This window comes from Saccostrea cucullata, unplaced genomic scaffold (genome assembly GCF_032062105.1).
Source record: "Saccostrea cucullata isolate Sc308-1 unplaced genomic scaffold, CSIRO_AGI_Scuc_v1 ctg87, whole genome shotgun sequence".
NCBI classification, from domain to species: Eukaryota; Metazoa; Mollusca; class Bivalvia; order Ostreida; family Ostreidae; genus Saccostrea; species Saccostrea cuccullata.
The window spans coordinates 240,660-384,534 of NW_026932818.1; the positions used below are offsets into that span (position 1 = coordinate 240,660).

At 33.0% G+C, this 143,875-nt stretch overlaps 13 protein-coding genes, 2 long non-coding RNA genes and 1 other non-coding gene across 20 annotated transcripts; 5 read left to right on the forward strand and 11 right to left on the reverse strand.

Moving 5' to 3' along the window:
- Positions 1 to 2,191: 2,191 nt before the first annotated feature.
- Positions 2,192 to 3,844, reverse strand: LOC134236287 (E3 ubiquitin-protein ligase TRIM36-like). The gene has a single exon (XM_062718467.1). The coding sequence runs from the start codon at positions 3,842 to 3,844 to the stop codon at positions 2,192 to 2,194; it is 1,653 nt and encodes a 550-aa protein (XP_062574451.1).
- A 1,365-nt stretch (positions 3,845 to 5,209) lies between these two features.
- LOC134236279 (uncharacterized) lies at positions 5,210 to 12,987 on the reverse strand. Of its 3 annotated transcripts, none has more exons than XR_009985579.1 (4): positions 12,881 to 12,987; positions 8,694 to 8,814; positions 6,714 to 6,784; positions 5,210 to 6,260 (listed from the first exon to the last, which is right to left on the reverse strand). It is a non-coding gene; the product is annotated as an uncharacterized LOC134236279 (long non-coding RNA). The 3 variants fall into 3 exon arrangements; XR_009985580.1 differs by lacking the exon at positions 12,881 to 12,987 and adding an exon at positions 12,133 to 12,201; XR_009985578.1 differs by lacking the exon at positions 12,881 to 12,987 and having other exon boundaries at positions 8,694 to 8,900.
- Positions 12,988 to 14,769: 1,782 nt separating this feature from the next.
- Positions 14,770 to 22,648, reverse strand: LOC134236261 (cyclic GMP-AMP synthase-like). Its single transcript, XM_062718443.1, has 6 exons — positions 22,561 to 22,648; positions 19,560 to 20,241; positions 18,940 to 19,142; positions 18,497 to 18,737; positions 17,687 to 17,893; positions 14,770 to 15,339 (listed from the first exon to the last, which is right to left on the reverse strand). Exons 2-6 carry the CDS (start codon positions 20,224 to 20,226, stop codon positions 14,936 to 14,938), a joined length of 1,722 nt encoding a protein of 573 aa, XP_062574427.1. The 5' UTR covers positions 20,227 to 20,241; positions 22,561 to 22,648; the 3' UTR covers positions 14,770 to 14,935.
- Positions 22,632 to 44,489, forward strand: LOC134236260 (calpain-9-like). 2 transcript variants are annotated; one of them, XM_062718441.1, is made up of 18 exons: positions 22,632 to 22,796; positions 31,866 to 32,052; positions 32,329 to 32,809; positions 34,930 to 35,138; positions 35,449 to 35,580; positions 35,890 to 36,092; positions 37,891 to 38,068; positions 38,481 to 38,546; positions 38,796 to 38,869; positions 39,049 to 39,212; positions 39,840 to 39,941; positions 41,624 to 41,724; positions 42,145 to 42,353; positions 42,636 to 42,697; positions 42,777 to 42,884; positions 43,047 to 43,123; positions 43,461 to 43,690; positions 44,192 to 44,489. In XM_062718441.1, exons 1-18 carry the CDS (start codon positions 22,681 to 22,683, stop codon positions 44,208 to 44,210), a joined length of 2,718 nt encoding a protein of 905 aa, XP_062574425.1. In that variant the 5' UTR covers positions 22,632 to 22,680; the 3' UTR covers positions 44,211 to 44,489. The 2 variants fall into 2 exon arrangements, with proteins under 2 accessions (XP_062574425.1, XP_062574426.1); XM_062718442.1 differs by lacking the exon at positions 22,632 to 22,796 and adding an exon at positions 25,952 to 26,132.
- Positions 23,920 to 25,337, reverse strand: LOC134236280 (rhomboid-related protein 4-like). Its single transcript, XM_062718461.1, has 3 exons — positions 24,825 to 25,337; positions 24,404 to 24,517; positions 23,920 to 24,270 (listed from the first exon to the last, which is right to left on the reverse strand). Exons 1-3 carry the CDS (start codon positions 25,294 to 25,296, stop codon positions 24,161 to 24,163), a joined length of 696 nt encoding a protein of 231 aa, XP_062574445.1. The 5' UTR covers positions 25,297 to 25,337; the 3' UTR covers positions 23,920 to 24,160.
- Positions 44,490 to 47,359: 2,870 nt separating the features above from the next.
- On the forward strand, positions 47,360 to 56,972 carry LOC134236288 (calpain-A-like). Its single transcript, XM_062718468.1, has 14 exons — positions 47,360 to 47,765; positions 48,625 to 48,839; positions 49,438 to 49,569; positions 49,845 to 50,047; positions 50,524 to 50,701; positions 50,967 to 51,032; positions 51,357 to 51,430; positions 51,585 to 51,658; positions 54,121 to 54,222; positions 55,011 to 55,111; positions 55,484 to 55,692; positions 56,222 to 56,280; positions 56,457 to 56,564; positions 56,766 to 56,972. Exons 2-14 carry the CDS (start codon positions 48,645 to 48,647, stop codon positions 56,933 to 56,935), a joined length of 1,671 nt encoding a protein of 556 aa, XP_062574452.1. The 5' UTR covers positions 47,360 to 47,765; positions 48,625 to 48,644; the 3' UTR covers positions 56,936 to 56,972.
- A 2,999-nt stretch (positions 56,973 to 59,971) lies between these two features.
- LOC134236264 (uncharacterized) lies at positions 59,972 to 61,018 on the forward strand. Its single transcript, XR_009985576.1, has 2 exons — positions 59,972 to 60,107; positions 60,676 to 61,018. It is a non-coding gene; the product is annotated as an uncharacterized LOC134236264 (long non-coding RNA).
- On the reverse strand, positions 60,689 to 67,901 carry LOC134236263 (dynactin subunit 2-like). The gene is made up of 12 exons (XM_062718446.1): positions 67,797 to 67,901; positions 66,698 to 66,769; positions 66,214 to 66,307; positions 65,883 to 65,950; positions 65,338 to 65,594; positions 65,018 to 65,153; positions 63,785 to 63,850; positions 63,640 to 63,678; positions 63,121 to 63,270; positions 62,718 to 62,827; positions 61,788 to 61,872; positions 60,689 to 61,211 (listed from the first exon to the last, which is right to left on the reverse strand). The coding sequence occupies exons 1-12, from the start codon at positions 67,830 to 67,832 to the stop codon at positions 61,125 to 61,127; spliced, it is 1,200 nt and encodes a 399-aa protein (XP_062574430.1). The 5' UTR covers positions 67,833 to 67,901; the 3' UTR covers positions 60,689 to 61,124.
- A 235-nt stretch (positions 67,902 to 68,136) lies between these two features.
- LOC134236265 (serine/threonine-protein kinase 16-like) lies at positions 68,137 to 73,998 on the forward strand. Its single transcript, XM_062718447.1, has 7 exons — positions 68,137 to 68,427; positions 68,517 to 68,757; positions 68,893 to 69,032; positions 69,119 to 69,239; positions 69,772 to 69,867; positions 70,065 to 70,189; positions 73,805 to 73,998. Exons 1-7 carry the CDS (start codon positions 68,312 to 68,314, stop codon positions 73,929 to 73,931), a joined length of 966 nt encoding a protein of 321 aa, XP_062574431.1. The 5' UTR covers positions 68,137 to 68,311; the 3' UTR covers positions 73,932 to 73,998.
- Positions 73,999 to 77,080: 3,082 nt separating this feature from the next.
- LOC134236289 (uncharacterized) lies at positions 77,081 to 83,544 on the reverse strand. The gene is made up of 9 exons (XM_062718469.1): positions 83,296 to 83,544; positions 82,955 to 83,005; positions 82,507 to 82,809; positions 82,046 to 82,189; positions 81,759 to 81,923; positions 81,165 to 81,577; positions 80,594 to 80,764; positions 77,527 to 77,737; positions 77,081 to 77,292 (listed from the first exon to the last, which is right to left on the reverse strand). The coding sequence occupies exons 1-9, from the start codon at positions 83,542 to 83,544 to the stop codon at positions 77,182 to 77,184; spliced, it is 1,818 nt and encodes a 605-aa protein (XP_062574453.1). The 3' UTR covers positions 77,081 to 77,181.
- Positions 83,545 to 87,620: 4,076 nt separating this feature from the next.
- Positions 87,621 to 108,145, reverse strand: LOC134236267 (uncharacterized). Of its 2 annotated transcripts, none has more exons than XM_062718450.1 (2): positions 108,085 to 108,145; positions 87,621 to 90,374 (listed from the first exon to the last, which is right to left on the reverse strand). In XM_062718450.1, exon 2 carries the CDS (start codon positions 89,857 to 89,859, stop codon positions 88,555 to 88,557), a length of 1,305 nt encoding a protein of 434 aa, XP_062574434.1. In that variant the 5' UTR covers positions 89,860 to 90,374; positions 108,085 to 108,145; the 3' UTR covers positions 87,621 to 88,554. The 2 variants fall into 2 exon arrangements, with proteins under 2 accessions (XP_062574434.1, XP_062574433.1); XM_062718449.1 differs by lacking the exon at positions 108,085 to 108,145 and adding an exon at positions 99,764 to 99,981 and having other exon boundaries at positions 87,621 to 90,731.
- LOC134236266 (uncharacterized) lies at positions 105,800 to 114,472 on the reverse strand. The gene is made up of 2 exons (XM_062718448.1): positions 114,217 to 114,472; positions 105,800 to 108,429 (listed from the first exon to the last, which is right to left on the reverse strand). Exon 2 carries the CDS (start codon positions 108,422 to 108,424, stop codon positions 106,247 to 106,249), a length of 2,178 nt encoding a protein of 725 aa, XP_062574432.1. The 5' UTR covers positions 108,425 to 108,429; positions 114,217 to 114,472; the 3' UTR covers positions 105,800 to 106,246.
- A 1,464-nt stretch (positions 114,473 to 115,936) lies between these two features.
- Positions 115,937 to 121,252, reverse strand: LOC134236268 (ribonuclease P protein subunit p25-like protein). The gene is made up of 7 exons (XM_062718451.1): positions 121,156 to 121,252; positions 118,852 to 119,011; positions 118,465 to 118,557; positions 117,734 to 117,768; positions 117,341 to 117,382; positions 116,938 to 117,012; positions 115,937 to 116,440 (listed from the first exon to the last, which is right to left on the reverse strand). The coding sequence occupies exons 2-7, from the start codon at positions 118,993 to 118,995 to the stop codon at positions 116,296 to 116,298; spliced, it is 534 nt and encodes a 177-aa protein (XP_062574435.1). The 5' UTR covers positions 118,996 to 119,011; positions 121,156 to 121,252; the 3' UTR covers positions 115,937 to 116,295.
- On the reverse strand, positions 119,894 to 119,967 carry Trnas-gga (transfer RNA serine (anticodon GGA)). The gene has a single exon. It is a non-coding gene; the product is annotated as a tRNA-Ser (tRNA).
- A 2,020-nt stretch (positions 121,253 to 123,272) lies between the features above and the next one.
- On the forward strand, positions 123,273 to 128,077 carry LOC134236269 (RISC-loading complex subunit tarbp2-like). The gene is made up of 6 exons (XM_062718452.1): positions 123,273 to 123,438; positions 123,560 to 123,668; positions 124,399 to 124,574; positions 126,225 to 126,358; positions 126,752 to 126,995; positions 127,282 to 128,077. The coding sequence occupies exons 1-6, from the start codon at positions 123,273 to 123,275 to the stop codon at positions 127,416 to 127,418; spliced, it is 966 nt and encodes a 321-aa protein (XP_062574436.1). The 3' UTR covers positions 127,419 to 128,077.
- Positions 128,078 to 128,985: 908 nt separating this feature from the next.
- On the reverse strand, positions 128,986 to 139,391 carry LOC134236271 (polypeptide N-acetylgalactosaminyltransferase 5-like). The gene is made up of 11 exons (XM_062718453.1): positions 138,775 to 139,391; positions 138,217 to 138,370; positions 137,776 to 137,942; positions 137,427 to 137,597; positions 136,832 to 137,039; positions 136,101 to 136,218; positions 135,525 to 135,713; positions 132,398 to 132,526; positions 131,897 to 131,995; positions 131,547 to 131,666; positions 128,986 to 129,361 (listed from the first exon to the last, which is right to left on the reverse strand). Exons 1-11 carry the CDS (start codon positions 139,322 to 139,324, stop codon positions 129,221 to 129,223), a joined length of 2,046 nt encoding a protein of 681 aa, XP_062574437.1. The 5' UTR covers positions 139,325 to 139,391; the 3' UTR covers positions 128,986 to 129,220.
- Positions 139,392 to 143,875: the final 4,484 nt, after the last annotated feature.

A 143,875-nucleotide genomic window follows, 5' to 3' on the forward strand; every position in this document is an offset into this window, starting at 1 on the left:
ATACAATGTAATGATTGAATATAACATTTATAGAACCTCAGTCCGGATCTAACTCCAAGGTCAAAATCAAGAGATAAATTTATGTTTATGACTCAAAGAAAAATCTCGTCTCAGGGAATATAATTGAAATATGAAACCGCTAAAAAAAGAAATATGAAATCGATGGGACTAACTGTTGAAAAGTATGTCAAGGGTTATTTTTTTATACTCAAGTAAAATGTTACGGTCAGAGACAGTGTCCAAGGGAAGATGAATCCCCTCCACCCAAGGATACGGTGTGGCAAGTTTGGTTGAAATTGGTTCAGTGGATCTGGAGAAGTCGAAAATGTACAAAGTTTTACAGGTAAAAAGACGGACTACAGACAGATTGTGATCAGAATAGCTCACAAGAGCTTTCAGCTCGGATGAGATAAAAAATACGCATATACTTGAAACTCCCTTAATATTGAGAAAATATAACAAATATTTTTAATATTCCCAAGAATTAAAGTGAGTCTGAATCACCATACGGTACTGGTTTCCTAATGAACACAACATCCCTTGCAAATGAAATTCTAGTAATGGATTGATTGTATGTCATATGTCCCATTCGAGAATTTTCCACTTATGTAGAGACGTCACCATAAACCGGTAAAGGGCTTCAAATTTTGACCTTTACTGGGCACTCGGGGCCATTGAGTAGTGAGGGATCTTTATCGTGACATAGGACCTTAGTTTCTAAGGCTAGGTCTCATCCGAAGGATCCGTAACTCTCATTTCAGGTGCCGAGTGCATGGCGAAGGAAAATTGCTATCCACTTTTTATCGACTTAGGTCAGACAGTCGCGGACGAGACACGATCTCCCGATCACGGAGTGAGCGCTCTACCGACTGAACTACCGTGAACGGTTTCTAGTATGAAGATGACCAATAGTAATCATGTTCAAAAGTCCACTGAACAGTACAAATCAGGAGCAGAGCAGACACGGACATCTAGAAGTTCACCAGAGGCGGGATCATGCGCTATGGAGGAGTAATCATACCCTCTTCCATCGGTCAAACCCTTGAATGTTCCTTTTCGTGATCGGGTAAAATTTATACACGAATAATCTGAAAATAATAGCCATACTATTTGTTTGAAAATGTCAAAATTCGACTTAATGATAGACTTTATTTACTGATGAATGTTATATGGACCATAGAATTGACGAAATGGTGAATTTCAACGAGACTGACTTGATATTCTTGTTTTATAATTAAAGTGTTTTTTTTTTATTTTGATTGTTTATAGTTGTTAACCATGCTCCCCGATTTAAAAAGGTTTAAAAATATAATTCAAACAGAAAAAAATTGTATGATAGTAAATAGTTATTAAACAGCTTTATTTCAAGTCAATTAAAATACAGGCTTTAATAAGCTTTTGATTGACTTGCATATAATTATTTTAAAAAATGTACAATAGTTTACTACTAGTATAACATTTAACCATAGTAAATTAAAGTGTTCACTTTTTAGTAAATAAAGTACTTTTATATGAAAGATATATTTTATTGATTTTCTTTATTCCTATAAGTAATTTCCTGATATTAAAAAGAGTTATTTCTAGTATATTCACATGTTTTTTCTTCCAAAAAAAATATCACGTGGTTTGTAATTTGATAAATATTAATGTTCTAAATCTTCAAATAAAGTTCGAAAGTATAAAGCTTCATATTAGTAAATTTAGGTATCAGAGGAATCACGTGTTTACTCTACTATACTATAGTTAATTATTGTAATTTTTTTGTTAGGGTATTAACCTTATATTGTAGACTTGGGGCCCGTTTGTATAATTCAATGAAAGAAATATAAACATGACTTTAAAGTTTGACAAAAACAAATTTTGCTGATAATGGCATCATTTTTACCATTGTTCACATAATTTTATTGAAAACAGACTATACGAGTACTAGTACAATGTAATCTTTAGAAACTATTAGAATTCTAAATAAAGTATAAAGCAAATACATGTAGTAATAATTTTTATGAGACAAAAAAAAATCTAGATACACTTTTAGATAAATTTTAAATCGATACATTTAATATTGTCAAGCAACATTTTCTTTAATATATATTTAACAGCAATTGCCATTAAACATCGCAATGAATGTCAGTTTTTTAACCCTCATAACCAAATAAGGTATAAAACCTATTCTTTTCCTGTTGAATTTTTTTTATGTATACTTTATTTTTCTGATTTTTGCACTATCATGTTCTGGCACATAGAGTATATCTTGAGTGTCAACACTTAAACACATTGCATACATTAAATCAATGTTCTTAATTATATGGAGAAAATGTCCGTCTTGATCTATGATAAGGACGCGACCATGTCTTTCATCTGATGATACCAGAATCCTACTCTGGCTGTCTGTCGTAATTCCTCGTGGTTTGAACGAACTCCTGGTGTACCTAAATCTGAGTTTTCCAGCCTGGTTGACCACCACCACTGCATCAGCTCCATTATCTGCCACACAGATATCAAGGTTCTTATTTTCAGCTATATATTTGTAACTGGTACCTTCAGATGAATACAGAAGCTTACCTTTCTCATCAAACTGAATAGTTTGTTTCTTTGCTGGGCCGGAGTAACGAACGACTTTTGATTGTTTATTTTTTTCATGGAACATAGTTACCAGGAGGTCTCCAGCAAGTGTACTACAGACATGCCGAGGCACCCATCCCTTTAGTTGGATTAATTCCTGTATGTGTTTTTTCTTCACAACGTTCACCGTTCTTAAATCAGGATCAGTATAAACCAATTCTCCATTCTTTGTCACTGCTATGTCAAAAGGCCAGAAACCAGATTTTGTTGTGATTGTCTTCAGTATTTTGCCATTAGGTGTGTAAAGTTTCATGCCGTGACTCCCACCTGTCCAGATTTCCTCATCACTGAAACATGTAACACGAAAAAGAAGTGCGTGTTCAGTATTTATGGTCTTCAAGAGCTTTGGTTCATCTAGCAAAGGTTTGTGTGGCAGAGAGGAGTCAGATTCCTGTGTTTTCAAAGTGTAGCCGTTTTCGTCTATTGTTATGGATAAGTCTGAGAGAGGGCCTAATATTCTAGTGACCTGTTCTTTATGAATCTGGCGAGGCGAGAAAATCGGCGCTGAAATTTCAACCTTAGGAGGAAATCTACGGAATTCTGCATTTCTTGATTTGTATACAGATGCTAAAGAGCCATCATTGGATTCTATTACTTTTTTCAGATCAGAAATGATCTGCCTAAGCTCAGAGCTAATGCGCATTGTTTCATCTTCCTGCTTTATCAATGTTGCAATGTGTTTGCTTTTCATATCGTCAATGTCACATTTTCGTTTATTAACAATTGTTGTTATTTCTCTTTGCAAATTTTCTCCCTGTTTGTCAACCGCTAAAGTAAGTTTCGCGTAATGTGTTTCCAAGTGTGCTCTGTCAAGCTTTATATCTGAAGCAATTTCTTCATATTTGGGATAAATTTGCTTCTCTAGTTCTTCGAATTCTTTTTCAAGGTCTAGTATTTTGATGCTGCTGTTTTCTAAGATTTCTACTATTTTGTGTCCTTGGTGGTTACTATTGGATATACATACAAAGCAGACAGGAATATCACATTCCTGGCAGCGGTATTCACATTGATTATCTGGATGTCCTTGACATTTTCTGTAGTGAAAATGCAAATTTCTTCCTACGTACGGCACAACTTCGTGATCTAGTGATGAACTGGAGAGATGGATTTCAACACACTTCATGCACAGATTAATTTTACATGTTTGACAGTGACTCTGTAATGCATACAATTCGCATAGGTCACATAGCAAAACATTCTGAGCACTGTAACGGGGGTCCATACCTTACGCCTCGTTATACATGACCTAGATATGATAGAAATTATGAAAAATTATACGAGGGTCAAATGTTATAATTAGATTCAATAGAATCACAACTCAATAATAATAATAAGGAAGAAACCTTGTAGTTTTATTTTACACTATTCTTATAAGTTAACCATAAAAATCTTTCTGCCAAGTATGTTCTTCCATGTTTATGATTAATTAATAGAATTAATATGGGATAGTGAAATTCCATGAAGGGTCGAGAGCGTGAATTTTTATTATCACAAAATATAATGAGTGTGAAGTGCATTGTAAACAAATATCTATTGTTACACTAGTCTTTCATAAAAATAAATTCAAGATAATCAAAATATATTTAAATTTTGAACACAATTAAAATTAATACACCGTCAAAGAATCCTACCTGAAAATAAAAGGTTCGAATTCAATCCACATAAATCATTCTGAATAACTGGAACTAACAAAAATGTCCGATATTAACGTATTAATCCTTCCGCTGTCTACGAATAGTGCTATTTAAAAAGTGAAAATACAACAAACATTTGAATGATAATAACTTCAATTTAATGAATTAATCAACAACGATTTTAGTAAATATACCGGTGCATGTGTGTGATAGTTAAAAAATTTGTATTGCTGCTGATAATTGTGTACTAAAAGCAGTACTGTTGGCGGCGTAGTTATACATTTTGTAAGACAAAAATCTCGCATTCACATTTTTTTTACATTAAATAGGTCAATCTAACATCTGAATATCTTTTTAAGGTTATTGATTTTTAAAACGTAACAGGTAATTTTAAAAGCAAGTTAAGAATAAAGAATAATAACAATCTGACATTAACCTTTAAGAATTCAAAAATCTAACATCTTTATATTTCACTCCTCGACTTCAGTGTCAACTTTCACGTTGCAGCACTAAGCACAACCGATATAGAGACCTTTACAAATAAATCAAATAAAATACCAATTAAGGACGCATACATCTTAGATTAAAAGAGATATTATATTGAGGTGTTTCCACTCCTATACAAATTGCTAACGCACCATCAAATGAAAGTAATATTTTACTTTTCCAAATTTGTTTATGATGTATTTGATAAATTATTAATGTATGATAAATAATCAACAAATAAAGCATTTCAATGTCTTAATTGATAAATAACTACAATGTTAACTGAAGCGTGACCATTTCATTGAAAACGTGAAAAACGTGATAATTTGGAGAGATAATTTCAATTTTTTTCTTTGCATTTTTGTTCTTTATGTTTGTACTAATTAGAAATCAGAAAAATAAATATACCGTACACAGGAAAAATGTCTACATGTGTTGAACATATGTTAAACATGTGTTTAACATATATTTTTTACACATGTAAAACACATAAAAGGAGCACACATGTATAGGGTGTTTATTTTTACACATGTTAAACATATGTTTCACATGTGTTTAACATGTGTAAAAATAAACACATTGTATATTTATACATATGAAACATGTGTTAAACATGTGTTTTATACATGTCATACTTTATATGTGAATTATACGTGTATAATATTACTGTTGTACTTATTATCATTTTTATACTTTTTTCATGTCTGTCCACATATGTGAATCATATGAAAAGGGCAGCATATGAGCATATGTAAGTCATATGAAATAGTTACATGTGTTCTCTTTCAATATTTATCACAAGGAAAAACACATTCTTGTACACATTTAAAAATCAGATATTTCTGCTTTAGATGAAAATCCATTACATTCCAATGATCTATCTTCATGGGTTAAATATTTGAAAATTAATATCTTAAAATGCTTACACAGCTTTTTTGATAAATTATTTTCATCAAGAGAAATAACTTATTTTTCAGTGTACTTTCTAAACAGGAAAGTATACAAACAAGTCAGTAGCATTTGTCGATACATATATTTTACATATTCTAAGTTGAGTACAATTATAAGATTTCCACAAAATGATTAAATAGTTAAACATGCATACATGTACAAATGAATAACATAATTAGTCCATGTACTTTTTTATAATTTATATGATTTGACATGAAAGTGACCAAAGCAAAATTGAAATATCACATATAACATTTGTCATGTATTCTCTATTGTAAATTTATGAAAAATCAAGTTATTTGATATTACAGCATACAAATAAGAATGGGAATTAAATCTTTACAGGTCAAATGCAGACAAGATTGTGTACATCCTCCCAATTTCATAATTATTTCATATATTTTCTTGTTCTTTTTCCTTCTGTATCTTTCAGTTTTCTTCAGTTGTCCTCCCTCTGATCTTCCATGAGCTTGACCATTTTGAATTCTCTTTGAACTGTACCCCCCAAAATGCAAATCCACCATTTCTCCCTTTCCTGAACAATTTCTTTGTGGCACAGAATGGTCTCTACAAAAATTTCAAAAGTAAAAATAAACAATTCTTAAATTACAAAATCAATTCTACAAGTAATATTAAAGTTCAGCAAACAAATGTATGCCCAATTCACCAACAGAGATATGATAAGAGATAAAACTAATGTTATATATGCTATACTTGGTGTTTTGTGGAATCCTATGATGTAATTTGCAAGATGATTACACTGTTGGAAGATATGCTTCATAATAAAGTCATAAAAAGCATTTTTTTTTTTTGATTTTGACAATTAAATTTGGAATGTTCAAACAGTATTACTAATTCATATTGCCAAAAATTAAGAAGATTCTGACACAAATATTTTATTTTTGGACAAAAAATACTACAGAGAAGTAGACAGGCACAAAAATAGACAGTGTGATTCCAGGATATCCCAAACGTTGTTGGGAAGAATATAACAAAATTTATTTAACAGTGTGTAGTTACCTTAATTAAGCTTTTAAGCAAGTCTTGGATCTTGGGATTTATTCTTATGAGACGCTGACTGTATATTGAACCTGTAAAACAAATATTCATGCAGTAGATATCTTCTAAGCATAACTAAAACTCAATTAAACTACAAAACTACAACTACAAAAAAGAGAGAGTACATGTTTGTAGGTTCTTAATAGTCTTAATTAATATCTTACATTTTACCAGAAACTATGTTCTCTAGTGTTGGAAAAAAATAATAAATGTCAGGTAATGAATACCACATACATAATAGATGTAAATATCCAATGGATTAGCTAGCTGATGTACTTTCAACAATCAACACATATGTACATGTACTTGTACCTTGATAGTTGGATGTCACTGTTATTATTAATTTTTAACTGAAATTCAAAAATTCAATACCCCCCCCCCCCTCCCGCCTGAAGTCATTTAGAGTACATGTACCAGTTTCATAGCTTTTAAAGCCAGCAAATTCTATTCATACTTTCCATATTTCAAAAGTGCACTGGATTAGAACTGTTTTATATTATAATATAGAATAAAAGTATACATGTATTTGTAGCATTGAGTTGGACTTATTATTTATGAAGTAGTGCAAACAACAAATGTAGAATTATAAAGGAACAAAAAGAAACTAGTGCTAATTGTAACGGGGACCGTTACAGATGTTCCCCAAACGCTCCCCAATTCCCTTTTGGTTCCATATTCCCTGCAATCTCTATTAAATAAGAAACTTTATGGAATTTAGACTTAATCAAAGTCTTCCCAGAAAAATACAAAATATAATTATAAATAGACATTGCACGCGTGTTCATGTGCGTAACGACCATATTATCTTGTCTACACTATCTAAAATTTTAATATACTTAATATCAAAGCATTTAATCTAAAAGTATTAAAAAATACACTCATTTGAGTGTATTTTTAATTTTACTCATTTCACGTGCACGCACGTGCATAATGACTACACCTTCTTTTAGGAGTTCTTTATATTTATCTATGTTCTAAATCCCATCCTGTTTGGTTGAAAAACAAAGGAGTTATAGCCATTTGAAGTTTCAGCCAATCAGATTGCAGCACACATGCATGCGCATGATTTCATTAATTTTTGTCTTTATCATATTGAAGGGTATCGAAATGAATGATTATATTTTAAAATTCCAAACATTTCGTAAAAAAACAAAGGAGATATAGCCATATAAAGTTTCAGCCAATCAGATTGCAGCACACGTGCATGCGCGTGATTTCATGATTTTTTTTCTATATCATATTTTAGGATATCCTAATGCATGACTATGTTTTAAATTTTAAAGCATTTCGTCAAAAAACAAAGAAGATATAGCCATTTAAAGTTTCAGCCAATCAGATTGCAGCACGCGCACATGCGCATGCTTTCATGAAAATTTTTATATATCATCCAGTAGATCTTCATAATGTAGGACTATGTTCAAAATTTCAAAAGATTATGACAAGAAAGAAGAAAGATATTGAGACTTTAATTTCAGCCAATCAGAGCGAAGCGCACGTGCATGCGCGTGAGATCTTGTTATTTTGACCATGCCATCTTGTTTAAACTACTAATGTAACCTAATATTATGAGTTTCAAAAAAATTTATCAAAAAAAAGAAAAGTTACAGCAATATCCATTATATTGGTCATTTCTCGTGTTGCACGTGCGCGCTCTTGCAAGCACGTGCGCGCAAAATGACCTTCGTTCGGCAAATCTACATAACATGTCTACTGACCCTAAAAACATTTTACCTTAGTCGGATGTGTAGTTTACAAGATCACTCGTGGACAAAATTTTCCCAGGAATAATAATAATAATAATAATAAGAAACAGAGTAAAAACAATATGTTCCCCAACTTCGTTTGGGGAACATAATTACAATGAATTACATGAAATATTTTGTCATGAAGGAGTCATCACAGATGTTTACTTTGATTTTTCTTGGAAGTATTTATTTTTACCTTTAATATTGTGATGATGCAATCATCTGTCAAATCAGCCTGAGGATCAATCGCCAGTCTTATCAGCTTTGGGCTTTTTAGACGCAGCAATGTGACACTGAACTCAAGTTACTGCATGCATCTATAGGCCATAAAAACAAACACTTGTTATTAAGTTGATGAAAGAATCGACTTGACAGCCATCTCAAGTCACAATGGTTTCAAGGTTTCTACTTTCACTTTCATATCAGTACGTACGGCGCCGCTGGAGGGCCAGATAAAAAAAATATTTTTATTTGTTCGGACAAATTAGAAATTCGTTCGGACGAATTAGATATCCGTTCGGACAAATTAGAAATTCGTTCGGACGAATTAGAAATTTGTTCGGACAAATAAGTTATTTGTTCGGACAAATTAGGAATTCGTTCGGACGAATTAGTTATTTGTTCGGACGAATTAGATATTCGTTTGGACAAATTAGAAATTCGTTCGGACGAATTAGTTATTTGTTCGGACGAATAAAATATTCGTTCGGACGAATTAGAAATTTGTTCGGACAAATTAGTTATTTGTTCGGACGGATTAGATATTCGTTCGGACAAATTGGAAATTCGTTCGGACGAATTAGTTATTTGTTCGGACGAATTAGATATTCGTTCGGACAAATTAGAAATTCGTTCGGACGAATTAGTTATTTGTTCGGACGAATTAGATATTCGTTCGGACGAATTAGAAATTCCTTCGGACGAATTAGTTATTTATTCGGACGAATTAGATATTCGTTCGGACGAATTAGTTATTTGTTCGGACGAATTAGATATTCGTTCGGACGAATTAGTTATTTGTTCGGACGAATTAGATATTCGTTCGGACGAATTAGAAATTTGTTCGGACAAATTGATGTTTGCACAAACTATCTTGTAAAGAGAGATATACAATTTGTCTATTCAGTAGGATTCATCCCTTTTTAATATATAAATAGCTCTTTGGACCATGACATACACACGTTGCAACTAGACATGTGCCATTAAAGTCGGGTATGTTGATTATAAATATTCGGAAATAATGGTTCTATACCGGTATATATTACAGGCCTAAAGTCTGCCATTCTGAAAGTATATTATCTGAGAGCCCGCTAGTAAATTCAAAGGGTCAGTTACTTCTTATCAAACTTCTTTTCACTCCCATCCCTGACACACTCATAATATTTGTCATAAATAAACATCATCTGGTTCTATTAGACCAACTTTTGCTGCTGGTGTTAAATTGGTAACACTGGGGTGCCAGTGGTCAGTTACCGCTTCTTTGAAAAGATGAGATCCACTCCTTAAGGTTTTATTCATACTGCAGGCAATTGGTACGGGAAAAAATTGGCATTGAAAAAGTACCCCCCCCCCAACGAAATAGGACTGTCAACTTTGGGCAACTTTTCCTGTGTCCCTTTTTTTTTTTTTTTGCTTGTCAACTTTTCAGGTAGGTATTTTTTTCTCAGCCCCCCCCCCCCCCCCACTTTCAAAAACGCTGCTACGTGGCTGTATTGTATTATATCAAATCAACTTCGGACTCAAAATATGAAGCCTCTCATTCGATGGGTCTTAATTTTTTTAAGGTGGGGCTTACTAGCTAGAACATTTGTAGTTTTGCAACTATACCCCTGTTCCCACATTTAAGTATTTTGTGATAAAGGAACAAAAAGAGGGAATCTCATTAGTCCATCTCTAATGGATTCTTTCTAAGATCGTTAAAAACTATTATTAAGTATCTAAATAAATTTTATTTTATATTTAAATATCAGAAAAGCGCATGAATTAAAACATGCAGGTATAATATTGACCAAATGAAACACACGCCCCTTTCCGGGAAAAGGGTTAAAAAATATATGAATACATGTACGTTCCTAGAAATTTCAGTAAAAATTAAAACCACATCATAATTTAATGCAAGTTAAGCTTCTCAATGATTAAGACAATCGATCGTTTTTAAATAGAGGAGGGGGGTTGTTACTTGAAAATATTTTGACATTCATTCATTCATGATTTATTTTTCCATAAAAGGGGTTGGTTTCATAATTCCCCTTTCTAGTGAGTCATTGGCCTACCAAACATTCGAACTGGTATTCAACTGTAAAAGCGTATAAACAAAATTAAGAAAAGCTGAAAGCGAAATTAAATAGTGTTCGACTACATGTACCTCTCCAATAAGGGGAAGGGGCTATAATTATGCTCTGTAAGTCAATGGACTAGGGAATATACCAGATTGACCGGTTGACATCTTAATTCACCGGCTCGCAAGTCATAGGAACAACCTGAGATTAATACGAACAGGTTCATTTTTGTGACGTTTTCTTAATTCACGAACAGGAATATTTAATTAAAAACTCAATGAGGACCCTTTTTTCATTTTATACACCGCATAAATACCAGATTGATTGATTGAATGTTTTACGCCGAATCGGCAATATTTTAGCAATATATCGGCGACATATGTATGAGAAATGTATTTCAAAAATTATTTACATGTCATGATTAATAATTGCAGGGTATAGTGAATATGTGCATAAAAATTATAAGAAAGAGATCAACATTAAAACGACTTATCTTCAAAATATTTATTGATAATAATGTTTATTAAAGTTATTTTGCAAAAAATCAAAATAAAATGAATCATCTTGGTGCAAATCGCACATTAATCGCGGTGCCCTGACAGTTGTTCACATTTTCTCTAATTTGTCCGAACAAATAACTAATTCGTCCGAACGAATTTTTAATTCGTCCGTACAAATATAACTAATTTGTCCGAACGAATTTCTAATTTGTCCGTACAAATAACTAATTCGTCCGAACTAATATCTAATTTGTCCGAACAAATAACTTATCTGCCCGAACAAATTTCTAATTCGTCCGAACGAATTTCTAATTTGTCCGAACGAACATCTAATTCGTCCGAACAAATAACTAATTCGTCCGAACGAATTTCTAATTTGTCCGAACAAATATCTAATTCGTCCGAACGAATATCTAATTCGTCCGAACAAATAACTAATTCGTCCGAACGAATATCTAATTCGTCCGAACGATTTTCTAATTTGTCCGAACAAATAAAAATATTTTTTTTTATCTGGCCCTCCAGCGGCGCCGTAAGTACGTAACCACAAAAGGAAAACCAATAATGCCTTTTAAAAATAGCCTAACATGTAATGTTTACGTTCATTCAGAAACAAATTTATCCAAAATTACTTACCTGTATACAAATTATAAAAAATTGTAATGCCTTTACTCTTTAGCCTAACATGTAACCGCTTACATTCACGGGCACTGGAAGTTAATATAAATAATATAGTATGTGTATGTATAAAAAAAAGAAGGGTCTTTTTTATACATACACATACTATATATTTACATTAACTTCCAGTGCCCGTGCTTACATTCAGTCAGAAACATTTTTCATCAAAATTACTTACAGATCACTATCGTTAGGTTTACGAAATGCATGACAAGTCACAATGATAAGCGTATTACATGTATACTCAATTCTCGTTATATCGCGGGTTTCATTGTATCGCGGTATATCGCAAAAATGTGGATACATAGCCTATTTTCTTTTTGTTGATAGACATTAGGAATGTTGTTTGAATGATTATTTTTTTTCGGTGATTAAGAAATATGGAACATCCTTTTGAATAAAAATAAAACGAATTTTTCTGATTTCATGTCTTCTTTAAATTATATTTAGACCATTAGAATTATAATCTCGTAAAAATCATAATAAAGTTCATCTTTTAAAAGTCTTTAGTATATACAATTGTTCACTTTTTCGTGTAAAGTTACATCGTAAATTCAAAAATAAAAATTGAGGTCTGTATCATTTACAAGTTTCCATGTATTTCCATACCGCGATACAATGAGACTCTCCGATTTAGGAGGTAAATAAGACTTCCTGTTTTAAAAATAGACCACAAATTAAACGATGCAAGCTTGAAAAATAATTGAACACTAAAAAGTTAGGCCAAAGTTAGAATTACAATTATCATTTGATGTAAGTTAAAACAAAAATTAGAAATTACACTTTTTATGCAAAAGAATTTAGTACCGCGATATAATGAGACACCTGTATATATAGAAAGTTCATACGCAACTGTAACTAAAATGAAATGATATTTAAACAATATGAATTAAAAGTCTTTTAAAAATTGTTTGGAGATCACTTACCTTTCCAATACACCCAGCACGTCTGCTGCAGCAGTGACGTCAAAAATGACGTACATTTTCATCCGATAAAAGACAAAACCGGCCCGGAGACAAATACGGAATTATTTTAATTTTACTCAAGAAGTTAGCCAAGCCCAAAAGATTTAAAATGAAAAGCAAATGAATTCTTTCTTTATCAATTTTGTCTGATAAATGCATTATTACAGAAAAAAAATTGTGAAAGTTTTTTTTAGAAGGGAAAGGGGGAGGGGATAAACAAAGTAAAACTTTACATGAGTAAAATTTTACTAACATTTACAAATTCTTTTGAATTAATGTACACACACATATGAGATAAAACTTAACATGTGTATAACATGTGTTTATAAATACACATATATTTTATATAAATTAAACATGTATAATTCATCTGTATTTTCGCACACATATATTACATATATATAATACGTGTTATACATGTGTGGTGAAAAACATGTGTTTTACATATATATTATCTCACAGGTGTATAACATATGTATATTATATATGTTTTACATATAAATGAAACACATATTTTACATGTGTTTATTTACACAACATGTATTACATGTATAAAACATGTGTTGAACACATGTGAAACCAAACATATGTTTAACACATGTGGACATTTGTTCCCAGAAGAGCGTGATATAAAAGACAGTACGGTGTCTGCATGGGGTTCCTTTGGAAAGATTTGTAAAAAATTAGAACAATAAAATCAATATTTATTCCTCTAGTCAAAGAATGTTGCAAATAGATAAGTAAATATAAAAATATTCACTCTAGATAACCAATCCATTAAGTAAACACCACACCACATTTTCAATGTCGTACCACAAAATTGGGCGGAAGTTGAGTGGACCGGGTATGGGCACCAATGCATTGGATGACTAGCGGGCGTTATAATAGTCAATCGCTGCATATTATTTTATTTTTTACTGGGAGACTATTTCTGGTGTAAACGCAGAGACCATCATCGGTTTTTAGCAACGCGTATATCCAGGCAAAAAAGGGGCACGCAGTGCATGTCGGGAAATTGGTTTTCGGGCAAGAAGGTCATTTTGGGGTTTTGTTCTGACACCAAGACATTTGCCAATCCGATTGTATTGGAAAATATGGTGTATTATATATACTTATATCAATTAGGCAAATGTTCAATTCACAAAGAAGAATTTTAAGTGGTGCGTTAGGAATTTTGTCTAGTGTATATCCTCTCAATGCCAGGAGTCCTAAATCAGTAAGTTGCCATGGGACCCCCGACAAATTTCATTCCGAATTTTTGTAGCCTTCTATCATTGAGAAGCACCAATCAAATTAAAGCTTTCATATATTCAGTTGAAACCTCAATTTACGCTTTACAAATTGTTTGTCACAGACTTACCAATGTGATAAGATGTACGAATTTTCAAGCTTTTGGGTTTATTGTCATCCGCTTTTGCAAAAGCGAGGGAACATTAAATATCATTCGTCTGAAAGTCTGTCTGTCTGTTAGTCTCAGTGTTGTATATTTTTTGAAGGGACAGCCAAAGAAAAAAAATCAATTAGCTTGAATAAAATCGACATGCAAAATAAGGGGGGGGGGGGGTCTTTTAAACCCCTAAATCTCATTTCGTGGGGTGGGCGGTATGTGTTTGTGTGGTGGGGGTCATAGGGTGGCTTCCAACTTCTTTCAGTACCCTTTTTTATATTGATGTAAAGATTTATAATATGATAGATATGAGAATCACTGTCGAGGCCTGTTATGCATAAATTATCCCGCGTTTCAAACTATGTTGATGCCCCTGGCAAACCCAACAAACTATACAGTGATTACTTATATTTCCATTTCATTGTAAAATAAAATTGTAAAATTGATCAAACCATGCACAATTTTTTTTTCAAACGTGTTTCATGAATCATCGTTTCCTCGGTTCCATATTAAACCTTCTTTGATTTATCAAAGTGTGTAATTTTTCAAAGGGTTTTATAACATACATGTATGAAGTTAAATGTATCCAATTATCACTTAAGAATAAGGAATTGACGGAAATTTTACGTTTAGCACTTCTCTTGTATTTTAGATAATTCGTGAGCAACAAGTGTTTTTTCACTGTTTGGAACAAAAAATAAAACGTTGTCACATGGAATGAAATAATTTTTGATTTTTCCGCATCTTAAACAGCCGATAAGCTCTGTAATGCTTTGTTTGAACAAACGTTCCTTATTTTCCTGGGAGAAATCTTGATGTCGATCATAAAACCCAAGCATGAACATCTTAAGATGATAGCTGCTAAATTTGTCGATTTTCGTAGGATTTTCATTTTTGATATTTTCTTTTATTTTTTTCAGCAGCTTGAAAATCTCTTTTCGGCAGCCATTGTCTTTTTGGTTCGCATGAAGTATAAGTTCTTTCTCGGCGTGTGAGAAGGAAACCCTCCATAGAAGATCGGCATTAGGGTGATCTACAGAGAAAGATACTGATGTGATTAAGTATATATTTAATCAACATACACCTCTCTTATTTAATTTTTTTCTTAGCTTAAATAATTTTCGTGGTAATTCAAGAAAAAAAACATCAAATGGGGCAATGAATCTAAGCTGTACATATGTGCATGAAGTTGTGACTTATCGTCACCCAGCTACTACTATTCTAAATATATGCCAACTGTTTTTAAAAAGAATCATTCCTATAAATGCCCCTATAAATATTTCGATCATTTTTATTGATCTCCTTATCCCTATCCCTTGGGACCATAATTTATGAAAATATTTACTACAATCATTATGAAGCTTTATAATTTTAAATTTTGCCTTTTCAAGCCCTCGGGTTCTGGATTATTTAATGTTGCTCTTCTAATGGTGAAGTTTGAACCCCATTTACTCAAAAGAGGTTTTGTGGCATGTTGAATTAGAATTTCGAAAATTTGTAGAGTTACATGTAGTATACTATTACAGTAAATACATTCCTCTGCTGGTTACCGAGAGGTTGGCATACTTCTTAAAATTGATTATTATAAATATTAATTAAATTGCTATGCTTTGAAATCAAGAAAAATGTGTGTACGAAACAAATCTATTGTCCTAAATCTTGTTGACCCAGTTTAATATGAAAAACCTTGAAATATACATGTACAGCTCAACAAACTTTTTACGCTCACATGGTTTTTCGCACAAATTAAGGTCACATCGTTGTAATAAAAAATACCATTTTTGAACTGCAGTACAATAACATATCCCTTCGTTATATTACATATATAATGTCAAGCATAAATGCCTTTTAAAATTATTATCTTAAGTTTCCAAAGTGAATGTTTTAAAGGGGAAATTATAAATAAATGGTAGGATGTTTCGACTATACGATTCTACCATAGGTTTTTTACAAATCGTATAAAACGAGCTTTCCTTGATACCATGCAGTTGAAAATTTTAAATTTTCTTCTTCAAGGTGAGTGTTTTTTAAAAATATTTGCTCATTTGCCATACTCCTCTTGGTTTTGTCGAAATGTAGCGCCGAAAAGGGATAAAATTGCAGAAGGAAATCACACTAAAGGGTAGGATAATGAAGTATTGTTTATTTTTTTGAATAGTAAATTCCTTGTATGGAAAGGAAAATTCTTCTGCATTTACGGTTTGAAAGTTAAAATTTTGCAGTGGGATGATTCTCTCATGATTCTAGATTTTAGAAGTTGACTCTGAAAAATCCCAACTTATTAACATAGAAAGCAGTCAAACAGATGAAAAATACTATTATCACCCCGAGCTAAAGATTCAAAATGTACAGCAAATACAAGTTACAGTAGCTGTACTGTGCCCATGTCTACGTTTCTGCCAAGAGCTATTGCTTTCAAAAGAACGGATAAAAAGACAGCTGCAATTGGCAAGAAACCACAAAAATTCAAATGAGAATGGTTGAGCCATGAATATATCAAAGTTCTACCAATTGATTTGTGTGAATTATGTTTCAGTAAATGAAAAAAAAACACAAATTATGTAAACAAATACTTTTAAAATGTATTTTGTTGTCTCGATACACAATATTACATTAAAACAATGTTACCTTAATTTGTGCAAAAAACCATGTGAGCTTAAAAAGTTTGCCGAGCTGTATAAGCTCGACAAAGTTAGTCTTGGCTGTCAGAATGCTTACATAAAGATATGATGGTCAGTTCAATTTCATCTTTAAAATGTTCATTCAAAAGGCTTATTCTAAATATTTCACCTCAAACAATACACAATTAGTGACCTGAAAATGCTAAAAGTTTGTGCCGTATTCGACTAAATAATATATATATATATATATATATATATATATATATATATATATATATATATTATCATAACAGTAACTTGATCCGAAGAGCCGTATCACGTCGAGTTGACAGGCGCAGATCATCAGATCTAACGAGACGCGAAGCGTCGAGTTTGATCTGATGGTCCGCGCCTGTCAACGAGACGTGATACAGCTCTTCGGATCAAGTTACTGTTATAATGATAAATTTATTATATACCCCCCTGATAAATAGCAAAATATAGCAAAGAAAACTTTAGAGATCAATCTTATAACATTTATCTATAAAACAAAGCACAAAAACAAGGGACTTTTTAACGCACAAGAAAAATAACGTCATGTTTCTGCGTACTACGTCATCAGTTTCAGAGAGTGGTGATATGGATTCAGAAAACCACAGTGTGGTGATCCGGAAAATCGGATCAAACTCTGTAAAATTAACAGTTACAAAAACAAGGAAATTTATGGGTATATAATAAAGTATAATTGAATAATTTGCAAAAAACACATGAGGGGCTTACCTGTTGGATATGTCTTTGTTACAACATGAAAACATTTCATTGCTCTTTCGGCATACTCCTTTTTAATCCAATCGGGGTGAATTTCTCTGAAGTTTCTTGGCCAGGTATCTACCCTTAAAGCAGGTACTAGGTCAATATCTACTTTATTTCCTCCTCCAAGGTCAAATTCAAGTGTAAAAGCCGGGCTTCCCGGTTGACGTTCTATTCCTAAAACATGTACAATAAAACAGAATAAACTATGTCTTTCTGATTCCTTTGCTCTGAAATATTTGTAATTATGCAAATACCGGTATGACTTTGTTAAAACGATTCTAATAATCTCACAAAAATATTCAATTCTGCATGCAAATTTATCCAGAAGCTCTAAATCGTTTAATACCAGTGATACCGGCGTGAAGCACCGTATTTCAATCAATAATTTTTACATGTAATTTCCTATCTAATTCATTAATATCCTTATGTTGATCAATTTTATAATTAGAAAGTGTGCCTTTCAAGAACATTTTATTACAGTGAACCTTTCAAAAGTATTTCATTATATAGTGTACACTTCCCAATTATTTCATTACAGTGCACTTATTCGAGCATTTCAATACAGTGTATCTTTCGCAAATATTTCATTACAGTGTACCTTTCGCAAATATTTCAATACAGTGTACCTTTCGCAAATATTTCAATACAGTGTACCTTTCGCAAATATTTCAATACAGTGTACCTTTGGCGAATAATTCTTTACAGTGTACCTTTGGCGAATATTCCATTACAGTGTACCTTTCGCAAACATTTCAGTACAATGGACAAGAAACCTACTTTCTGTTCTCCTTCCTTGTCGGAATTCCAGACTAGTGATACAAGTGTCAAATATGCTGAACATTTTTTGTTTGAAAAGTTCAGGAAAAAGGTATCCGTCTTTGTTACACAACTGATCAAGATCCTTGCTGGTTGTCTGGTCTTTCTTTATCTTACAATATCCTGGGGGGCAGTTTATGAAAACTGCCTCAAACTTTGCGCTTGGATAAACCATAAAATCAAATTCATCGTCGTAGTCAATCTGTTAAAGCAAGGATAGATTTAAATAAAACAAATAACATGTACCATGATGCAAAAAACATTCATTTGTAGTAAATATAGTGTGTCTTTATACCCTTCCTTTCCAGTAGAGCATACAACAGATTCCTTTTATCAAAAAATCTTTTTCAAAGACAATTTCTTTACATTTAATTAAACATATTTCTTTTTCAAATCACACCTACCTTAGTTTTGTCATAGTATGACCCTGATTTGAACAAATCCAAAGGTACATCTTGAAGCCTTTCAAAAGCTGTAGTTAAGCTTTCCATGAACTTATTGACACCGGGTATTCTTGCCTCGCTGTCTTTTTTTCGACGTTTAATGCCTCCTTCAAGCATAGAGATGTACTTGCTTACATCTCTTGCAGGACACGGTAAGGACGAGTCTGAAATACCTGATTGTATTGATAATGATTATTTGTTTAAAATTTAAAACCAAAATTACCAAATAAAATTAGCCAAATTTGTCCATACAGCATTTAACCATAGAAAGAATCTTCTGCATGTGTAAATTTATATAAATGTAATAATGGAAAAAGTGACTTATAGGTCCAATGGGCCGGGTGCAAATTCAGTCTGACGTATTTTGTTTACAATGTTTATTGAAATGTTTATATGCACAATGTCACTATAATAAATGATTACTTACTTACTTTACCTGACGTTTAAATCTCAACTTTATTATTAGAGCAACAATGTTAAAAATAACTCGGCTTCAAAATATCCGATTTTAGATTTCTTATTTATAGCAGATGGAATCAGCATGTACATGTATTTTTGTTCAAGAAACATTTTCGACTTACATGATGGTGTTGAAGTTAACCTTCTGGTGTCTGGTTGTTCTTTTGTTCCTCTAAGTAATTGTTCAGGATACACTTTGGGCGTTTGCTGTCTTTGTTGGTCCTTCTTAACAAGCTTTTTGTCTTTCTGGCTTTTACCCACATCTCTAGAACAGTTTGATGTAGGACGACCTTTTATTGGCGATGCCTTGGTATGTTTCACTTTTGTGCTTCCACCTGCCTCTCCATAACCGGAACATTTGGCATCTTGTTCATCTTTGTCTGTTTTAGGTTTTTCTGTACAACTAGATTTTAGTTGCCGACTACCTTTGTCCGTTTGCTCGTCTTTCCTACCTGTCGTCGGTGGTCTTCGGCGATGTTTATCATCACTTTTTTCTAAAATTGATGGTTTTCGACGATGTCTTTCATGATCTTCTCCTATTAATGATCGTCTTTGACGATGTTTTGCATCATTTTCTCCTATAGTCGATGGTCTTTGTCGATGCTTAGCATCATCAACTTCCCTGGGTTTGGTCACACGATTTTCGGTCATTCCAGAACAATACTGTTTGCCAGTATCACAGATCTTGTGTTTTCCTGCATGATCCTCCTTGTGCTTTATTGAAAAGTGTATTTTGAGTCCGTGTTCATTCAAACATTCATGCTGACAAACCGTACACTTAATGGGCATTGTTTCTTTTTCAGTCTGAAACAGAAATACAATCAGCTAAAATGTACAGGCCAAAGTTTCGTCTATCGGAAATAATAGATCACATTCATTCAATAAATCTTAACCTTTTCAGGAAGCATCGTTTTATAAATATTTATTGTTTGTTCGTAACTTTAAGTCCCTTTGAGAAAAGTTCACTCATATTGAGACACCATAACCACCGGCCGGTGTAGCGCTGCAGATTTAAACCTGTACTCGGCACTTGGGGCCCTTCAGCAGTGAGGAATATTTTTTCATAGCACCTAGATCAAGGGTATGCGGATCAGATATGCTTGGCTTGCGAAGATGGAGTTTCCAAATTTTCATGATTTTTTACCCCTTGATCCTATAGATATTACTTTAATTAGTCATAACTTTTAAAATAGAAAGGAAAGGGCTTTCACATTATGCATACATATTACCTGTGACAAAACCTCTCTAAATATACTATAATTTTATACCTTGTGACCCTGACCATGAAGTTATTCTTACTTTTCAAAAATGTTTTTTCCTTCTAACTTTTGATTGAGAAGATCGAGATAGGGATTTCATATTTGACATGTTCATTACTGTGCATTACTGAGACGAGATGTTTTGGAGCATATGGTATGACTTTTGAACCATTAATGTAGATCTTCATGTTTGAAACAAATTTTCAAAAAAACCCACTAAATTTGGTGATTACTTTGCATGGAATGACATATGATATGGCATTCATATTTGACAAAACGTATGCCATAAATAATAGCAGCTCACCCAATGAGAGTCCAAAAGCGGGGACAACAATATTTTGAATTTAATAGGTTAACTTTCAATTGTTAAATTTACAATATAAACATGTAGATATGATTTTTCTGTAAGGTTTAACAGAAACTATAATACACTTGAAGTAAAAATAAGGTGGGGGCATCCAACGGTTTGCTTGAAATATGGGAAATATGCTTTATTTTATATATGAATATGGAAGAAGTCAACCAAACTGTATAAAAGGGGTATACTGTATACATATATGTAGGCGAGGGGGTGCTCATGGATTTCCAATATGCTGCAACTAAATATGATAAAATGCAATAATTTAGGGTCCAGAGATGTGAAATCACGACAGCTACAATGTTTGAGTGTGCCACATATTCAAGGAAGATATCAGCTCATAAAATGTATATTTAAATACATGAACCATGAAGGAGAGTAAGGCCCCTCTTAGATCCGCCAGCATGCAGCATATAACTCCTGTGTAAACCTTCTGTTTGTAGCCAAAGGCTAATTATCATTACATGGCTAAGCAGATCTGATGGTCATCAGATCACTGTAAAAAATGAGGTCCAGGTCATTTAAAGACTGTATAAGTTAGGTATTGACAGATTTCTCCCAACACCTCTTTAGCCTTTACCAGTGGACTTGATTTTTAAACCCATACAAAACAATACAATTACACAGGAATGAGATATAAATCCTATCAAGTCCAATATTTTTCAATGGGGAGTTAACGTACATACAGTGTAGATTATGGGATATATAAAATCTAGATTTTAAAAAAATGCGTTTTAATCATAGCTTCTATATTTTACTGTCTTTGTATTCAAATTAATTTGTTCAGGGTAAAATTAGAATAAATTTCTGAAATAATTTTGGGAGAAGGATTTTTTGTTCTCATGTTTTGGAATCGAGGTTTAACTTTGGGACAAATTCTTTCTGAATATCCTATGTCTTTAGACTGTTCTCATTTGATAGATATTGACTGAGTTAGAGCACAGCAATGAATGCTCTAAATGCCTATTTATATTGTTACTCATAAATCGATACTGTTATACATGTAGCATATGTTTACGGGAGGGAAAACGACATGAACATTCAATTATATCTTCTGTTTTTAGTAATATAAATACCTCCATTTTAAGGAACTTTCATAATCATTGAACCTATTAAAGTTATCTATATTTAATTTGGTGCATTGAACTCGTATATAGATTGTAAATAAATGACCAAATTCATTTTATTCTTCAAATGTCATACGAAATCGGTTGTATGAAACACTCTTCGCATATATATTACCAGTTAAAAACGAGAGTGTTCCAAGGAACGAATGAAAGTGCATACTTTCATACCCTCAAAAAGGATTGAGTTTATCTGTTGCATTCCCCATGTCTATACTGATGTACCAGTATGATATTAAACGTTGAAATGTTTAAAATAGAGCAGAAATGTATGAAAAACCTATTTGAATTATTAATTATAACAATATATTTACTATTATTACTTACACACACAATAATATATTGACCTAGTTACTTATTCCACACCTTTTGATACGCTTACCTTCGCCTTCGTCCAGCTAACGCCCACGGAGTAAACACCACGAGGTGGTGATGTAATGATTCTAAGTTTACTTTCTCTTTCGAAAATGACCTATTAATACAATGTGGGGGAGGTAGGGGGATGAAGTGCATGTGGCAGGACGAGAGAGAATGGGGAGAAAGAAGGATTTTAACCCCCTCCCTTCACATGGGCATACTACTTAAATACCTATGTAATTGCATCTTTATTAGAACGCTGTATTTTTAATACTCCTTTTTATATACTTTTCTTGTAACGGGTAGTCATAAACATGCAAATACTACCGAAACACTTCCGCATTTGCATAACATACTAAATCAAAATGTTTACACAATATGATACTCTTCTTCAATCACTTTTCACTTAATGCAAAAAAGTAAAGTATTTTTTAAAAATTACTTTGATTTCGGGAAATCTCATACAGAACACAGTACAACAGATGGGATTTTCCGAACAAAATTGCTCACAGTTAAACGAGATTGTTATCAAATATCAAGTGCAGTGAGTCATTAAGTGTTTCTCTGATGTTCATGTTCAAATTCATTCGGGGACCTTTGAAGTGATATATATTAAATTTAGCAATAAAAAATATACATGGATTGTGCTGGCTTCACATTGTGAGAACATCTTACTGGCTATTTGTATTTTCATGAAACTCAAAATGTATGACTGACAATTACTAGTAATTAAAACAATAAATGCCTGCTGCTAACCGAATTTTTACAACTCTCTCTCTCTCTGAATTTGATGGTTTTCTTAACTAACAAAATATAAATATACGCAATTAATATCTATTAAAAGAATACATGTACGAGTATATATATTACATTTAAATGATAAAGTGTTTTCTTGGGTTGTTAGTACGAAAATTAATGCCGCAGCTGTTAATGCAGAAAAATACATAACCCGTTCTTAAGCGGGTTATGTAATATTTTTCTACAATAGCTCGACGTTAATTCCCGAACTAACAAAGAAAGAAAGACGTTTTATTGTTTACATTTTCATCTGTTCGAAAAAAAGCATTCAAAGTAAAATTAAACATGTTAAATATTGTATTATAGATGAATATGACATTGTGTGCATATCTGATGGAACAACTATTGTTCATGAAATCTATGCACATGGCTTGCTTAGTGTCGTTTATTATGCACTGAATAATGGCAATGGACACTGAGCACTATTTTTCCTTAGAAAGGTTCTCCTCCATAAGCTCTTTGAAGCAACATTGAGTGGTAAAATTTAATCATTATCCATTCTTTGCAATAGCATTTAAAGAAAAGTAATACAAAACAAAAGAAGTGACTTCTTATGATTTGCAAAATCTATTATTATAGAAGCAACATCATATCTTTGTAATCCTCGAAAAAACTTGAAATACATGTAACACACTTAATTCTTTTATATAAATTGCTTACCATCCATTCAAATGGATTCTTATACAGTATTGCACAATTTAAGATCCCATAGAATCACACGTGGTTCTGTCCCATGTTAATTATCCTCTCAACGAAGACGTTCTGCGGAAATAGGTATACATTAAAACATGTACCCTACTACCTTTCTATAAACGTGTACAGTCATTTCATGCACCATAACTTCTTAAAGCAATCTCATCCAGACCCCCAAAATACATGAGGCGTTGGAGAAAAGTGTACTTGTACAATACTCCGACTAATATTCCACCGAGATGGGCTGAAACCAAAATTTGATATTTTTAAATTAATTGCTTTGTGTCTCTGTATAAACTCACATTGATAAACAGAGAGAGAGAGAGAGAGAGAGAGAGAGAGAGAGAGAGAGAGAGAGAGAGAATAATAATTCTTACATGTGAAACAAGTACCAGGGGACGTAATGTGTACCACGATCAGCTCGATCCAGTAAACAAACTCGTCGACTTTCGTAAAGTCAGAAATCAAAACTTTCAATGCAAATATTACTCCTGTACAAATATAAAAGATACAACTTAATAAAAAAATATTAAGCACAAGGATCACTTGATTTTTAAATTCTTACGGTTCTAGTATTTAAATTATATAATTAGGATCGGAAATAATAGGATCATGCTCAATCATGCTTCGCCTTTCAGCAAAGCAAACCTTTTCAATTTAAAGCAATATTATTCATAAATATACATGCAGTATTAATAAATTCATTCAGAGATTTTTTTTCAGTTCTGTTATACTTAATCAACAATTGAATGGCTAAATTTAACAAAGCATGTAGTATCCACGTGCATTTACATGTACCTGATATGCCTACACATCCTCGAACAAGACTTTTATTATAATTATCCACGTCCTTGTAAAAGACTGCTGCCAAAATTCTAAGAAATATACAAAACAGGCTGCTGAGAAATGTGAAAACAATGATCATATATAATAGGTAGCCAGGTTTGTATATCTGTTCTAGAATAGCGGACTTCACAGCAAATAGGGCTAGGTTCAGCGTCAAGTGTCCTTCGTCCATGTGATGAAATGGTCCAAACAAAAGTCTGTGATATTCGCCATCATCGAAGACTGCAACTGGACTCACCCATACGTCTTTTCCGCCAGATCTTCGATCTCGATTGTAGTAACAGCAAAAAAGAACGCAGACAAAGGCCGCAGTTATGTATGGGATATGTTGGAAACTACTTAAACATTCCGATACTTTATCTGATAAACCACTGCGACCTTCACTTACGAGATAAGTCACATCACATAGCGTATTATTAAACATTTTACTATCCGTAAAATAACGTGTTGCTATGCTTTTGTTTGTAAACAGTTGGTCCTTGGAATTGGATTGTTGGTTTTCCAAACCCGATGCTTAAATCCTGGAATGTTTTTATTTATTGCATTTATTTATTTATTCAATGCAGTTTTACTGACCATGATTTTAACTGGGTTATAAAGTATTATAAATAATTATATGTTTTAAAGTAACTACCGCTGGAGCTTCTCATGATGAATCATTATGTGTACATTTTGATCTATTTGATGTGCAGAACTAGAAAGAAAGAGACAAAAAATATTTTAATTAATATATCAAAACTCCAGATGACAGTCCTATTTACTGCAATACCGAGTTTATAAAAAATCCCCCAAAACCTTTTGAAAAATCTCCAATATATGTGCAAAAAATATTTGACAAAAATACATTTTAATGAAATACTTTCATTGCATCACAAAAGTCAAGTTCTCGAGTAAAATTCTTTTCTTAAAATCAAATTTCAATCCAATCTCATTGATACTTATTAATATTAGAGTAGAAAAAATATGAGAGAATGTGTTCAACTGTTAATATGATTTTTAGAAAAAACAACGAGTTGTCGTTCTTGGTCCGTCAGTGTTTTTGTTTACATGTTGCCATGTTCGGCGTGGTTTTGGGATTTCGCAGTAAAACTCGTCGATAATGGTGAATACGGCTGGCCCGTAATCCTTTTATCACTTCAATTCGTTCAATAATTTATTTTACGTGTTTTCCTTTCCTTAAAAAGAAGACAACCCGTCAATCGGTACGGATACTGAATCTTCCAGGATCATAAACATTTAATACGCTACAGGTAAATCCAGGTAAGTGAAGCTAATAACGGGATATATACATGTGTACCAGGAATCAATATGTGTCAAAGGTTTTAATGATCTTAATGATCTTAAATGTGAATTAAATATGCTATATAGACATATATGGGGGATCATGTTTTCAATATTTCCATTTTAGCTGCAAATTATGTTAAATCTTGTACGAAAATCACGTGTTTAGATCTAATACCAGAGTGTTATATTGAGGATTGAAGGGGTAGCATTATATAATTAACAGATTTGTAACACACTGAAATTAAAAAGAATCAGCGAATTTTAAATATAGGGTAAACTAATCGTGGGTTAAGACGATTAACAAAATCTGGTGCACATGCATGCACCTCTTCTTAAATACCTGTACGATAAATTCTTAGTCACCTTAATCCGTGAATAAGTTTACGGTCCAGCTAATTGATTTAAACTAATGTTTCATTTTTTTTCACCTGTGTGACTAAAGCGTATAAAACTAAAAAAATAAAGTAAATGTGCATATATTCAATCAGATGTTCATTATTGAGATTTTCTTTATTCATATATATGTACGTGTTGTTAAACACTGAAAACTTGAGATATTTTGGAGATTTTCGATAAAAATACACAGTAAAGCAAAATTTCAAAGAAAGTATATTGAGTATCTATTATATACAAGTGTATTTGAGTAGTTCTAAAGGCACAGACTGTGATTTGCTTTCATTAAATTGTGAGGTTTTTGATGTTTTATGTGAGCTTTATAAGTTCTTTTATTATTAATTGGGTATGTGCCACAAGCTAGTATTCATGATTTATATCGCTTCATCGACTACGACACAAATATGTTTTTGATTATTTTTCATAAAGTTTACAAAAATTCAAGTTTGCTAAGAACATAAAATTTTTATACACATGAAAGTAATTTAAGTACGTGACGAACATGATTGTATAACTATAATAATTTAATTCCTAAGATGCATTCCTAGGGTGGAAACAAAGCCATATTTATTTTATGAGATTTACTAAGTACATATTGGATATACTTAAAGAAATTTCCGTTTGTTTATGTCATTAATTCTTTTATCGTGTGTATGTTTTCCAAAAGGATTATACCTAGAATTTTGTAAAGTGGGATTACTTATCATAATAAACTAGAAGTAGCCTTATGTTGCATCTGAAGCTTATTCGCTGATTCCCTTATACTAGTACAACCATTTTTATTTTGATTATTTATTGCTCCCAAGAGAAAATGTAGTTCATTCATTTAATGATAAAAAGTCATATTTCTTCTTTAGAAACGGAGAATCGAAATGAAATATTTTTCTAATATGGAACTGACTCTGTTCACTTTCTTTGCATTAATAACTCAGACGCGACAAACTGTCTCCACACTATTTGATGTTGCTCCCATTAAATAACGCTTGAAAATCGATCTCTTTAATTTTTTTTAGAAGGACTATTAACTAAAATTCTGCATCATATCTGAAAGTATTTTACTAAATTTGTTTACATTCAGCATTGATTGATTGATATTTAGTTGAAACAAAGTGAAGTTAAAAAAAAACCCGGACAATTCCCTGCAGGGGACGTTATTTGTTTGAATAATATACTAGTTACAGCCCAAGCATTCTTTGTATCAACCAACTTCTTAAAAAAGAATCAATTCTTCTGTTTTATCAGAACTAAACTGATTTTATTTTTTCAGTAGATAGATCAGGGAATTTTCATCAAAACAAATTTTCCCATTAATAATATCCTATAACTAAGATGCATATTGACCAACTATATGTTTCTTTAAATGCATTCAGAATTTTAGTTCATAAAAATAAAGGACATGAAAATTATAACTTTCTTAAAGCATGTATTTTTCCTGTACTGAGCTTCCGCTGAATTTTCTCAATTAATAATGCTTTTTTATATATAAATATAAGTGAAATAATGTAATATATTTATTTTTAAATAAAATAATATTTAAAAAAGCTTTAAGGTAACATAGTTTCAAAGTAATGCTTTTGTTTTGTAATTCGTTCTCTGCACGTGGTCCCCATACATTAAAACAAAATTCTTAATTATTTATAACAGTTTAACCGACCGGGAAGGTATGTCAAAAAATAGTGAGGAATGCTGAAATAAACTCGAATTTAAAGTTAACTACACTGTTAAGACCACTTCTGGGGAGAATTGAAATGCATGCAGGCTAGTCGTATCAATATCAAAATATTCCTCCAGGACCAATGTTTCGACCTTAAAATCAATACAAGTCCACATGTCATCTATTGTAAAATCAATATTTCATAGTAGAGAAATAATGTTACAAAAGTGATATTACATCTAAATTTCAGAACCTACAAAAACAAAATTATGAAACGTTTTCCCTCTTCCCTATGTTTTAATGGACATTAAAATGTTTAATGTATCGTTGATTAGAAGTACACGTGTCGATCGATGATAAACAATTATCCTATGATCATTGAAGTAGATATTTATTTTTATGCAGGATATTTTTTTTTATAGTTTGTTAATCATTTTCATTTGAATACAATGTGTAATTTGTCACATTTCATTCTCACTGAGAAACAAGTTTGAAAGAGAACCCCCCCCCCCCAAAAAAAAAAAAAAAAAAAAAAAAAACCAACCTAATTGGAAAGAATCCAAAAATGGTAAGTAAAGAATTATTAAAAAATACATTACATGGTTTTATAGAAATAATTAATTATACTGGATCCAACTTACTGAGTACCTCCAAAATAATTTTTGAGATCATTTGATCCTTCAAATTGCAATATGTACCTGAACTGATATATTTTGTTTTAAATATTAGAAGATGAAATTCTCAGCAAAAGGCGAAAGACAGCAGGGTTATAACAAATTTTTATTTATTTTAGAATTTTTTAGAGTGTATAAAGGACAAGGTATGGTGACGACCGAATCTTGTCCCTTATTTGAAAATAAAATACCGATAAGATTATAATAGTTTTCGATAATACTTAAAGAAAATTTGAAATCACAAATTTTATCAAAACTAGAGCAAAGCTCGTTGCAAAGCGAGTGGGTCTTCCGTCCTGTTTGACCGGAAGTAACTTTAAAAAAAAAAGAGGAGAGAAATGACGTCTCTAATAATTTAAATATTCCAAATCTATGTTGAAAATTGCAAAAGTAAGCCATTTTTTGCTACTTCCTGTTTGACCGGAAGTGATGTCGTTGGACGGAAAATTAAGTTTTATGCTTCCAGTGACAAATATTTCCCCAAAACATGTCAAAAACGGCAAAAATATGACTACTTCCGGTTTGGCCGGAAAAACGTATTTTGATGACATCAGTAGATTTTACCAGAGATTTTCAACAACTTCGCTTCTTTGATCATATATATGTTGATGTATAACAAATTCTCAATACCTTTTGAGATATCTGGAAAAAAACTTTTGACAGATATCATTTGAAAGATCTTTGTGCACAAATTAGGTTCTATATATTTTAACAAAATATTTTTAGTTTAGAAGATAAAAAGCAAAATATGAGTAATTTTGGCTCTTTTAAGCGTTCTAATTTTTGACCCCTATTTGGCGCCATTTTGAATAGAGAAATCGAAAAACAAAAACCGATGTGCACAACTTCAGTCCTTCTGTTATCTAAAATCAGTAGAATTTCTTGTTAAGCCGTTTCTGACAGCCTTGTCTTGAAACGAAAGCCTATAAATTTTCGTTTAAAGGGAAATAACTCAAAACCGGAAGTGACTTTTTGAAATTTTAGACAGCATTCTGATAGAGTTTAGTAACTTCTAGTATCTCTGAAAGTTTGAGCTATATCAATTTAGAAATGAATGAGACATGAATCTTCAAAGTTGGCGTCTAGGAAGTAGAAGGAAAAAAAAGAGTAATAATCTTTACCAACAGAATCAGTAGAAGGTCTTCCGTTGGAAACGGAAGACCTTAATAATTAGCATCAAAACTTTTAACTTTTAAAAATTCAATTTTACCATTCCCCCGATAAAGTAAAGTCCAGACTTTTTGACATCATTGAAAGCTGCTTTGTCAATAAAAATGAAAGTTGTAAATTTACTTACCTTGTTATTCTGCAAAAGTAGTTTGTTAAAAACAATCTGATTGTTCACACAAGTACTCTGAAGTTGATATTGAAAAGATACTTGAGCTTCTGATTGACAATATCTACATGTATGTAGTTTTTGGAGACTTGGGGCCCATCCGAGTTTTTGCAAAAGAACTTATAACTACGATTAAAATTTATCCTGCTTATAACTTTCTTATTTGCATTAAACTGAAAATAATTTTAAACTTTTTTAAAAGGAATGTAAAAGGAGTGTTTTCATGATTGCAATTTTTAACCCAATCATTAATTTTGCAAAATTTTACAATCAACTAAAGTTTTTGGTCTTAGTCGAAAGTTCTTTTGTAAAACGAGCCCAAGGTCTTCCAACAATGTGTATGAATTTCCATGAGTACCAATTAAAAGTAGACCTTTCTGTATCCATATGATGTAGAATTTAAACACAAGAAGAAAATACTAACTGTGCCCTCAAGCTCGACATTTAGATAGTGCATGTATTATCAATTAACATTACTTACTTCTATTCATATGTCAACTCGACATATCCCAATTAGCTTGAAACAAAATACAATAGAGTCTTACATATTTGTTTCATATTTGGATAGTTTACTAGAAAAAAAATAAACGTTAATGGTAACATAACAATAAAGCTTTGTGATAAACGCGATGACTAACTTTTCAATCATCAACCTTCTTTACTTATAAAGCAATATTCTCTTATTACCTGCACCGGGGTTAACGCTTCTCAGTTGATTCAATACGCAAGCATTCTTTACGTATGAACATTTTCTCAAACGAAGCAAGCTATTGAAATACTAGTACGTAGATGAAACAGGAATATCAACTGTCTCATGTAAAGTCATATTTTCGGAAGTTCTTTGGTCTATACAATGATCTTGTCAGCAAATACAATCTAACATTAAGATAAATGCTGACTGACATTTTGCATACTAATTTTAGGATATAATTTACAAACTGAATTTTCTAAGGATTTTTCATTTTTTTCCTGATCATGACAAGGAGCACATGGCGGGTAAGACAAGTCGACAGGGGATGCTCACTCCTCTATGGCACGTAAACCCTCCTGTATCATGTTTTAGAGGCCCGTGCTTGTCCTGCTTTTGATTTGTATTATTTGAATGGGCGCATGGGTTTGAATGCTGTTAACACAGCTTCTATTTTAGCAAAAGGAGATTCAGAGAGTAATAATAGACCAATTTATTTGAAAATAAGAATTTCGTCAAACATACTAGATATTTTTCACACCAGGAAACGTGGAGCACATTTTCTTTGTTACTAGTGCCTGAAAAAAAATTAGATTGTGAAACGAAATGTGCTTTAAAATTGATGAAAAATGGAAGAAAGTTGAGAAAATTGCATGGAAAATTGACAAATATTATTAACTTCCTGTGACCTCTGGATATCCCTTCACTTGATTCCGAATTACTGAATCGTTCATCTTTAAAAGAAGAAACATCCAAAACCATAAACTGAAAGGGGGTCTTAGCCTAGTCTGTCCTGTGTTTTCTCACAAATGTATAATTTGTCGTCCATTCAAGGCAATTTGTCCATAGGAACATGATTTTATGACTGTGGTTCTTAGCAAAAGAAAGTGAATGATACGTGTAAAATGCAATCTCATTTTTCTAAAGATCGAGAGAACCCCATAATTCTATTCTTTTCTTTCAGAAGGAGAAAGATGGGTTGTGCTGCATCCTCCGAACCCAGAAAATCTGGCCCAGAGTATGGCCAGTATAGCATGCTGGGAAATTACCATCAGCAGGAGGAGACTAAACCACAGCAGAAGACAAATGGCGGCGGTCCACCTCCGGTACCAGCAGACGAACGTCTGTACCACACTGACACGGAAGATGAGGTAAGATGGTTTCAGAGTTTTGATTCTAGCTGAGAGAAAGTATTTAAGTTATTTAGAGGCGATAACTTTATTTGCAGTTATGCACACAAAGTTGATTTTCAAAATGTTTTGAAAGCCAAAACGGAAAAGAAAACTTAAAAAAATGTTGGATTGAATACACGTTTTAATAAGAATATAAAATGTAGACTTAGTATTTACCAATCCGACCTCTAAGTAATGAGACTGATAATGCAATTTGTTAAGTTTGGTTGATTTACTGATTTTTTTAAACTATAGGACGAAAATCGTCTGACACCACCACCTCCAATAGCAGATCCAAATAAACCAAAGGAGGAGGAACAAGTTCAGAAGAAAGAGGAGGAAGCTCCTCCTCCCTCCGTTCTTCTTCTAAAGAAAGAAGAAGAAACTCCTCCAGCCCCTCTAGAGGAGAAAAAGGAGGAAATTCCGCCACCCGCACCACCGGTAGAGGAAAAGGAAGAAGAGGAAACCCCGGCACCTACGCCACCAGTAGAAGAGAAGGAAGAGGAAACGCCACCACCGGTCGAAGAGAAAGAAGAGTTAATTCCTGCACCCCCACCACCGGTAGAGGATTCTCCACCAGAGGAGACCGGACCTAGCGATGCTGGTCCTGGTATTGAATCGGTGGTGGCAGCTAAAGCAGTGGCGGGTGAAATAAAAGATGAAATGACCCGGCGGTTAGGAGTAGATGTGGTGATTGATAAGGAGGAACTGGAGTCGGAGAGATACAGCAGTCCTGGTATGTATCTCATTGGGGTATTTCGTGTCAACAGCTTTCGTGATTGCCGTTTAAGATTTGAGTTAGTTAACTTAACGATGAAAAATAAAACACCCAATTCATACTTTTCCTTAATAGGCAGTCCATTTTTATTCAGAGAGTAAGATACTTCTAGTACAAGTATTATACTTTATAGATATGTACTGTATTAAAAAATACGAAGAATTGTCTTGAATACAAAATATAACAAATTTAGGAGATCAACAAAATGACGAAAGAATTTTAATTTCTGTACAAGAATTAAATACTAAAGGTAACAGAGTATAAATTCTACAAGGGAAGAATTTTCTAAGGGAAAAATATATCAGTGAGTGTTAAATTTTGTGAATCACTGGTTCATCTATTGTTATGAAGCAGCTAAACATCTTTATGTTATTTTTCTTAATTATTTAATTTTCCTTGATAATGTCTTTGTAAAGGAAATAATGGTAAGTCCTCGGTGCTAGTTAAAGTACTCCTACATGTATATCATCTGTCTGTTATGTTGTAATTGCATGGTTACCTGAAAAATTTATTATTTTTCTGGTCTTTGTCTTTAACACATTATCTTTCCTATTACTTGAACTACTGTCCATACATCTTTGCATGGGTACCATATATTACAATCTAAATTTGATGTTTGTTGAACAGACGATTTGAACTATTTCTTGTGAGTTTCAATCTGATAGCTTAATGGCAAGTATTATATATAGGTATGCTGCAAGTTTTAGACATGAAGTTAAATAAAATTATGCATTTACCTCTAGCATGCAAGTACTCTAACGTGTAAAACTGTTTGCTAGCATTTTACATGGTGGAAGAATGTATGTAAATAGAAAAAACATGGCGTCATTTGCAGAATATTAGTGTATAGGAGTCAACAATATGAATAGAGAGATTACCATTTGCATGTACAATAAATCATGTTTTGACAGATATAGAAATTTAAACAAGGGGAAGTCATTATCATTCAGTAGAAATAACAGTAAATATAACCATTAGGTTGAAGAAGAATCTGAAAATTCAGAATTATTGGATTTAAGACCTAAATTTGGTATTCAAATGTTTGAATTGTAATGTTTAAAAAAAAGTAAAGTAAGGTAAAGATTCAAAGCAAATCATAGTAAAAGTTCGAAGAAGATGTCGAATACTACTGGACGCAATAAGAAAATGTTACTATTCACTACAAGAGTATTAATGCATGTATTATACTCACGAAGACTAACGAGTAGCATTCTAATGTACATGTTAAATGTTTTGTAAAGAGAGGACAGAAAAAGTATTGTTCATTGATTAAAAGATACCAAATTTGTTAGTATTAATTATTAGATTAATCTTTTTCAATCTAAACATTTGAATCCTAGCATACCTTGGTTTACATCTTCTGGTCTATTCCTGGTAAATGTTCTTTTGCATTTTTTTCATTGGTCTTTATCGGTACAAAGACATACATTAACTTCATCAATTTCTTATCTTAGGTATTTTCATAATTCAACTCTTTTCGATAATTCAACTATAGTTTTAGTAGATGATACACTGTACAATGTACTCTCTAAGTAACATCAACCAGAGACACTTCTCTTGTTGAAAATTTTATTATAAAAATTTAGTACTGTATACAGGGTTATTTTCGCCCCGTATTATTTTCGCCCTTTTGCACTTGCGAACTCTTTTGCCCCGTTTTAAATTCGCCCAGTCTTAGTTTTGTTTAGGTAATTATGCTGTGTAATTTGAATTCGCACCGTTTTAATTTCGCCCAATCAGTGAGAGGGCGAAAGGGGCGAAAATTTCCCTGTATACAGTATCTTTCAGATAGTGGGAATTTTCAATTGAATTATTATTTCAATCAACATACAAGATGTATTTTGAAAATACTAGTATCATACTTTAGATATTTTGTCAATTTAAAATACGTTTACAACTTTAAATATTTTCAAAAGAAACGGTGGTTTGCGCATGACTTTCCGTTCACTTTTCCACAGAATATGTAAATAAAACCTTTTTTTGACAAACTATGACAACTTTCTTAGATACTTTCAAATTTTGTTCAATACATGCATTCAAAATCATGTCTTAATAATGTAATATATTCATACCTTTAGAGCCACCAAAATTTGGAGAAGACTACGTTCAAAATGATCTCGGTCAATTTGAAAAGCATATGGATTTCCGGAAAAATCCCGAGGATTTTGATTATGAGACCCGCCCTCAAGTTTCACCTGGACAGCTCTATGTGGACCATGACTTTCCTCTTAACGTAGCCATGGGCAGTGAGCATGGCAGGAAACCATTGGAATGGAAACGCCCACCAGTAAGTGTGGAAACGCCTATCTGTAAGGGCAGAAACGCACGTTTTTGATCAATTACTCTAACCACAGTTCGCTGATATGAGCTTTTCACCAGGTGATGTCGTCTCTAAATTAGTGAAAATTTTCCGACAGAGATGTTGAACAACAAACAAATAAAAAAAAATATTAACCACGATGAAATATTCAATTTATATAAGAAAATTTTACCATGAAATTCAGCTTACCAATTTTTTGAGTGTTATAATTGTGGCAAGGACAGAAATTAACTTACCCACACCTCAAAAAGTTATTTTTTTTTAATTTTCCTTTCAGGAATTTGCTAGTAATCCCTGTCTATTCTCAGAGGGAACAAGTCGTTATGACATCGGACAGGGATCCATTGGAACTTGCTGGTTCCTGTCCTCTGTATCTAATGTAGCAGATAAACCACGGCTTCTGAAAAGGGTATGTAAAATTTCTTTATACACATGTATAGATGTTTTATTTTAATATTGAAAGAATGTATCATATACGTTGGAGTATAATATTAACTCAGAAATGTGAATACACTCATTTCATAGATTAACACAACACAAAATAAATTCAACAACTAATGAACATATTATGAGTTTTAATTTATTCTACACAATACTTTTTTTCAGCAGTTATAATATACTTTTTGTGTATGCTAGAAGAATCAAACCTTTGCATTGTATGTTGAAAAATATGATTGTCTAATAAGGAATCATTTAATTATGTTTACATTATATTCAGATTATTCCAAGGGATTCGTACCCCGTGGGAACCCCACAGTATGACGGCATCTTCCACTGTAGGTTCTGGAGGTTTGGTTACTGGGACGACGTCTTTATTGACGATTATCTGCCAGTCATTTATGGCAATCAGATTTACTCCGCCCATTCCAACACAGATCCTAACGAAATGTGGGTGGCTCTACTGGAAAAGGCCTTTTCAAGGTAACTGTAAAAATAGCGGGAAAAAATAAATACCATAAATAGCATAGATTTGATTTAGAGATTTTTTGAATTTGCTTTAGCTGAACATATATAAAATGTACTTGATATTCTTTCCTCGAAATAGAAAACACCACCAAATATTATAGGTTTACAGTAAATTTTCACACAAAAAAGACAAATATGATTGTTGGACAAAGGTGATCGTTAGTTTGATTTAGAAACAGATTTATATAATACTAATATTAATGTTCATGGAAATACTGAGTTGTATTGCAAAAAAAAATACAATGTACTTGAACCACAAATAATTTCAAATTAAAATGATTTTTGAAAATTTATAATAATTTGATAGTTATAGGAATAAGACAGATTGAAATGTATTGATGGAATGTGCAGAAATCATACAGTAATAAATCTCACAAGTCTATACAAACCATGAACAGAGTAAACAGAGACATCAGAGTTTGATCAGGTGCCAAGGAGGAGTCAGCATTCTCTGTCAACTACTGCTACACCTGCTGTGTGTTCTTGTCATCATTGGGCAGGCGGATAATCCGTGAACAATTCGGGGTGAAAATGATTCAAATTATGTAGAGCAATGACGAAAATTCAGCGATCTACAATTGACTGTAATCAGTAACAAGGTTACTGTATCGACTGCAGAATTTGCGAATAGCTGACTTTCAACGAGACTGTTCTGTTGACAACCTTGTATCATCATATTGTTTGTAATAATTTGCCTCGTTCATGAATTGCTCCTAAGTCTAAAACGTGCTCCTGCAGATATCAAACCAACAAGGAAACATAAGCTTCATATGAAGGCGATGAGGTTATTGCTACATAAATATATATGGAATAGAAAGTAGAAGTCAGTACGTTTATCATAAAGTTTTTTTGTAAGGTTGCTATTTACCTCCAATTATGAAACAGATGTCTTCATTTCGATTTAAAGGGCATAGAAATGAAAATGCAGTTCGTTGTAAAAAAGATAGTACACGGTCTGACACAGATCGAAGGTTTCATATTTGGAAATTTTAGTTTAAAAATATTAATGTTAACCTAACATTTATTTGTGACATTATAAATTAAACATTTGTCTATCATGATCATTTTCCTTGCTTAGCAATTTACCACTATTACCCACATATGGATTCTTGCTTTTACAATTCGGTTACTTGCAAGGACATGTGCTCTGCGTATGAGCAATTTCCAGAGCCAGGTGGGCTGTCAGCAAACAGTTTGATGCTGCAGTAATATATAAGAATATCGTTAAATATTGACATTTCTGTCTTCTAAACAATGTCTTTGTCAGCAAATACAATCTTTAAGCTGAATTTGATGACTGTTTTACGTACATTGTTTGGCCATTATTAACACTGAATTGTAACGGATTTTTCCATTTGCACGATAATGACGAGGAGCAAACAGAAAGTAAAACAGTCGACAAGGGTACTCACTTCATTTTTTCTCACTTCTTCATGGCACCTGACTCAACCTCTGATGGTTTGATAGGTCTATGTGTGCTCTGCTACCACTTAGTATTATTTCCAATATAAGCTTGACTACTGTTTATTGTCTCCATATGTAACTTTGCCTTGCCCAAAGTATACCTATTTAAAGATACAAAATACTATGTTTTTTTGTCTGAAATATAAGTTGTATTAAACTATATTACTACGCACTATTATTATGGAAATTGGCTTTTACGTTTTCATACATATTCATTTGATATAAGATTTTGTCCTTGGTTGCATACTCTTAGATCAATTAATTGTATCTGTTTATTTGACCTCCCTAGAATGTATGGTAGTTATACGGACGTTTCCGGGGGTATGGCTGCTGATTCCTACATGGCTCTGACTGGTGGAGTTCCCGAGGACATCAGTCTCAAGAAATTGACAATGGAGCCTGAACAACTGCACACACGTGTCAAACACGCCCTCTCTTCCGGAGCTGCCGTCACGTGCAGTGTCCCTGTAAGCAACAGAAAGTTATCATTTTTAGTTCATACGAGTTCTGTTATAGGAATGCATTAAATACATTTTAAAAAGAATCAGCAGTATAACAAGCAACCATTCAATAACATTCAGGTTGCATGACAAGCAACTATTCAATAATATAACAAGCAACTATTCAATAACATAACAAGCAACCATTCAATAATATAACAAGCAACCATTCAGTAATATAACAAGCAACATTCAAAAATATAACAAGCAACCATTCAGTAATATAGCAAACAACCATTCAATAATATAACAAGCAACCATTCAGTAATATAGCAAGCAACTACTAAAGAACAAAAGAGGCCACAATTTTTACCAATCGGATTTGTTATAATAGGATCATTAAGGAAAATGGTACATGTGTATACATTGTATTTTACAGGCAGAGTTTGATGGCCATCACGGTTTGGTGGGAGGACACGAGTACTCATTGACTGGGGCTGTCATGGTATGTCGGTACAAATTCACTTAACCAACTCACAGCAGAATTCTGAATTATAACTCTTTGATTGTTATTTTAAGTAAATTTCATGGGAAAGGTTCAGAAACATAATACTCTAAAACTATCTTCAATATTCTAATACATGTAGTTATACATGTCTAATACATGTAGTTATACATGTATATTCATATTTTATCTCTTGGTAAAGGTAAATTTACATTTTAGTACAACAATCAGAATATACTTTTTCCTAAGGTAAATGGAGTTCGACTTTTCCGAGTCAGGAATCCTTGGGGAAACACCGAATGGACTGGGCCCTACAGTGATGGGTTTGTTTCTATATTTACATGAAATCTGTAACTTTCATTACACACTCACAAACATACCAAGACATGCGTAAAAGGATTACTACATCCCGTCAAATTTGATATGAGAGTATGATAACCATAATAAAAAATCCCTCTTTACTGTTAGGGATTATATGATATCATGTTCTGTAATTTTACAGGAGCCGTGAATGGCAGAGTATCCCTAAGGACTCTATTGATGCCCCTAACAAAGATGACGGGGAGTTCTACATTTCTCTGGACCACTTCCTTAATTTCTTTAGTACTCTGACTATATGTAATATTACACCAGATTTTGACAGCGACGGATCCTCGGACCACCTTAGTAAGTTTTCCTTTAACGGTCTTGTATGTTGATCGTGACATGTCTAGTACCTTTATTATGGACAACTCAATTTGATTAAAAAGCTTAAGAGTAATTAATTTTGATCAACTTAACTGAAAAAATATGAGTTGAAATGAACTCTAGAAACCAGTCTCGTGAAAATATAATTTTATATGTAGTGGTTTTAGGCCTGGCATCTTTAACTTTTTTTTTTTGGCTTGATGTGCTTCGAGCAGCATTTTCAAATTGGATAAGTATTATTGTTTTGGCTTATCTTATAAATTGTTTATTGTTTCATATAAAAAAAAAACCACAGACTCTTCTAAATGAATTAATGTTTTCATCTTATAACTATAAAAACATTTATTGAAAGAGCATCTTGAAGAAATTATCAATAAATATTCAAAACGAAATAATGTGTACCGTATCATTTTTTATCATTGGCATTAGCATAAATATTAACATACATTTAATTCGTTCCTTGCAGGGAAAAGGGATCATGAGTGTATTTCATAAAATGTTATATTATTTGTTAACAGAATACCAGACATCTCTTTGCAAGAAATAAATTAATATGTTAAGGATCTTTACCGTATTTCATATAAATGTGTTTTTCTTTGTTATCAGATTACTGCACATCTCTTTATGGAAAATGGGAGGGTGAAGAGGCAGCAGGATTCAGAGATAAAATAAAAAATCCGAAATTTCAGTTTTCAATTGATGAAACAAGTAAGGATTATTAGCAGGATTTATACAGTTGTTAGTTGTACGCAACATTTGGAAAAAGCTTAAAGGAAATGCGTGTGTTGCATCAAAACCGAATCCGATCTTTTTATTAATAAAATTTAAGGAAATGTCATAAAAAATCAGTTTTTATTATGTCCTTTAAATATTGTTGTGAATCATGATGGTAATTATGTTCTAAAGAAACAAATTTTACCACCAATTTTTATTTTATCAAAAAATGAAAATTAAAAAAATTATATTAAGCTAATTTGATTAATACATTACATTTGATCAGCCCAAATTTTACGATACAAGAAACAAAGATCTTTCTTATTTTTATTTGTGGATGAAAATAAAATTTCCACGTAGTAATGCTCATATAAGTATTGCAGTGAAAGATTATGAATTGAATATATGAATAAAATTCATGAACATGGATATGATTCGGGATCAAGTAACTATTTAACAAATCTTTTGGAAGTATATTCTAGAATATCTTTATTTCAATATTCGTGGCAAAGCCTTGTCTAAATAACAAATACATGACAATTCTATCAAAGTCATCCAGTATTTACTGAGTAAAACATTGATATAATAATAATAATAATAATAATAATAAAACTTTATTTAAAGAAGGTAACCTGGTTAGTGCATGCACTATTCTTCCCCAGGGCTTATATATATGTACATATATCAAATACAAAATATATACACTTCATCAAGATACAATTCATCTTAATCACATACAATTAAGTACATGTTATATAGGTTTGAGAATTACAATCACTGAATTATGAATAGAGTGTTTAAATACAGACACATCTTAACAACAACAGTACAAGATACGATATTGAACTCTTATTATGCTCAAATGATTGTACGACAGCTGATAATGTAATTTTCTACATTACGCTTGAATGTTCGTAGAGAATGAGAGAATCTAATGTGTTGGGGAAGTTTATTCCACAGATGTACACCTGAATACTGAAAAATTTTTAAGTTTTATCGAAAAATCTAAGATCAAATTAGTTTCGGATAAAAATAAGAAGTTGAAGACTGAAATTCAAATAAATTACAAGATATTTGAATCATTCCACTGAAAATTTTGTATAATAATATGTATTTGTATAGATCAATATCATAAACTGTTAACCACCCAAGTTTCTCAAACAGTGGGATAAGAATCAGGACTTGCATCAAGGATAATCCTTGCTGCCCTTTTTGTAATTTAAATAGTCTGTCACTTGGGGGTATACCCCAAACAGTCAAACAATAGTTAATAGATGGTAAAATATAAGCGTTGGCAAAGTTTCCTGGTATGAAGAGGGAGAAATTTCTTAACACGAAGCGTAAATAACTTATAATTAACCGTTTTACAAACACATATGATTTGCATACTGTAACTTATCATCAATATGTACACCAAGCAGTTTCAACAATTTCAATTGTTTTGTCTGAGGCATAAAGTTGTAAATTTGGATTATCTAATTTTGATTTTCTTTGCTGTGTTCCATTAACATACATTTTGTTTTATCTACATTTAAAACCATTTGATTTTGAGCACTCATCCATGGCACCTGATCCCAACTATAATGTTCTTGAGTTCCTCCTCCAATGTTATGTTGTTTCATAGACTTTAGAATTTGAATACTGTCCATGATCTCCATATCTTTTATTTATTCTAGGTGTGGATGCAGAGGGAAACGTGCCTTTTGTTGTTCAGATCATTCAACGTACCAAACAGAGAAAAGCCAAGAAAGTTAACATTCGTGCTGATCTTTACAGGGTAAGACGAGAATTAGAAATGAGAAAATATAATATTAATTCACAATTATTATATTTTTTCTTCATGCATATAAATGATGTGTACATATTTGGGAACAAGCTCATGTCCACACTCTTCTCTACACGTCACTCTGAAAGTTGTCAAAATTATTACTCATTTAGTCAGGATTTAAATTACTTTTACCTATTTTTGTTGATTCCAATTAGATGCTTAAACTTACTTTTGAGAACATTAACCCATAAATTCTGGCAAAGTGGGTGACTAATTTTGGGTAAAACTGCTGAAACTTTTTATTTCCCTTAATGTATTCAAAATGCTCTATTAGATTTTCTAAACGACAAACTCTAATTACTTCTACATCTCCTATAAGATTCTGTCCTAATATCCTTTACGGAGTTACAAATTGCTTAAAATTATAAGGTTTTGGAGAGTGGATCAAACGATCTTCTGGTTCTACAAGAGGAGGGAATTCCAAGCAAAAATAACAACTACAGAGGAGATTCCCAGACTTCCTTCCGGTTTTGCCTGAAACCTGGGAAATACGTGTGTATACCATCCACTATGGAGGAAGGCCAGGAGAAGGAATTTATGTTGCGTCTTTACAGTGCTGGTCCACTTGGAGACATCACGTACCTGCAGTTATATATATATCCAAATTTTTAAAGCCTTGTTTTTTTTTTTTTAATTTAAATGCCTTGTAGGTCCTATCATGATTATGTAATATAAATGTGCAAACACAATATATTCATTATTGTTATAAAATGATTTTACTTTTGTAAAGATAATTCAGATTCCTCTATTGTTCCCCTTTTTGTTTAAGTTTGTTTTCAATTGAAAATTTGCGATACTAGTATTTGAATTGAGCCACATATTTGGCCATTAGAAGTAAAATGTTCGAAATCTTCTTTCAGAAAAATTGATTCGAATGAGAAGACAATAATGAACTGCAGTGGAGAAGGAGCAGAAAAATACAGTAAGTACCAAGTCTTGTGTTGATAAAGTGAATTTTTTTTCAATGTAAAAGTTTTAAAAATGTTACTTCTTAATTTTAGGTCATATAAAATGTGTCACGGGTCAATGGACAGCGGGGTCAAATGCCGGAGGTCAGGTGTCACACAGCAGTTTCCATACCAACCCTCAGATTAAAATTGACATACCAAGTACGAATTGTTCTTCTTTCTCTGTTCTTCTTTGTCTGCATTGAGATTCGTAATGTTCTCATGGAAAATTGTATAAATACCTGAAATAGATAGTTATTTTTCAATAATATTGTACATATTTTAAATCTTATCAATCAAAATGTTTAATTTCACATTAACTAGGTTCTCAAAAAGTGAAGATTCAGTTGTTGTCAAATTCATCGGATCCTGAATATCCTATTGGGTTTAAACTGTTCCAGGTAAATACTAAAACATCCATAAAAATCTTTATATTATATATTTTTACTGTTAGTGTTAATCTTAAAATCTTTTTTTTAAAAAAACTCCATTTATAATGTAAATATATAAATATGGACTCATTCTAGTAGCTAACATATTTGATTAAACTTTGTGAATCAGTTATATTATAGGTTTACTTTGTGCGTAAATCGGAACTGTATTAAAATACAATTAATTCAATGTCACTTCAATTATATATTGAATTTACTAAAACATCTACTAATATGTCTCTCAGTCTTTCACATTGCGTAACACTCAACAAAAAAACCTCATATTTATGTACTTTCGTTACCTCAGGTTGATGGAGACCCGGTTCCGGCAAGTTTGGATTGGTTATACGAACATTACGGTAATGCTACAAAAACTGTTGATGGAGATGATGGTCCGTTCGTCATGGGAACCTCCGCCCCCGCGGAATATTCCCTGAATGCCGGCTCCTATATCTGTCTGCTCCACATGGATCAACCTGACACGGAGAAACGATTCGCTCTCGTCATCCGGTCCGAAACCAATCTGGATAATGTGGAGTAAGTTTCACTATATTGTGATTTTATCTACACGCTTATAAGTAACAAGCGTAAAATTAATTGACGCTTACAACGAAGTAATTTTCCCCCTGGTGTTTTAAAAAACTGAGGGATCGATAATTTACTTGGAGTTTGTATTTTCGTTGCTTTTAATGCACGGCGAGACCCACGAATTTATGACGATCACAACATTTAAAATAATACAACTTTAAAACATTCCTCAACCACGAAATCAAGTCCCCACAAACCAATATTTTTCCACAAAAAAAACTTGACACCACGAAAATATATGATTTTATAGAATATTTTAAACTTAAAGATTATAGATTTACTCATGTTGATAAGATTGATATTCAAATGTTAACTCCCTTAAAATATGTTTTAAATCCTATTGACATACAATAATTTTTTTTAAGTTGTTTAAGTTCACACATGCATTACATTGCTTATATTTAGAATGGGCATTTTGTAATGGTCATAATTGTGTGATTTTGTTTTCAGAACACATCAAATGGAGTAAAAAAAATCCAGAAACATATGCTCGTATGCAATCTGCTGAATATTTGGAATATTGAGACTTATAGGACAACTGGTATTGTCCTAACTGTAATTTGAGAGACATTAAATAAATCATCAATCAACGACTTTCTTCATTACATGTACCTGCCCATATACAAACTTTATTCATGTGCTCTGAATTCTTCTTGTTATTAGTTGTATGTATATTTATATTTTATACACATAAGGAATTTTGACTGTAAATATTTTTATTTATTAATTTATTTTTGTAACCAAGAAATATAATAAGCAAATGTAACTTACAACATAAGGTATTCCAATTCTCATTATAGAAATTTTTAATGTCAAGTTTTTTATTTGCAATTTTTTTTTTTTATTTTAACGTTTTTCAATAATGTTTTAGTTTAAGTACGTAAGTTATTTAACTCATTCTATGGCGACATCCCGTGGATGCACTATATCAAAACCACGACCAATTTTAATCTTCATTATCGGATATGATTTGATCAAGACCCCACTGCTGGTTCAATGGGCTTCAAAGGGCCTGTGTCTCAACATATTGTATTTTTATATATTAATATTACATAGCTAAAACACTTATATGTTGATTTTTAATAACTCGGCAACGTTACCTGATTCCACCCAACTCCTATGTGATTATTTTGTGTTAATTTTAGTTTTTATAGGTATTTCGACCAATGTTTTTTAACGTTGTCGACTCATCGAAAGCAAATCTGTGATATTATTTTGCTTGAATAAACTATATAGAGAACTTAGCTTACTAAGTTTGTAGCTTTGGTTTTTAGAGTCCTAACAGATCCGTCCAGATTCTGTTTTTTTATTTGTTTGCCTATTTTATGATCAGTTTTGTTGTTTATATATTATATTATGTTTTAAAAGACAAACGTTTTCTTCTTTTGCAATTTTATGACCCTATTATGATATTTATTTCATAAATTTGTTGTTTACTTATTTCAATTGTTCGATCTTTAGACAATTGAAAATTTTATGTTTACACCCTGTTTAAGGTTGTCATTAGATGTCTAATCATATATTTATAGACTAAGTGTACCTTATGATAAAAGTCTTGAATTGATTTATCTAATAATTAAGCTCGTGAGGAATTGGAGTTAAGCAATTATTTTATTTCTGTCAATATCATTTCATTTGCTAAAAATAAGATAAGATGATAAATAACCGTTACTTACTGTCAGTTTCAATGGTTATGTTATATATTATTTTGTATGTGTATGTATTTTTTGTCTCCTTCTTAGCTGACCACCATGTCTATTTTTTTTTTCTCAGCAAGTCTCTTGCTTGTACCACTTTGTAACCGAAGGGAGTAGCAGTATTACTTTACATTGACAACATATATGACTCTTTCTGTCTATTTATAAAGAATAATTATGTTGTTTCTGAAGAGGTGTTTTTTTCATGCATATTTATCGCTGTATTTATATTTACATGTTGAAGATCTTTGGAGTTCATATATAATTTAAATATATCAGAGTTCTATTCATTTTGTTTTCATTGTTTTTTATACTTCTATAAACAATATTATATTACCAAGATGTGAGTTAGAACAAGGTTTCAAAGTTTTAATATACAATGCCAATAACGTTTCACAATAGGTACTATTTTTTAAACCTTCAATGATGAATTTTTAGGACGATTTTTTTTTTCGTGGACAATCGTGGTTCCGAAAAGTCCAGTTTAAGATGAGACATAACTTGTGAAATTTTGCATCAACATTTGCCGTATATACTAGTATGATTTACATATAAATATATTTGAAAACAGATTAGGTGCCATATGAACATCCCTTGGTGGCAGGTCACACCTGCCAAGTCTTATCATAAGCTGATAAACGAGTAAAAATCCTTGAGCAATTCGGTATGAAAATAATAGTGTAACAATTTATTTAGAAAACGTAGGTCAGTTAGATAGATTTGGATTGTAAACAAGGTAATATAGAAATTTAAAACGAAAATTGTTTATATCTTTGCAACATCAATTTATTTGCTAAAAGCCTGTCACGCTTAATTAGAACAATCATTTTAAAAGAATTTCAATTTTCGAAAAATAATTTTTAAACATTAAATATTATATTGGACTTCTAAAAAAATGATTGGTATACCTTACTTACCTGTATAATACCTAAAGATTCTGCTGGTTGATTTCTTTCACTAGTTCAGGAAATGCGGAATGCTAGATAAAATTTTAAGTTTTGGACGAATTAATTTAATTTTGCTCAATATAACTTTGTAATCTCGTGTTTTACTATAACTATAAATGTGACAAAGATGACAAGACTATTTCCTTTCTTTTATTTCTTCACGTGGATTTCTTGATTTCTTACCAGAAGATTTTGATTAAAATGCAGAGTTATCTAGTCTTCATTTTCTCTTATGTAAGTCAAGAACTACTAAGTATGATTATAGTAAATACTATTTTTCATTTCTGTCCCTTTCTGTTATGAATAAATCAAACCTTTGTTAAAGTGGATATGTACGTGGAACACTTTCCGCAAATTTCAAGTTATTTTTAAAAGTATCACAATTGACAGCGTTTCTAATCGTTGATTAAGTATAGATTGATTCATATCCTAAGGAATTTCCGCCTCTTATTGAAGTATAGTACAACTGATTCATTATTAAATCTAGTTACACTTTTTCATCTATTCATCCATATTAATTGGTCATTTTATTAAACAACACAACTGCGTTTAAATCATTTAAAATGGTGAATATATTTTGTCCAGTTACGCAGGGCTTCATAGTGGAACGCTTTTCAGTTTCGTATTTTTTTTTTTTTTTTTGCGTTTTTATGGTTCATTAAAACTGTATCGGTTTCCTTGAAATTTTAACATGTAAAACATACTTGTATCAAAGGTCAATGAGACTAATCCTATTTTTGTATTTTAAATACAGCAGTGCTAACTAAGTATTACACGGAAAGTTCTGTAAAAGAGAAACTGCTTTTAATTAGTCGCTGCTCTCTAGAAAAATGAAGTAAACGTTTTGGGTATTTCTCTGCACAGAGCTGTGGATAATTATAGACAGATAGTGCAAACACTGCACAATCTAATTTTAGAGAAACAAAATGTATTTGTGTGCATTGAAGCGTATAAGGGTAAACTAATTTTGATGAATAGACACCGAATATCGCGGAAGAAAAAACATTTTGAAGGACATTTAATCTGTACAATATCGAAAATAAAATTCATGTAACCACACGTTTGTATGTGTTTGGCGATTGCTAATCTGAATTGTGTGAATTGATGCATGTTTAAGTACGAGTTTCTTATTAAAGTGAATTGGATATCATGTGCTTTTCTGAGAAATATGATTCGAAGAGGATATCTAATTTGAAGAACATCAGACCTAGATTTTCATGGCACTATGTACGTGACGTATAACTAGAGTTGTTTCACTGAAAAGCAAGTTTGAAGAGCGATGAAAAGGATTTAAACCTGACCTGAAAGGTTGCTCTAAGCGGGCCCAGACTTACGGCACACAGGAAAAGACATGAAAGAGTAAATTGGCAGGTTACCCAGGTGCATATTTATATTGCAATTGGTTTACAGTGTAAATTGATAAATGATTTAGAGAATGGATAATGTAAAATATTGTGAAGACCAGCCATGCAAGTTCGAAGCCTTTTTGTAAATTGCTAGTATTGTCTAAAATACAGTCTAGTGTACGTTTCTCTCATTGTGGCTGCATCATATTCGATATTTTGAAAATTTCTTTCTATAGAATACCATACATGTGATGTCAAAGAGTCTGAAAACAATAAATTCTTATTTCTTGTTTGGGTCCTTTGCATTGATGTGCTAATATATTATACCTTTTTTTTACTTTCGGTTTGCTATAATTTTACTAATTCCTTTTAAATATTTTTATGTAGCATTTTCAAGATTTATAATAGATCATTTCTTGAAATTACCAGTTAGATCTATTCTGTTATTTATCTTTCTTTAGTTGTGAGTTTAATAATTACACTTACCGGTATCTTGGAATATTAATTAGTCTCATATGTCTCTTAACTAGTATGTTTAATATTATCTTTTTATACACAATTTCTTCACAGGCACCTGACGTTACTTATTTTTCTTTTAATTAAAAAAAATATACCCATACCTAGTTTATTATTAGGTATGGGTATATTTTTTTTTATTAAAAGAAAAATAAGTAACGTCAGGTGCCTGTCAATTTCTTCTATGGTTTTTTTTGGCTAAAGAATTTTGCAAGCCAGTTCAATAATGATACTAGTAATAATGATGCTGTCTCGACATTATATATTTTTTAAAAGTGTATTGATGCACACAACCAAAGAACTACTAGTATATAACCATAACAACAAAAGCTAAATGTTTTATTTCTGTCTTCATTGAAATACATTTAGAATTGCAGAGCATCCTATATTTGGGAATATGTATAATCGAAATGACCTCGGTCAGTTCGAGAAGCATCTGGACTTTCGAAGATATCCAGAGGACTTTGATTATGAGAGTCGCCCAAGAGTGCCTTTTGGGGAGCTGTACGTGGATGAAGATTTTCCTTTCGAAGTGGCAATGGGTAGACCTAGAGGCTTTGGCAGACGACAACTTGATTGGAAACGCCCGCCGGTATGTGGACATGTATATGATGGGACTGCTCCAGTCATGTCAATGAAGATTATAGTATAGCTTATAACTCACAGAGTAGTTTTACGTTGAAGTGAGATTGAATAATAACCACTTCTGTTTCTATCATTATGATATTCAGGATCTTTTGGATTTGATTAATGAATGCTTATTTCTATACCAAAAGGAAGTGTTTGCCAAAATAGGGAAAAGTAAAAAATTGCACGATAGATTCTATTTCAGAAACATTTAAAGTCTTACATTATTCTTCTTATTCTATATTAAATAATGTATTTTAAGTCTAAAAGAAAGATTTATAATATACTTCATAGGCTCCTTACCATTCATAATTTTGAAGATCCGCAAAATTGATTTCTTTCAAATCTTGTACATGAACATAATCTCACAAAGGGTCTTCATAAAAAAAATTGCCCTTTCTTGATTTGTATGTTTCTTAATTAATATATCTTTACATGTTCTATGTGCAATTCTTATAATGAATTTACCAATGAAGAAGTCCGAGTTCAGTTTTGAAATTTTGTATTTTTTAAATAAATCGATCGCTCAGTATATCACAAGACATACCATGTTTCTTTTTAAGGAGTTTGCCAGTGATCCCTGTCTGTTTTCGAAAGGACATAGTCGCTATGACATAGGACAGGGATCCATAGGAACTTGCTGGTTCCTGGCTTCGGTGGCTAACGTTGCAGATAAGCCTCAGCTTCTTAGAAGGGTAGGAGACATTCTATGATGACCTTTTCACGCCGTGTATGAAATATGAATACAGTTGTTTGAAAAATAATAGAAGACATAAACTTGATAAACATGAATGTTTATTAAACAACTTGATAACTGATTCAAAATGATTTAAAAGGAAAACCCACCTGACTAAAGTAGGAACGAGGATGTTTTATTATTATTTTTTTTTTTTTACTTTAGTAGTTTTCCATCCTTGAGTTCTTCCTTGAGTTCTATTGTGCCACTTTTTCATACTGATTTTATTTTCAGATTATTCCAGATGACTCTTACCCCGTGGGAACCCCGAGGTATGATGGCGTCTTCCATTGCCGGTTTTGGAGATTCGGTCGATGGGATGACGTCTTTATTGACGATTACCTTCCCGTCATTTTTGGAGATCAGATTTACTCCGCTCATTCCGAAACAGACCCTAATGAAATGTGGGTTTCCTTACTGGAAAAGGCTTTCGCAAGGTGTTTAATTATTTCATTTAATTACCAATATTTATCATTACGTGTATTTTTTTTGTTTTATCAACCGCTGTATTAGATAATTCCTTCAAACATTTGGATGACCCTTAAATTTCCAAGCTCATGATAAAAAAAAATGGGTGGGAATTTTTTTCCCCAGGAAATATTAACATCAATTCTGAATTTTCATATATTCGGTCGGGAAATGCTTCAAATTAGCCTATCAGTTCATGTATTATAAAAATATTGATTTAAAGTATATCCATTTGGAATGAAAGAAAAAAGCGTAATTTTTCAATCGAAAAATATATCGACAAAATAATCATGATAATTGTTTAAAGGAATGTGAATTCGTGAATAAGGGTGAACCAGGAAATCCACGAACATTGGTTACCAACGAACAAAAAGGAGGATTATACCCAGTAGCTCCTGAATAAAAAGAGTACAATGTACATTACACTTTCTGCATTAATTCCTAGGATGTACGGGAGCTACCCTGAGGTGTCTGGGGGTACGGCGGCTGACTCCTACATGGCATTAACCGGGGGAATCCCAGAAGACATTGACCTTAAGAAAATGTCCATGGATCCTGATCAACTCCACACACGTGTCAGGAACGCACTTTCTTCAGGGGCCGCCATTACTTGCTCTGTTCCGGTACGTTTGTACTGAAAAAAAAATAAGTTCAAAATTTGAGCAAAATGTGTTACATTTTCAGAATCCTGGTACATGTATAAAGCGAACTTTGCCATAAATTCTGGCATTAAGAAAGCAAACAGACTGGTGTCTTCTTTTTACACTATGCATTATATTTAACAAAAATGACTTAAGATAATTTTTAAAACTGTTGTCTTTTTTTTACACTATACATTATATTTAACAAAAATGACTTAAGATAAGTTTTATTGTTTTTTTTTAACAGTCAGAGTTTAACAACAAATATGGTTTAATAGGACCACACGAATACACAATCAATGGTGCCGTTATGGTATGTATAAGAAAATTCAATTTAAAAAGGATAAATGCATTTTACATGCTTAACGCACAAAAAAGAAAAATTAAAATAAAGAATTATGCAGAAGAATACTGACAAATAAAAGTTTTATATGATCTTAGGAGACCATTTAATAAAACATAATATCTTAAATAACTTTGCTAATTATTTCTTGTTCATTAACGAGCATATCATGATACTTTATAGTCATATTTTGATAATATAATTTGCACTGTTGCTAATATTTTCACTTTTAGAGATGAACTGCTGTGATTTTTCCTGCGCAGATGAAAGATTTATTTTTTTCCTTGATTTCAGGCAAATGGAGTTCGGTTATTTCGGTTAAGGAATCCTTGGGGTGAAAAGGAGTGGACAGGACCCTACAGCGACGGGTATAATAAATAAATAAATACATATACAAAAAAAAAAACAAAAAAAACAATTATTTCAAACAAGCAGACAAGATTAATTGCTCTACCTTTTTATATTGGCATATTGTAAAAAGATCATTGTTCAAATAAATGTGATAAGATTTTTGTATAATAGGAGTCCTGAGTGGAAAAAATATACAAAGAAAAATCACTGGACCACTTTCTTTATTTCTTTTTCAGACAACAAACGTACATTATTCCTTCCAGGGTAAACTCAGGTGACCTATTGCTATCTGTTTTCGTCCGTCGTCGTGCGTCGTGCGTTTAAAACATTTGAACATTTTCAGCATCTTCTCTGCAACCACTGAACCAATTTCAACCAAATTTGGCAAAAAGCATCTTTGAGTAAAGGGGAACAAAAATTGTGAATTTTAATGTGTAAGATTTTTAAAAATCTTCTTCTTTACTTCTTGACATCAAGCAGTCAAACTGTTTGCATGATTGTAATCAGCATTGAATCCTCTACCAAAATTGTGAAATTTATGGCCCTGGGGCCAGGGGTTCTAGTGCTAGGGCGGAGCTAAATAAGTATATAGTGAAAATGCATTACTTCTTTGAAAATCTTCTTCTCTGCTCCTGGATATTAAATAAACCAACTAAGTACATAGTTATGATAAGCAAGAGTGCCTCTACCAAAATTGTGAATTTTATGGCCCCAGGGTCAGGGGTTCTGGTGTTAGGGCGGGGCTCTATTGATTATATAGTGAAAATACATGAATTCTTTGAAAATCTTCTTCTCTGCTCCTGGGTATTAAATAGACTAACTAAATAATAGTCATGATGAGCAAAATTGCCTCTACCAAAATTGTGAGTTTTATGACCCCATGGTCAGGGGCTCTGGTGTTAGGGCGGGGCACTATTTATTATATATAGTGAAAATACATGAATTCTTTGAAAATCTTCTTCTCTGCTCCTAGGTATTAAATAAAGTAAGTATATAGTTAAAATAAGCAAGAGTGCCTCTACCAAAATTGTGAATTTTATTCTTTACAAGGGGTTCTGGTGTTAGGGCGGGGCTCTATTGTGAAAATACATGAACAATTTTCATCCTAGGTATTAAATAAACTAACTAAGTACATAGATATGATGAGCAAGAATGTTTCTTCCAGAATTGTGAATTTTATGCCCCCGGGTCAGGGTTTCTGGTGTTAGGGCAGGGCTCTATTAATTATATAGTGAAAAATACATTAAATCTTAAAAATTTTCTTCTGTGCTCCTAGGTATTAAGCAGATGAACTACCTATATAGTTAAAATTGCAATCAAAGAATTAGCATTACTTGTACTTATATATGGAATGAATTGTTTGAAATCTGTTCCTTGGTAAATATATTTTTGAAAAGCAAATGCCTTCAAAAATTGTGCAAAAAAATGTGTGGTAGGGGAATTAGATGAAATGGTTCCCCTACCCTACCTATGGGTATTAAGTAACCAAACTAAGCAACTGCCAAGTGTATAGTTATGATGATCAATGGTGCCTCTTTCAAAATTTTGAATGCTATAGCATCTGGCTTAAAACATGAATCAAATGCAATCACTGGAAAGTTGTTGCATAATGCTCAGGTGACCTATAAGGCCCATGTGCCTCTTGTTTTTTGTTTTGTTTTTTTAAAGATAAATTAGGTTGATTTTTAGCTCACCTGAGCCGAAGGCTCAAGTGAGCTTTTCTGATCAAAATTTGTCCGTCGTCTGTCGTCGTTGTCGTTGTTGTTGTTGTCGTCGTTGTAAACTTTTCACATTTTCATCTTCTTCTCAAGAACCACTGCGCCAATTTCAACCAAACTTGGCATAGAGTATCCTTGGGTGAAGGGGATTCAAGTTTGTTCAAATGAAGGGCCGCGCCCTTTTCCAAATGGATATAATCATGAATTTGTTAAAAATTAATGGCATTTTTAAAAAATCTTCTTCTCCAGAAGCGCTGGGCCAGGAAAGATGAAACTCATGTGGAAGCATCCTCAATAGATTCAAGTTTGTTCATATCAAGTAATGGCCGACCCAAGTTTTACACAGGAATATATAGGAAAAATCTTTAAAAATCTTCTTCTCCAGTACCACTGGGCCAGGAAAGATGAAACTCATGTGGAATTATCCTCAGGTAGTGTAGATTCAAGTTTGTTCATATCATGACCCCCGGGGCAAGGGTGGGGCCAAAATGGCTGACCCTTGTTTTACATAGGAATATATAGGAAAAATCTTTAAAAATCTTCTTCTCCAGTACCACTGGGCCAGGAAAGATGAAACTCATGTGGAATTATTTAGTGTAGATTCAAAATGACCCCCGGGGCTAGGGTGGGGCCAAAATGGAACCCAAGTTTTACATAGGGATATATAGGGAAACTTTTTAAAATCTTTTTTTCAAGTACTTCAAAGCTATGATTAGTGATATTTATATGGAATCATTTGTAGATTCTAATTTGTTCAAATGATGAACGCCAAAAATAATTTGCTCAAGCCTGTGGCCCCTGGGCCTCTTGTTTTTAATTGCAATCAAAAAATTAGCTTTACTTGCTATGGAATGAATTGTAAATATATTTATCATTAACTTTAGTAAAGAAAAAAAAAAAAGAAAGATAATGGTTGTTGCGGGGATTTTCTTCTAAGACAATGAAATAATAGTCAAATACACTCCTTTTTGTACATTCTTTTATCAAAGAATACTGTACATCTCTCTACGGGAAATGGGAGGGAAAAGAGGCAGCAGGATTCAGAGAGAAGACAAAAAATCCAAAGTTCCAGTTTACAGTTGATGAATCAAGTAAGCAAGATAAATGGTTTATAAACTGATTTTTAATTTAAGTTTTAATAGATAAAACTACGTGAACTAAAGTAAATATCAACTGGAAAGCCGTAAGAAGAAGCTGTAAATATTCATTTTGCTTCATAAGAATACAAAAATTAGCTAAAGCTAATAATAAATCAGCTAATCTTTGGGCAGAACATGTAAGGATTTTGCAATCGTTTAAGGAATGTTTTTAACAAACTTTTCTACTATTTTATTTCCTTTGTAAAAAAATGAAACAAAGATCGAAAGTGAGCTCGTTATAGTTTTATGGCCCCAAGGCCGTGCTCTTTTTTTTGTCTCTGGTTAAAATCATGATGTTTTTAATTTTTAAAATGTATTAATTGTGTGTTTAAACGTCGTATGTTTCAAACTCCGTTACTGCCATTATATTTTCTTTTAAAGTTAATATACAAAGTATCATAACAATATAGCAAAAGAACTGCATTTTGAAAATTACACATGTATCTATTTTGAGTTTTTAGGATGTTAGGTTGAAATACAATTACAATCATAACAATGTACATTTGATAGATAAACAGAACAAAACGTGAAACAAAACATTTGAAACAGTCCATGGTATCCCTGATATTATATACATATATATATGAATGTTTGTTCTTAAGATTTATAAAATTGTGGATTTGAGTTCAGAGGAGACAGGTAATTTATAAATTGTTACAGGTGCTGATATAAACGACAGGTAATTTATAAATTGTTACAGGTGCTGATATAAACGACAGGTAATTTATAAATTGTTATAGGTGCTGATATAAACGGAAACATACCCTTTGTCGTACAGATAATACAGCGTACAAAACAAAGAAAGACAAGAAAACTAGGCATTCGAGCTGACCTTTATAGGGTAGGGTTACAAATTTCTTAAAGATGAATTTGTGGATTTGTTGAATAAATTACTTGAAGTGTCTTTACTTCTTTTTTTGCTTGTTCTTGTTCAGACCAATTAAAAATCAAAATGTACATGTATATCTTCCCGTTATTTTCAAATTTTGAATTCAAATTGATTACTTATACGAAAACAGAATTACTTTTAATTATTTTTGGTTCAATTTTTCGTAACTACAGTTGAATGAAATGCAGTAAGTAATGTACTCTTTTTAAAGTCTTAAATGTTGTACTTTTATGTAAAAATTGGTCCAGATTAAGACGTGCTCGCTCTAGATGTAACATATGATTGAACATGTATATGTACACCTATTTTACAACATCCTCTAAGGTTCTGGGAGGCGGATCCAATGACCTCTTAGTTCTCGAAGAAGAGGGAATCCCAAGTAAAAATAACTTTTATCTTGGAAGTGTCCAGACATCTTTCCGATTCACTTTAAAGCCAGGAAAATACGTTTGCATACCATCCACCGGGGATAAGGGCAAGGAGAAGGAATTCTTACTGCGGCTTTACAGTGCTGGTCCACTGAGGAATATCATGTATCCCATTTCTCATATATTCATTGCTTTTTGAGAATAATTCGTAATGAAATTGTGAAATAATGCTTCAATAAAGGAGGAGCAAATGCTTGTCATGCAAATAACAGTATATAATCTTTCAAATACTGTCAAATAATTCTCAACTTTTTCCGCTGTAGAAAAGATTGTCTTGTTATATTTGCCTTACAATTATATTAAGTACGCTTGGACAAATTTCCGCGGAAAAATGATTAGCGCGTACATAGCGTAAATTAATACCACGCGGAAAAAAGTACTTATACAGTAAGTCTTTAACTTTTTAAACGTTATATTGTCTTGTTTGTTGTGATCAGAATCACCAGTTCCAATGTCTTTGTAATTAAATTCAGATTATCAATCGTTACGGTTAATAATTGATAAATATCATAATAATTATGCATATATCTATGCCATGTACCAAAAGTAGTAATGAATATTTTATTCTGCTATAACATCAATATTAATGGTTTGAAAATCTCTTTTCTAATGAGTTTTATTTCTCTTTTTTCAGAAAAGTGGACACTGACACAACCGTCCTGACCTGCGATAAAGACGGAGCAGAACAGTACAGTAAGACATAAAAATTAATTTGCTGTAATTTTAATGAATTTTGATGTAAATGACAAAAAAAATGTATCCCGCGTCTCATTTATGATTAAATTTCATCAAATTAGTTGTGTGTGAGGAAATTCTTTAATACTTAGATAACTTGAAGGTGTTCTGATAGATTTCTTGAACATGTCTAGGTCATTTGAAGTGCATCACGGGTCAATGGAGAGCAGGGTCAAATGCAGGAGGCCAGATTAGATACGACAGTTTCCATACTAACCCACAACTAAAGATTGCCATTCCACGTATTTATATTTGATGTTTTTGTAATAGGGTAAAGCTGGGTATTCAATCACTTATAAAGTCCACCATATAAACTTTATCTCAGATGTTCATTATTAACGCTACCTTGCACATGCCAACTTTTGAATTACGAAATCACATTGCACATGTACATGCATCCTAGCGGATCTTTGTACGTTGTGAACAGTGAAGTAATTTTTCAGGCACACAGAAAGTAAAGCTACAGCTGTTATCAGATCCAAACTATCCTATTGGCATCAAAATGTTTAAGGTAGGATTTACAGTCTCCACAACTGATACTCATTATTTCCTACAAAGCACGCTCCCTGTTTGTGTTATCATTTTTATTAGAAATTGCATCACATTTATTTAGAGTTTGGAAATATAGCGCATAATTTATAAGCGGTGAACTGAAAATCTGGCCAGTTAAGGAGTTTCCCTCTATTTTCTATATAATTATTGTAATGATCTTTTAGTAACATACACTTAAAGACACGTATGAAAAAAGCATAAATCTTACTTGCATTCAGTAAATAGCTTTTTGAGATAATTAAATGTTTATGTGAGCACTATATCAGGTTGGCAGACATCGGGTTGCTCAAAGGCCGTAAGTCAGGATTGGCTATACAAACACTTCACCGGTAATGCTACAAGGACTGAAATATTCTGGAGAGGGACGTTAAACAGGGTTACAATGCAATCAATCAATCTATTTTCTATATAATTATTATAGTGATTTCTGAAAAGACAACTTTTAGTAACAAACACTTAAAGACACGTATGAAAAAGCATAAGTCCGCTGGATGATATCCAGTAAATAGCTTTTGAGGATAAATGTTAATATGAGCACTATATCCGCTTGAGAGAAGCGGGAGTCAGGTATATGGCTATACAAACACTACCGTAATGCTCGAGGTCTGTTACGCTTGATGGGTACCCATCTCCATGCAACTCCTCTTTTACCAGCGAATCTTTATTACATATTGCCATTGTGCAATTCCTATTTTACTTTTTGATCCGACACATATTTTGGGTTTCACAGCCACAGCAAAACCTGCACTTTGCCATTATAACCATATGGGAGGCGGGGGTATCATTTAGTGAACTCGTTACTCACAGTACCTCTATGTTTTGTATTATACATTGTACGAGTACATGTTTATACATTGGTCCATTACGTATCAGTAAGTCAAATGCCAACTCATTACTGACGTTTTTTTTTCATTCTTATAGTTAGGATATTATTTACATACTGAATTGTCCACGGATTTTTCCGTTATTTCCCGATCATAACAAGGTGCACACGGCGGGATGCTCTCTCCTCCATGGCACCTGTTCCTACCTCTGATGTTTAAGAGGCCCTTTTTTTGCTCTAATTTCTATTGTTTAATGGACTTTTGAGTTTGAATATTGTTCGTTTTCTCCATATGTTTAATCTATCAGACGATTTAAATGCAATTCCCTTATTTGAACATGTTGCAGTTTTACTTGCTTTAATTTCGTATTATATTATGATCGGTTTTGGTTTGATATTATTTTGGGGCTACATTGTAGGTCTTTGTAAAACAAAACAAAAGATACACATATATTAGAGAGATCTGATCTTCAAACTGTTGCTGTTTGATTTCTTGGTTAAGTAAGCATTGTAATAAATATTATTTCAAATTTATTTTTTTCAGGGCATACCAAAGAATTAAATCCATTATAATAAATATTATTTCAAAATTGAAAACACGTACATGTATGTTTTAATCATGTAAGAATTAAAAATGGTATTAACAGTGTACCAAATGGAATTCCATCAATTTTTAAATAGATTAATAAAACATGGTAAAAATCTCTCTTTTAAATTGTATGTGTTTCTTGGAAACCTTTAGCACAACAAACCATGCTTTTGTAAATGACACATTTTTAAAGACTGTTTTAAAGATAAAACAATTGTACAAGTTAATATTGACATTACATTTTTTTTATATATATGAAGTACATGTATGTTTTAAAACAGGGAAAAATCATGTCTTATTAAAAAAATTAAATTTAATGTGTATTTAAAAGATTAACTGTTTTATAAAATGCAAGCCTTCAGTGAATGCAAATATCACCCAGGGTTTAGTCAACTTCAAAACAAACATCAGTTGCAGACATCTTCATGTGACAGATAAAGATAAGCCTCTAAATTTTCTGCAGCAAGCAAAATAATTAATCCCAGGGGATTAATTGTACTGCTCTCCCATCCGTTTCTTCTATATAAATTTGCAATAAGAACTTTTTTCAGCACTGACAGAATGGGGTTATTATCTGATTACCTGTTAAAATTAACAGCATTAAGGCAGCAAAAAAATCAAATTAAATAAGTAATTAAAAAATAAAATAGCAATAATAAAAAAGGATATGTTAATATATATCTTGATTTTAGAATTCAATAAAATTATGTTAAATCGTTGTGTACAGTATTTTAACCAATATAAAGTATGACCATTATTTTAAATCCATATTTCAAAGAATGTACACATCATTCAAAATTGACCTTAATTTCAAAACAAAGTTCATTGCAGACAGAGGCTGGTTCAGTAATTAATCTCAATGTGACAGATAAAGATAACTTAGGATTTTCTTCATTGGAAGGTTAATTAATTCCAAAGGACAAATTGCACAGCCTTTCCAGTTTACAATGGTAACACAATCTCTCTTTGCCCATTCATTTTATGCATAGTTAAGGAATCTACCCCACCACCCCAGCTCCAAACCAAGACATAGAGAACAAAACTTGCATCAAAATATGCATTTCTGCATACTGAACTACCATACCAAATTTGAACCTGATTGGGCAACCTTAAAAAAAGTTATTAGAAAAAAAACAGAAAATTTGTGGATGGAAGAGTGACAGACGGACAGCTAGACAGACAGACGGACAGAGTGATTACTGTAGGGCACCCGCAAATCCTTGCGGGGCCCTAAAAAAATGTGAATTATCTTCATGAAATTATTTACAATCATTGATGATTTTTTTCCTGAAGTATTTAATTGTGTTTCTTTTTTTCAATAACACCATCTTTTAAATAATTGAATACAGAATGTTTAAATGATTTAAATCCATGTTATTTTTAATAGTGGTTGATCCCCCCCCCCCCCCGATGCTGGACTGTATAAATAATATCCATCTATAAAAACACCCACACATTTGGTTGGTCTTTCTTTATTTGGCAGAGTAAAATAATAAATATTACATCATTTTACCAAAAAGCACTATAAATACTGACCATAGCCAGTTAGGAACAAAAATATTGCACATTTAGATGGACCATTTCAAAATTTAAGCTTAGTTCACCTCACCTGCATATAAGTACATACATATTTTTAAAAGAATCATTAGAAAATATACCTTGTATAATCCAAGAAAGTAATCATTTCTTGGAACTTATTTATGACAGGTACATATCTCATACATTTGTTAAGTGTCAGTTCTTTATACATTCATTTAAAGTACAGTATACAGTTTGAAATTTTATATTTAATCGTTCTGAAGTTTAAATTTAAAATTCCATGTACTAGGATTATATAGGAAAAAATTTTTCACTTTTTTAATTACAATAGACATTTTGTTCAAACTATAATATTTTATAAGTAATACTTTATGATACAATATATGTAAGAAACACAAAATTCTACTGTCTTGTTACGAGAGGGGGCATCTCAAAATTCCAAAAAATTAGCAAATTTTACTATTAGTATTCAAAATATGACGTAAACAATGGATTCACAAGAAAACATACTAAAAATATTGGAGATAATCTACAATTTCTATGTTTTAAACTTCAAGAGCGTATGTGTATTACTATTTCTGTAATAATATTTTTTATTACCCCTTTTTTAAGAGCTTCAGGTTACATAACGTCAAAAAGACACTGCAGCGACGTCAACCTACCTATCAATTGCAAAATCGGTTAAAAAATCAGTTATATCAAATTGTAATTACATTTTTATACCTATAATTTCTTAATTTAGTTTAATTTAAATAATTCGAAAAAAGTTGCATTTATGAACCTCATTTAACTAATGCGCGAAATATGCGCAAATACATGTCCTTAAATAAAATTCCATAAATGATGTCAGATTTATGAACCTCAATCTAAGTATCAAATACATGTCCATATTCCAAGGTTACTTTACATGTATCAAAACTCATAAGCTCATGGAAAATAGTATCTACTATCCAAAAAAAACCCTTCACATTGCTGTGTATTAAGGTACATTCAATACCGGACATCCAATTATGCTTTGATCTTTGAACAAAACATAAATCAATAATGAGGTCCACATAAAAATTGACAGCTGTACATATACCATAAATTAATATTTCTTTCCAGCAAATTATATAGTCTACAGAATTGTTCCAAAAAAAAAGAAGTAAAATTGCAATATTTGATCCATGATACATGTATTACAACCAATAAAATGTACATGAAAAGGACAACTTAAGATTTTACTACCACTTGATGCAGTGAGATATGGAACCACGGTACCTCAGGCTATTTAACTCTTGGTTATATTCTACACAAAAATCACTTGCCAAGAGCTTTTAATCGCTGATCTAAACTCTCGCAGTTAGCCTTCACTGTTTTACTGTTTTCTTGAAACATCACTTGAAGCTGGAAAAAAGAAAATTACCTCATTAACTAATATTTCTTTTTGATTTAAATTATATTGTATATTTGCAATACTGGAAAAAATTATATCAGTCAGAATCCAAACATATATTCACTGTTCTTAATTTAGTAGATTATTACATCAAGTAATATAAAATCAAACCTGAATGTTTACATGTTTGGTAGTCTTACATTTATAATTATATTAATAAGATGTGATAGGTATTTGTGATATTGATTTTTTTTTTTTTTACAATTAAATCTGTATTAATTTACTAGTATATTGAGTATTATTTTATGTCCATGTCAGAAAGACTGTAAAGTTTATAGTCTAATTCTACATAAAAAGATTACATCAAAAGAGTCTTAACCTGCATTTTCTTATGCAGTAATCATGGTAATAATATAACTTAGATATGTGTAAAATTTGTGTAAATGACATTTAAATGATATGTATATTCTTTTAACATTCCGTTACATTTTATAGCTTGCTAATATAGGGGGAGAATTTCAAATACTGTGTAAATCTCTTCTAGAACTATTTATAATACATGTGAGTTTCCATTAAGAAACTTTTACCTGTTTCATCATATCACCATGAGCGCCCAGTGTCGTGGTTATCTCCTGTTGTGCCGTATCCAGATGTGACAACAGTTGAATATGTAGGGCCAAATATCGTACACGCCAAATGCAAGAATTACAATACAATTTTATAGAATACGTGTAAAATTTGTGTAATGATGTTTTGAGAATAAATGATATGTAAATCCTTTCCCTTTTAACTTTCTGTTACATTTTATAGCTAGCTAATATAGGCCGAGGGAGAATTTCAAATACTATGTAAATCTCTTCTAGAACTATTTATAATGCATGTGTGTTTCCATTAAGAACCTTTACCTGTTTCGAAAAATCATATAATCATTTGTAGCACCCAGTTTACGTTTACATTTTGACCTACAAAAATAATAATTATGTGATAAAACATGTGAAAAAATTTAACAATTATCAGGTATGTTGTGTGTAAATTATCATTAATGCAAGAACTAACAGTTAAATTTTATGCAGGGAATGTGCTTTTTTAGCCCGACCTCGTTATTCAGTTGTCCCGGGCCAGCGGGCTAGCGTTAGTGTCGAACCCTGCTTATACATGTAACATTTTAAAATTTTAAGAAATTTCTGTCAGAACTTGTGTGATGCATTGAGCAAGAGATTTACTTTGAAAAGACTAACAGAAGAAATCATGAATCACCAACATTTGTTCAAAATGTATTTCTTATAAAAAAAAAAATCCCCAAGAATTTCATTGTGCACTATGACTGTACTGACTTCAAAGAAAAAAGGTATACATTTTAATCTCTTCATAGATATATGGTGGTTTTTAAACGAGTTAGAAATTCTTAAATGGGGCATAAAGAAATTTACAATCAACTAGATCCCCAAAAATAAAAGCTACAAAAATGGGTGATTTTTGAGTTTTATTTATACTGTTGAATGGATAAATTCCCAATGTGTTTACCTTGTTCATGAAGTTCTTTAAGTGACACCAGTCTGTCCACGACATGTGGTAAAGTATCTCTCACAGAGTCCCATTTCTTTACCATGTCATACAACTCCGATACCTAGACAATTAAAATCCATTCAAACTTTATAAAATAAAACATACGTGTAAAGTTATTGATTTCTTTACTGAATTTCTACAGTGCACGTTAAAAAATAGTAATTTAGAAAACATCTATGAAAAGACTCTCCACATTTGAATACATGTAAATTTACCTATATTTAAAACTTTCTTAACAAAACAATCATGTACATGTATATATTGTCTTATCAAGCTTTCTTTACCAAATACAGTATCTTTAGTACAAGTTTAATAATGGTTTTGTACATGTGTACTATATGTACACATCTTTACCTTATTTTGTCTTTCTAGGTCAGCTTGGCCTGATTTTTTGTCAGCAATCTGATTCAGCTTTTGGAGAACACTTGCTAGTCGGACATCTACCTGGTCAATATTACTAGGCTCCAATAGGGAGAGCTTGGAATTCAGAACTCCAACAGCCTCCTGTCAGAATAACAAAGCATTCAAAAATTTAACAGGGGGTTGGAGAGAAGTGGGTGTTGTAAGTAACTGTAGGTCATTAAATTTTTGCAACACCCTATTTCAGCTAGATAGATATTTTTTTACTCTTTATTAGCAAAACAAAATTTTCATAATTTTTTTTACTACATGTATTATAAATAATCTTTAGGAATATTTATATACACAAGATTGATACTTTTGCGAGCACACAGTCTTGCATAAGAGATAAACCTTTCCGTAACCCATTAAACAGAAAGTAGTAGTTACCTCAAATCACAACTTATGACAGAATTTACAACAAAGTCTACCGATTTCAACGTTCAAACTATATATAGACATGACGTATCTTACCACAACTCCTTTGTTATCAGTATCAGCAGTCAGTATTCCCTAAAAGAAGGGATGAAAACAGTTGTTTATATTGAGCAAATTTTCGGAATATAATATCTAGATTAGACAAGTTTCTCTGTACTGATAAGAGTTTGACCATACTGACCACTTTGTCTGAGCTCTGCCCCAGTACAGCTTCTAATCTCTCTAGTCGCTCCTCCAGTTTAGCCAGCTGTTAAAATTATTAATTTCTATTAATACATGTATGTACATAATAGCTTCATATATATATATATATATATATATATATATACAAAGCCAAAGCAATTTCAAAAGCTGAGTAATTGTTCATTTTGTTATAGAAAAAATAAATCAGGTGACTCTCAAACTCTCGAAGTTCAAGGGACTGCAAGAAAAGTTCGAGAGATCGAAGGGTTCGAGAGATAGAAAGTAAAAAAAATCCGGAATTCTCAGTTTCCATCACCGAAGCTCTACTTTTATAGATACCGGAAGTATATGTAAATAAAGTCATTGCACGTTTTCAATCGTATTTGACAGGTAATTTATGTGATATCAACAACAATGATTGTACTTCGAATAAATAAAACGAATTTCTAAAGTTTCAATATTTATTTGTTCTTATTTCATGATTACATGAAACCCGAATAGCCATTGTCGGTTTAGCTAGTCCGCGGCTTGATCATGACCTTCACCAGTGTTCACCAGATTTTTCTTAATCGGTATTCAGTCCTTGAGAAAGGAATTTTCTTGTGCAGTATTTGCCATGCTGGAATTATTTAGACTCTATTTAATCATAATTAAAGTTCATAGTCTATCGGAACTTACTGAAACGAACATCTATAAATTAAATTTCTAAAAAAATATCGTCTCAGTTTCAATCCAAAATAAGTTGTGAATTTGTTTATAATTTACCCTGTAATTAATAACCAATTAATTATATCAAAACACGGACGACCCACAGGTGTAGTGTCATGTATGTAAACACCCAATTAACACCTCCATGCCAGCCCAAGGCTTTCATTATTTCAAGGTAAGTCCAGACTGCATCAATTTTACGCTTGATTGGCGTGTATAAACTCGCAATCAAAACTTCGAGAGATAGAGAGTAAAATTCAATGAAATATGTGTAACGGGCAAGATTTTGGTTCGAGAGATAGAGAACTTCGAGAGATAGAAGTTCGAGAGAAAGTAAATTTGCTTAATTATATACCGGAGGTTCATGAGAGATCATCGAGCCATCGAGAGTCACCTGTATTAGGTTTGTACTGATTTGGATCTTCAATTTTTTTTAACATTTTATTTTCTTCATATTCCAAAACATGAGACTACATTCATCTGGTCAAAAGAAGTCTGAATTCTTATTGATACTTGTACATACTCTGGCATTCCTGCTGAACTGGGCTTGCTCTGGTCTGTAGAAGAGTTCATACGTCACACACCCACTTCCTGGTTTAGCGCCTGAGGCTGGTTTCCCTTCTGTTGGTTTATAGGCAGCCAGTTCTGTCAGAAGGCGCCTACAAAGTACAATCATGTAACAATCACAAGTATAAATAACACATGTGACTGGGAAATTGCCTTTAAGCACAGGTATAAACAACGTATGTGACTTGGAATTGTCTTTAAAAAAGTTATCTAGTTCTACAACTGGTATAGAAATCTTCTTTTAAGAAAAAATCATCAAATTAAGAAATATCTTACTTCTGGAGTTGACCTTGTGGGTCTGATAAATCGACCTTGGCCTCTGGTCCTAGCAGTTTCTCCAGGTGAAGGTCGTTGAGTTGGTGCTGTAGATACTCCAGCTGCTTGCTGAGATCTACGGGGGAGGTCTTAGCCGTGGCCTCCTTCTTCACGTTCTCCTGGATGGAGTGAACTTCCTCCCCTAGCTCTCGAATCTCATGCTGGAGTCTCTGGAACTTCTGTTGTGGGGTTTCTATCTTACTGGATCCATCTTCCAACTGAGAAAAAAATATACAGATGTACAATGATGTTAAACATGATTTCCAAAATGTAAAAGGATTTTGAAATCTTTTCCCCTTTTAATTTTTTCTTAAAATTCCTCTCCACAAATTAAGCTTAACTGTTAAAAAAGCACATCATTAGAAACTTTTTCAATCTTAAGGAGCAAAGAATTAATACCTTTTTATATAGATTTTTTTAACCCCCCCCCCCCCCCAAATTAAAATATATTATGCAGTATTAAAATATACAAGTTTAATCTAATAAGTTACTTTTTTTTTTTTTACCATTTCATATTCTGTCTTTTCAATGTCATATCCTGTTCTTCTTGATCCTGTTATTCTATCAGAGAAATCTATTTGAAAAAAAAACAGAAAAGAAGTAAAATGTACTTGTTATCATCCAAACAATTTAAGCATATTTTTTTAAATGTACAAAAGATTTAAAATGCCTTCTCAAAATTATACATCTATCATTTTCAACGTTTCAATATTATCTTATTAAAATAGTCATACAATAGTAGTAACTGGCTAAACCACGAATTTCTATCAAACAATAAAACATCGTAAATCAAGAACAAAAAAAAAACTTGAGGTTCTTAATAACACGACAACTAACCTAGTCCATCTGCCTTGACCTCTGACCCTTTGAATTTTCCCAGGGCTGCATTAGTGTCCAGTTTTAATTTTTCTATATTCTCACTTGGCTCCTCCTTCAAATGAAAGAAAGCTAATCATACAGATTTTTTTTATCATTCACATCTAAGTACCTTTACATTGCATGTGAGCATGAAATTGATTTGAACATATAAACTATAATGTATTTAATAGTATTTCATGTTAAATTTTATACAATATTTAGAACTGGACAACGGGAAAGCTGTCTCTATGTAAACCGTCTTCTTGGACTTTGGAAATATAGCACAAGTTCCTAATCTCATGTGACATTTTTTGAAAAGTGTTTTCAATCTATATAAATCTCCCTCAATCATTATTAAAGATAAAGATAGGTGAAGTATATAATGGCAATTCCTCTGTTTTTGATCTCTTAATTCATATTACAGATAGCATTTCCTTTCCCCAAATAACACAATAATCAGTACCTGTGGTAGCTGCATGGCCTGATCATCTTCTGGCAAGTCTTCTGTTTCATAAACATCAGGGGCATCATGATCCTAGAGTACACAAAAAAAATAATAAGATTCATGATTTACATATTCAGTCGAACTTTGTAATCTCAAACCTGATGGGGCTGTGAAAAAACTTCAAGATATCAAAGATTTGAGATATGAGATAGGGCAAAGCAGTCCAAGGAATTTTCTACGTAGCTATTAATAATAATAGGCATATTTTCATAAGAAAAATAGCATTTTTTTTACCTACTTTCTACTTTACTTGCATTTTGTGGCCAAACAGCCGAACAGCACAATATGGTGAGTACCAAATTTCTCGATACAGTCAAACCGATGATGGATATGGCAAAAATTTGACCAAAAAATGATTACTTTGTAAATTAACAATTTTGCATAGAGACTAATATAAAATTGAAGATTTAGGAAGTAACAATTTTTTGGCCAAAATTTCATCATATTTATCATTAGCGTGATTGTATCAAAATATATGGCATTCACCATGTTGCGCCATTCGGTGTTTTGGCCACAAAATGCAGATAATACAAAAAGTAGGTAAAAATAGCTACTTTAAGTAGGCTTAAATACCTACATAGCTATTAATAGCTACGTAGGTAGAAATAGTCTTTGGACTGGACCTGATTACAAATGTCAACTGTACTTCCATACAATATATAATTCACAACGACACATGCAGAAGGTAAATATAATAGCATTAAACAATGCATTCAGGTGAGCCATACATTAATTAATAGTACTGATTTTTCCCCCATTAAATTTAATAGTAAGCGCAGCAAGCTCAATAGACTAACATGTAAGAATAATCTTAAATAAAACCTGTACATTCGTCAAGTAAATTTGTGTGCAAAACCTTACAAAAATTCCTTGGCTACAAGCATTCAATGCAAAATTGGCAAACATATGTATAATCAATGGTTATCATGATTATTTTGTGTTAAGAAAACAAACAGACGGCCAATAATTTTGCATTAGTCCCTATTTTCATGACTATTTATTCGTAAAACTTAAAAACTACATAAATTGCAAATAAATTTCATCCAAACATTCTTACAATTCCTGGAAGATTGGCATATTTTGGGTCTGCCATCACTGTGACCACCTTTTTTATCTGTCTGCAGTTTCACAAATGAGTCAAAATCTGCATCACATCTACGCTTGATTGAAAATTTGCAACGTAATCGGAAAGGGAATATTAGTTAATTTTTTATGCACTTAAAATCATATAAATAAAAAACATGTGAAAATTTAAATTTATTTTAATTGTTTATTGATAATAAAATATTCAAAATAGATTTTTAAGGACGAAATGTATTTCCGTTTTTATCCGCAAATAATATTTTCCTACAAGATTTCTGAAGCATTTCAGTGACATTGACGAATATCCACATCAATAAAACAAGAGTAAATTATCTGGAAAACGTCAGATAAAAAGTGAACTTCATAGCCGAGTGTTGCCAGTTGATGACAGTTATTTTACTGTTTGACAAATGGTAGCAAGTTTATTTTAATTTTTACTGGTGATCCGTCGACTTATTGCGCCATTGATGGAGATTAAAACGATCATCAATGTTTGCGAGTCTTGATTATCTATTGAGGTCGAGGATGGGTAATTGTATGTGTGGTCGTGAAACGCTTACCATCAATAACAGAAGATTCTACTTCAGGAATCGACTAGGAGAAGGGTAAGCAATTTAATTTGAAAAACATTTTGATTTGAAAAATTTCCTACGCCAATTTAAAAAGTGTAATTATGTAAATTTTCCTGTTTTAGGGGGTTCAGTTATGTGGATTTGGTTGAGGATGCCAGAAGCCACAAGGACTACGCTTTGAAGCGGATAACGTGCCATTCTAAAGAAGAAGAGCGTGTGGCAGCACGGGAAGTGGAGCTAATGAAGCGATTCAAACATCCAAATATCGTCCCTCTGGTGGAGTCCGCTAACATCAAAGTGAACCAGTACTCCAAGACACTAGATATCCTTAGTGAAGTCTTGATAGTAATGCCTTATTACAGTGTAAGTCAGAAGTAAAGGTTCTTTATCTTAGCACATGTCAAATGATTATACCATTTTGACTGCATTAATTACTATCAGGCTTTTAAATTTATACTGTATTAAATGTCTAATAATTTCAATTGTCATTCGCTATAGAGAGGTTCTGTTCAAGACCATATTGAGAAGTTAAGTAAACGGTCTGAGAAGATCCCAGAAGATCAGATTTGGACCATGTTCCTAGGAATCTGTCAAGCGGTGAAAGAGTTTCACAGTCAGAATCCTCCATATGCTCACAGGTGTGTGTTCAGAAATGTGTCGACTCAAACAGGTGAAATAATTGATATACATATATACTACAAATTTAAAATTCTACACTTAACAGAGACATTAAACCAGCTAATGTGATGATTGCTGACGATGGATCACCCATTTTAATGGATCTGGGTTCTGCAGATTTAGCCAGAGTGGATGTTTCTTCTGCTAAAATATCCAGACAGTTACAGGTGATTATTCAATTTGAATTTTAAGACTATAAGTACTGCCCAATCCTAAAACTGTTTAAAAAATAAAAAACATGTCAATGAAGAACTAAAAAAAACGGAAAAAAATTTCCAAACATGAAAATCCTTGTTCTTGTTGTTTTTTTGGAAGGGGGAGGGGAGTTGTTTGGGGTTTTTTTTTATTTGAAGGGGGGAGGGGTGCATCTTCTTTTACAACAAAATTTTATTCATACATTACCACACTGATGTGATTTAATATGTACTGGAAAAAAAAGGATGGGGGGGGGAGGGGCAGCCCCACCCCCTAACCCCCAATTCTATGTGTCTGGAACAAGAATATGACCAAATGTGATAGACTGCTTAATTTTTTTGTCCAACAGTTAACATTTTCCAATTCATGTTATATATTACTATCAAATAAAACAATTAAACTTGATAAAGAAGTTTATATTTTCATTTATGATAATTTAGTTTTGCCTAGTAATACACTAAGATATAATGATGTCTGACGGCTGAATATTTGAATTTGTTCTAGGATGAGGCAGCAGAGAGGTGTTCCATGTTTTATCGAGCTCCTGAACTCTTTAATGTTGAAACAGGATCCACTGTTGATGAAAGGACAGACATCTGGGTAAGAAGTCTCTATTAAACAACTGTTAACATTATAAATTTAAAAAAAAATTACAAATAAAAATCAGAATTGATTTTAGATTTCAAGCCTTTTTTGCAAACAACACAATTAATACAAAATTTTTTTTAAGCTCAGTAAGTTAAAAATAAGGAGGGACATTAACTAGATTTATAATGATTCTCTGTTACATTTTTCAGTCCTTGGGATGTTTGTTATATGCCCTGACTTTCCTAGAATCCCCTTTTGATAAAATATATGCCCAGGGTGGCAGTATAGCTCTAGCTACACAGAGTGAAAATATTAAATTTCCTGAAAATTCAGGGTGAGTAATAGAGTAGATTCAATGCAGAAATGAAATATAGTTGAATTGTTGAAATATACATTTGATAAGGTCATGTTTAAAAAATTGTTTGGTTGCCCTTTCCCGATTGACTGGTTAAAAATGGCTTGACTCTAATCTTTTTTTTGTTTTTACCTCCAAGAAGCAATTATTTATACCCCCGCAAACGAAGTTTAGGGGGGTATATTGGAATCACCATGTCCGTCTGTCTGTCCGTCCGTCTGTAGACAAGATTTTGTCCGGACCGTTTCTCAGAAACTGTTGGATGGATTTATCTGAAAATTTATACACTTATCATTCACCACATGAAGGTATGCACCTGGGATTTTCATAATGATTGGATGATTTTTCTGCATTTTACAGACGTTTTTTCTTTTTTATTTTGTGATTTTGTTTGGCTCATAACTAGAAAACTATTAGACTTACAATCATCAAACTTGGACAATTTATGCATCTTGGGTAGACGGTGTGTCACGACCTATTTCAAGGTCACTTTGACCTTTAATTTAAGTGATTTTTTAAAAAAAACTATGTCTTTAAAATTTTAAATTTCATAATCCTAAAAAATGTAAAAATATAGTTTTATCCTTATTAAAAATACTAAATTAAGTAAAAACTTATTTTTTCATCATATACTTTACAGCAAAGTCTGAAACAAATGTTAATGATTTTTCAGTTTGTCCCATGGGCATAATTATCAAGCACTGGTCAAGGAGAATTTTTGATAGCAGAAATGTGCATGTCAAATTAGAGAGAAATTAATGAGTTCATTGTCGGGAGTTAATTGGCAAGAGCATATCTAGATCTGATCTGATGCAGTATTATCTTAATTTATCTCTTGGGAGTTGGGCAAAAAGAAATGGCCTTATAGTTGCTTGTGTTAATTAAGAGTTCTTGATGGCTGTAGTTCAGGTAAAGATCTTTCAATTGGTGTAATGTAATTAAAACAAATTGATGTTTTAGTGTATGATTAAAACTGAATTAGTATTGTATAATATATGCAATAATGCAAATTTATGCAATAAACAATTTAAAGCTGCAGATGGATATTTGTTAAGCTCTAACACAGCCAGTTTAGAATTATATGATGTATTATTTGTTTTAATTAATCCCTACACTGTAAGTCTCTTAGATATGTATGTACAATATTTTAAACATGGATAAGAAATGGAAATTAGATCATTGAAATAGTGTGTCAATCTGTTAATCAAGGTTACTTGATTTTCTTGCACCCTAACCAATTTATGATTATTGAACAATATTTGATGGGCGTATCATGCTGTGGCAGGGCACTTTATTAGACAATAGTGAACACCTCTTACTAGATCCATAAAATATTTCTGAATTGGCACCTACTCTGAATAACCCAGCGGGGGTATTTGTCCCTATTGGACAGTTCTAGTTTTTTTTGAAGTACTCTGGATAATAGAATTTAAAAAATCAGCATTGAAATTGAAACTTTCTGAAAAAAAAAATCTCACGTACTTAATTAACCACCCAATATTTTCAGACCGAGTCGGGAGAATGCAACCAAACAATTTTCTAAGGGTGGCCCAATCTATAATATTTTATACATACTGTAAATCTGGAATTTTTACGTCAATTTATTTTTGCGAATTTGGGTCAAAAAGCTATTGATTAATTTTTACGCTTCAAAATTTTGCGAATTGTCACTGGCTCTAAAAATAAAAATCACTTAAGATTTTCATATCAGTTTATGTTTCAATTTAGTATGCACAGTTAAAATACCACCAATATACTCGCAACGTGGCAAGAAATTGCAGAATCGCTCAGAAACGATTTTGAAGATAAAAATACAAATTAAAAGGATTAATTATAACAAACCTTTTAGAGGTTGTGTATGCCTTTTAGCTAAAATATAATCCAAATAAAGACAAAAATATAACTAATTATCTCAACGTTTGTTTTTTTCTCACCTAAAATTTACACGCCGTGTTTACATTTGGAAATCTCTAGTAAAAGCTCTGAGCTCAAGTCATTGCCCGTGTTGATAAATGGTTGGATAACATAACTGGTCTGTTTCTTGGCAAAATAATTAAAAAGGGACACAATGTCTCAGTGCTTGTCAAACCACCCGACGATATTGCATATAATGAGGGCAATTTACACGCACGGGTAATTAACTTGTAGTTACAGCAGGGTTCGACACTAACGGTAGCCCGCTGGCCCGGGACAACTGAATATTGAGGTCGGGCTACTAAACATGCCTTTTAACTTGCCCCGCAGGACTACTAAGATTTTTACCAAATACTCACTAAGAGCAACAGAAATAATTATCAATTACACACAATGTACCTGATAATTGTTAAATCTATTTTCAAACATGTTTTATCAACATAATTTTTTTTTTTTTGTAAGTTAAAATGAAAACTTTAAAGATGATTCGAAATACAATAAAATGCAATTTAATGATTATAAATGTTGACTTTTTTTAATAGAAAAATGTCGTAGGTACAATCATAGAGTGACATACAATTTTTACCCAAAATACAGCCAGAATGCAGGATTTGGCATCTCTATTTTCAAAATTTCCCAGGGGAGGCCCCCAGTACCCCCACCAGCAGGAGGGGGAAACCCCCTCCCGCACCTACCCCCCTCGTCGCTTCACGACTCGGCCACCAGCCTTCGGCTGCTGGACAACTAATACATGAACAGGGCTAGTAGAAATTAGAAATGGCTAGCCCTGCTGACAACTATGGTCTTAAAGTTAGTGTCGATCCCTGTACAGTAGTATAAAAAAATGACCAATGCTTACCGATGCCTATTCACTGGGTTAAAAATAGACACCAACTTTCAGAAAAAAAATTTCTTTACATGTTGATTTATTTTTAAGAAAAATATTTTTGCGAATGCATTACACACGCAAAGAACTATATGCGGTATATTGCATATGTTTGCCCCCACAAAAGTCAAATTTTGAAAACTTCCTGAAATGTGCTGAATTCAATAAATTGTACGAGAAATATAAGTTAATAGAAAATATTATAGTTCCAGAGCAGTGTATTCACAATTTCTGTTTTTATGACGTCACAAACTAGTCCGATTTTATATTCTTTTTCAGAAAGAGGACAAAATGGACAAAATTTCAACAATTTAAGCTTTAAAATTTATAGAGCGCATGTGTGTTCAGGAACAATATTGACATATTTCATTGATATTATCATTCTACACATTATATCAAAATATTTATCCTGAACACACATGCGACTTTTATTTAAAATATCGACGAAATATGTACATTTTTCTGCAAAATTCATAAAAAACTGAAATTTACGTCATATTTGTGACGTCATTACATACATATGTCGTCATTACTTATGAAATTATTCAGTGCTTTGAAGTCAGCATATACTCCCCTGTTTAAGGACTTAATTAAATATTACTCCATCAAAGTTTGATTTTGGGGGGCAAATGTTGGTTAATACCGCATATAGTTCTTTGCTAAAAATTTATCTACAGTAAAAATTTCCAGATTTACGGTATTTATAAGCATCATTTCTATGGGTTTGAAACTAAGTATGTGTTCAATGCATCACATATTGTGATTATGAATTGATCATATTTTTTCCCCAACAGATATACCAGTGCAATACATGAATTAATTCTTAGACTTATGAAAGTGAATGTAGCCGAGAGACCATTTATTGACAATGTGATAGAAATAGTGGAAGCTAACTACAGAAAATCCCAAAACCAGGTCTGACCAATGAGAACTGAGGATTGCCAAACCAAATCTTACCAATATGAAAAGGCCATGTATGTGGACATTTAAAGTATGGGAAAATGCAGAATAAAATGCTTTTGCACAGTCCCACATGATTTTACACTTGAACTTTGATATCTAAAACACTGATTACTCTAAAATACCATGGGTATGTGGAAGTGATTAGGAAGTACTAACTAATTATTTTTACCCTTAATATCTTGAATACTCATATATCTTGAAGTTTTTTTTCTTGATCATCACCTTGGATTTGGGATAATGAGGTTTGAGGTTTGACTGTATATGTAGAATGAAGAATGGTTGTAAAATCAAAAGAATATACCATAAATATTGTTAGATAATTGTCTCAAAAAAAAAAAATCAGTTAATACGTGTATAATACAAAGTTTCCATATAGTGTAATATGATGAACAATGAATGGCTGCAGCTGGTTTTCAAATTCACTTTTAGCTGAATTCTAAGCTGAATGCTGATACAATCAAAACAGATGTTCTCTATACAAATCTAAGAAAGCATAAACATGTAAAGGTTGTTTTCAAATAGAAGAATTTTTATGTCTTTATAATAACTGAATTAATAGTTAGCAAGGCTGTTTGTTTATTACAATTGTATATGTCAACCAAGACCTTGTGTCGGACAAATTAGGGAGCAACATTCCATAAATTTTCAAAACAAAAAAAAACAAAATCAATGGATTTGAAATCTATTGCTCATATCACATGTTACAGGTCTCAATAGTTAATAGCTTTGTGAAATACAGTCAGTGAATTTGATTTTCTTAAGAATTGTTTGCATTATCATAAGAGATGTACATTGATCTATTCATTGTGCCATAAAGATAGATACATATCATTTACACTCCAATTTTACCTACTAGTTACATTGTAGAACAAATTATGTTGTCTGCAAAGTCAATTTGTCCTCCATTTATACATTTCTGACCAATGAAAAGCCAGAGAATTGCCTCTTCCTTCCTTTCAGTACTGGTGTTTGACCAATTTCATGACTGTCACAGTAACGAACTCTCAGATAAGCATTGATTTACTAGTAAATAATAAAAAAAATGTATCTTTGGGAACAATTCTCTGCTGTAGGTTTTGATGACCATTTTGTCATATTAATTGTTCAACATTAGTACTTTAACTTCCTGCACTGATGTGGCTCATTTTGCCAAATGATGAGCTCTACTTGATCATAGCAAGTGCAGTGTACCGGCCAGTTTTACATATGTTGAACTTTACGGTAGTTACCTGTCACCATGGTAATACTAAACACCTTGTGAATTTATCTTTGTTCTGGTATTGTTATAATAAATATATAGTATTTTCATTATAAAAGCTGGCAGTATATTTTCGTTAATTAAAAAAATTCTTCATTCATGTTTCAGTTAATATATGCTCAAATCATTAATCATTTGAACATATCTGCTCTTGTTAAGACACAAAACCTAAAATTTAAGGCAAAGTCTGTTTTTTTAATCACTAAGTGGTATATTTCCATTTACTGTAGTATGATGTTTGGATGTTTTTGTCCTGTAAGAGATAAGAGTAATAATTGTAAGAGATACATGAGAGCGTATTGTGTATAGGTCGGATACCGTTATTTTGTCATGAATTATCTGAAGAAGAAAAAATCCAGAGCATATGAAGCTTAGTTATCTGAGAGCACTAGACATTCAATTACTGCATTGTTAATTGTAATTCAATTAACTTGCACATTCCAACATTAGAAGGCCAGTTTAAAATGTTTTGTTTTTTTCAAGAAAAGTATTTCAGATATAAGTATATGAAATGTTAAGTATTTCATTGTTGAATTTTATATGCTCATAGCAATTTTGTATACTGATGTTATCAAAGATTGATTGACCTTGCGATGTTGTCTTGAAATGTTATTACACTTAATGCATATAAAAGAAAGATTTGTGCTTAAAAGTAATAAAATGCTCAAGAAATGCATTAAATTTTCTGTTTTATTTTGTTTATGAAACTTATGAAAGAGCTAGGACTAAGGTTCACTTTATGCATAAAATGGCCCTGTCCTAATATATCAATTGACCTTCACCCTCCTTCCCATTTCATGTATCAAAATAAAGTAGAGGCTTGGTGCTTTCATTTTCTTTCATAAAAATTCTTTTTGAGAACCTAAGGTTTTGGCAAACATGTTTTTACAAAATGCAATTTCTTGAATTTCGCAGAAACATGCGTATTTGACTACCTTCAGCAAAGAATTAAAATATAATAGTACAGCCCACGATCCAAAATTTTAAACATGTTTTTGATCTTCAGAAACAGATCTTTCATTATGTAAAACTATGTTTTGAATCAGAGGTTGTGCTTTATATGAAATATTGAAAAAAATCTTCAATTTTGAGCCATTTTTATAGGAATTTACAGGATATGGTAAAAATGACATAATTTATGACGTCATATGCATTGACTAGAGGGAAAATTACGTTATTTTCAATAGATACATGGTCACTAACATTCCAAGTAAAAAGTATTGCATTTTAACCTAAACTGAGCCAAAAAAAGGCCTAACATGCAGTGGCTCTTGCTCTTTGTAATTATAACCCCTTTCCCACATACGGACAATTCTTCATTATCCCTGCCTTCCTGGGCAGATAAATCTTTCCACCTGATCCCACCTCTGATGTTTTGGAAGTCCACGTTTGCTCCGCTCCTATTTTGTATTGTTTGATGGACTTTTGAGTTCGAATATTGTCCGTTATCTCCATATATTTCCTTTACAGAAAAAACCTTACCAGATAATTCCTTGATAGACAAATCCTCCTTCGCCATTCATGGACAGATAAATCTTCATTATTCATGGGCAAATAAACGTTCGATATTCATGGAGAGGAATATAACGTATGTCTTGCTTTGCTTTACATGGACAGCATTTTTTCAATATTCATGTGCGGATAAGCAGATTTATTTTACCCTCTATTTAAACGTAACACAGAAGGAAATTTTAAATTTTATTACAATATGCAACAACAATTAAGGTTAAAAAGTCCAACCCAAGCAACATTATTCAAGGAGAGAAAATACATAGGAAATACTGTAAATACAAGATCAATAGCCTTCAAATGAAATATATACACTATACAACTACATGTTAACCATCTGTACTTTTCACTTCGTATAATTTACTTATTCAAAGATTGTTGTTAAATGCTAATCAGTCATCAACACACACACATTAAGTAATAAAATGTCCTTTTAAGGTACTATAATATGCCCAGAAGCATTTTCAGACCTTCATTTAGAAACATGCCATCTGGATCCGCACCCGATTTCTTTAATTGTGTCTTGAAGGATGTGATTTGCCCGCTCATTTTCTATAGCAAAGACAAAGGAAAAAAAAAATTATCCTCAAATGAAAAATGACCTTTATGTAGGACCTTTATTTTCTGCCTAATTTATCAATCAGTGTACACGGTCCGTCTTCCAAACCAGAACTATAGAATGGTAGGAGGATATTATCATACCTAACGATGGCAAGAACATCTAATACCTGAATACCTTGTAGACGATTGAGAGGTGTACACAGATTTACTGCTATATTTTTATACCTCTTGGATGTGTTCGTAAATCCCCGGTAAATGGTTCCATTGTTTGGCCAGGTGAGGTACTCCCCCAAGGGCCATCCACTCTTTGGCTATCTCAGTGCTGAATGTATCCAAGCCCTTACATCCGGGACAGCCCAAGATCTCGATACACATCGCATAACCAGACCCGCCTGTAGCAGGATTGGCAAGAACTCCCGATCCCAGATAAGCATCGCTGAAATAATTAAATTATATATGCATATATTGCTCAGATGGACAAGTTGGCTGAGATTGCACTTACATAATTAGGTTTTAAAAACATACACACGTACATTTCTTGGTCGAACATATTTTTCACAACCGCTTTACAAGAACATAGGAACCGGGATCCTTACTTTTCTTCCTGTTTATTATACTTCATAGTTCCGCAATTTCCAATGTAAGAGAAAACTCTATACACATTCCCGAGGAAATTGGCTCCTACTCTCAAGTCTGGTTGTGGGAACTATATTGTGCTTTTTTTGGAAGGATTTTATTTAATTAATAAATTGCATTATGCGTTCTTTGATATATCAAAATTAATCTGACGATATCTATATCGCCCCTACAATATTTGAAACAGTTAGTTTGGTGATGTTCATAAACAGCAATGCTTGCTTTGACAAGATAAAGAGCGAGACTATAGGGAGAGTGTTCATGGATCAAAGTTTTTCTCTGGAACCTTTCTCCTTTGCTTTCCTGGGACCAATGTTGACCTTATATGTTAAATATACCGGTATCTCTCTCACTGTTTTGAGACTGATAGACCCCACCTCACCCCAGCCTCAAGGAAAGAATCGGGATTCATCCCAAAAGCATAACAAAACAATTTATGCCTCTTCGTTCTGCTATCTAAGGAAAGTGACTGAGTGCCTACCCTCCATACCATTCTTTATTTTTTTATGTACATCGTCTAGAAGATGAGGTATTCTTTATACGACATCTAGTCAATAGATTTCCGTGTTTTCTACATTCATAATTCCATACTCCCACGCATAGAATATATTTTATGATTCCATGATGTTTTTTCAGTGATGTAAAGATTTCCATGGCTTTGGGCATAAAGAAGAAGTTTAACATCTATGGCATCTTCTGTGGTGATCTTCTCCAAGTAGGTTACCTTGCATCTTGCACTTTCTCTGTATTTTTGTGTTTTTTTCCCCGGAATTATAGGTTCTGCAGCACTATTATTGATGTTCATAATTTTCAGTCTTCCATGTTTTGAAATTACCAAATCCCCAATCGACTTTCAGGTAGACGTGATTTGAATTTCTTTAATTTGCTCTGCATGTCTTTTTTCAGTGAAATTAATCTTCAGAATTAATTTCCCAGTGCCTATGTAATTTATCTTTGTTGCACGTGATTATTCAAGCTGGTATGAATGTGGAATTACACGTGTAAAATATAACGTAGAAATGTACAAAGAGCATCCTCATGATGACATTTTTCTTAAGGTATGATACAAATTAGTTTAAGGTAGTTTAATGGCTTCAATTGCCGAATATAGAGTATAGGTCTAAATTAGAACACCTTCACCAGTATATAATGACGTCTCCATATGAGTGAAAGTTTCTCGAATGGGGCGAAAAACAAACACAAAACTTGAATAAATCAATCAATTATGACTATGATCTTGTCAACAAATGCAATCTCTCATGAAGTCAAAAGTCTCATAATGAGTACCTCGCCAAGGAGTGCCTTTCGCAGTTAATCGCAAAAAGCAGCCCTTCCAAACATCTTTAACATTCACTAATGGATCATTGCAAACGATGGTAGTAAGATTGACAAATGGATAATCAAAAACGGAAAGAATAAATTAAGCAATACAAACATGACTCAAATGAAGGCAAGGCAAATATTTTCGAAATACATGTACGAGGATTGATCCAAAAGTAATGTCACTTTGTCCATATCTTTAATATTTGGCGTAATATTATCAAATATAATGCACCAAAAGTTGCATAAACATAAATCTAATCAAAATTAAAAATTCCATATAATAATGTTTAATTGAATCCATTTTATAGACGTTTGAAATATTAAACATAGGGGGTGTCGCCGCGTCACTAAACGTCACGTTTTAAAGTGTATATTTTTTAAAATGAAAAAAGACAAAAACATTAAAAAAGCATCTAAAAAGCGTCTAATTGCCAAATAATTTAAAAGACAAAATTCAAAGGCGGCATTGTTTTTTCTTTTCATCGGAATTGTTGTTCTTTATATCTGATGTATTGCAGAAAGGAAATGTCGAAATTGAATAAAATACCGAACTGAGTTTCAAAATCGGGAAATCGCCAGTAGAGACAGTTACGATAGTAAATCAGACTCGCAGAAGAAAGGATGTTAACAAGAGACTTGTTCATAGATGGTTTCGTAGAATTTGGGCGCGTCATGGGTAATTAAGTGATCAGCTGAGGAGAGAAAGACCTAAAGTTAGGAGGTCGGGTGGAAACGTTCAATGACGTCGACGTTGTCAAAAAGGAGATGCGTGTTACGCAGTTTGAGTGATATGAGAAACTTTTAAGTTTGTCTTATGGTACTGTTCAAAGAAATTTGATGAAGGACTATATTATAGATGTAGTGTACAATTGGTGCCAATGATTCTTTAAGAAAGTAAAATATGTGAATGTGTTTGTGAATATCATTTTTTAAAATGAAATGATGGGGAAGCTTTTTTAAAAGTGTGTGACGGCGCATATCCGTCATATGACGTTATTTAGGTGCGGCGACTACCATAATCGCACTTTGAATATAATTCGATATTTTAAAAAGTATAAATAATTTTAATTTGAATTTTTGAGCACTGAATTGAAATAAATATAGCTTCCATCATGCATAATTTTGTTAATTTACGTCGACTAGGAGCAATTTTATCGAAGTTATGACATTACTTTTGGATCAACCCTCGTATCTGGTTTTCTGAAATCTCTTAGCAGCCTGAACTTATGTTTACCTAGCTTTAATCAGGTTTTCATTCCTTCATAGGAATATACATAATCGAAACTACTCTGGACTAACAATAAGACAAGAGACCTAACATTATATTGACTACCTGTAAGATATGAATCGGATCTCCAGAGCTGTCAGAGGATATTCTTCTTTTTCTTCATAATGGTCGACTCTCTTCACCACGACATGTATGATCTGTAACAGCTTCTCGTAGTCATCTTCACAGTCAAATATAAACTCCATGTCGTAAATAGGAGCCATGTCCAAATGTTTTCTAATAAAAATTAAAAGTGTGGATTTTCATTAACCATACCCACAAAAAGATATTAATCGGAATCTTCACTATGATTCTGCAGTAATTCTGTAAGTAAGTACTTATGGATGACTACTGGTTCGTTGTTTACAGTAGCACTTTACCGTTTGCAAGGGAAAAATATGAAACTTTAGTCATCGAAAATTTACCAAGTTCACTCGCACACATTTCTATGCTAACTTTACAGTATGAGTGATTGCCTAAACAGAAGGATGATTTTTTGGTCTTTTAGTATTTCTTGCGAAATACATGTACTGAATCTAAACGAGAATGTTACTATTCTTGTTTCATCAACTTGTTTGTCAATAATTCATCTCGTTTTAGAAATTGTGCATACGTAGAGCATCTTAGTAATTCCTACCTAAAATGCACAGAATGAGCATGCTCTTGGTAAATTTCACCGGAAGGGTACATCACATACTTCAAAGACTTGAAAGCAGACCATGAAAAGTATGGCACAAGACTGGGTTCCTCGGCTAATAGTGGCAACATGGCAGCCAGGGATCCCTGAGTGACGTAATCTTTGGTGTCGTGCCAAGTATAATAATCCCAGTCTTCCGTGTCAACGTCAGATGGCGCTTTATTGGTCACGCGTATCCATAACTCATCGTTTTTCGGATTGTAATCACCACAACTTATGGAATTGTACGGAATCCAAAGAATGTTAGTGGACCAGTTGTTCTCAACTATAGATTGGAGACACCTGGCATAGCAGAAAACATCTCCCAGGTTGTAATATAAATTTTCTGTCTTTACCAAAAATTCTGGTTCCATCTATTGAAAGTAAACAGTACATGAAGAAACATATAAATGTTAACCATACTAACACATTCATGTACTGTATGATAAATACTGTACCTTTTTAATAAGATGAACTTGAAAAAAATGCAAAAAATCATAACCTGGGGAAAATATAGCTTCGAGCGGAACATTTAACTTGTTCAGTTTATTTCACCTTAAGGGTTATATCATACACAACGCCAAAACATCCAAATCCCGCCATCACTGCTCTAAACATTGCCTGGTTCTCATTCGAATACGTCCTTAACTCGCCATTAGAGTCGAACACTCGCATCTTTACAATGTAATCACTTACAGACTTTGAATAACGTCCCACACCCTATTAATGCAATATTAAGGTAAAGACAGGATTGAAGGACATCGAATAAATTATTAAAACATGTGTCCAATAAATCATTTACAAAATACATGTAGATGAATATTTTTTATATATTTACTCACGTGACATCCGGCACTTATAATTCCAACCACCGTCACTGCATCAACGATGACACTGGCAGGAAGATGAAGTTTATTTTTCAGTTGAAAGTCTTTCAACTCGCCGGTCGTTACGCCCGCCATTACATCAACTTCGTTGCGACTACGCTATCAACAAAATAATGTTTGAATTATTTCAAAATGATATTGAAATCAGTCATTTATTACTTTAAACACATATTTGCTGAAAAAAGGGAGGACTGCATCTTGCTTTTACAATAAATTTATATGATACTAGCGAATATTCATTTTGAACATCAACTACATTTTTCATGCAGTTCCTATAATTATTTTTAAATTCAATCAATCCTATCCAGGAAATCCTCTCTTCCTTTTGGATCCTTGAATCCTTATACTTTCTCCTAATAAATATTAAGTGGGAAAAAAGGATAATGGAAATTTAAAAAAATGAAGAATATAAGTACATTCGCTATTCTTATTTTGACACCATGTCCATAGTCACTTCGCAATTTTCCAAGGTTCAATAATATCTGTCGAACATCACTAAATACTGGCGCCCAGCTGTGTCGGGAACCTGCAGAACGTATCTTCAATCCTTCTTCCTTTGCAGCTGCGATGACGCTTTGTATCTCTTCCTTTGATGTCGGCCAACAGGAAATGACGTAAGAAATGATAGTTTCCGCCCAATTTTCAAATCTTTCTATGTTTAATTTGGGATGAGGTCCAATTTTGCCCTGAATGCGCTTCAGTTGTTCTTCCATTTCTTTCTTTAAAATAGGATTAAAACATATCTTGATAGAATCACTCACAACGAGTGAATTAAATTGAATTGCATTTATTTGATTGTACTTAATTTAGTTTAACTGCATCACAGATACTGTTCGACGACTGTCAAATCAATCAAAATGTTACCCTTTCTGTCTTTGATAGGATCGCCTTTGTGGCCTCTCTCATTTTCTTCTTCTACAATGTGCAACATAGCATGTATCTAAAAAGAGTAAGTGGTGCAAGGGTGGCAGGAAATCCAGAATATGTCATGTTGTGTCAAGTAAAAAATTGTTTTATTACTCTCTGCACAAAATGATTTCTTCTGTTCTTTAAAGAGAAATGAAAATTTAATATGGATTAGTCGTGACATGTTCTTACAACTTTCATAACTACGCATTTTACGACATTTGTTATCACTTACCTTGCCCTAAGATTCCATATAATAAAATATATCTCCTAAATGATTGCCAATAAATATTTCATACCATATCAACGTTTAATATTCTGCAATCCAACAGAAAGACATCAAAATCCAGCAGTTCCTGAAACGTCAGCCATGATTGTTCCCTGTCGTCTGCTTGCACGACCGGCATTTTGTCATCTTTAATGCACGCCTTGATGCTCTCCTTCAAATCATTAGAAGTCTTTGGAACATCTTTCTTCGACACCTTTACCTTTTGCTTGTGTGCGGCCAAATAAGCCTCTTTGCTTGATACAGAATACTGAAAACGCATCGTAAGTCATACAAGAAGAACGATAGTTATGAAACATTATTTGCATGTTTTCATTGAAAAGAATATAATTTACAGTTTCAAAGAAACTATTAAAATTAATGATTTATCAAAATTAACTTTTTTAACGCTTGCAAATTAACTAGGTTACATGAAAATAATTTTACCTTTATCAATGAAAGTTTTACTATGCTGTATATTGTGGAATGAAAAGTTGAAAAAAATTCAAGATTTTTTTTTGGTCATTAAAAATCTTATACAATGTTGCTTTATAGAGTACACAGAGTTGAAAACAAATACCTTATCATTTGAATTCCCCATTCTTAACTGGGAAATCTAAACAAACGAATGGTCCCTTGTTTTTTTTAGTATTGCATAAATTCTGATGTACTTAGTCAGACAAAAAATATAGATCACAAACAGATTGCCATAGAAGGGGAAAGTCCTCAAGAAACAACAGGACGGGGTAAAAGAAAAGGCAATGCCAAAGTATTTATCGGATTTCTGTCATAGTTCTAATAAATTCCGGGAAAGGGTGCGTGTCATTTAATACAACATCCCCCAAAATATATAATTATTAAGAAAAATAACATATTGTTGATAATAGATTATAAAGAATGAGTTTAATGCAAAAATATAGTTTTTCAAATCATGTAGGCAGGCACAATAAACAAATAATAAACCAGACTTATTTACATTTAATATGGTACAGAAATAAGGCGGCACCATTGTAAGCAACATATGTCAGCAGGTATTGCTGTGCATAGTGTAGTTACAGCTATCAATACCAACATAAGTTTAAAGACAAGATGTGTTTGTGAAACACTATGCGCCCGGCGGCAACAAATTAAAATAAAAAACATTTTTAGCATAAAGGTCACAGTGAAGGTCACAAGGTCATTGATCTTGGTGTCATTTGAAAGATCTGGATTAGTGAAGTATGCATACCAAAGATTAAGTCTATATCTTTCATGGTTCAAAAGTTATGTTGAAGTGTCAAAAAAGCTATTTTTAGCATATAAGACACAGTCAAGGTCACAGGGTCATTGACCTTGCTGTCATGTGAAAGGGCTTTATTAGTGGAGTATGCATGCCAAATATTAAGTCTCTACATTTCTTCGTTCAAAAGTTATGGCGAAGGTTAAAGTCTGTCGTCAAAAAGCTATATTTAGCGTATAGGCCACAGTCAAGGTCACAAGGTTCTTGACCATGGTGACTTTTAAAAAAGCTTAATAAACGTTGTATGTATACTAAATATGAAGTCGCTATCTTTTATGGTTCAAAAGTTATGGCAAAGGTTGAAGTTTGCCAAAATACCTCTATTTTTAGCATATAAGTCACAGTCAAGGTCACAAGGTCATTGACCTTGGTGTCATTTGAAAGAGCTTTATTAGTGGAGTATGCATACCAAATATGAAGTCTCTATCGTTTATGGTTCAAAAGTTATGGCGAAGGTTAAAGTTTGCAGACAAACTGACAGACAGACAGGACAAAAACAATATACGCCTCGGATCTTTCGATCCCGGCGCATAACAAGATGTCGCCATGTAAATAAATGTTACAAAAATAATTTATTGTTGTTGGTTTTTGTTGTTGTTGTTTTGATTTGCATGTAAATCCATGCTTACTGGTTTCCTTTTCGGGTGATTTAAGCTGGTCCGTTAACGTCTATACATTAGGATGCTACATGTACAGGGTGCAGAATTTGTCATATAAGCCCAAATTTAAACGAAGTCAAGAAAAAAGATTTGCTTTTATTATCGAATCTTAACCTTTCATATAAAATAATACAAATAGGTTGTTCCTCTGCAAATTTAAATTTTTTAAAGACATTTCTTTGGAAACAAGAAAATGATTAATTAGGGAATATTTACATTACACAGGTATTTTGCATATAATGTATATGGAAATGTTCCGTGTAACACTTAACAATTCAAATTTCTAAATCGATTTAGAAAATAGTTCAAATGTTTAAATTTCAAAAACTCAAAACTTTCGTATACCTGGTATTGGAATTTAATATTTTAGTTTAAAAACCTAAACTTTCAAATTTCCAAACAGGTTTAACATTTTGAGTTTTTAGATTTTTACCTTAAATATTCAAAATTCAAATTTACAAAAACAAATTTTGTATTTTAAACTTTTGAGTTTTAAATCTACTGTTTGTTTAGAAAATTTACGCCTAACAATCTAAAATTCGATAACATTTTCGTCTTTTGATTTTTTCAAACTTCCAACTTTCAAACGCTTTAGATTTTTAGAAATTTAGAATTTTGATTTAAAAACTCAACTTTTAAATAACCAAATCACTTTTGTACATTTTGAGTTTTTAGAAGTTTACTTCAAATATCCATAGTATCAAATTCCAAACCTGGGTTAAATTTTGAATATTTAAAGTAAAATTCTAAAAATTCAAAGTGTTAAGTTATCAGATTAAATCAAAATTCCAAATTTCTAAAAATCTAAAAGCTGGATTTTAGAAGTTTGAGGCTAATTTCAAATAATCAAAAGACGAAAAATATTACCGAAAAAAGTGTAAACTTTCTGAACAAGCGGTAGACTAAAAACTCAAACCTTTAAATTCCATTAATCGTTTATGGTAATTTGAATTTTGAAAATTTAAGGTAAAAATCTAAAATATTAAAATTCTAAAACCCGTTCGGAAATTTGAAAATTTAGATTTTTGAACTAAAATATTAAATTTCAATATACGAAATCAGTTAGAGTTTATGAGAAATTTGAACTAATATACATGTATTAACATTCTAAAACTCTTAAATTGTTTTAGAAAGAACTCTATTCGGTAATAACCAATATTTGCCCCCAAATCAAACTTTGACGGAGAAATACAGGTATTTAATTTTGTTCTTAAACAGGGGGATATATGCTTACTTCATAGCAATGAATATTTTCATCACATATGAAATGACGTCACGAAAATGACGTAAATTTAAATTTTCAATGATTTCTACAGAAAAATGTATATATTACGTTGATATTTTGAGTACAATTTACCCAGCGCAGGTCTGATCAGGCTCAATATTTTGATATAATGTGTAGGATGATAATATCAATGAAATATGTAAATATTGTACCTGAGCAAACTTGCGCTCTATAAATTTTAAAGCTAAAATTGTTGAAATTTTGTCCATTTTTTCCTCATTCTGAAAAATAATATAAAATCGGACTAGTTTGTGACGTCATGAAAACAAAAATTGTCAATAAACTACTTTGAAACCATTATATGTTCTGTTATTAACTTCTATTTCTCATACAATTTACAGAATTCAGCACATATCAAGAATTTTTCAAAATTTGACTTTTGTGGGGGCAAAGTTATGCAATACACCGCATATAGTTCTTAGAATTGTTAAGTGTTACACGGACCGAAAATGTTTGCGGTATTCAAAACTTGATGAATTTACAAGTTTTATGTTGACCCTCAGGGCTAACCGGTTTCATCAACTTTCTTGGTGTACATTGTATATGTATAAGCATTTTCAAGAACCTTAAACTTAAACCTTAACTCAGATGGTTTGATTTTTCCAGATTAATTTTCGATACTTGTGTTCAAATTAAATGGTTTGAAAACGTAGACTTTAAAACTCAACAAGTTACATCAATGGGGACCTGTAATTAAAATTTACTTCAGATACTCATATGTTGTATTTAAGATTTTTTGGTATCCCTGTCTTCCTACATCATAATCTTATGGCGTTAAAAATGTTCACATAATTCAAAAAGTCCTGGAAATAACTAAAACACTTGCTCTCTTAATATGATATTCGTAGTTTTTGCGATTAAAGACATGTACCTATTATCAACATGCCTTTTGCTTGATTGTCATTTGAATCCATGAAGAAAATCTAATTATATAAAATAATTCTACATGTTCATCGTCCGACAACTCAGTACATGTACATGCATGTATCCATTTATATCGTTATACCCATGTACTGATTTCCAAAACAATTATAACCAATGCCAAAGTTAAACGTTTAATAAGATCTGACTAGAACTTGATTTCATACTACTTCATACATTATGCATATGTGCATGAATTACAAATTTGACGCCATTATTGTTAATTTGCTGAAGTATTTCTTCATTATCTTTATGTTGTTGCTTGTCAATATCAACTTTCTCTTCGCTTTGATAAATTTTCTTTTTCTTTAGAGCTTTGTCGTCCACATCGAAAATTCTAAAGTTGATTGATGTCTTTCAAATTCAATTCTTTCATTAGTGTTCTATCTAGATATATCTTAAAGTTGACGTTTGCTGCAACTTAATGTCACATTTAACATTAACAAAAACGATATCGAATTCAAACCCTTTACAATAGGACAAGTCTAGCATTAGGATATGGAGTAATGGGACTAACATCGCAATGGCTTCAGTGAGTACTGTACAGACTGGTGCATCATATTTTTTCTGTCTGAAATCAACCCTAGTTTGGTAGATGATGTCCTTTGCAATATAATTCAAATCTAAGTGCTTTGATTTCATGTTAGCAGCATAAGAAGCAAAGACACGTCACAGAAATATAAACGATCAGATCGAATTTCAGTTGTTTCATATCAAAAAATGGTCTTCGTTTTCAAAAATCTTTTTTTGGCATAAAATTTCCTTCAGATAACATCTGGATATGTTGAAGACCTGAACAGATCTGAGTGTGAGGGATTTTCGTCGTTTTCGAAGGCTATACAATCTCAAGTGTCGTCATGTCACTGGCTCCGGATTCAGCTGTCTAAAAATAAACTGACTGGATATGCAGGCAAGTTGTAAGTTACAGCACTGTCATAAATCTGTAAATGTTCGATTTCTGAATTGATACAAGATTGAATTCTATTTTTATATGTTCATTTTTTCAATTCTCTATTTAGAAGAAAACACTGCTCACTTAATTTCAGACATTTCACAAGTACATAAATTTCACTCAAATCGGTTCATCGTTCACATTGTGACTGAATCACAAGCACATACTACAAAAGATTGTTACAACATGTTTTTCGTTTATGATTTACGCCTTGCTTCAATGTTAAACCAATAGGTACTGAAATTGTTCGTCATAACAAACACAGCTTTCTCAGTACTGATTCGCTCAAGCAGTTTTTCAACATTGTTGCTCCAGAACGCCTCGGCAACATTCTCTCTCCCTTGACAGACTTCAATTTTCTCTAGAGTTTTGTTTGTCGTCAAAAAGTCTCCTAATCCCACAGTAGTCATTTTCGGACACGCTTGCAAAGACAAATTAATCAATCCAGTCTTTCCTAGAGCAGCCAGTGAATCATTTGTCAATTTATCAATCCCCACTATTTCCAATGTTGTCAGTAGTGTTAAATATCTAGAAATAGCAAGAATGCTTGTGTCTGATAAGTTTTCGTTGGATCCCACATTAAGTCTTCTTATTTCAGGACAATACTTGCAAATCTTTATGACATCCAAATCGCAGAGACTTTTACAATTGTACAGCTCTAGCACCTGAATCCAGGAATGATCAGATGAAACTCTAAATGGTTCGAGTTGAGTACAGTCTAATCCAACAGAGTCCTCAAGTATGTTCTCCCTACTGGTTTGGCCAATTCTTTCCTCTGTAATTCCATAGAGTGCTTTGATTTCTCTGTGACTGCGCACGATCTCTGTACATATGTTTGACTTTGATTTCTTGCATGTTGAACACCAAATTTCATCAGGTTTACATTCATCATACACACTTTGATTCAACGATGCAACTGGAATGTCCGGAAATCTTTTATCTTTGCAGAGAATGACTTTCTTCAAATAACAACATCCAGTCATTCTAACATCTTGAAGGAATTGACAATTTAATACAATGCAGCTAAATGCAAATCCAGTGACATGACAACAATATTTTAGATCAACTTTACTTAGCTCGCTACAGTGATGAGCTAGTTCCACTACACCCAGATCTGTTATGCCAACACAATGTTGGAAATTGATTATTTTCAACTGGGTACATCCTCGAGCGAGAATCCCAATGCCCTCATCGGTAACTGCTGTGCCACTTGAGTCCCCAATGCTGATTTCCTGCAAATGCCTGCAAGTGGACAGATACGTAAGAGCATGGTCATTTATGGATGTGTACATCCTTGGTCCACACCTTAATATGAGTCTATTCTTTACGTTTACAAATTGTTCGTCTTCTTTTCCCACGAATCTTCTTAAAAGAGGACATTGCTCACTGACCACCTGGTATATGTCCTCTGTTACATCAAAACAGTTGATTAGACTGAGTTTTTCTAAGCGCCTACCTGCACACACAACTTCCAATATGGATTTAAAATCATGTGATTCCATATAAAAGTCATAAAGACTTAATTCTTCCAGGAATGGTAATGTATCAATTGACAGTTATTCTAGATCTTCTCTCATATCTCCATTCATTTTTAATGTCCTTAACTTCTGGCATGATTTGCTAATAATTCCAATTGTGTGTTTACTATTTCTTGGCAAGGTAACATCCAGGTATTTTAAGTTTGGATGCGCCCTTACCAGGTTCTCTAACTCTGCATTCCACCTATCACTTTGCCATATTCCATCAATTTGACTGTTGTCTCTTTCATTGCACTTTACAGTGAGATGGGTCAGATTAGCTAAATTTTGCAAAGCAGGCATAAATCTTTCCGGATTGTGTATGTCAAAAGCAATGTTATCCACACTCACTACTTCGGTAACTGATGAAAATTTCTCCAGAAGTTGGAGAAAGTTGGACAAAGACATGTCCGACTCAATTGCATGAATTGCCTTTACATTGGGGCATCTTATGTCCTCTCTTGAGAAAACAAGCGGTTCATAACTCATATCATGACTAACTTCATCATCATAGTCACTATCAACTTCAATTGATCTTCCGTACTTCACAGAATAGATATGTTCAATGTCTGTTACAAGTGTTGAACTGTACCAGTCTTTCTGTATTCTTCTGAATGACACAGTATCCAGATTTCGTCCTATTACTCTAACTTTGTGTAAGAAGTCCTCCAGGTTTGAAGCTTCTTTCACCCACTTTACGACTCCTTTTTGTGTCCAGAGACATTGTTGGTTTCCTAAATCCCGCCACCGAGAACAAACAACTTTAATGGAATGAACTATATCGTAGAAGGAGAGGTTGGAGAAGATCATCGACAGAACTTCATTTGGTAAGTCCGATATCTCTGCAGGCATTGTACCTTAAAAGAAAAAGAAACATCAAGATGGTGTTTAAAAGGATACATAGATGCATACAAACTTTCTGATTAGAAATGACATGCATAATGAACCCTAAATTATAAAGAAATCATTACTAAAGTTTTCTTTGATCTTAATATTATGACTTTCAATTGTCGGATTTTATTTATTCTACACAAAATTTGAACAATTTGTTAACATTGTATGACCGGTGGAAATACACCAGTCAGTACTTTGTTAAATAATTTATGAACAGTCCTATATTTGTTGTATTCTACACGATCTAGATGTTGGAGTGGACAGTGCAAGGTCAAGTTTCCAACTGAAGATCATGTATGAAACAGCCAATTTATAATAATAATACATGTAATAATAAAAGAACAATTACAATAAAGAGGTACAATTGACATAATTGGAAAATACATGTAATTGATTAACAAGAGGGGGAATTATATGTCACCTGAGTATCATGTAACATTTTTCCAGCAATTGAATTTGGTTCGTGTTTTATTAAACCAAAAGCCATGAAATTCACAATTTTGAAAGAGGCACTGTTGTTTATCATAATTATACACCTAACATGCTTACTTTGGTTACTTAATACCCATAGGTACATAAGAGTAACAAAGAAAAAATGCATTTCCTTTTTATAACTACTAGTTGTGCACACCACCCCACAGGAAATACTAACCCTAGAGCCACATATTTCAAAATTTTATCATAAATTTTATCTCATCATAAATGATTGATTAATACCAAAGAACACATTTCAAAACACTAATTTATTTTTAGTCTAAGTACCCCCCCCCCATTATCCCTGACCCAGGGGCCCTCAAAATAATCAGTTTGGAAGAGGAACCTTTCTTCATCATACATATGTACTTAGGTCATTGGCATAATATCTAGGAGCAAAGGAAAGATTTTCAAAGAATCCATGCATTTTCACTATATAATCAAAAGAGCCCCGCTCTAAAACCAGAACCCCCGACCAAGGGGCTATGAAATTCACTATTTTGTAAGAGGCACTCTTGCTCAACATAACTATGTACTCGGTTAATTTATTTAATATCCAGGAAGCAGAGAAGAAGATATTCAAAGAATTTATGCATTTTCACTACATAATCTAAAGGGTGTTAAGAATGTTCATTCCACATTTTTCTTTTATTTTCGAAAAGAAATAAGATGAGAAGATTATGATATTTCATGTTTACAGAGTTCATTCTTTCTTGTGATATGGTTTTAACTGTCTTTTTTAATTAATAAGGAGAGAGCAGGTATTAAAACAGATAATGTCTGTGATAAATACTATGCCTATTCTTTTCAAAAGTGATCTATCGTTCTTATACCTATGCACATAAGCTTGTCTGATTCAAGATAAGCTATGAAGAAACAAAAGTAATTTACACTTTATTTTCACTCAAAATGACCAGAATTTCGATCATTCGAGTGCTTTAAAGATCCCGTCAGAACTACTTTCACATGGGAGAAAAATCCTATAACTTCCTGCTAGAAATGAATTGCTATAAATCTAAAGCACACTCTTGTGAATTTGTCAGACTTGAAAATTCATCTCTTTCAGTTAAGCACTACTTTGACATTTTTGAAAATTTTTCATCATGGAACGAACTTTCTTAACACCCTTTAAATAGCCCCGCTCTATCACTAGAACCCCTGATCCCGGGGCCATGAAATTCACCATTGTGGAAGAGGCTGCCTTATACAACATAACTATGTACTTGGAGCAGAGAAAATTTTCAAAGACATAATGGATTTATTTTCACTATATAATCTATAGCCCCACCCTAACTCCAGAGCCCCTGACCCTGGGGTCATGAAATTCACAGTTTTGTAAGAGACACTCTTGCTCATCATAACTATCAGTATACATTAAGTTTGATTTTTTAATACCCAGGAGCAGAGAAGATTTTCGAAGAAATAATGCACTTTCACTATATAATCTATGGATTATGGGGCCATGAATTTCACACTTTTTGTTCCCCTTCAGTCATATATGTTACATGCTAAAATAGGTTGAAATTGCCTCAGTGGTTCTAGAGAAGAAGCAGAAAATGTTCAAAAGTTTATGACTGATTGACGATGAATGACAAGGGACAAAAACAGATAGCAATAGGTCACCTGAGTGACTCAGGTGGTTGAACACATGAACTGTTGTAACAAATAAATACATATAACATTTTATTAAACAAGAGGCCCATGGGCCTTATAGGTCACCTGAGTAACAACTTACAAACAATTGAATTGCCTCATGTTTTAAACCAAAGGCCATGGAATTCACAATTTTGAAAGAGGCACCATTGCTTATAATACCTATACAAGTAGCTTGCTTACTTTGGTAACTTAAAACCCAGAAGTAGATCAGAGTAACAAAGAGAAAATGCATTTCCACTTTATAACAGTTGTGCACCCCACCCCACAAGAACTACTGACCCTGGGGCCAAACATTTCAATATTTCACTGATTTAATACTCAGGAGCAGAGGAGATTTTTAAAGAATTTATGTATTTTCACTGTACAGCTGTATAATCAATATAGACCCACCCTAACACCAGAATCCCTGCCCTGGGGCAATGAAATTCACAGTTTTGGAAAACTTTAAAGGCAGCCTTATTCAACATAACTACGTACTTGGTTAGTTTTAAAATTAATACCCAGGAGCAGAGAAGAAGATTTATAAAGGATTAATGTATTTTTCAATAGTGCCCTGTCCTAACACTATAAACCCCAATCCATAGACATGAAATTAACTTTTTTTTGAAGAGACATTCTTCCTTAAGTTATAACTATGTACATAGTTCACTGGTTTAATACCCAGGAGCAGAGAAGACTTTAAAGAATCAATGTTTTTTCACTATAAAATCAATAGAGCCCCACCTTAATACCAGAACCCCTGACCCATGGGCCATGAAATTCAAAAATTTGGAAGAGGCAACCTTATTCAACATAACTATGTACTTGGTTAGTTTATTTAATGCCCAGGAGAGAGAAGAAGATTTTCAAAGGAAAAATGCATTTTCACTACATAATCTACCGGTATATAGCCCCACCCTAGCACTAGAACCCCTCATCCCGGGGCCATGAATTTCACAACTTTTATTAGTAGAGGACTCAATGTTGATTACAATCATGCCAACAGTTTGACTGTTTGATACTCAGGAGTAAAGAAGATTTTTAAAGATTGCATTAATTTTAGTGGTTTTGGGCCCACCCCTCAGGCCCCAGAGGGGCAAGAGCCATGAAATTCACAAATTTGGAAAATGCAGCCTTATTCATCATAATACTGTATACAGGGTTATTTTTGCCCAGTGTTATTTTCGCCCTTTTGAACTTGCGAACAATTTTGCCCCGTTAAAATTCGCCCAATCTAAGTTCTGTTTAAGAAATTATTTTTGTCCCCTTCAGCCATAGACTTTAAGCCAAATTTGGTTGAAATTGGTTGAACGATTGCACTGACAAGAAGCTGAAAATGTTCAAATGTTAACACACGACAGACAACACGACGCCGGATGAAAAGGGTTAGCAATAGGTCACCTGAGTTTACTCAGGTGACCTAAAATATTTCTAATTTAATTTTTATTTGTAAACGTAAAACATCATTTGATATGTAAGATTGAAAGATGAGCTCATATATAAATCATTTAACATATGCTTGTGACAGAAATACTAGCAATGGTTGTCAGCAAGGCGCAGGGGATAAGCAACTACTTTAGAGTAGAAAGCTGATCCTTACACTGTAGGTCACGGGTTCAAATCCACTGTGGGACATGAAAACCAGTCTTTTGGATGAGACTGTATAAACCGACTAGTAGGTATTGGCACGAAAAAGATCCCTCATTGGCCCTGAATTCCGAGTAGCCCTTCCCATCTCCATCAGAGTAAAAAAACAAATAATTAAAACAGATACTGTATAGGGGGAAAATAACTCGCGGTGTTAATATTCGCTATACTCATGGTGTTAATAAATCCATGAATTCAAGAAATAGTGAATAAATTTAAAAAATCTCCATGTTTTATTTTGAAATTTAAGAATAGACTACAATAGGTTTATGCTCATGTACTGTCAATACATGGTCATTTCAGTAATTACGAGTAGTACTTATCATTCAATTATTATAATTATCACGCTTTACATAAGTTCAAATCGGCAGATAATAACTTGTGTTCGTTCCAAAGCTGTTTTAATAGCCAACTGTACATGTATCATCAATCAAAACACATGGGCCACGGGTTTTGATTACCCGTGCATAACTAATGTTACAACATGTATTTATTACCTGCATAATCATGCACATTTGATTTTATCGAGATTTTGGTTTTAAGAAATCATTCAAATAAATATCAAACTTACTGAAGATGTGGAAGGATATTGTTTCGTCGAACTACATAAACACATTTATTTCTGCCCAGTGGTTTTTCGCCATGTTTTATTGAAGATCTTGGGTGCACATGCACTCATCATAATAGCATATATAGGCAAGTCATTTGACGTTTAGAATGAAGAACTTTTAATAACTGCCCTTGTTTAATTAATTATCTATTAAATCTTTAGACTAACAATTTTATATTAACCTACCCCTGTTGAAATAAAGACATGACGCTGATGAATGTTGTTAACATGAAGCTATATAGACAAGGGAGGTAACTTTTATTATATACCAATTCTGTGAATTCAAGAAACCGCGATTGTGTCAGATGAGAGAAAAACGCGAAAATTACAACCCGTGAAATAGATCCCCTATACAGTAATTAAGGGTTTAATGAGTTCACACATCTTTACATATAAAAGAAGGGGTTAAGGGTATAAACTGAGGGACCAAGCCACATATGCGTCAGCTAATGACCTACTTGTCAAAAATGTTATCTATGAATTCCCTAAAATACTTCATTGAGAAGAGATAGCCTAATGGCTTTTATATTTGACAGGTACATTATCTGTAACAAGATGTGTCTGAGTATGCTATAGTTTTTTTAAGGTACTCCGATCTTCAGCCAGGAAGGTTAACTCTTAAATTTATAATTAAATCCAAAATGTCACAATATGAAGCTTGAAAATTGAATCTTTTCATGCAACAATTTTCATTTTATGCCTTTCAATGTGCTTCAAGGTTCTTTGAAGTTCTCAGAAAGGTCTTATGAAAAGTCGAATATTTTACCCCATGAAAATGTTTTAAAAGTACATATTGAAAGAAATTGAGTATTTGTAAAATCTAATCATAAATACCAATCTTTATTAACATGATGAAATAAGAAGTGATTTGTGGTGTAATGCAATGATAGGAAGGTCTTTTTACACTGTGCATTGCTCTCCTGAGCCTGTGGCTTGGAAAAAGACAGAAATCATTTTATTATTGAAAAGTTTAAACCCAAAAGTGGTCCCAACCAAGCCTTTAAAATGGGAGAGGGTATGATTTGAACAAACTTGAGTCTATTCTTACTAAGGAAGCTGGCATATTTCAATAGCTATATTGCCCTTTACTAGGGATGTGCGATTTTATCGGTATATATATAATATTATAAAAGTAACTTGATCCGAAGGGTAGTATCACTTCGAGTTACTGTAGATCACTTAATTTTTGCGACACCTTCTGGTCATTGACTCTTTATAAGCAAGACATAATTTTCACTTATTGTTAATTTTCTCTTTATAATCCTAAGGAATACTATGATACGCGAGAATGAAATTTTCGCGTGCTAACTGTCTCGCGTAATTACGCGAAAATTAAGTTCTTGAGAATAAAAAGTGATTTACAGTAACAGGCACGGGTCATCAGATCTAACGAGACGTGAAGTGTCAAGTTTGATCTGATGATCCACGCCTGTCAACGAAACGTACATGATACGGTTCTTCGGATCAAGTTACTGTTATAATGATAAATTTATTATATACCCACTTATAACTAGCTAAATATAGCAAAATAATACTTAAGATATCAATTGTATAATATTTTTCCATAAAACAAAGCATAATAACAAGGGACTTTTTGTCACGCAAGAAAACTATTGTCATGTTTCTGCGTACTACGTCATCAGTTTCAGAGAGTGGTGATATGGATTCAGAAAACCACAGTGTGGTGATCCAGTCACGTGATTGCCTAAAATCAACAGTAAAATTGAGTAATACACGTTAGGTATATAATAAACTGGTATATTGCGATTTTTTGTTGCCTGATACGTATCGTGATAAGGAGACCTAAATACTGGTCTTTGAGTACATATTATAAAGTCCAGAAATTATACATTTATTTGTTCATGTTGTTCAATCTTTCAAATTACAATTACAGAAAGTATAAAAATGTCGAAAAAAGTGAAAAGAACGGCATCTTACCGTCCATACATAACTGATTTTATATATATAAATATTTCAAGAAAGTAAAATTTTGTTTTTCTATCATTTTTTTTTTAGAAAAATAATGACTTTTCATATAAAATCATTGTAAAAGTTGCTTTTAAAATATCTCATGATATTATCCTGATATAGTGGGGAAAAAATCATGATATATCGCGATACGAAATTTTTGACGATACCCATCCCTACCCTTTACATCTGAACTTACATTGTCACGTTATTTCTATGTAAAACTTGGATTCTCTATTGTGGCCCTGCCCTACCCTGGGGGTCCTGATTTGAACAAATTAAATCTACACTACCTGAGGATGCTATCAAATAAACATGAATAATCATGGCTTTGCTATTCTTAAGAAAAAGATTTTTAAAGAATTTTTCTATATATTTCTAGGTAAAACTTTGATTGGCCATTGTAGCCCCGCTCTACCCTGCGGGGGTCATGATTTGAACAAACTTAAATCTACATTACCTGAGGATGCTTCCATATAAATATGATCATTCATGCCTATGTTATTCTTGAGAAGAAGATATTTATTGAATTTTCCAACATATTTCTTTGTTTAATTTGGATTCCCTATTGTGGCCCCGCCCTACCCATGGGGGTCATAATTTGAACAAAATTGAATCTACACTAACTGAGGATGCTTCCATATAAATATGATCATTCATGTCTTCGCTATTTCGTGTGTAAAGCAGAAAAGTGTCTTCTTAATAGATCTGACATGCATTTAGACTACACTTGAAACATTTAAAATATTAACAATTTTCTTAAATCTATATAATAACTAGAGACTCATGAGTCACATATCACTCACTTGAGTAACTTTCGCCACGCTGTTACCAAGTTTGGTTAAAATTGGCCCAGTGGTTCTTCAGAAGAAGTTGAAAATGTGAAAAGTTAACAGACGGATGGACGGAGGGAGGACGGACAAAATGTGATCAGAAAAGCTCATTTGAGCCTTCAGCTCAGGTGAGCTAATAACAGGAGTAAATAGCGACACAAGATCATAAAATGTACTCAGAACCCTAGAATTTATTTGCTTCATGAAGTAATTAACAGGAGTTCAATGTATATACAGAGGCGAAGGAAATAATAGGAGTATATTTATATCACCAGAAAAACAACTTGAACTGAAAATTAATTGTCCCTGGCAATCGGACAACCGTTAGTGTCGATCCCTGACCTGAGGATGCTTCTACGTGAATTTCATCTTTCCTGGCCCAGTGCATACCATGATTGTTGGTTGTTGGTTCTGCAGAAGATTTTTTTTTTTAATTCCTATATACTTTGATCAGCCATTGTGGCCCCACCCTACCCCCTGGGGTCATGATTTATACAAACTTGAATCTACACTACATTGTACTTGAGGACGCTTTCACATGAGTTTCATCTTTCCTGGCCCAATGGTTCTGTAGAAGAAGATTTTTAAAAGATGCCATTCATTTTTCATTAATTCATATTATTATACCTCTACTGTTTTTTCACTCTATAAAAGTAAATCGATATATTTTGCTGATTTCCTGAAAATCGCCGTGAATAAACCGATTCCCTGCAAAACAGACTGATGCCCTGCAACAAAAGTTCGTTTTTTTGATGAAGTGATACACATCTATTCGGAACACCTAGCATTTTCTTTAAACTTACGACAAACTTAGAAATGTTCCGAATAAACTCATGAATATTCATTGATGAATCGAAATGCATCGCGAGTCAACTGGTCCCATATCAATCAAAAAGAACCAGTTTATTGGTAGCAAACGACAACAGAAATGGTGAGCTCAAGATGTGCGGTTTTCAAATGTCTTGTTTGTATCGGTATTATAAAACAGTTAAAGTATATCATTGAGGGAGTCAGCAAGATTCCAGTTCCCCTCGAGCAAGCCTATTTTCCTCGGCGCTGGCGCCTCGGGAAATAGACTTGCTCTTGTTTAACTGTATAATAATCTCCCCTTCGAAGAGGTCTTGGCCTTCATTTGTACAAACTTGAATCCCCTTCACTCAAGGATACTTTTGTTTCAAGTTTGATTGAAATTGGTCCACTGGTTCTTGAGAAGAAGTCTGAAAATGGAATTTTGTAAAAAGTTCACGATGAGGACGCCAACAGCAGGTCCAGTCCAAAGACTATTTCTACCTACGTAGCTATTAATAGCTACGTAGGTATTTAAACCTACCCAAAGTAGCTATTTTTACCTACTTTCTGCTTTACTTGCATTTTGTGGCCAAACGCAGGAACGGCGCAACATGGTGAGCACTGAATTTTTTGATACAGTCACAATGATGATGGATATGACAAAAATTTGGCCAAGAAATGATTACTTCCTATTATATCAATTTTGCATAGATGCAGGAACCTGAGGAAGTAATTATTTTTTGACCCCAAAATCTTGTTGTATTCATCATTAGTGTGACTGTATCAAAAAATATGGTATTCACCATGTTACACTGTTCAGTCTTTTGGCCACAAAATGCAGATAATAGAAAAAGTAGGTAAAAATAGCTACTTTGGGTAGGTTTAAATACCTACGTAGCTACGTAGGTAGAAATAGTCTTTGGAATGGACCTGAATAACAATGCAAACGACAGACAACGGAAAAATTTTGATTATAAGAGCTCACTTGTGCCTACGGCTCAGGTGAGCTAAAAACGTGAAGCTTATCTTGTGTACTTACCAGATTTGTATTGCTGATATGTCTAGAGATGGTTATATACACTAGCTGATTAACTACATCAGTATACAATATCCGGGGGTTTCATACATGTGTTTCATGCATATACTGGGTACGTGTACATAATGAATAGCGTAAATAGACAACAACGCCAATTCAAAATCAATAATGTGAAAAATTTGTAGAAGTAGAAATGTAAACATTCAAGTCACTTATGGCGCGAAAAGGGTTGACGAATTCTCGCATCGCGAGCCCGATCACAAACAAAAATTTTATTGATGTGAATATAGGGTTAATCTTTGTAATCAATAAACATGTTAAAAAAAAGAAAAGAAAACTAGTTAAATTTCTTTTTAGAGGATGAATATATATGGCGGATTTAAGGGGGGGACTGTCTGTTGACGTCGTGGGGCTTCACGCCCCCCTTAAAATTTTCAAAATATGATGTGACTAATATATATAATGCCACATTTTGGTACAAAACCAACCAAACCACTGTTATTCTGCCTGGTTTTACTCTTAAAATACACAAAAATACAGGAGCTTCCGGGGGCTACGCCCCCTGGTCCCCCCATTCAAAGTATGATATAAAAAGTATTAAACACGGCGTACTTTGGTACATCACTATCCAATACCACTGTTAGTAAGTACTAAGTAGGTAAATCGTTTATTATGGTGGCATGTGTTACAATACAATGAGAACTGAGAAACATTCAATACAATATTTTCATTCAAACATCCGAACCTATATGCCACTTTTAACAAAAAAAATGAAAAATATGCACTATATTATAGTGTCTGGTTTTACTCTAAAATACACGAAAACCCAGGAGCTTCCAGGACCTTCGCCCCCTGGGCCCCCACCAGGGCTTCGCCCTGGACCCACTGGGGGCCTTAAGGCGGCCCCCAGACCCCTTGCCTCAACAAAGTTATCCACGCCCCCCCTAACCACAAATCCTGTATCCGTCCCTGGAAACTATATACAAAGAATAGATGGTATACATCTGTACACCATGTGAAGGAAAACATCGATATATTATAATTTATAAACATTTTATCAGGGACATATATACTAAATATACTTAGTATATAGGTCCCTGATTTTATATAGCATCCTATCAGGGGGGTTTTTAATCAATAAATATACTTTTAATTATGAGTTTCGAAAAACCAAATGTTAAATGGGTGAAATAATGCGATATCATATAATCACGGTGTATAGGCATAACGGATCCTTTTCGTTGAAACGGATACTTTCCGATAAAAGCAACGGACAATTTCCGTTGCACTACCCTCGAACCAACACATGTTCAAGAATTCATGTGTTTTGAATCTTAAATCTTTGGCAAACCAGTAAATTATACATTCCACGGAATGTGGCTGACGTTGATGTTGGTCGTGAAAGTCACGAGGTAGCCTCTAAATAACATTTTTTTCTGTCGTACACCAGTGGTTCATCAATATTGACAAGTCTTTCGGATAGAATTTGTAATTAAATTGGTGGTGTTACAAGTAGCACATGGGCTTATTTTTTAGAGATAAAGATATCAATATTTGTGCGGTTTTTGTTTTTTTTGGTTTGTTAGTTTTGTTTGTTTGTTTTTTTTTTTTTGTCTACTCTCTGTTTTAAATTTAAAATAAGTAATTTGTTCGAAGTTTTAAAATAACGTACATTTTATGATTTGGATAAGGGTACTTTCAGCTCATCGCTTATTCAACGTAATGCCCTGTTCATACGACGAGTTTAATTCGCAGTAAATTAATGCGAAGTAAACTAATGCGAATCAAAGCGCTTTCGTATAATTATGAGCTTTTTTTTTTTTAGTTTTTCAACGTAGATGCATGGATTCAATGCATGGCAACATTTTTGTAAGGTTCATAATACCCCCACTTGAAAAGGGTAGAGTATATAGTAATCTGTATCTCCGTCCGTCCGCGTCTGTACGTCCGTCTGTCTGTGTTACACTTTGGAGTCTTTTATCTCTTATCCGCAACTCCTCTCATACCACTGAACGAAATTTGATGAAACTTTCACAGAATCTTTATTACAAATTACCATTGAGCATCTCCTATTTTTGTCCCCCGCTTGAAAAGTGGGGGATATTAATTTGGGTTTGTCCGTCAGACCGTCCGTCCGTCTTTCTGTCGGTCTGTAACGCTTTCGTTTCCACACGATATCTCGAGGACCCCTTGAGCTTTTGCAATGAAATTTAGCATAGCAACTCCCTATGGACTAAAGAAGAACCCTGTTGATTTTGACTTCGAAAGGTCAAAGGTCAAGGTCATAAATAAGCAAATTCTGTCTGTTATAATACTTTCGTTTCCACACGATATCTCTAGAACCATGCATTTGAGCTATTGCAATGAAATTTTACATAACAACTCCCTGTGGCCTAATAAAGCAGAACTTGATCTAGATATTCTCATGATAAATTTCATTTAAGAATGCATGTGTAACATCTTATTTTTTACGAAAACTGATTCTGGCCCGATAGACATCAGCAATTATATAGGCCCTCCCTTCTTCGGAGGAGGGCATAAAACGCTAAAAATATGGTCGGTTGGTGTTCAGCTACAGAAATCTATACATATAAATGAAAAATTTTGCAAATGAACTCAAAATGGGTGCACCAAAGATTTTACTCCTCTAACAATACACTATAGATATACAAGATGATGTCCTTAAACTAAATATTAATTTTATATTTCACCGCAGGTACTTTAAGGAAGCATTCAAACAATTTCTCGGGAAATTTAGACTTTTTAAAGAAAATTAAATTTAACTAGAGATACTGTGAGCAATGGGCTCACTAAATGATACCCCCCGCCTCCCATATGATTATAACTGATGACAAAGTCCATGTTTTGCTGTGCCCGGGAAACCCAAAATATGTGTCGGATCAAAAAGTAAAATAGGAGGTGCACAATGGCAGTATGTAATAAAGATTCTGTGAAAGTTTCATCAAATTTCATTCAGTGGTATGAGAGGAGTTGCGGATAAGAGATGGGTACCCCAAAGCGTAACAGACGGACGGACGGACAGACGGACGGACGGACAGCTAGACGGACGGACGGACGTACAGACGGACGGAATTAACGATTACTATATACCCTCCCGCTTTTCAAGCGGGGGGTATTATTAGTTATTTCCTATCTAGCTTGTAACACGAGCTTTGATTGGTTACAAAGTCGGGTGTAAATATCCGTGCACCCGACTTGAGCCGGGTGTAAATAAACGTGACGTCACAATGCATACATTCTCTATGATAAAAGCTAAAAATCATTTTACAAAGCATTTTTATGGGTACAAAGGAAATAAATTCGTTATCCAGGTCCAATCAATGGTGTACGGGGATTTACCCCGGGTTGTATTCCATACACCCTTCGGCCTTCGGCCTCAGGGTGTATGGAATAAAACCCGGGGTAAATCCCCGTACACCCTTGATTGAACCTGGATAACTAATAAACTACACTGTATTATTAACTATTGCATAAAGATACTGGTGTCTGAGCCAAAGGCATCACCACGTCATCGTGTGATTTCAAATCAAATTTTTTGTATAAAATGATATATCTCGACTTAAGTATTGTAATAGCATTTCATACGAAAATATAATAAATATCTATTATTAATAATCAAGGAAAATTCCTCAAAAAAGGCCCATGGGCATTATAGGTCACCTGATCATCATGCAACAACTTTCCAACAACTGAATTTGGTGCATGTTTTAAACCAGAGACCATGACATTCCTTTGAAAGAGGCACCATTGCATTTCAACTAATCAGTAATATTCAGCAATAATCAGAAGAGCCACCAAATAAACCCTGACCCTGGGTTCACACATTTCACAATTTTTTAAAAGGTACCATTGCTCATCATAAATGTTTCATTATTATAATGGAGCAGATTTCAAAGAATTAAATCATTTTCAGTATTAATTAGAACCCCCCCCCCCCTCGGGCTTCTATGATACCACTGATCCAGGGGCTTTGAAATTCACTATTTTGGAAGAATGATCCATGCTCAGCATGACGATGTATGTAGCTAGTTTAATTCCCAGGAACAGAGGAGAAAAATGCATGTTCACTAATATAATCAATATACCCCCCCCCCCTCTCCTTACACCAGAACTCCTTACCCTGGGGCCAAGAAATTCAAATTTTCAAAGAGGCGCCCTTCTTCATCATAACTGTGTAATAGTTTGTTGTATTGAGATTTTTCCTATATATTTCTATGTAAAAATTTGATCGGCCATTGTGGCCCCGCCCTACCCCCGGGGTCATGATTTGAACAAATTTGAATCTACACTACCTGAAGATACCTTCAAATAAACAAATAAATATGAGTTATATGACTAATCATGGCTTTGCTGTTCTTCAACTTGATGAGTTTATATTTATTGGTTGACGTCCCTCTCAAGAATGTTTCACTCATATGAAGACCCCATATACCATTTGCCAGTGAAGAGCTGCAAGTTTTGTCCTATACTCCACACTCAGGGCCATTGAACAGGGACCTACTGCGACACGGTCTCATCCGAAGGACCAGTCTCCATGTCCCACAGTGAGATTTGAACCCGCGACATAAGGATAACTCCAAACTTCTCGACTCGAGAGCTGACAATGGGCGAGCCTCTTTTAAAGATATTTTCTTTATTTTCCTAATACTAGTATATAAAACTTGAAACATCCCTTATGGCCCTGTCCTTCCCTCCGGGGTTTTAATTTGAACAAATTTGAATACACTACGTATACCTGAGGATGTACAGACTGAGTACAGATCAAATGTAATATGAAAAGCACTTCGGCTCAGGTGAGCTAAAACACAATAACTAACTTTCTCAGACTGCATGAACAATTGTTTTGCTTTTTGAATTTTCCCTGTCGTGTAAGTTAAGAAAATCATCACAAACAAAAAGAGAAGGGATCAATCAGTGCATTAAATCAACCTTCATACAAATAAAATTAACAAACAAGTATTAGATCATGTGTATTCTCTAACAGAAATTAGTTTTATGAAATACTGATGAAAATTAACAAATAAAATTGTCTCCATCATGACCCTCGAACATCTCCACTGGATTGGTTCCCAATAGAGTTCTAATAAAACAAGACAAACAATATATTTTATAACTAACCTAAAACTGAAAATACAAAATGAAACTAGCTAGTTCCCCGGTGTTTTGATTGGTCTTATCAAAATCACATCTCTGTTATCCTTGGAAGCAACCTTAAATTTTAAAAAATGATCTACACCTATCAGGCCGTATTTTCTTTTTAATTTCTTGAGAAGGCAACTATAAACAATAAAATAATTATTATTTTAACACGTTTAAGATGGCCTAATATGCTTCAAGTCCAAATTAAGAAATTGCTTCCTTTACCTTCTTCAAACAAGCAGGGGAAAAGAATCATTTATCGATTGTAAAGCTTGCAAATTCAAATTTTTTTTTCAATGAAATTAAAGAGTATATTTAGATATATCTACAAAAAAAATCATGTTATTTAAAAATTAATAACTGCTGATTTTGAATGTCACATTTACCATTTTTTTTTAAGATGAAAATCTTGCAAAATTGTTAAAACGAAAATTGTGATATCAAGTTATCTCCCTTGCCTTGAACAGCATTTCAACCAATGAAATAATTGAAAATTTAGTTTGTTTGGAATTCTCCAATCACAAAAGAGAAAGTGCATAGTCCCCCTCCTGTAAAAAAAACTATATAATTCTTCCAAAAGACGGTAAGATTTTTTTTTATCCTTAAGCTTTTTTTTGCTATTCATGTATCAAGGCAATACAATAAATTATTCTTTGAAATATAGTGTCTAAGATCCAAATTAAAATTGGTATTTTTGATTTAACAGCCACAGAATCATTTGTCGATTTGTATCTTGCAAATTCAATTTTTTTAAATGGTATTATATATCTAGGTATAGCTGAATAAAATGTTAATGTATGTCGCAATTGAATGTCACTTTTACCATTTCCTATTCGGCAATTCCAAACAACCAATTTTGTGATATCAAAGGATACCTTACAATAAAACAATTCTAGCAATGGGATACAGGAGTGATAAGAGTATCATCGTAATGGCTTCAGTAGAGTACAGTCTGAAGCAGAACACCTTATCTTTTTGATATCAATCCTGGTTTGGTGGATGCTCTCTTAACTGGATGTTTTGATTTCTTGTTTGCAGTACATGTATACACTATGTTGTTTAAACACGTCACAGAAATTGGAACGATCAAATCCAATTTGAGTTGTTTCATTTCAATAAATGTTCATTGTTTCAGTATTGCAAATTTGAGATTTATCATTAGTATTTCCACAAACTTCTTTCCTTTTGCTGTAATCTTCCTCAAAATAACATTTGGATCTGTTAAAGATCTGGTCAGATCTGGGTGTGATGGATTTTCATCATTTTCTAGGGCTATACACTGCTAATCCCAGAAAGTGTGTTCACAATACTGGCTTCGGGTTCAGCTTAAGATTTACGCCTTGCTTCAATGTTAAACCAATGGGCACTTGGATTTTTCATCAAAACAAACGCAACTTTTTCAGTACTGATTCGCTCAAGCAGGTTTTCAATGTTGTTGCTCCTGAACGCCTCAGCAATATTATCTCCCTCTTGACAGACTTCAATTTTCTTAAGAGTTTTGTTTGTCGTCAAAAAATCTCCTAAACCTGCCGTCGTCATTTTCGGACACGCTTGCAAAGACAAATTAATCAATCCCGTCTTTGCTAGAGCAGCCAGTGAATCATTGGTCAGTCTATCAATCCCCACTATTTTCAATGTTGTCAGTAATGTTAAATATCTAGCAACAGCAAGCACGCTTGTGTCTGATAAATTTTTGTTTCGTCCAACATTGAGGCTTCTTATTTCAGGACAATACTTGCAAATCTTTATGATATCTGAATCACAGAGACTTTCACAATTGTACAGCTCTAGCACCTGTATCCAAGAGTGATCGGACGACACTCTAAATGGTTCGAGTTGAGTACAGTCTAATCCAACAGAGTCCTCAAGTATGTTCTCCCTACTGGTTTGGACAATTCTTTCCTCTGTAATCCCATAGAGTGCTTTGATTTCTCCGTGACTGCGCATGATCTCTTCGCATATATCTGACTTTAACACTAGTACTGATTTTACACATCTACACTCATTAGGTTTTGTTTCATTGTGTACACTTTGATTCAACGATGCAACCGGGATGTCTGGAAATCGATTATCTTTGCATAGATTGACTTTCTTCAAAGAGTGACAACCAGACATTTTAACATCATGAAGAAATTGACAGTTTAACAAAAGGCAGCTCAATCCAAATCCAGTTGTATGGAGACAATAGTTCAAATTAATAACACTCATCTTCTGGCAATGTCGAGCAACTTCCATTAAACTAATATCAGTAATACCAATGCAGTCTTCAAAGTTCGCATATTTGAGTTGGGGACACCCTCGAGCGAGTGTTCGAATACCCTCATCGGTAACTGCTACTCCACACGAGTCCCCAATACTGATCTCCTGCAAATGCCTGCAAGTGGACAAATACGTAAGAGCATTGTCATTTATAAATGTGTACATCTCTGGTCCATTCATTAAATCGAGTTTTTTCTTCACGGTTACAAATTTCTTGTCTTCCTTCCCAACAAATCGTCTTAAAAGTGGGCATTGCTCACTAACTGTCTGGTATGTGGCCTCTGCTACATCATAACATTCGATTAGATTAAGCTTTTCTACCCGCCCACCCGCACATGCAACAGTTAAGATGGATTTAAAATCACGTGACATCATTCTAAAATCATACAGACTCAGATCTTCCAGGAGTTGCATTTTTTTCATGGGCAGTATGTCTAGATCTTTCAATATTATTATTTCTCCATTCATTTTTAAAGTCTTTAACTTTTGACACGTTTTAGTAATTCTTTCAATTGTTCGTTCACAACGTCCGGGTAAGGACACATCCAGGTATGTAAGGTTCGGATGCCCCCTCAACAGGTTCTCCAACTCTTCATTCCACCTATCGCTCTCCCATATTCCATCCATTTGATCGTTGTCTCTTTCATCGCACTTTACAGTGAGATGGGTCAGATTAGCTAATTTTCGCAACGCAGGCATAAATCTTTCCGGATTGTATATGTTTAAGTCGACGTTCCGGTCAATCACAACTTCTGTAACCGACGAATATTTCTCCGTAAGCTGGAGGAAGTTAGACAGAGATATGTCTGATTGAACCACATGGATTGTCTTTATATTGGGGCATCTTATTCTTATGTCCTGTCTTAAGAAAACAAGTGGTTTATCAAATCCATCTAAATCATCACCTGCATCCTCATCATCAATATCAACTTCAATTTCGTTTGATCTTCCATACTGAACTGAATAGAGATCTTCAATGTCTCCTGCAAGTGAGGAACTGCAACCATACGACAAAGTATCCAGTTTTCTTCCTATTATTCTAACTCTGTGTAAGAAGTCCTCTAAGTTTGAAGCTTCTTTCACCCAATCTATGACTCCATTCGTTGTCCAGAGACATTGTCTTTTTCCTAAATCCCGCCACCGAGAACAAACAGCCTTAATGGAATGGACCATATCGTAGAAGGAGAGGTTAGAAAAGATCATCAACAGAACTTCATTTGGTAAGTCTGAAATCTCTGCAGGCATCACGGCTTAAAAGAAAAAGAAACATGTTTTTAATGATACGTAGATGCATACAAACTTTTATTTTATTAGAAATGACTTAAATAGTGAATCCCTCATTATAAACAAATGGTAACATCTATAAAGTTTTTGTTGGTGCTTACATATGTTACTTTTTGGCACTTTTTACATATATACTCGTAATTTTATGCAAAATTTTGCACAACTTAGGACAAATTCCAGTTTAGCTTGAACTTTCAGTTAGGCATGGCATTCTCAATGTTACATCATATTAATTTTTACTGATAATGATTAAATTTACACAGCTTTCCTTCACTGTTGAAATATACATGCACATGAAATAGAAATTAAGGCAAATACCAATTACTGTATCAAATAACCAATAACATTGAACATTGTCACGATCAGCAAAGAGGTAGAGCTAAAGTCGTCTCATCGTTCTCAACAACAATTCCTGATGTTATTAATTTCTTAACCAATGAGAATCTATTTGTCATTTGACAGCTAGGTGCGGATCCAGAAATTTTTTCCAAGGGGGGGGGGGGGGGGGTTTCCATCCCAAACCAAAAAAAAAATAGAAATGTAAAAAACCTATTTCCTGGGGGGGGGGGGGGGGGGGGGGGGGGGGTCAATGACTTCTTTTGCCTCAAATCTGCATTTTCCAAGGGGGGTCCAAGGTAACTTTTTTTTGTTTTTTTTTTTTTGCTTTTGACTTCTTTTGCCTCAAATCTGCATTTTCCAAGGGGGGTCCAAGGTAACTTTTTTTTGCTGTAATATATACATTTGATAACCTTGCAAATTCCAGGGGGAGGGGGGGGGGTCCCAACCCGACCCCCTCTAGATCCGCGCATGTTCTATTAACCATTTGTCAAAATTAAACAGAATGCTCCCTCTTTTCCTGGCACGCATTACGCAGTGTACAATATTTTGAATCTTAATTGATGTGAAATTTTGTTGATTTCTGACAAAAAAAAAAGTTGTGTTATTTTTGTCTATGGGATGTTGTTAAATGTTAATGTACCGAGTATGCAGATCTAACATCTAATTATAATAAGATTGAGTAGCCCTCCGCAGGCAAGTGGTAGTGAAAAATTCTCAACTCACGAGTAATATCGCACTTTACAAATTAGCTGGTACATGGTAAACTGGTTAAAGAACTAATTATTGGCATTGTCTTGTATGTTTTAACAAAGAAAATTAAAAGAAAATTAAATACTGCTTGATAAAGAAAATTAAATACTGCTTGATTATTCATTCGGGCTGGCCATTTCTTTTAAATATAGTTTGATCAAAATATACGGGTACAGTAACATGTTGACAGGGAAAATTCTGAGTCGGGCCATTTTAGCAGGTCAGGCTATCAGGAAAAAAAAGTAGAAATAGCCTTGGTGAATTTCTGGAGAAAAAAAAAAAAAAGAAGTCTCTGTTGAGAATGTAGCTCTACATGTACTGATTGGTAGGGCCTGAAACTTTACAACAGGAATAATATAATAATGGTCCTTGATTAAGTCTCTTTGGGGGGGGGGGGCATTTTGTGTGCCAAATTAGACCAAACTGTGGGAGAAGTTGCATTTTGAAAGTATTTCAAAGAAGTTTCTATATTTAGTAACCATGGTAAAACCTTTTATTGAAATCAAAAACCGATGCATTAAATTATTGTGTATCTTAGTGTAGTAAAATTGTGTGTCATTAAATTATTGATATCAGACCAAAACTGTAGGAGGAGTAGTGTTTGAAAGGAATTTAACAGAAATTAATTTTTTTAGTAACCAGGGCAACACCGATCATAGAAATAATCAAGAGGCCCATGGGCCTTATAGGTCACCTGAGCAAATTGTAACAACTTTCCAACAACTGAATTTGGTTGGACTATTTTAAACCAAAAGCCTTGAAATTCACAATTTTGATAGAGGCAGCATTGTTTATCATAACTATACACTTAGCGTGTTACTTTGGTTACTTTATATAATACCCACATGTAGATCAGAATATCAAAGAGAAAATGCATTTCCACTTTATATAAACCACCCGTACATGTAACTGTTGTGCACACCAACCCAGAGGAACCACTGACCCTGGGCCATATATTAAGATTTATGGAAATTTTATCATTAATTTCATTTCATCATAAATGGTTGATTAAAATCAAAGAGCAGATATATGTCAAAGTTTCTGGCAATTACTTTATTTTCAGACTATATAAACCTGCATGCATTTTCACTATATAATCAATAGAGCCCAGCCCTAACACCAGAACCCCTGACCCAGGGGGCATGAAATTCACATTTTTGGAAGAGGCAACCTTATTCAATATCACTTTGTACTTGGTTAGTTTATTTAATGCCCAGGAGCAGAGGAGAAGATTTTAAAAGAATTTATGCATTTTCACTATATATGATCAATAGAGCCCCGCCCTAACACCAGAACCCCTGACCCTGGGGCCATGAATTTCACAATTTTGGTAAATGACTGAGCGCTGATTAAAATCATGCCAACAGTTTGACTAGGTGATGTCCAGGGGTAACAAGAGGCCCATAAACTCAGGAACCAATATGCCGTATGTATATTTAAATAATAGATTTGCTTCCATATAAATATGATGAATTAGGGCTTTGCTATTCTTGAGAAGAAGATTTTTAAAGAATTTTCCTATATATTTCTATGTAAAACTTTGGACGGCCATTTTGGCCCTACCTTACCCCCAGGAGTCATGATTTGAACAAACCTGAATCTTCACTACCTGAGGATGCTTCCATATAAATATGATGAATTATGGCTTTGTCATTCTTGAGAAGAAGATTTTTAAAGAATTTTCCTATATATTTCTATGTTAAACTTTGGTCGGCCATTTTGGCCCTACCTTACCCCCGGGGGTCATGATTTGAAGAAACTTAAATCTGTACTACTTGAGGAAGCTCCCATATAAATATGATGAATTATGACTTTGCTATTCTTGAGAAGAAGATTTTTTAAGAATTTTCCTATATATTTCTATGTAAAACTTTGGTCAGGCATTTTGGCCCCAACCTACGCCCGGGGGTCATGATTTGAACAAACTTGAATCTATGATCTTGAGTCATGATGAATTATGACTTTGCTATTCTTGAGAAAACGATTTTTAAAGAATTTTCCTATATATATATATTTCTATGTTAAACTTTGGTCGGCCATTTTGGCCCTGCCCTACCCAAGGGGTCAAGATTTGAACAAACTTGAATCTACATTACCTGAGGATGCTTCCATATAAATATGATGAATTATGGCATTGTCATTCTTGAAAAGAAGATTTTTAAAGAATTTTCCCATACATTTCTATGTAAAACTTTGGTCCGCCATTTTGGCCCCGCCCTACCACCGGGGGTCATGATTTGAACAAACCTGAATCTACACTACCTGAGGATGTTACTCCATAAGTTTCATCTTTTCTGGCACAGTGGTTCTTCAGAAGAAGATTTTTAAAACATGCCACCAAATTTTCATTAATTCCCAATTATCTCCCCTTGAATGAGGGCGTGGCCCTTCATTTGAACAAACTTGAATCCCTTTCACCAGAGGATGCTTTGTGGCAAGTTTGGTTGAAATTGGCCTAGTGGTTCTTGAGAAGTCAAAAATGTGAGAAGTTTACAGACAGATGGACGCCGGACAAAATGTGATCAGAAAAGCTCACTTGAGCCTTCGGCTTAGGTGAGCTCAAAAAGAAGATTTTTGAAGATTGCACTGATTTTAGTGGTTTTGGCCCCACTCCTCAGGTCCAAGGGGTGCAGGGACCATGAAATTCACAATTTTTGTAACCCTTCATCCATAGATGCTTTGTGCCAAAATTGGTTGATCGGTTGCAGGGAAGAAGCTGAAAATTGATCAAATGTTAATGCTCGGCACACGACGGACGATGCACGACGACGGACAAAAACAGATAGCAATAGGTCACCTGAGTTTACTCAGGTGACCTTAAAAAAAAATGATGCACTAAATAATGTATCTTATTGTAATTTACGTGTGCCGATTGATACACAGAATTATGTATCTTATCGTAGTCTACTTGTGTACCAAGTTCTATTGAAATCAGACAAAAACTGTTGGAGGAGTAGCATTTTGAAATTGTTTACAGACAGATGGACGGAGGTACCTTACTATCACAAATACAAATACAAATACAAATACTTTATTGGCACAAACACAATTACAATAATTGGCAAAGGCCCACTGAACAACATTAAATAATGTTTACATATTTTTTCAAGAATTGTCAAGTAATTGACTTCTAAGATCAAAACAGTCTCTGATAAATTTAACAGTAACTTTCAAGACTTTTTGTATATTACTGTTTATATATAATTGTAGCATATATTTCTCATTGCTAAGATTAATATTTTTCTTTGTTATGTTATAAATATTACTAAAGAATGCGTTTCTTAGCTTAGAGTAAGAATTACAGTGAAAAAGAAAATGTATTTCATCCTCAATCACACCAGTATTACAAACATTACAATATCTTTCATTTCTTGATGTGGAAATATATCTACCACTTTCTATTGCAAGTTTATGTGCGCTTAGTCTAATTTTACTAAGAGAGGATCTCTCAGATCTTTTTTTGAGTAAATCAACATAAGGACTTCTTTTTCCTGAGTATACTTTCTTGAAGAGATCAAGTTTTTCTGAACCAAAGATTTTTGATGTTTGCTCTTGAGTGCACTGATCAATGATTCTTTGTTTAAGGTTTGGTAAAAGGTGTTGGATGGAACCTGTATATTTTGTAATGTTAGAGAATCCAAGATTATCAAGAATAGAAAATAATTTCTTAGTCCAAGAATTACAGTTAATTGTGGATTGGTAAAGTTTAAAGGCCAAAGAATCAGAAGTTTTCAGGTGATTCCAATATTTGATACTTGAGAGGGAAATTTTGGACCAAAGTGGTAGTCTTTTAAGTTCTGCTAAACAACCATCACATAAGATCTTCAGGCCCAAGGATCATAAAACAGACTTGGACTTAAGTCAAATTTTCAATCGGCTGTAAAATGTTTATTTATTATTGAATAGAAATCTAAATTTTCAGAATACAGCACTTGTGTGAAGCAATATGGACAATTATTATAATTTTTGTATGCTTGATTTAATCAAACTTTTAATATAACATGAACATTTTGACTTAGACTTAAGATGTTTCATGATCCTGGGGCCTGGTCTCTGACCAGAAGAGCTAACTATATGTACATGTAAATAAATCAGGCTAAGCCGTCTATGATTGCGCTACAAATGAATTGTTTCGCTGTAGTTCACATTTATTTCGTTTTGTTAGAATTTCTACATACAAATCCCAATTTTGAATGGACGACCTTCACCTTGAGCAATGTTTTGATCAAATAAATACACAAGAAAATATTATTCTCGAAGTTTTATGGTAAATAACAGATACTCGAATGTCTATCTTACTTTTAAATTGCACACTCTTGCCTTTCTCTGATCAGACAATCAGTTCAACATTCGCGTTTAATATGAATGCTACAGAATTTACGCGCCAAAACAAAAGTAAACAATGTGGTCTGGGCATTGTTTCTGAATCATTCTACTTACTCAGTACAATCATTTAACTGTACGTCAATAGTATAAACTCTTTACATTAGCATACAATGTACATTAATATTTAGAACGATTTAGTGTTCAAACATGTCAAATATTTTACTCCATTGTGTACATGGAATTTTAACTGTTGAACATTCAGCATGTTCAGACATTAGATTACAACTATTTCACCATAAGTTTTTCTTATAATCTTTAAATTAATTCTGTACACTTACCAGTGTTTGAAGCATATAATAAACCTAATGAACAATGAACGTGGTAGAATCAAAACACTGGGGCCGAGGTGGTTATCATGTTTTCGACCGAGGTGTGCTGAGTGGGTGTGCATCCAAATTTGCGGCTAGATACTGGTCAGTTAAACACAGCATCTAAACACGTTATCATGATGGAGATCTCTGATTGGTCTACGACGGGGTAAGGTTTGACCATGGGAAACTTTGGAATTGCGTAACAAGCAGCCGAAACTGAAAGATGGGGAAGAAATATTACATAACATAAAGACATTGATCACTCTTTCCATTTTTTTGAAACTTGCTCATTAATTTTTTTTTTTTCAGTGTGTCAGAACCAGGCATGCAGTTGGTAACAAAAGTGGTTTTACATGTTTTATGTTCTATCAGAAATCTGATTTATGTTCAAATATTACGTTTCTTTTAATAAATAATCTAATCGTACTAATAAAAAACCTGAGAATGTTGGCTGGGAATAACATACCCATGGCATGGATGTTTTATTTGTAAAGTATAATTTTAATTTGTTTTTGATAATACAGGGACGTAGCAACCGGGGGGGGGGGGGGGGGGGGGGGGGGGGCTTTTTTTTTTGCTTGTCAACTTTTTCAGGTAAGTAAAAAGAAATTTTCCTCTGGCTGGCCCCCCCCCCCCCACTTTCAAAAACGATGCTACGCCACTGTAATATACCATTAATATTGTTTTCCATTTTCATTGCATGCAGGGGTCCACCCCTGTCAAAAAAATATTTCAACCCAGAAAATTTCTTGACAATTAAGCAAAAAAAAAAAAAAAAAAAAGGGGGGGGGGTAGGCAATGACTTTTAATGCTTCAAATGTTTAACTTTTCAGACCACTTTAATACAAGTTTACATTTACCAGGGGGGTCTGCGTTTTCTGAGGGGGGGGTCCAAGTTACCTTTTTCCTTGCTTTTGTATATAGATTTAATAACCTGGAAATTCCGGGGGGGGGGAGGGGGGGGGGTCCTGATCCGCCCTCTAGATCCGCGCATGGTATGCATACAATTTTGTTTTGAATAATTTTCCACTTGAATGTTTAATTTTCCATTTGTATTCTATAAGTTACTACATGTATTATGCAATCACTTTCAATCTGTTTTTTTTTAAATTAAATTCAAGTATAATTTTCCATAAGTATATTGTTTCATATTTTCCGTCTGTATTAAGTCTGACTAAAGCCAGCCCCTACTACATGTATTTCACTGTCTGTACATGTGTTCCTATTATTGAAGTGAAATTGTAAGAACTGGTTTAGTTAGACTGCATCTGTATTTAATTTTATTATTTGAATTTTATGATAAGTATTTTAATTTTATTTTATATAACCACTAGCATAATTTAAATTTTATAATAATTTCCAATTTGTATTTATTTTTTCCATTTGTTCATGTATATTGAATAATTTTTATTTGTATTGAATAATTTCCAATTTGTATTGTATAATTGTCCATTTGTATATATTTTTAAAATTTCTTACATGTATTTTTTTAATTGGAATATCATGATTTTATTTGTATTATATAATTTTTCTGTTTGTTTCGTTTTTTCTGTCAAATCAAAATAAAACACAAATAGCTAAAAGTTTTCTCAGACTGTATGTCTTGTATGAACACTTTGTTGCTTCTTGAATAGTTTCTTTCATGTACGAGTGTTTTATGAAAATAACCAATAGCAGAAACAGAGAGGATCAATCACAAATGCTTTAATTTGTCAATTATAAACTAATATTCATACAAATTATTAAATTGACAAACAAGTATAAGATCATGTAAACTCTCTTATTGAGGGTACTTTTACAAAATACTGATGAGAATTAATAACAATTAAAACTGTCTCCATCACACTTGAACACCTCTCTTGTATTGGTTACCAATAGAGCTCTAATAAAAAATGACAAAAAAATGTTCCATAAATTTTCTGGGTTAATAAATGTTTTGTAACTAAAATAAAGTTGAAAGTACAAAATGAAACTAGTTCCCCATGAGTGTCTTGTTCGATCTTTGTATCTCTGTTATCCTGTGAAGCAGACCTCGATCTTCTTCTGTCAGCTTTTGGATGTCTCAGTGTTCTTATTTTTAGCACTGTCAATACCCTTTTTGGTGTAATATTTTCTATGCTTCTTCTTTGCTGGTTTCTGCTGCTGTGTTTCAGATTTCCAAAACTCCTCAAAAGATCCGGGGGCTTGATATCTAAGGGGAATAACAAAATCTTCATTAATAATAAAAGAATTTAAAAACCTCTTTCTTACTAATACATCTAAAGTGAAAAGAGGGTAAAATAAAATACATGCATCAGAAAGTATTTTGTGAGGCTCAAGAAATCTTTCATCTTTTGTCCTCCATTTATACATGTAATAACCATGAGATTAAAACTCTACAAAGAAATATTTCTTTCATATTCACTATAATGTAAATTTGTAGCTAGACATTAAGTTCTCTGAATTGCAACATCTTTATTGAGTTAAAACTCATAGTAAATGATTTATGAATCCATATATTTACAAAAGAGAATTTATGTTGGTTACATATTTTCAAAAGAGAATTTATGTTGAATTGGTTGCATATTTTCAATTTAAAGAGAATTTATGTTGTTTACACATTTACAAAAGAGAATTTATGTTGATTACATATTTACAAAAAAGAATTTATGTTGATTACATATATACAAAAGAGAACTTATGTTTTACCCAGGTGTGTTGACATCTAGAGGATCCTTGGACAACAAGATAGAAATGGCAGGTATGTCTCTGTTGACTTTTAATCTAAAGAATAAGGATTACATTGTACAGTGGACCTTCAGATATCCAGATGCCATATATCTGGATGCTTCAGTATATGGACAATAATTTATAGGAGCAGAATTTTTAAAAGTTATTTTGTCTTGTTTAACTGGTAATTCAGTTATCCGGATGCTTCAAATATCCAGACAAATTGACAAGGAAACAAAGTATCCGGATAAATGAGGCTCCACTGTAGTTGTATGAACAGACTCTATATTTTAATGAACTTATTTTTTGTCGCAGATAAAATAAAAATTTATATTACAAGTAGAAAACTTACTGGAAAATCACTCTCATTTCTCAAACTGACCTTTCTAGTCCTTCAATGTTTGGTTCCCAGAACTCTTCAATTCTTAAATACAAAATAATGTAAAGATTTAGAAAGTTTGCAAACAGTACACCTTTTATCAATATGAAAGACAAAAGCAAGAAACAAACATAACCTAAGTATCCATTGAGGGAACAATCCTACAGCGACGCTATCTGTCATCACTTTAAATCAAATGTGTGATACATTTATATATTTTTTATACATGTACACAAAATTTATTGAAAAAAAAAAATGAAAATGGGAGCACCAAAGCTTAACTGAGGAATTTTGCATTTTCTTTCCATATCTTTTAATATTTATACACATATTATATGGACATCAAATACTTTATAAATATTTTTTTAAGAAAAGCATTTTTTTAATGAAACATACCTTCTGTTTCTGAGCTTCGTAATTTGATGAAGACCCTTTAAAACAGAAAAAGAAAATGTTAATTATTATAGTGATTTATAAACTTTACAGAATCCGTCATATCTTGCCAGGTTCATAACCTTTTATATCATTAAGTTTGTTAGTCTAAGTCAACTGCAACATTTCTTTCATATCTTTGGCATATGGTGCTATCTAAGTCAGGATTATCTCAAATCTTCTCTAATAAACATGTTTCATCATTGACAGAAATAAAGAAAAATTAACTTTTTAAATATTAAAGTATTTATAGAATATTTAAAAACCAGGGACCGAGCAATAGCTAAAGAGCAAGTCTACGGTAAGTCTGCAATTCAAGATTACATCATGTCCACAATAAATTTACATATAAGTTGGATGATGCTATAGCAAATACTCTTTAAAAAAGGCAAGTTATCTAATGTATCATGGTTTATGCATCTTTGCCAATCTCTACTTAGTAGAGTCTAAAAAAATCCTTAATGTAGAAAGAGTAATTTACTCTTACAGTAGCTTTGCAATACACTCACTGATTGGTCAAATCATACTAACAAAAACTCAAACCCGATCTCGCGAAAAAAAATCCTAAATTTTATGATAGGCCAGGCGTTTATGAAGAGTGAAGCAGATCATTAAAGCCTGCTTTGTACTGATGTATGGAATATTTCAGCCAAAACTTTGTTTTTAAAAGTTGTTTTTTTTTTTAGTGTGAGTACCTTAATTTTCCTCTTCATGATTTCTGCACAAGTAACTGTCTTAGTGATGGCCTTGCCTGATCCATTCCACACAATTCTCTTCACTGAGGGGTTCTGGGAAGGATTCAAGATTTAAATTTTAATTCTAATGCAATTGTTCTGTAAAACACGTTTTGATTGGCTAATTTACGGAAGTTTGAAGCTGTAAAACGAGCATTAACAAGAGTGAAAGCTTTTCATTGGGACGTCATAGTAGATTGACGCCAAAAACACAATGCTCTGTGACATATTTAGTATAAAAAAGCAACAAAATAAGACATAAACAACAAACAAAATGCAAAGATTGCATTATAATGGTAATATCTATCGTCTAATTTGGTATTTGCAACATCTCATCTGATTTCATACCTTGACTTTATTCATTGCGTATCCCATCACGTTTCGGATTTTGCTGCCTGCGTTAACTTTCATGTCTACACAGTTTTCATTGACTTCAAACACTGGCTCCATCTCTACTTCTCTTGTTTCACCTTTTGTGTAGTTCTCCATCATTCATGTCTTCTTCCTCCTGAAATATTAACAAAGATATGAACCTTAAAAAAATGAAGCTGTACGTGTTGTTAACTTGATCCCACTTCTTTTAGAACATATTTTAAGTACGTCTAGTCCACAAAAATAAGGACCCCCATTGGAAAAATGCCATTGGCTTTTGTTAAGTTTTTCCTTGGTACATGAACTAATATTTAACATGCTTAACGATGTAATATATTTATGTTAAATTTCTAAAACTGACTGATAATGATATACTGCAGAATGTGTGGAATAAACTTCAATTCTGTATGTATGAGTTAGCTGCAGAACTGTCGCTCTCTGCCTGAAAAAATTTGGACAAATAAAGCAGAGAGCTACAGATCAAAGTGTTGTAAAAACCTTAAATTTGATTAACACCGCCCATTTTTTGTCGCTCACTTCGAGTATTATACTTCTAGTATTTTATGCTTTTCCCAGCTTACTTTAAAAATGGTATCTGATCATTAATGAATTTATCTCATATTCCTGATATTTTATTCACCTTTCAACAGTTCCAAAATGCTATCTTTGGTAATTAAGGGATGTCAAAATAGGATTTTTTAAAAACCGATTGATTTTCCAAAACCTTAAAGGACTGTTTTGGACCATTCAAAGGTAAATAAGTATCAATAATAGAAGTGAAATGTATGAGTAATCATCTGATACCATTCTAAAAGCGAGGGAAAATACCAGAAATAATACCTGAAATTGGCAGTATAAATTGAAGTTTTTTACAACGCTTGAATCTGTAGCTCTCTACTTTATCTGTCCGAATCATAAAGCAGAGAGCTGCAGCTTTGTATGAGTATGAGCCCTTAATTTTTTCATATTTATTAAAATATGAATTAATTAAATCTGTAACAGGAAAGGAGAAAATGCATGGCTGAACCGGGAATCGAACCCGGGACCCCTGTATCTCCAGTCAGGTGCTCTACCAACTGAGCTATCCAGGCCGATATCCACGGCCCAAACCATTACATTCCTCCCTCCTTAAATGGTCTTCGCCCTCGAAGACATAACCCAAGTTCTTATTGCCCCTGGCAGGACTTTCACCTGCAATTCCACGGGTGGTTAACGGCACCAAATCTGTAACAGGAAAGGAGAAAATGTATGGCTGGACCAGGAATCGAACCCGGGACCCCTCCATCTCCAGTCAGGTGCTCTACCAACTGAGCTATCCAGGCCGATATCCACGGCCCGAACCATTACATTCCTCCCTCCTTAAATTGTCTTCGCCCACGAAGACACAAACCAAGTTCTTATTGCCCCTGGCAGGACTTTCACCTGCAATTCCAGGGGTGGTCAACGGCACCAAATCTGTAACAGGAAAGGAGAAAATGCATGGCTGGACCGGGAATCGAACCCGGGACCCCTGTATCTCCAGTCAGGTTCTCTACCAACTGAGCTATCCAGGCCGATATCCACGGCCCAAACCATTACAAATAAAAAGATCAGATAATGAGATATATTTTTTGAAATTCTATAATGCTAATAGTAATAGAAAAAAAAATCTTCAAATTTTGGAAGTTATTTAAGGAATCACTTTCTAGTTTGTTGGGTATGAACATGATAAAAGGGAAACGACAATAGTTGACAAAACCCCTAATAATTGACATTTATTTTCATAATGATTGAACAATTTGACTATTTGAAGTTAATAAACAACCATTAAATGCAAATATCACAAACACTTTCGATGCATTAAGCTTAAAATCGCCAAAATGAGTAAACCGGGCTCGCTACCCATTTTAGTCACTGGAAAAGGACAATCGGCGATAATCATCGAAAAACAAAACATTTTGACTTAAAATTCTCAGCGAAGGCAAAACCTATACTTATAAACTATGTCTGTAAATTTCGTGAAGAAAGAATGAGTATTTATCTTGTAATTATCAAAAAAGTTTTGAAACCCGCTACCCATTTTAGTCACACTCTCATGCTTTTAGAAAAAAAAATCTTCAAATGGGAAACATGGGGATAATTTGCATAATGTGCAAATTTGCCCACAGGTGATAAACACGATCACCCATATTGGCCATAGTGGTCACTGGTGTCAAAAAATTCTCAATAAGTACTTGATTGGGAGAGTCTTCTCATTCTGATTTCTAAATTAATCATTTTTAAAACTAAACAGACGTTCACCTTTTCCTGTATAAAGTATCAGATCGCGTGGTAAAGTCCTTGCACCATTCCTGGTCGATCTTCGAGGAAATTCGAAAACGTAAATAACTTTTTGGCATATGTCGTAAAATAAGGAATGTTAACATCATTTACTACCATTTAAATACCAATTTGACAGAAAAATTATTTTGCCAATGAGAATAATTTCTTTGTTATTATAAAATCAGAAGGATAAATATAAAGAAAAAGTTACATAGAGTTAACTTATAATCTAAGGTAATATGCGTACAATTTTGTTTATAAATCGAGAGAGTCCTGACATTAAAACGATATTTCATCATTATCTGCTTCCAAGGGAGAGACTGCCTCAAGAAAAAATTACGACTTTGAAAGTCTCGGGTTTTATTAATAAAACCAGAGGCATTACATGTGGACAAACAATTTTCTTTTGCATGTGCACCAACATCTCGCCTAATACATAGAGTTAACTTATAATCTAAGGTAATATGCGTACAATTTTGTTTATAAATCGAGAGAGTCCTGACATTAAAACGATATTTCATCATTATCTGCTTCCAAGGGAGAGAGAATACCAGGTTTTATCCTTCAGGAAAAGGATGTGGCCTTAAGTTGATTATTGTGGGGTAATCCGAGATTCCTCCGACTCTAACGTCTGCTTTTTGTGACATGTGCAGGTCACATGTACAATATACATGATATAAAAAGCAGGGGTTAGAGTCGGAGGAATCTCAAATTAGATGTAGGGTAGGTGAGAACATAGACCATGTAGACCATGATAGAGGATAAAGGCATACCCTTAAGCATGTTAAGCCCTTCCAGAAGCCAGAATAAGAAAATGAATACAATATTGGGTGACACCTATGCATTTTGTTGCGATGTAAGGCAGGGGTGATTGCACTCCCATCCCATATAGTGTTGGCATTGAGTCTTTAACCCGGCCTGTATGATTATGCTGCTGCACAATTTTGCAAATTTTACAACAAAATTTATTAAACAGACCAAAATTTTAATCTGGAGGCTCACTCATCAAATAGTAAGGTGCTCCACTTATTTTTTCTGTGTCTTTAGATGACCTCACTTTTTATCTCAGCCTCACTTATACCAAAGGAGTTCATAAAGTGAGACTGAGGTCAAAAGTAAAATTGTTCAAGTTTATGGCCCCATGCCTGGTTCAGAGTGGTTCCTTCCTGCCATGTTTTTCTATCACTGCTTTGCATGACACTAGATGTAAGGAAAATAATTTTAAAAATAATATGACAGACAAGACAAATTTAAGACTGGGCTATCTAGGTGCTTTACCAGCGAGGTGCTCTAGTACCTGAGCTAAATTTATCCATCAACCAGACATAAAATCACCTGATCTCAACATTCCTCTCTCCTGTAAGCTGTATTTTTTGCCTAATACAAGACCCCAACTAAGTTCTTTTCTAGCATGTCTTTGACATGTCATATCCTAGTCACAGACCCAGCTGTAATGTAACCAGGTAGAAAAAAATGCATTTGAACCATGATTCAAACCTAAGCCTTCTAAAACGTTAGTAACAAGCAGGTGCTCTATCAACAGATATAGATGTTGATGTCCTCCGGTGATCCAATCTGTCTGACTACCACTGTTTGATATCTCCAGGTGCATTTATTTAAGACTATACTCTGCATGTAATAAATAAACAAAATACTGTGTCAATGAGCATGAGGATTAAAATATGTAGTGATAGATGTGTGACTAATTATTTACTAATGCGCAGATATTTCAATGCACACATGTATCATAAACAAGGAAATTTATTTTGGCCTATTCAGTCCACATCACATTTTTGCAAATTTACAATAGGGCAAAATCAAATGAAATCACATTATGCCCTTCCCACAACATCGTGGGAACCCATAGGTTTGCTCTTTGTTACACTGCATTCAATCCAATGAATGCAGTGTAACGGAGAGAAAACCTGTGGGTTCCCATGATGTTACCACACATGAAAATTATCATTGTAAACATTGGTTATAAATTTAAAGATAATTTACAATTAATTTTCAGTGGCATCCTTTTTTTAAGGAATGATTGAGATAATGCAGTTTTATTTAATTTATTCATTTAATTTTTTTACAAGCGGTACCAGATGGCATTGATACCACCCGGAAAGACTCCTATCAGCTTTCTTCAGGAGATAAGCACTAAAAGGGGGATAACTCCACAGTATGACTTGTTGGCCAATGAGGGAGCAGTTCATGAGCCAGTGTTTATTATGAGGGTCACTGTCGGTGATGTAATCGCAACTGGTAAAGGTAGGGAAGTCTCGCATTTAGTGAATTTATGGGTAACATAAAACAATATTACTCTGAGTTTTATCCTTCTCTGTTTGTTTAGTGCATACTTTTGCTACCTTAACAGTCTGTTCTATTTTAGGAACAAGTAAGAAGAAAGCAAAGCATGGTGCAGCCCTGGCAGCTCTCCAGCAAATTTTAGGGCTAGGAGAGGGTCAGCCCACCGAACAGGTGCCCTCAGAACCAGGACAGTAAGTAAATTATACACAGAAATGTCTGATTATAGAGAGAGGAGAGGGTCAGCCCACTGAACAGTTGCCCTCAGAACCAGGACAGTAAGTCAATTATACACAGAAATGTCTAATTATAGAGAGAGGAGAGGGTCAGCCCACTGAACAGGTGCCCTCAGAACCAGGACAGTAAGTCAATTATACACAGAAATGTCTGATTATAGAGAGAGGTGAGGGTCAGCCCACTGAACAGGTGCCCTCAGACCCAGGATAAGTCAAATATACACAGAAATATCTAATTATACAGAGAGGAGAGGGTTAGTCCACCAAACAGTTTTCATTTTAGTTTGTTAATCCCAAGTTGAGAATTTTGACTGTCAATATAATATCCCCTGGGAAATGGTTAATCTGTTTTAAAGAAATAAGAATTGCAGTGTTTTTAGGGAGAGCATTGAAAAAAAAAATCCTGATACATATACATTTAGTTGATATTTGAAATAAATAATACGAAATCGCTAATTTTTTGTGGGGAATAGGGGGGTGGTAGGTTTAATTTTCGATTTTTTTGATGAACGAAGAGACCCAAGAATTACTGTCCACTATGAAATGTTATATGTCATTACATAACTACTCAACAATTCTTCATTCACGAAATCCAATCCCCTTGAACCAAGTTTTCACTCAAACTACGAAAATTTGACCCCATGAAAATATGTTATTTTATAGTACTTTTTTCTGTTGTTAATTTTAGACCATCTGGGAACATGGTAGACGTTGATGATGCTGGGAATCCTGTGGGAGAATTACAAGAGTTCACTCAGAAGAAGCTAATCAAGCCGCCCGTCTACGAGTTTGGCAGTGAGCAGGGCCCTCCCCACAACAGGGAGTTTGTGTGTACCGTCAAGCTCGGGAAATTCACAGAGAAAGGTACATGTAAATTAGGAAAATTAACTGAGAAATGTTTTTCTATTTTAACAATTTTATAATCCTCTTATTTTTATTTGTAAATTGTTGAAATTGACTGTCAGACTGACACAGGAACTGAATGGTAAAGGATTTATTTGTTGTGAATGAATAGATCAATTGATCAGGCCAACTTGAAAATGAAGTTTGTTTGCCCTCTTTAGACTCAGGATGAAAAATTTGGTAGTTAGGTCAGTGAGAAAATTTTTATTTCAATGCTAAATTTTTAAAATCTGTTTTCTAGAATGCATAAAAAAAATTAACTGTTTCTTAATCTTAGAGATTAAAAAAAGTTTGAGTTGGGCCATTTTTAGCCAGTCTGTTGGGAGAGTTAGGGCAAACAAAAAATTTTTTTTTAGCTCACCTGAGCTGAAGGCTCAAGTGAGCTTTTCTGATCAAAATTTGTCCTTTGTCTGTCGTCGTTGTAGTCGTTGTCGTTGTCGTCATCGTAAACTTTTCACATTTTCATCTTCTTCTCATGAACCACTGGGCCAATATCAACCAAACTTGGCACAAAGTATCCTTGGGTAAAGGGGATTCAAGTTTGTACAAATGAAGGGCCACGCCCTTTTCCAAGGGGAGATAATTATGAATTAGAGAAAAATTAATGGCATTTTAAAAAAATCTTCTTCTCAAGAACCACTGGGCCAGGAAAGATGAAACTTATGTGGAATCATCCTCAGGTAGTGTAGATTCAAGTTTGTTCAAATGATGACCCCTGGGGCTAGGGTGGGGCCAAAATGGAATATATAGGAAAAATCTTTAAAAATCTTCTTTGATGACCCCTGGGGCTAGGGTGGGGCCACCCCCAGGGCAATGGCCGACCCAAGTTTTACATAGGAATATATAGGAAAAATCTTTAAAAATCTTCTTCTCAAGAACCACTGGGCCAGGAAAGACGAAAATCATGTGGAATCGTCCTCAGGTAGAGTAGATTCAAGTTTGTTCAAATGATGACCCCCAGGGCAAGGTGGGGCCAAAATGGCCGACCCAAGTTTTACATAGGAATATATAGGAAAAATCTTTAAAAATCTTCTTCTCCAGAACCACTGGGCCAGGAAAGGTGGAACTCAAGTGGAATTATCTTCAGGTAGTGTAGATTCAAGTTTGTTCAAATGATGACCCCAGGGCTAGGGTGGGGCCAAAATGGCCGACCCAAGTTTTACATAGGAATATATAGGAAAAATCTTTAAAAATCTTCTTCTCCAGAACCACTGGGCCAGGAAAGATGAAATTCATGTGGAATCATCCTCAGGTAGTGTAAATTCAAGTTTGTTCAAATCATGACCCCTGGGTCTAGGGTGGGGCCAAAATGGCCCACCAAAGTTTTATATAGGGATTATATATAGGGAAACATTTTAAAATCTTCTTTTCAAGTACTTCAAAGCTATGATTAGTGTTATTTATATGGAATCATCCTCAGGTAGTGTAGATTCTAGTTTGTTCAAATGATGAACGCCGGGGGGGGGGGGGTAAATTCAAGCCCGATGTGCTCAGGTGAGCGCTGTGGCCCTTGGGCCTCTTGTTTGAAGAAGGCTTCAAACTCTTTTAAGTTTCTAAGGGAAATGATAAGGAATATTGTGTATTATAAATCTTAAAATGAATTATTTTTAGGAACTGGAAGGTCTAAGAAGACGGCTAAGAGAGCCGCAGCAAGTGCCATGCTGGTTCACATTAAGAACATTACACAGGACGGAGATGACAACACAAAGATAGAGGACTCGGAAGAAGAGGATGAAATCCCTCTGGTAGGGTTTGTTTGTTTGTTGTTTAATGTCCCTCTGGAGAATTTTTCACTCAGATGGAGACACCACCACTTGGCATTGGAGAGTGCAAATTTTGTCCTGTATTTGGCACCTACGGCCATTGAGCATCTTTTTCATGCCAGCATTTTCATTTATAGTGACACGGATCTCAGTTGATATGGTCTCATCAGTTGAAGGGTCCTCATGTCCCAGGTTACATAGGATCTAGAGAAAAAGGGATTTGAAAAAAATTCCTTTAATTTTTTGCTATTTTTAGGTTAAAATTATTTTGATGCATGGTAAAATTAAAGCTGAATTTGTGCCTTTTATATACTGTCATGTAAAACATGTCACCCATTATGATAAGTATATATTTTTTCTTTTTTTTTTTATCAGAATGCCTCTGAACTTCGTGCATCATACACTGCTTTGAAAGAAGGCAAGACCAAGGTACCCATACCCAGTCCTCAACAGAACAAAGAAATCCAGCAGTTTTATCAGAAAATTAAAAATAACAACAAAATTAAAAACAGCAAACTGACAGCCCCTGCCTCCAACTACTGCCAAATGTTGCAAGAAATATCAGAGGTGCAGCGATTCGAGGTCAGCTATATGGACATAGCTGATATAAGTTCAAAAGGTAGGGGATCCTAGCTAATCAAAACGTATGGTATATAAGTTCAAAAGGTGAGGGGTCATAGCTATATGGACAAAGCAGAGACCTGTTCAACAGAGCAAGCACTTGCAAACATTTCTTTTGGAGGTATAAGGAATTTAGTGAGCATTTGGTCTGTTGAACATGACTCAGATGTAAGTTTAAAAGGTAATAGATCACAGTGAAAGTGAATGAAGACTACTGTTTGTGTTTATATTGATCAGAGAACTCAAAATGTAATGTGATGAAAATCTTTTTTCTCTTGTTTCAGGACAAAGACAGTGCCTGGTTCAGTTGTCCACCATGCCCGTAGCCGTCTGTCATGGAACAGGACTGACTGTGGACGAGGCGCATGCTCACGCGGCCCATAATGCATTGCAATACCTTAAGTTAATGACGAAGTCGTAATAATGGCCCCCAGGAGGTATCATAGCTTCACAGTGTGTCACATGGTTACCATGGTTTCCTGCTGTCCCCATCTTTAACCAATATTTCTTGCTTTTAATTTCCTCCTTGTTAAAATTATTTAAGCTAAACATAAACATGTATACTATTGTATTCATGCCAAAGATGTACAATGTATAACTTTTTTTAAAAAAATGAAATATTGTATATAAAGGTGATACATTGTAAATTTAGGAGAAATTTGTGTTAAGGCTTGAAACATTATCTAACAATTTATACTTTAAGACAATTTAAGAGACTTGTTTTCTAAAAAATTATTGCTAGATTGTACATAAATTATTTTGGTGCATGCAGTTCTTATAATTTATGTAAAATTTTAGAAGTTTCAGATTTGGAGAGCAAGTGGAATCATGGATTTTTTTTACCATTGCACACTATGTGAAGTTATTCTATAGCCTGGGTGTACATGTATTATAATATAAATTTAATTAATGATTTTGTAGTGCAATGTAATATATGTGTTATTTTCATTCAATAGTGTCAATTATGGTAGATTGCGTATTTTTAATTTAGGATAAAAAGATGTCATATTAAATCATTGTCTGTATCAGTCTAAGCATTTTTTTTTCAAATTGTGATGTCAGACCAATTCTAAAAATAATTTTTTAAAAGAAAATCATTTTTGAAGATTTATATACATTTACTTATTAGGACCCAGAGAATTTTTGTCTTTTTATAGCTTGGCATTTTTTCACTATTTCCACTACATATTGATACAGATATTTATTACTTTGATGGTATTTTTTATATTCATACAGTATGTATATGTATCACTTATATTTAGTATGTTATTATGGGCATCTCATAATTATGTGAATTGAATGTATTTGATATCATGTTTAACAGCATTTTGTTAAATGTTGAAGAGGAGGTACATAACAAACAGCATAATACTCTGCAAAAACACATCCTCTCCAATTTTCTGGAGTATTAATATTTTACAGTAAAACTGTTTTTTTTATTATATGTTGTGTGAATGTTGTAATTGTGAAAACAACATAAGCTGTATTATTATTATGAGCTGATTATTAATTGTTTCAATAAAAAGAAAAAAAACATGTATATTTCACTTAGTTTGGAGAAAAGTCTGTAGCTTTACCACATTGTAAAGAGTTTCAAAGGCAGATTTGGTGGTAGGGAGCGATGCGGGATCAAAAGGGTACAGATTTAGAAATTTATGCTTTCCAATGAAATGATTTTATACAAATATAAGCCTAACATCAATATCTAGTTTGTGTATGTTAGTTGATTTTAAGGATGTACATGACGTAGTTTTAGGAAAAAGAAAGATAACTCTGGTATTTGTACTTAGTTGTTTTGGTCAGATGGTCAAGCCGTTTGTAAATCAGCAATTTCCAATCTAACTGATTTTAAATCTTGAATCTCATTGCAGTTGCAAAAAAGAAGCAATCATAAGACATTAATTTTTTAAACCGTACATCGTACACATTAATACATGTACATGTAAACATGACACTGGTATAAGTAAACATTTTATTTCAGGTAAGTGATCAAACTTTTCAAGCCTCATTCATACTTTCAGACAACATTTCCATTTTTGCACAATCAAATGATCGAGAAAACCACAACTTCAGACAAATTAGACCTTAAAGTTAAATGAAATCACCTATCAAACATACATTGTACATTCATATATTAGGAAGTGCATATGTGTTCATTAAGTTAATGATAACAATTAAGTAACTCCATTGAAAAATACTTTTACAAATCATTAACTACATTATTCATTGAATCACTGGGTCTCCCTCGACTTTTCTAGTCCAAGTCCACCTCTGATTCATGCCGTTGTTACACGGAAGCACATTAAGTAGCTTATTGTTCAAACTCAAACAGCTGTTTGTATATTGTACTCGAATCTCATGTTCCTATAAGATAAATGTACTTTAGATAAAATGCATGTATGAAACAGAGAATAAATAAATTATACCTCATAATCCACCCAAAATAGGAAATTTCTACAATAAATTATTTCTTCAACAGGTCGAGGAAACTACCTTATATGGATATTGTTGCTATTGCGCACAGAGGTGCTCACAGCAAACAATTGTCCAATCCAGTGAATGAGCCGAAAAGCATGGTGGTCTACTACATGTTTATTATTACTACAAACACGTGGATCACGGAAATTTAGGACGCGATTTTAAACGACTGCAGGAAAGTCAGATAACAATTTTTTTGAAATGTGTTATGAAAAATACGAAGATAGGGCACTAATTAAGATTCTCCATGCTCACAATAACAAACAAAGTAAGTTTTCCTCGTTAAATAGTACTTTGAAATACCGCTCACAAAGTCTTCACATTAGTAATGCCCTGTTCACACGGAGAGTTTAATTCGAATTAAACGTAAAGTTACTGCGAATTAGCTTCGCTTAGCGTTCACACGGAGAATTTAATGCGAATTAGTTTAATTCGAATTAATTTACTGCGCATTAAATTACTTCGCATTAGCTCCGTGTGAACGGTAAGCGAAGCTAATTCGAATTAAATTTTGACGCATGCGTAAGGCCAGAATTAAGTCACAGGACACGTGTTGGTGGTTATATATAAGTATTTGTACTATATTTGGTTCAAAAATTGAGGGAAGGTATGTTAATCACTAAAATCAATGAATACCTGTAGCCACTACATGATGTATCAAAGGATGACTCTGCACACATGACGTGATTTACAAATGACGTCATAGACTTACTGACACCTGACTGTAGAAGAAAAATTTTAATTCGCATTAGTTCACTTCGCATTAGCTGTCGTGTGAACGCAATTTAATGCGCATTAATTTGATTCGCATTAGTTTACTTCGCATTAATTTACTGCGAATTAAACTCGTCGTGTGAACAGGGCATAAATAAGACTCAAGTTTTTTAACTCGATATTCGTTAATTTGCAATGTTACTGGTTAAATTTATTTAGTTGTTGCTCAGTTATTTGTTACTAGAAATTAAAAGTTGCATTTTATAAACAAAAAAAAAAGAATTCTTAAGTTGCACTTTTTTATTATTTGCCTGTTATATAAACCCTCATGCACGTTGATCATAGAACGTGAGTAGCATATATTTTGAAGTTGTATACGTTGAAAACATTGACAATACGTGAGCATACCTCATAGTTGAGTGTTTTTGGACCAAGGAATAGTCACGTGAAATTGACTTTACACTGACAGCACGGGGAAAGCTGTCAACAAATGGACTTGTACAATGGAGTGGAGAAAACCTAATTCTTATCATTGTAAATCATTTGTATGTAAATGTGAGCATGGAATAAGTAGATAAGGCCAAAATAAAATTATAGTTTGTTTGGAATTGCCTCCCGCCTCATTAAAATTGCCCCCTCCTGAAAAAATTTTATTGACCAAAAGTAGGAAGATTTTTGTTTATTTAATCAATTTTTTTGCCCATTACATGTATCACATGCACCATACAAAACATTGAAATATAGTGTCAGATCTATGTAAAATCAGGTTTTTTTTGTTGATGGTAGATACTTTTTTTTAAAAGTCAGAAAATGTATTTACTATTTACTGAGACTTTTATCAAAAATTAAAAATTTTTCTTCAATCTAAAAAAAAAAAATAATTTCCCTCCCTCCTATGTCTGAAACCTTTCAGGCGGCAATTCCAAACAAACAATTTTTTAAGGATGGCCTAATGATGCTCATATTGTATTAAGTGTGTAAAATGCTTGGAAAAATGCATCACGTTTTTCCGAGAGCGATTAAAAAAATTGTCCCTTTAGAAACACACGTGTAGTATTTTTGTAGTAAACCATAATGCAACTCATTAAGCTGATTGGTCGATTTGTCAGTCACGTTGGTTCCTCACTTAACATGTAAATTTATTCCGACGTCACAGAAAATAGTTTCCTCGACCTGTTCAATCAAAAAAACTCCACATTACTAAATGTATCTTACCATAAAGGTTTAAAATGTGATATGTGTATAATGACCATTGGCATGGCTCCTCAGCTCTTCAAAAGGATTTATTTTCACACAATTTCTATTTCATGCAAACGTTTAACATGCTACCCCCTTCAATAAAGAAATGAACTCGAACCTTAGTGTATTCCCACTTTGTGACGTTCTGCTTACAGAGTACATAATAAATACCGCCATCTTTGTCTGTTAAACATGCTTCATCTCTTTCTATGTAGCCACTGATGGTGAATCTGAAAAACTACGCAAAATATCGATATTCTACATTAGTTGACTAGGATTGAGGGCAATATTTTTTGGACCCCAAAACGGAATTGTACCGCGTTAACTCACCCACAAATTAACGGACACACACACAACTGCATTAATATATCCCCAATTCCGTTTCTAGGGGATAATACATCTTCTTTTAAGTTTATGATTTATAATGCTCAATTAAAATCTCTTTTTGGGTAAATCCTATGTCCTCACCTGATTTCCGCCCAAGCCGTGACAGGGAATTGTGTGGATTTTGTTATTGGCCGTGGTCCCCATTGTATCCAGGCAGAGCCCAGTCTCCAAGTTACGTACCTATACAAAATTAGTATTTATTCTTAAAGCTAATTAAATACTATGAGCATTGAGTTTCATTGAATTTTAAGGGGATTTGGAGAGGTACTAGTATATTAATTTAGCAAAATTGGTAATTCTTTATTGAGTATGTCCATGTTTTGCTGTTGGGAACTTTGAATTCTCTAGGACCTCTCTGATCGAATCGTGAAATAGGATGTGTCAAATGGCGCTATGTAAGAAAGATTTTGTGAGAAAATCATTTAATTGTATATAGTGATGTAAGGGAGTTGCGGATAAGTGATAACTGCCTTCAAATGCACTACATGCTATTCTTATAGATTTGTAATAAAAATAATACTAAAGCTTATTCTATTTTTTACACTAAAAATTCTGAATTTTTGTTGCTTTAATACGCCTCACCTCTCCACTATACAAAGCCTTCTCCGGCAGCTTCATTCCAGGTAACAGGTTATGGAGGTACCATCCAAAACTCTTACACCCCAGACGCTGCCTCAGTTCCTTTCTCTCTGATACGTCACCATAATCACCCTGAAAAGTGTTTAGAGATACTGTAAAGGTAGGTCTATATAGATAGAATTCTTGTATTTTTCTTTTTTCCCGAATTTTAAGGGTAAGTCTTGTCAGACAATTCAATCATCCAAATGAAAGAATATATATTTCTGTCATTAATCAGTCTTGTACAAAAGCATAGAGCATGATGGAGATCTCAATTTAGACAAGACAAAGGTCCATTCATTGTTGATAAGTTATATGGCTGAACAGGAAAACATGTCAATAAAAGATACATAATTATAACATTTATAATTACTCTTTACTAATTAATTTAGTCTTTTTCTTAATACATGTATCTGTTCTGTTTATTTGTATTGTAATTTTCAGACCATACGATAGTGATATGAGGTACATGAACATGATGAATACATTTACATAATATATACAAATGACGAAGTCAATTAAAATCCTATGATTTAAACATTTAGATAAATTTTCAGAAAACAGTTTTGTGAAAATTGTCTTAACAATTATGTTTCTTTTAATCATATGATACTCAAGAAATTTTTTATATATCCATTTGACAGACCACATGAATATAAAATATCTCAAAATAATTATTCTCAAATTATTGGTTTTATCCTTAAAGATTTACCTTAATAATTGATGTGAAGTATACTAACAATTGCATGCCTTTTACAATTTGATTAAATGTCTAGCATCACATTGAACTAATGAGTTTTGCTAAATATTTAATATAAATTCTTCTTTCTATCAGGTAAAGACTAAAGATTTTATGGTGAAAAGAAAACATGTCCTTGAAATTGGACCATAAAACAAAATTTTTTTAAAAAAATGCAGAAAGTGATCTTCTTCATCTAAAAAAAAATAATAATAATAAAATACTAAGAATATCGGCTTTACTTATGACTTTTGACATAGAATATTCCCAACAAAGACAACAAGAGGAAGGACTAAATACATCACTTATAATTATTAACCGATCATTAACTTCCCCCAAGAAACTATTTTTCATGATACATGTTATTGACGAAAATAGAAAATTCTTGTCATGGAATTTTCAATATAAAATCTAGGAATATTTCAACCGTGAGAACACGGAAGTAATTCAAAACAACTAAATATGCATGTAAAATTCTAGATTGATTTATCCATAAATATCTAGCTTATTCAAGGAAAGCGTTCTATGTTCAGAGGCCCAGAAGTCGATAATGATGTACCCCCTCAATCAAACCTAATATTGATGGTACTTGTATATTGTCAGAGAATCCTTGCAGAGACAAATTGTGAAAGGTATAACGAATAGTTTAAAAATAAAGAAAGAAAAATACTTTCATTTTAATAATCATATCAAGACTTGTAACTTTTTTTTTTTAGGGAAGGTAACTTCAGGTGTTGTTCTGGATATAAATGGAACGAAGAGTACAGGGATTTCAGCAGTACGTTTTTTAAAATTATTTTTATTTCCTACTTCATGAACCAGAAAATAGAATGTTCAGAAGAAGGGCAAACCTTCAGGGCACACAGACCACAGTATAAGTGATAAAGTATATGTATATATATTTTTTTTTTTTACACTTTTTATCTGAATCAATCTCGACTTGCTTGAACATGTTGTATTTAATCTTACTTGACTACATGTATATATGAATATTTAATGAGAAACGCCTTAAATCCATACTTTTTCATAAAGAATGGAAGTTGACGATAGAAATGCTAAATTCATTAAGTTTATCATAAAGTTTTGTTGTGATATATATAGTTCCTTTTACGTCTTTTTTTTTTCTAGTTAAATATGTAAATATGAAAAAGATGTGTCGGGCACTCTATTGATATATTTTTGACACTTTTTGACTCTGGCACATTTTTTTACTCACTGCTGCTAATGATTCTAAAAGTCTTTTTAAAAACTTTTTTAACAGTATGCCCTTCCGGATAATATGGATTCGAATGTTTATCCGAGGTATGGTGAGAAATGTACAGAATGTAGCTGTGATATACACAAGTGTCATTTTGCGCTTGGATGTGACTCTATTGTTGGTAATTACTTGTTTTCTCTATTATAAGTGCAATGATGCAACGAACTAAATATTTGGGATAAATGTGTACCTCATTAGAAAAGTTCAATGTTTCTTATTTTATTAAATAACCTTATATACTAGGTACTTTAAGAGAGAAAGAGATGCTTTCACTATGAAAACCATTACTAAGAACATCAGATGAAGAATTATCAACATGTATTGTAGAATACTAGTATATGAAATAAGAATATGGTGTTTTCCTTGACACATTCATGTTTTTGTTTTCAAATATGGAAAAAAATATTTTCATGAAACAAGTGAATATTACCCCCCAAAAAAAATACAAGTAGCATGTAAACGTTTTATCAAAGGTGATTGTTTAGTATATGAGGTTACATTAAAGTGAAAAAAATATCAGTAAAGTCAATAAAAAATCTATTAAATCTTTTGCATTTCTCCAATCGATAGGATTTAATTCATTTTCTTTTATTGACGTTACCGATATTTTTCACTATAATGAAGACTCAATAGGAGAAATGCAAAAGATTTGATTTTTTTTTTGACGTTACCGATATTTTTCACTATAATGAAGACTCACATTATACGTCAGTCACCTAAACTAAAACGGATTAATGATTATTAATTATCAAAAATGGAAACATTGAAAAAGCAAATGAATAAATCAAAATTACGAATCAACATCTCAATTCTGTTAAAAATAAATGTGAAATACCACTGAAAAAACCCAAAATTAAAGAAATTACAATTCTGTTAAAAAAAAATATTAAAAACCACTAAAAAAACCCCAAAAATCAAAGAAATTCATTGAAGAGTAATTTTTAGAAAAACCTTGCATTTTAACATGAGTTCAGTCTCTCTCTGACACACCTTTACCCTTGAAAAAGTATCGAGCAAAAAATAGAGATTTCATATAGTATACATAAAAAAAACAACTAACAGGTATTTATAAATTATCTCAGTTTAAATCTTACTAGGTCGTAATTAATTCTTTCGTAATATGCATGTTTATATTCGTCCATCCATACTTCTGCGGTTCGAACTGCATTTTTCCTCAAAATCTCGGCAAAACTTTTGCCCCACTTGTATGGACTGACAGCTCTGAATATGTGAGCGACGTGAGAGCAGGGGTGGATCTCAAGACTTCCGCCACACATCCAAATCTAGGAGGAAAGGTATGATGTCTGATTTTGTCATAAATGCCCAAAATTTGTTATGATGGATAAATATCCTATTCAATCCAAGTTTCTTTTGGAAAGGAAAAAAATATCTGCAAAAAATCTTATCACTATTGGTATTAATTGTATTTCTTTTAAAATTCAATTTTCATTAACAGGAAGCTTTGATATACTTTGCGAGTTTACTTTAGATTTGAAAAATATTCATGGTTTTTATTATGAATTTCTTGGTGAAAAACTTCACAAGCATTAGAAGCCAGCTGAATTTTTAACTTAAAACAAATTTTCCCATCATAAATAATATCATTATCTATGTATAATTATAAAGTTTCGTATATACGATCGCCTGTGTGTGAGGGGATAATAACCTACCCTGAATGATATTTCCAGGTTTTCACCTCCCCAGATGTCCATGCCGTGGTCATAGGTGCCCATCTTTGTGAAATAATCTCGGCTAATGGAGAACAGTCCACCAGCGATTGTGGGTGTCCTTATTACACGTGACAAAATGACAAAAACGTAGAAGGTAATTTAACTACTAGTATATGGAAATTTTCAGATTAGTGAAATTTCTTTCTTAAAACTACATATGCAACTGACTGAATTTTTCTGAAATAATGGTTTTTGATACGTGCATATAAAAAAAGAAAGTCTTGTACTTGTTTAATGATATTTTCGTTCTATCCTTTATTCTTTCAATTCAAGCGCTCCATTATAAATTCCTCTTTGTCTAGTTATACATACCGGTATATTAAAGCAATATGAGCTACAAGATTGACAAAAGAAAATTTTGTTGCAAATTTGTAATCAACTATTTTCAAGACAGAAAAATAAAACATTTATAAACTTCTGTTGATCATATTTGTGATGTAACTTTTTAATTATAAGCTTTTGATTTAAACAAAATGACATTATTGTTATCCTGTACATAACTGATTTCTTACATAATGCTCCATATTTGATTGTACAGAAATATTTTTTCTGAAATAATTAAAATTTTTATTTAGGTTTTATTAATCATTAGGGTTTAAAATTAACAGCAAAATAATTTTCTCAAAATGCAGCTCATATTGCTTAAATATAAATCGAACAAAACTCCTCACCTCCAGGGCATTATCTGACTGTGTTTTTCCTTCTCTTCTCTGGGTATGGTGAGCCACTTATACCCCATAATTGAAATATCAAATGTTCCCACTGCTCCTATTTCTGACCCTCCACAGGCGAACGTTTGATCACTTATCATATCTATTATAGGTGCAACGATTCTTGTATGATTTTCTGCAATTCTCTCCAGCAAGGGCTCAAGCCAGCCTTTAACAACAAAAATAAATAACTAATTCTTGACATTTAGATTCTTAAAAATAATTTAAATTAAATAAGATCAATGGAAATGCACGGAGGGAAGGAAAAGTAATTTAGCTCAAAAGTCCATTGAATTTATATAAATCAGGAGAAGTGCCAACATGGACCTCATAAAACTTAAGAGTTGGGATCAGCTGCCATGGAGAATTAAGCATTCCCATATTATATATAATATATTTTGTTCCGTGAACAAACTATTTGATAAAATGCGAATAGTTGTGTAAGATATGAGTGATAGAGGCAAGAGAACTTATAGAAGAGGACGAAATGTTATATCATATTGTATCATTTTTAGACTGATCGGATAGTGTATAATCCTAGCTATGGCAGTCATACCTACAAAACATTCGATATGAGAATCTAGAAATGTCAGAATTTCACCGGTGGCCGCCTCATAACCTAAAAGCCGTGCTCGGATCAAACCCTCTCGCTTAGCTGTTCTTAATACTCGGACTTTCCCAGATCCTTTCTCTGAGAAATACTCATCTAGCTCCTCTTTAAGAAAATCTAAAAATAAAAACCAAAAATAAATATTCTTGATAATGCTGTATCATATCTTATTTTTGAATCCTTAAATAATTTAGATTTATTATAATTGAAATTGAACGAAATTTTAAGATAAAATAACATAACTTCATCATTCATCTGATTTATTTATCTAATTTGATAGAGAAAATCTTCTTACCTAAATCAGAAAAATCGTCCACTAATATGATTTCATGAATAAGATGTAATGGTGTTCGGTTCAAAATGCTGTGAACTGTGCGTAGTAATACGGACCAAGCCTCGTTATGAAAGCAAATGATGATGCTAGTGGCAGGTAGATCCTTAGGATATTTCTTAAGCTTGCAGCTGTATCATAAAACAATATATAATACTTAAAGCTTTTCATTTGTATTACAAAACTATACTGTGTCATAGAAAATTGTATACATGTACATATTTTCAATAAAGATCTTATAAATTTGTACGTATTGTGGTTACCATCAATGTAATATATCCAAATGGAAGGAATGTTCGTATTAACACGAAAAAAATCCCTCTTTTTAATACCTGTTCGGCCTAAAGTTTCATTAATAAGTAAAACTGTATGTTCATCTTTTTTTGTATTAGTACGATTAAGTACCTTGGATTTCTTATGTCTGGTAGCCTCCTATGGTAAGATATCATATCACTGGCGTACTGGTTGAAGGAATTCCTCTTGAATAGTTCGTCATAAATCTTCTGTTGGTCTGGGCGGAGTTCTTCTTTCTTTATTTTGACAGGATGACCATATTCACCTGAAAGTCTCAAAACATTATCAATATTGTAGAAAATATAACAAGAATCAAAATTGCAAATCTTAAAAATTTACATGTACTAAGTTTATCAAGCAGGGTGGGAAAGTAAAAACTTAGAATACCCAAGTGTTCGAGATATCAAAGGTAAAATCAATATTGATAAAGATGTCCTAGTCAAATCTTTATTGAAATATATTTCAGTGTTTAGATTTCTTGATATTGAAGTTCAACAGTATATGTGGTGGATGCAACCTGTTGAGAGGGGGCTGTTACTCTTTTTTGGCACCTGATCCTATCTTTGACATTTCCAGTACCGGTGTTTTTGCCCTACTTATTATTTACATGTACATTGTACTATCATTTGTTATTTGCCGAATTTAGGAGATTGGAGGAGTTATATATACCTGGTGCAAGTGGTGGAAGAATCTTCTCTAGGTGACGAAGTCGTTCTCTTTCCGAATCTTTACGTGGAATCTTTTCTTGGTTGTTATGTTTCTGTTTAATTTGCTTCGAGTGTTCTTGCATCACTTTTGGCGATAGGTGTATGCTGCCTGCCTTTGAAGCATTTGCCGCTGTATTTTGGCGTGAGTTTTTATGTAGGGTTGTTTTACTTGCACTGTTTACAATGGAATTGTCTGTAGATTTTTTCTCCAACTTTTGAAGTGCAAGTTCATCTCTCCATTTTTTCAAAATTTCTTTTCGTTTCCTTTTCTCGTGATATTTAATCCATGATGACTTATTAAAATGTGATGTTGTATATCGATCACGGAGCTCCATGAAATCATCTGCTCGTTTTACTATTTTTACAAGTTTAGCTAACTTTGGATATTCCTCTTTAGTCCTTGTTTTGTTAATTTCACTCTCAATATCAAAAAGAAATAAAGTTACAAATAACCAGACTGAGGACACAAGGAAAATAACAGCTAGAAGTCTTGTTCTTATACTCCTAGCCATTTTCTTCTCGCTTGATGATTCCAGAAATTACTTGATCGGTCATAGGAATCAGCTTGCTCTGAAAGAAGATGAAAACCTTGTTGAATTATCTTTTTTTATTCACTCGAAGTGTTATTATCTTTAAGATGAATAAATGTATATAAAATGTTCAATCAGGACTTTTCGGTACACTAAGTGGGGAACAAAGCTCAGGCTAAAAAGCGATGCCAAACGAAGATAATGCCCAATAGAACTTTTATATTTTCAGCGTGATTACAATTTACCGGTATTCAGTTATATCCTTTTTCATTCAATTTTATTAATTAAGTATTTGATAGCACGGGTTTTTTTCTTAGCAAAATCGAATGTCAATATCGTATACAGCTCTATTTACCATAAATGGATATAGGGATTGATCTAAATAAATCTCTTTTTAAAATCATTTTGTAGGGTATTTTAATCCACCTAAATAAAAAGCATTGAATCAATGTTATCTACTTGCAGACATTATATTGAAGAGACAAGGGACAGTACTCACTACTTATGTTTGTTATACGCTGCTATGCCCCCATAATTTTTACGTAATTTTTTTCTTAATTTCTTGAGTTAAAACTAAAAAAAATTCACTTCGACATTTAGAAAAAACCGAATGATTAGAGAGAAAAATTGAAATTAACTCTGGTAGCGAACAAGAGATAGATAAAATGCATTTCAATATAAAGTTACCTGAACGAATTTGAAGATCTATCCATCTTTGCGCCATTGATCAGAAAAGATCCACGCGTTCAGAAATTGATCTTTGCCGGACCATATGTTACTTCTCGCTATATGCATTTTGAATGGACTCCGACAACGTGTCCCATACACTAACATTAAATGGTTTACACCATTTACCCCAAACACTATCTATAAAGAAAAAAAGGCTGTGGTCATTTCTGATTATAACATAAGATACCTTTCTAATAATTTAATTTCTAAATGGTAAATCAATAATTAGCAATATGATTCTTAAAAGTCAATAAACAAATACATGTACTTACACGAGTTCTGCTTTTAAGATTAAGGTATGCCTATTCCTTTCCAGAATTATTTACCAACTTTCAGTATTTCAAAAGTAAGCTTATATAGTTACTTACGTCTTTATTTATCTATAGTATATAATTGAAGAATCTTTGTTCTTCGGTTGAGGAAATGCAACCAAAAAGTTAAGAATGTAATGAAAAACAAAAAAGAATTGTTTTAGATAATTTCTTAGAAAAGATAATAAATAATTATTTTGCTCCGCTTCTATTTTGTATTGTTTTATGAACTTCTGAGCTTGAACACTGTTCGTTATCTCCATATCTTTCTTGGCATTATAATCATGTTAAAAACGTGTTTTTCGATTACTTTCAAGTTTGGAAAAACTTATCTGATGATTGTATTCAAAGTTTCTTCTAGGAAAATATTAGTCAATGTAAAATGGATTATGGTAATCTCGATTGTTCCAGTCACTGCTGATGCTGAAAAGGATATTAAGCCAGGGGCGCAACAGAAAACATGTATTGTTGCCAAACAGCATATATTCTAAAAATCTATAACACAATTTAAGTCAATATATTCTAAAACTCTGTTACACAATTTAAGTCAAAAAAGTATTCTCAAAATGAAAAACAATAACACTACTGATATATACCATTTAAATATATATCGCAAGCAGTATCAACGAGCGTCAAGTGTCTTGTCGTACTCAATTATGTCAGGATTGCAACATTTGATGTTTTGCTGCTTGGGCATAGAAAAAAACGTTTGTAAGTCCATGTATATGATTCTGAATTTTTTTAAAAAAAATAACGATGATACATGAGCAATATGAAATATGGAGATAAAAAACAGTAATCAAGCATTGCAATAGAAATCGGGAGCATAGGAAACACAGACCTCTTAAACATCAAAAGTGGGATCAGGTGCCATGGAAGATTAGGCATCCCGTTATGAAAAATATGAATATAGCGAAAATATGAGAAGTATACCCTGTCAGAGTTTGTCATTTTGTTTTTAAGTTGATGAGTCATTTATAAAAAGAATATTTTAGGCTTTAAAGTTTCAGAAACAATAGATAAATACTTAATTTTTTTTTAATAATGATGTATTATCTATTTTTAGCATTTCATAACAATTCTTTCTTTTGTGGATTGACAGACAATGTGCATTAGACATATGAACGACAATGATATTATAATTCAGTACACAGAATGCCACACGCAACTCTCAGACACACTTGTCTTCTTGATCATTGGAATGTCAACTGTCAAGCCAGAGGAAAATATTAGTAGTCGGTTTTCAGACAAAATAAAAAAATCAATTTCCGAGGATAATTTTGATTTATATTGAGGAAATTTACATTATTCAAAGGATTTTTCTTGGAATTTCATATTTCGGATAAAGAGCTCCAAGAAAAAAAAAACAATTCTGCACATGCATGATTATTCTGATGATCCTGCTGTGATATCGTAGATAGAAATTAAGGGATATGTCCGATAAAATGAGGTGTTAAACTTTCTCTAACCTCAGAACTGATGAAGAAACAATAAGAAATATAAAATTTCTAAAACAAAAGTGATCAAATTTTTGTTTCTTCAATTACTAGTACATATATTGATGATTTTTTTTCAAGCCATATAATTTCTGTGTTAAAAGAAAAACATTATCACAGCTTAGATACATGTACAGTGAAAATTGTCTAATCCGACACCTGAATAATCCGACACACTGTGAATTCCGACGTTAAATTTCTTTCCCATTTCAGTATTTTTCTTGTTTTTAACACTGTACAATCCGACACCCTGTCTATTCCGACACAAAATTTGTCTCCCTGTGCATGTCGTATTAGACAGGTTTCACTGTATATGCATTCAATTACATCAGACGAGGAATGCACTTACTAAAAGTATAAATCAAATTAAACATAATAAAAGGATTTAGAAGTATGTCGTTACTTGTATTCTGAATAGAAAAAAAAGAGTCTCCCTCAGTCATAAATTTTGCGTTTGACTACGATATTTCCCATATTTTGTCATACAAAATGTAATTAAGAAACGATAATAACAAGGAAGAAAAAAATAAGGCCTTCTTTAAAGAAAATCAGCTGGTTGCCCTCTTCCGATCAACTGGCTAAAATGATCCAGCTAAAAACCTTTTTTAACTTCCAGGAAACAATTTCTCGCTAACATACTTTTTAAATTCTGCATTGTTGATAATTTTTAGGGGTAAGGATATTACAATTATTATACGTCTAAACGTAATACAAAATCCTTCTCTAAACTAGGAGATGCAATTAACGTTATTATGCATATACATGTATTGCATTGATTGACATTTTAAAATGTGTTTTGTATCTCTTTTTTGATATTTTTATAATTTAGTTCTTAAAAGGTAAGTCACTCGTCAGCTTTTTAGAAAAGTTCACGCAGAAGCTTTTACTTCAAAACTACTTATTAAAATTCAATTTTTATAACATATTTAAATTCAACAATGTAATATTTTTAACATTCAATGAAAAAACTGCTCAAAAATCTACAAAGAAGCAAGATTTATGAGGGACTATTTCTTTTGGTGGAAGGATATTTAGCAGAAAATTCTGCAAATCTGCACATTTATAAAATTTAATGTAATGGAAATTTAGCCTAACATACTTTTACTCGGAGAATATTTTCCGTTTTGATATTGCTAAAAATATTTAATATAGGTCTTAATTAATATTTTTAGACTAAGTTTTACACCTTCCCTAAACAAACTTTTTCAAAAAATGAAAATATATTAAAGAAGTCAAGATCAAATTTACACCATTTTTTTTTTACCTGAAAATCGCATATTTTGACAAATATTTCAAAATTAACATCATTGAACCCACCTTTTTCTTTCATTATTTTAAACTACTCGATACTTGTGACTGATCAGCACTTAAGTCGTAAAAAGTTTGACATAAGAATTTTTTTTATTGCCTATTAAGTTTTTTTTAATACCCCAAATATGTTATTTTTTTAGTGCAAAAAGGTCATACAATAATTTACGCGCATTAATTTGCAAGATTTGTTTAATGATAAATATCATTCAAACTATAAGATTATATTTATTGCCATGCTTACATCTGATCAAATATAATAAGGGTTAAAGTAATTAACCAAAGAGATGAAATTTAAGTGCAAAAAGGTCAACTTAAATGTACCGTAGATCAGTCGGATGCACACTGACCCCCTATTTTCTTTGCGATTTTGAGTTACACTTTTTGAGTACTTATCCAAAATATACTTCTCAAAAAATCCTTGATTTAACAAATTTCAGGAGTGACTTACCTTAAGATTGTTTCTTTTATTCGAAAGAATAGCATGAATATATTTATGACATTTATTTGGCAAATAAATAATTCAAGCAATTTATTTCAAATCGTATTATGACGCAATAATATGTACTTGCTATATTATTTCGTTACATGTACAGACAGCAGGGCTTAATAACCCTTGTATCCAGACCTTGTAAAAGGACCCTGTCCTAATAAAAAAAAAATAACTATTTTTTCCTCAAAATTAAGGG

Bases quoted from the DNA above. Each gene is read 5' to 3' on its own strand.
- LOC134236287 (XM_062718467.1), bottom strand. From the start codon at position 3,844: ATGGACCCCCGTTACAGTGCTCAGAATGTTTTGCTATGTGACCTATGC.
- LOC134236261 (XM_062718443.1), bottom strand. From the start codon at position 20,226: ATGCCCATTAAGTGTACGGTTTGTCAGCATGAATGTTTGAATGAACAC. The intron at 19,143-19,559 runs GTAAGTCGAAAA...CAGGTATTTCAG, and splicing joins GTTAACTTCAACACCATCAT to ACTCGTCCTTACCGTGTCCT. The intron at 17,894-18,496 runs GTAGGTTTCTTG...TACATGTTTTAG, and splicing joins ACAAGGAAGGAGAACAGAAA to GAATAGAACGTCAACCGGGA.
- LOC134236260 (XM_062718441.1), top strand. From the start codon at position 22,681: ATGAAGTGCATGTGGCAGGACGAGAGAGAATGGGGAGAAAGAAGGATT. The intron at 32,053-32,328 runs GTAAGATGGTTT...TTTAAACTATAG, and splicing joins ACACTGACACGGAAGATGAG to GACGAAAATCGTCTGACACC. The intron at 35,139-35,448 runs GTAAGTGTGGAA...TTTTCCTTTCAG, and splicing joins TGGAATGGAAACGCCCACCA to GAATTTGCTAGTAATCCCTG.
- LOC134236280 (XM_062718461.1), bottom strand. From the start codon at position 25,296: ATGTTTAATAATACGCTATGTGATGTGACTTATCTCGTAAGTGAAGGT. The intron at 24,518-24,824 runs GTACATGTAAAT...ATATTTGTACAG, and splicing joins AGGATGTGTAGGCATATCAG to GAGTAATATTTGCATTGAAA. The intron at 24,271-24,403 runs GTAAGAATTATT...TTTTGGTTTCAG, and splicing joins CCCTGGTACTTGTTTCACAT to CCCATCTCGGTGGAATATTA.
- LOC134236288 (XM_062718468.1), top strand. From the start codon at position 48,645: ATGTATAATCGAAATGACCTCGGTCAGTTCGAGAAGCATCTGGACTTT. The intron at 51,431-51,584 runs GTATAATAAATA...TTTGTATAATAG, and splicing joins ACAGGACCCTACAGCGACGG to GAGTCCTGAGTGGAAAAAAT. The intron at 51,659-54,120 runs GTACATTATTCC...CTTTTATCAAAG, and splicing joins TTCTTTTTCAGACAACAAAC to AATACTGTACATCTCTCTAC.
- LOC134236263 (XM_062718446.1), bottom strand. From the start codon at position 67,832: ATGGCAGACCCAAAATATGCCAATCTTCCAGGAATT. The intron at 66,308-66,697 runs GTACTGATTATT...TTTCATTTGAAG, and splicing joins AGGCCATGCAGCTACCACAG to GAGGAGCCAAGTGAGAATAT. The intron at 65,154-65,337 runs GTAAGATATTTC...TGTACTTTGTAG, and splicing joins CCACAAGGTCAACTCCAGAA to GCGCCTTCTGACAGAACTGG.
- LOC134236265 (XM_062718447.1), top strand. From the start codon at position 68,312: ATGTTTGCGAGTCTTGATTATCTATTGAGGTCGAGGATGGGTAATTGT. The intron at 69,033-69,118 runs GTGTGTGTTCAG...TACACTTAACAG, and splicing joins AATCCTCCATATGCTCACAG to AGACATTAAACCAGCTAATG. The intron at 69,240-69,771 runs GTGATTATTCAA...AATTTGTTCTAG, and splicing joins AAATATCCAGACAGTTACAG to GATGAGGCAGCAGAGAGGTG.
- LOC134236289 (XM_062718469.1), bottom strand. From the start codon at position 83,544: ATGCGTTTTCAGTATTCTGTATCAAGCAAAGAGGCTTATTTGGCCGCA. The intron at 80,765-81,164 runs GTAGGAATTACT...AATTTTTATTAG, and splicing joins GCTCATTCTGTGCATTTTAG to AAAACATTTGGACATGGCTC. The intron at 77,738-80,593 runs GTAGTCAATATA...TAATTATTTCAG, and splicing joins ATCCGATTCATATCTTACAG to CGATGCTTATCTGGGATCGG.
- LOC134236267 (XM_062718450.1), bottom strand. From the start codon at position 89,859: ATGGAATCACATGATTTTAAATCCATATTGGAAGTTGTGTGTGCAGGT.
- LOC134236266 (XM_062718448.1), bottom strand. From the start codon at position 108,424: ATGCCTGCAGAGATTTCAGACTTACCAAATGAAGTTCTGTTGATGATC.
- LOC134236268 (XM_062718451.1), bottom strand. From the start codon at position 118,995: ATGATGGAGAACTACACAAAAGGTGAAACAAGAGAAGTAGAGATGGAG. The intron at 117,383-117,733 runs GTATGTTTCATT...TTTGTATTTAAG, and splicing joins ACGAAGCTCAGAAACAGAAG to AATTGAAGAGTTCTGGGAAC. The intron at 117,013-117,340 runs GTCAGTTTGAGA...CTTATTCTTTAG, and splicing joins AACATTGAAGGACTAGAAAG to ATTAAAAGTCAACAGAGACA.
- LOC134236269 (XM_062718452.1), top strand. From the start codon at position 123,273: ATGGCATTGATACCACCCGGAAAGACTCCTATCAGCTTTCTTCAGGAG. The intron at 123,439-123,559 runs GTAGGGAAGTCT...GTTCTATTTTAG, and splicing joins TGTAATCGCAACTGGTAAAG to GAACAAGTAAGAAGAAAGCA. The intron at 123,669-124,398 runs GTAAGTAAATTA...TGTTAATTTTAG, and splicing joins GTGCCCTCAGAACCAGGACA to ACCATCTGGGAACATGGTAG.
- LOC134236271 (XM_062718453.1), bottom strand. From the start codon at position 139,324: ATGGCTAGGAGTATAAGAACAAGACTTCTAGCTGTTATTTTCCTTGTG. The intron at 137,943-138,216 runs GTACTTAATCGT...TTTATGATACAG, and splicing joins CCAGACATAAGAAATCCAAG to CTGCAAGCTTAAGAAATATC. The intron at 137,040-137,426 runs GTATGACTGCCA...TTGTTGTTAAAG, and splicing joins TCATATCGAATGTTTTGTAG to GCTGGCTTGAGCCCTTGCTG.